This window comes from Prenolepis imparis, unplaced genomic scaffold (assembly GCF_030444845.1).
Source record: "Prenolepis imparis isolate NDT839.2.m4 unplaced genomic scaffold, iyPreImpa1.0 SCAF_13, whole genome shotgun sequence".
Taxonomy (NCBI): Eukaryota; Metazoa; Arthropoda; class Insecta; order Hymenoptera; family Formicidae; genus Prenolepis; species Prenolepis imparis.
In genome coordinates, this window is record NW_028141171.1 from 2,252,760 (window position 1) to 2,396,938 (window position 144,179).

General features: G+C 30.8%; 4 protein-coding genes across 10 annotated transcripts; 3 read left to right on the forward strand and 1 right to left on the reverse strand.

The window, feature by feature from the left end:
• The first annotated feature begins 5,287 nt into the window (after positions 1-5,287).
• On the forward strand, positions 5,288-72,218 carry LOC145944381 (tolloid-like protein 1). Of its 4 annotated transcripts, XR_014426666.1 has the most exons (18): positions 5,297-5,556; positions 20,327-20,388; positions 20,507-20,605; positions 21,613-21,705; positions 21,827-22,004; positions 23,732-23,758; positions 26,372-26,583; positions 26,703-26,910; positions 27,827-28,035; positions 28,118-28,343; positions 28,429-28,614; positions 30,143-30,388; positions 30,457-30,677; positions 30,899-31,081; positions 32,848-32,977; positions 33,070-33,254; positions 37,111-37,257; positions 70,348-70,482. XR_014426666.1 is itself a non-coding variant. In XM_083052666.1 (17 exons), the coding sequence occupies exons 3-17, from the start codon at positions 20,515-20,517 to the stop codon at positions 70,674-70,676; spliced, it is 2,724 nt and encodes a 907-aa protein (XP_082908792.1). In that variant the 5' UTR covers positions 5,288-5,556; positions 20,327-20,388; positions 20,507-20,514; the 3' UTR covers positions 70,677-72,218. The 4 variants fall into 4 exon arrangements, 3 of the variants coding, with proteins under 3 accessions (XP_082908792.1, XP_082908793.1, XP_082908794.1); XM_083052666.1 differs by lacking the exon at positions 37,111-37,257 and having other exon boundaries at positions 5,288-5,556; positions 70,348-72,218; XM_083052668.1 differs by lacking the exons at positions 37,111-37,257; positions 70,348-70,482 and adding an exon at positions 63,117-63,988 and having other exon boundaries at positions 5,294-5,556.
• Positions 72,219-84,824: 12,606 nt separating this feature from the next.
• LOC145944316 (uncharacterized) lies at positions 84,825-85,285 on the reverse strand. The gene is made up of 2 exons (XM_083052582.1): positions 85,131-85,285; positions 84,825-85,041 (listed from the first exon to the last, which is right to left on the reverse strand). Exons 1-2 carry the CDS (start codon positions 85,283-85,285, stop codon positions 84,825-84,827), a joined length of 372 nt encoding a protein of 123 aa, XP_082908708.1.
• Positions 85,286-91,886: 6,601 nt separating this feature from the next.
• LOC145944302 (DDB1- and CUL4-associated factor 6) lies at positions 91,887-117,396 on the forward strand. Of its 4 annotated transcripts, none has more exons than XM_083052572.1 (16): positions 91,887-92,303; positions 92,520-92,682; positions 100,092-100,209; positions 100,304-100,482; positions 100,644-100,779; positions 100,855-101,015; positions 101,188-101,359; positions 109,632-109,883; positions 109,987-110,344; positions 110,433-110,542; positions 110,612-110,710; positions 110,781-110,838; positions 111,259-111,396; positions 112,904-113,156; positions 113,261-113,366; positions 113,793-117,396. In XM_083052572.1, exons 2-16 carry the CDS (start codon positions 92,551-92,553, stop codon positions 113,837-113,839), a joined length of 2,319 nt encoding a protein of 772 aa, XP_082908698.1. In that variant the 5' UTR covers positions 91,887-92,303; positions 92,520-92,550; the 3' UTR covers positions 113,840-117,396. The 4 variants fall into 4 exon arrangements, with proteins under 4 accessions (XP_082908698.1, XP_082908695.1, XP_082908697.1 ...); XM_083052569.1 differs by having other exon boundaries at positions 92,528-92,682; positions 113,793-117,395; XM_083052571.1 differs by having other exon boundaries at positions 92,528-92,682; positions 110,663-110,710; positions 113,793-117,395.
• Positions 117,397-129,016: 11,620 nt separating this feature from the next.
• Positions 129,017-129,667, forward strand: LOC145944383 (uncharacterized). The gene has a single exon (XM_083052673.1). It carries the CDS (start codon positions 129,045-129,047, stop codon positions 129,378-129,380), a length of 336 nt encoding a protein of 111 aa, XP_082908799.1. The 5' UTR covers positions 129,017-129,044; the 3' UTR covers positions 129,381-129,667.
• Positions 129,668-144,179: the final 14,512 nt, after the last annotated feature.

Below are 144,179 nucleotides of genomic sequence, written 5' to 3' on the forward strand. Positions count from 1 at the left end.
TATCCATAAATTATAGATAAGAAATACATTTCACGTATTATATATAAATAAATTTTAAAAAAAATATATATTGTATATATATATATATTTTATATGCGATATTTTACATTTTAACATATACATATATACACTACGTACGCGCACGGATGAATATATATATGTGCGCATATATACAATTAAAATAGTAAAAGTAAAATTATATAATTATATAATTAAAATTAAAATTATATAAGTAAAATAGTAAAAGTAAAATTATATACATTTTATAATATATTTTACTGAATTTTTGCAATTAAAAGACATCAAACACAACTTAAATCGGATAATTTTTTATTATTCATATATATTTATTAATTAAAAATTATCCGATTCATGCGTCATCGTGTTTGATGTCGTTCTAATAATTGTAAAAATTTCATTTATCTATTATACATTTACTTTCAAAAAGGTAAAATAAAAAATTAAGGTTTAAGTCCTTATATATTTCATAAGACATTTAAATTCATAATTATATATATATTTGTTATTATATATGTATATAGATGTTATACAATATGTATATAGATTAATTATATTAAAGGTCTCCGGATCTCGAAGCGAGAACGAGAACGAGGATCATGTCGTCAGTTTCGCAGTCTTTTACGCGAGGCTTTCTTCATTTATAGTATTTCACGAATACATATGTTATGTATATGTCATCTTACTATAGAAAATAACATTTTTATAATTCGCATTTTGTCTGCTGAAAATAATTTTAATGAATTAAAGATTAAATTATCCGATTTATGTCGTGTTTGGTGTCATTTTAATCGCAAAAGTCTCATTAATCCGTTAAAATTATTTTCAATTCGATATATTGCGAATTATCAAAATTTTATTTTCTATTGTAACATGACATATGATATATGAAAGATTAGATAAAGGAAGCCTCGCGAGGAGACTTCGGAACTCTTTGATGATACGTCATCTCGCTCGCTCTTTATTCGTTCTCGCTCTCGCTTCGACGACATCGGGAACCTTTCCTTATCTACGATAATTCACGCGAATATAAACATTTTATACATAAAAATTAAAACTTTTAATTTGTATTTTATCGATTTGGAAATAATTTTAATGGATTAATGAAATTTTAGCGATTAAAATGACACCAAACACGACATAAATCGGATGATTTAATCTTTAATTCATTAAAATTATTTTCAGCAGACAAAATGCGAATTATAAAAATGTTATTTTCTATAGTAAGATGACATATACATAACATATGTATTCGTGAAATACTAAAAATGAAGAAAGCCTCGCGTAAAAGACTGCGAAACTGACGACATGATCCTCGTTCTCGTTCTCGCTTCGACATCCGGAGACCTTTAATATAATTAATCTATATACATATATATAATAACAAATATATATATAATTACGAATTTAAATGTCTTATGAAATATATAAGGACTTAAACCTTTATTTTTTATTTTACCTTTTTGAAAGTATGTATAATAGATTAATGAAATTTTTACAGTTATTAGAACGACATCAAACACGATGACGCATGAATCGGATAATTTTTAATTAATAAATATATATGAATAATAAAAAATTATCCGATTTAAGTTGTGTTTGATGTCTTTTAATTGCAAAAATTCAGTAAAATATATTATAAAATGTATATAATTTTACTTTTACTATTTTATTTATATAATTTTAATTTTAATTATATAATTATATAATTTTACTTTTACTATTTTAATTGTATATATGCGCACATATATATATTTATCCGTGCGCGTACGTAGTGTATATATGTATATCTTCAAATGTAAAATATCGCATATAAAATATATATATACAATATATTTTTTTTAAATTTATTTATATACGCGAAATGTATTTCTTATCTATAATTTATGGATATATAAGGTGTGTGAACACACATGCGTAAAAAATGATTTTAGATTTTACTTCTCGAAATGAAAGTGGATGTATTTAGCACGGACATGAACCAAGGGTATTTTCCGATTCACGCATGATGCGCATGAAGTGACAGAAAATCTATAGTTATGTCACGCATATTATACATTTTCTGTCACTTCATGCGCATCATGCATAAATCGGAAAGTACCCCAAATAATCGATAGTATCGAAAAGTGGATGTGGATACGTAGTTCCAATTCCTAAAAGTGGATGTACGGCGCTGCTGTACGGCCTAGTTAAAGCGTTCCACGAAAATTGCCGGCATGTTCTCTGTCAAGGTGCGAATTCATGGGATGCTCGTTTCAGCGTTGCACGTGATCACGTGACTTTGATTTGATGCTAGCATCACGAACAAAAAGCTGGATTTTCTCAGCTTTTAGCGTCAAGCCGTCATATTGTTTAGCAGTACAAATTGTGTCGTGTGATCGTGTCAAAAAATAAAAATGGAATCTCAACATGTAAGTAAAATATATTAGTTATTTAATTAATTTAAACTTTTATTTTGAATTTATTAGTTAATTTTTTATTATTAAAAAGCAAAATAAGAATGCAGAATGTATACATATATTTCCTCATTTATTTGGCTGAAACCTCATATTATTATTTGCGATGAGTAAAATACAAGAATAATATAATTAAATTTGTTATCCAATATTACAAAAAGAATAAAAAAAGTAATGAATCGAGTAATAAATTAGAAATGATACTTTTTGAGGTTAGGAAGTTTAGAGAATCAGTATTATTGTATTTATTTAATGTAAGATCTACTTTTAATTATCCTATATTTATGTTATGTTTATGTTTTTTTATGTTATGTTTAACTTCAGTTAGATAAATAGTAATTTCGTTAAATAAATATATTATATTAAAATGCTGTGCATTTTTATTCTATCAATACAATGAATTTTCTAGCTTTGAAAAATGCTTCAATATTATAACATTAGAAATTTTATAAATAGTGATGAGTAACTATTCTAAATACCATTTTCTACTCATCAAAGTTTGCAATAACATTAAGCTTTGTTCTAAGAAATATATACATTCTACATATTTACCGAAATAAGTAACATAAAGTTTGTAAACATGTAATAAAAAATATTACATATAATAAAAAAGAATTGATTAATAACTAGATTATTTTTTATTGTTAGGATTATGAACTGGTCCAAACCTGCTGTGGAGTGTGCAAAGAAATTGAGTTTAAAATTTGATATTTACAGAACAAATTTTATGTATAGATAAGTAGATAAATAAAAAGTATATAACAAAATCAATTGTATAGATTAACCTTATTGTGAGACATGATCGTTCTGCTGCAGATATAGGCTCTCCAATCACTGTCTGCTTTATAATAAATGGTGCTATTAAATTGAGTAATTCCTCAAATTGTGTAGGAGTCATATGAAGATAATTCTTGAATTTCGCTTCTTCCAAAATAATGACGGGAAAGATTGCGTGGTAAAATCCATGATTATATCGTTCTATGAATATTGGATTTACCCAATAACGTTTTTTTCGGTACTTTCTTCTTTTCTGTTTTTGTAATTCATTTATCAGAACTGCTGCTAAAAGTTTTTTGCGTTGTTCATTTTGTTCTGATATTATTTTTGTACACTCGCTTAACCACATATAATATTGGTTTCTGTATAACATGATGATACGGAGGTTATATACGGTACTACCTCTATAAATTCGATGCTAAAATCATTTTCATGCGTTTTTCACAATGTAGCGTCAATTTTGATCACGTGATCTACTTTAACGCTCAAAATGAGCGTCGAGCGTCCGCGTGAAAAGGCACCTTCAGGCTTCTCTCTGCTAGTGTACACTAGTGCACATAGTTCAGCAATAAAGAACAAACCTTATATAACCTAGACTGCTAAAGCTCCTTACACAATGCTAGGCGATAGTGGGTACTTTCCGATTCACGCATGATGCGCATGAAGTGACAGAAAATCTATAGTTCATGTCACGCATATTATAGATTCTCTGTCACTTCATGCGCATCATGCATGAATCGGAAAGTACCCAGTGATAGCTATAGGGAAATAGTGATAAAAATTGTCGCCACCCGTTACACAATGGCGCGATAGGAATAAAAGCCAACCAATCAGAATCGTGCCACTTTTTCAAACGTATGACATAGTACATAACCTGTAAAGCCTACGGCACACGGTACGATTTTTCGTACTGGATCTGATAATATTTAGTAACATACTAAAAATGCACCAATCAGAATGCAGCATTTCTAATATCTTTACTGTCAAAACGTTTTACATTTGTCAGCAGATTTTAGAGTAAGTTAAATATTATTTGGTAAGTACTTGTGAAACATTGATATAAGTATGCGGTTTTCGTTTGGTTAAGTATGCTGCGAAGACTGCGGATCTGACAGCCTTGTATCTTGGCAAGAATCTGAACTCTGAACGCTGATTGGTAGGCTATAAAGCAATAGATATAGAATTCCAACTCGTCGGAAATTTATCGCTGTTGCCTGTTCCTATATTCCATTCTGCATTGGCATATGGATTCCCTAGTGTTGGAATTCTCTGTTTCCATATCGCTGTGCTATAGCCACAGTATATTTATATACAGTAGGGACACACAGCGTCGGAACCTTTGATCTTTTTCAGCTGACCTTTCAGCAGTCCGCCATGTCTTTAGGTTGCAGCACCGTATCAATATTTTTGTTGTACCCATTACTATTAAAACAATTTTGCGCGAAATATTTTCGATATATTATTTTATAGTCATTTTTTCTGAATAAAAATTAAATATTGCATAAAACGCGAAATCAAAATGATAGTATTGTAGTTTTACAGATTATATTTTACTATAAATGTAATCACAGTAATGGAGTTATTGGGTTCTTTATGTTGAACGGGATTGGCATGACTTATAAAAATGGTCGCTTACGATGCGCAAGCAAATCTACGCGGCTGATTTGAGAACAAAGGACTGTCCCTACTGTATGTAAGTATACTGTGCTATAGCTATAGCTATCGTTATTCTTATCGCTATCGCCTAGCATTGTGCAAGGGGCTTTAATGTGGACATGCATATATAATATACATATATATATATATGTGTGTATTATTTTTTTTGTGTATAGATGTTTAACTTTTTTTCATATATTAACATATAATAATATTAGCAATATATTAATATAATATAATAATATTATATTATATTAATAATAATATAAGTAAACATAGTAATATTAGAGTATGATGTTGCATGTTGCGCTTGCATTATTCTTTCATAGATAGTATATGCGCAGCAAAAGCCAATGGCGTGCGCGATAATCTTTCTCAAAAATAATCGTGGCGCATATCGCGTTGTCGCGGCCGCCGCGTCGTCGCAATGTCGTCTTATTCGGTATGCAGGGTCGTATTCACCACCGCGTGATTGCCACTGAATCGCGTTGCTGCGTCCTGCGCACGTTCCGTCATTCGTCGCTCTTCGTGTAACCAGTAGGCGTGTCGGGGATCAGTGACGATAGTCGCGCGACTCTGCATGCAGGGTGTAAATACTGCGCGTAAGGGTGGAACATCGCACCTTGGGAGTGACAAGCCTCGTGACAAGGTGAGTTTCTTTCTGAGGGAGAGAAAGAAGTTTCTTTATGCGAACGAGCAGGAAGCTACTTTTCACGAGATCAGAGAGAATTAAGTGTCGAGGCTACGCTCGCAGTGACATGTCGATCATTAAAGGTGTGGAGGATAATATGTGGTTCAATAAATAATGGCTCAGTATTTAGGATGTTTAGTCTGTCACGCTAGAATTTCAGGTTTGAATCTATAGGAATTAGAGGTATGGAGAGAGAAAAAGAGAAGGAGCAGAGGCAATCGCGATTTCGTCAAATTGGAGTATTTAATTTTTCTAAGTTTCTCTGCAAATTCTGATAAATTTATATTTGCGAGCTTAAGACACGCATATACTCCCAGAATGGAGTTATTTTTTATTATTTATTATTCAAGCATAATGCATAATATCTATAATCTTGTTCTTGTTCCATAGAAAGAGAGAGAAAGAGAGAAAAAAACAATATATTAAATATTTAATAAAAAAAAATTATTTTTTTATATTTTTATATTTTTAGTACTTTTGTAATATTTGTTGTGATTTAATTAGATATTGCAGATGTGATGAATGTCGAGAACATTTTTCGGAATAAAATTTTTATTGAAATTTTTAAATTATTTTTCTGTCTTTTTAATCATTATCATGTTACAACATCAAGTGTTAGTTTTGATTCATGTTTATAGCATTAGGAGTGTTAAAGAATTCTGTAAGAAATGATTACGATTAATCTTAAAATAAGAAATATATGTAGATATTATATTAAAATCTTTTAATGTAGAAAAACCTATTATTTAATTATTGTTAAAAATAAATGCAATAATTTAAGTTAAATAAGTGAAGAAATTGTGAGATTAATGTTCATGCAACTCAATGAACTTATAATGTTAACGAAATTGAACTCGCGGTGGTGAAAGGGCAATGTTAATATAATGTCAATATGTTGATTTTCTATATTTTAATTTTTTATTTAATTGTGAATATTTTCTATATTTTTTACTTTAATAATATTTTCTTAATTACTGAATTTTTAAAGATATTTTTCTCCTTATTTCTACAATATTTTTTTAGTATTTCTTATTTATTTTGCGTTGAATAATTGTTTATAACTAATTTGAAGTCATGTCTTTTTACAATGTTTTTTGCTTTTTATGTACTTATTATCTAGATTATATTTCTACAACTAAAACAAATTGTTCTATTGAATTTTTGACATAACTATATAACACCGATACATATCTTATAACTTTCTAAGAGAATTAGTATTTATATAGATATTCATTAATCTATTTACTAAATTCATTGTTTAGAAAATTCTTTTCTATACGAAATTGTAAATGATGTGACAATATCATTTAAGAAGAATCTAAGGCGAATAATTATAATGCAACAAATTTTATTTACCGAGTCAAAAAAGTAAAATTATTTTTTCATATAATTTATTGTGTATGTTAACAAATAACTTTTATACAACAATAAATAATAACAGCGTAACAATTATATATATCTCAAAATTTGGAATATTATATATTGCAATACATTTAATTTTGAATATTTAAGGATATTTACTAGATGATAGATATTCGACTAATTTATCAGACATGCATTTATATTATATGAGTTGCATGATTTATTAAAGAAATCTTGCGTTTAATATAGAGGTGCCGCTATTGACCATCTTGCTATCCTTTTCCAAGCGCATGGGTGCGGTTCTGAACCTATAATATTCTGTTCTACTTTTTACCGATATTGCCGTTCTATATGTATTTCACTCCTATCAATTGTTCTTGTTTATCGATGACATAAACATAAAAAATATAAAAAAAACACGAAATAAATTTTATGTTTTATTTATAATTCCATGAAAATAATCTTAAATAAGTATTAATCTTTTATTTATCAATTCAAAATTATCGAAATAAAAAACTATTTGTGAATTTTTTATATCAATTATTTTTGAGGATTATTATGATTTAAGGAATAAATACAGATTAATAAATAATTCTTGTTAATATAATTATATTTAAAATTAAAAAGATCCAATTTTATAAGTATTATAAATAAAATAATATTTGGAATTTTTAAATGTTTTTTCTAAAAAAAAAAGAAATTGTACAAATTAAATAATTTGTAGAAATAATATGAGGTTATTAACTTTGATATGAGCGTTATTTTCATTGATTTCAGAACTTGTATCTGTAGTTTAGTGCTAGATTGCATTGTTAATTATTGCATTGGATATATTATGTCATTTTTATTGTTTATTTATAGATTGATCGAAACTACTTATTTGCATGTATTATAAGTCAGAGACCGATTCTTGTATCTTTATGCCACGATACTTTAAAATTATTGGCTATTATTATACAGGGTGTTTCAGGAGGAACGGTCAGCATTCTAGAACATGATTGTACACATCATTTTAAGCAAAAAAGTTTATATAATATACACTCGTCAACAAAATTAACGCATATGTATTTTAAGTCAAAATTTCGCATAATTTCAAATAAGCATAACTCCGCTAAAATGATCGTATTTGAAAATTTTTTTTTTCGCTGTCAAGCCTGAAGTCTCTACTTTAAAAACCATTCGTCATTTTTAATTTATCCTCCTCCCCCCCGTACGCCACTGCTTCAAAAGTAAGGACGTGTTTTGTCTCTAAAAATTTGCGTACTTTGACGCACTCCACGGGGTGGAATAAATTTTTTTCGCAATTCTTATCATAACTATCGTAAAATGTGGATTTTTTACTACAAATTTTAAAAAAAAGCAAAGTTCGTACGATTTTTTTTCGCGGAGTTATTACATATGAAAGTTACCCATACATTTTTTCCATTTAATGACTCCAAACCCTCTCTGCTGTGTGTGTGCGTATGTGTGCGTGCGTGCGTATGGTTAGGAGAGGGAAATGTAGGAATGTTTTCATTCAAAATTGTGTGTTCCCGCCTCGCCTTCGATTACTTCTTCTATACGTTCATGCATATTAATGCTCTAATTGTTGTTTGAGGAATTTGAGCCCAAATTTACACGCACGCACGCGTGGGCGTATACACACACATACACACACACACACACACACACACTATGCGCCAAATCCAACCAGCAACCTTGTGGTGCGTGTCGGGTAATACTAATGCTGGCGGTAAATGGAAAAAATGTATGGGTAACTTTCATATGTAATAACTCCGCGAAAAAAAGCGTACGAACTTTGCTTTTTTTTAAAATTTGTAGTAAAAAGTCCACATTTTACGATAGTTATAATAAGATTTGCGAAAAAAATTCATTCCACCTCGTGGAGTGCGTCAAAGTACGCAATATTTTAGAGACAAAACACGTCCTTACTTTTGAAGCAGTGGCGTACGGGGGAAAAGGATAAATTTAAATTCTGATGAATGGTTTTTAAAGTAGAGACTTCAAGCTTGACAGTAAAAAAAAAATTTTTCAAATACGATCATTTTTAGCAGAGTTATGCTTATTTGAAATTATGCGATATTTTGACTTAAAATACATATGCGTTAATTTTGTTGACGAGTGTATAAACATGTGTCCTATTCTAGACGATTATAAAGATACAACATATTCAGTTTTAAGAACAAATATATATGTATTTATTAACTTATTAGAATCAAATTCTATGAAACAATTACATAAAATTTTAAGCTTATAATACATTTGAATAATTAATATTAATTAATAACAATAATTTCAATTAATTAATAATAATTTCAGCATGAGTGAATATGAGCCATTTTGATTACACCAAAAACAAAAAATTTTAAACTAATACAGGACTTATCAAACGTGACCTAATGTTTACATTCGTAACCATCAAAACAGGAAACGACGAAAATTATTATAATTGTAAACAAAATTAATAATATATGGCTCTTTTAATATAAATTTAAATGAAAAAATAAATGGCAATAAGAGCCTGGCGCTGTTGGCAGATAATATAACAAATTAGAATAACATTATAAAATTTATTCTAAAAATTCTTACGAAATTAAATGACGCTTGTTAAATTAAAAATTAAAATTATCGCGGACGTTTTGGACCCCTCTTAGGGCCATCTTCAGCGCATATTTACTATAATATTTACAACATAAATTAGAAGCAATAATAAAAATACAATGTAAAAATGGTCGCGTATAAATTCAAATTATAATACTGAGCTATTTTTACAAGGTGAAATTTGTAATAACATCAATTTTGATGTTTTTAATTATTGACTATGTGTATTTTAAGATCTGCGGTTGCATATTTTTCCGGTCTAAAAAATGTTGCGATTTGATGTATCACACAGTGTTTCATCACGGAATCCCCGATTCATCGTTTCCTGGCTCACCAACCTTGGAAAGATGTAATTGGAAACGGACGGATGATAATAATTAAACCAAAAATTTGCTACTTCTTCGGACCGAGCGATATATTTTATGGTGACTTCGTTTATTGCTTCTATATAATTTATATTGTAAATATTATAGTAAATATGCGCTGAAGATGGCCCTAAGAGGGGTCCAAAACGTCCACGATAATTTTAATTTTTAATTTAATAAGCATCATTTAATTTCGTAAGAATTTTTAGAATAAATTTTACAATGTTATTTTAATTTGTTGTATTATATTAAATTCTGTGCTCTGTGTGTGTGTGTGTGTGTGTGTGTGTGTGTGTGCGTGCGCGCGCCAACAGCGCCAGGTCCTTATTGCCATTTATTTTTTCATTTAATATAATTGTTTCATAGCCATTTGGTTCTACTAAGTTAATAAATGTATTCGGTCTTAAACATGTTCTTGAACACGTTGTATCTTTATAATCGTCCTGAATAGGACACATGTTTATATAAACTTTTTTGCTTAAAATGATGTGTACAATCATGTCCTAGAATGCTGACAATTCCTCCTGAAACACCCTGTATATGTTATTATATATTTTATTTAATATGTTAATAAATTTCTATTCTTTTAATATGTTAATAAAATAATAGAAAAATATTTATAATATTAATTTCTCTCTTTCTCTCTCTTGCTCTTTTTTTATTATTTTATTATTTTTTTATTAATTTTATATATCTACTCTGACATAAAATTAGCGTTATTGTTTTCGCTTTGTCAGTAACTTTATATCTTTTTTTAATCTATTAAAAAATAATTTTTATACATAATAGATGTTGTATATCATCCCATAAGTGTGTCCCATAAGAAGTTGCTGAAACTAAATGATTAGTTCTCCCTTCTACAACTTTAGAAAGGATCTTACGGTTAATGGTTGTTTCTCTCTGAGAGAGTTTGCAGTTTTATTCTGGCTGTGGTAGAAACAAATCCGCGCGCGTCAAAATGAATAATCTGACGGAAGAAAAGGTCTATCTTATTGAGTGCTTTGTTTCTAGAGAAAAAATATATGTTAATGGGTCCGTATTTATAGTCGTTTCTCAAATCTCAAGAGCGCATTAGGTTAGATACTCGGATTTTATGTCTTAAGATACAGACGATTCAATAGTTACATTTTGATTAAAAATTAACTGAAATTTTTAACTGAAATTTTCTCTTGAGTATCTTTACTGAATCGAGGTTACAAACAAAATCAAATTGATTTTAAAAATTCATCTATTAAACCATATTATGTCTCAAGACTGAGATGAGATTTGAGAAACGACTATAAATACGGACCATATAAAGCATTTTGTACCAAATATAGAACGCATTAGAATTCAAGCGAAAACACTCTGAAAAGATCAGAAAATTTATTTGTTTATACTCACGTACAGTGCTCTATTTTTCTAAAACAATTTTAATTTATTTTTAATCTATTAAAATAACCCTATTAAAATAACTTCATATGTATTTTTTGCAAAGTAATCGACAATTTTTTGCACTATTCAGGACCGTTGTGCAAAAAAAATTCTTTTTGAAAAAATTGCAAAAAAAAATTTTTTTTGTACAAATGATTAATGATATAACAAATGATTGTTTACACAAAGTTTAATATAATTTTCATTAAACAAATAATTTTTGTTCAAATAGTAACGGTGTATATTTCGAAAACATGTGTCTTTAGAATGTCTGATTTTTGCTACTGTTTTATAAAAATCAAATAAAATTAAATAAAAATTTTCCATTGTACAAAACAGTATACTCAATAAAACTGCAGAATGTCTTCTATTAAACGCAATTTTATTTTTCCTGATATCGGTACGTGTTACAATAAGACCAAATTAGTTTCAGCAACATATTATAGGACCCTTGTATACATATGAATATTATAAGTATTATAAAATTATATAATACAAATATTATATATATATAGAAAAGTATGCTAAATCGTACCCCCTAAGGCAAATATTAAAATTGCAATAAAACTATCAAAGAAATGATAAAATCGTACTCCCTAAGGCAAATATTAAAATTGCAATAAAACTATCAAAGAAATGATAAAAGAAGGAGGGTCCATAAGCCCGGTTTTTTTGGCCCCCTCTGAATTTCTTTTTAAAATATCAGAAATGTTTCATAACATACATAATATTTACATATATTCGGGTATCATACATAACCCAAAGAAATAACCTTTTTTTTTAAAAAAGGTAAAAAAAAGGACGCCAAGTTCATGCGCCATGTGAAAAAGTGTTATACAAAAACAGTGTCTTTAAATTATTGTAAAAATACTTAATATTTCTAAAAAAAACAATATCAAAAAATTGCGCCAAATAAAAAAAAAATTTGTTTTATAAAAAAAATTTGTCTTATTATTTTAAATATTAAAAAAAAACTACTCAGCTAAATATAAATGTGTATTAATTTTGCAGATTATTATCTGATCTGAATATAAAATTTATCACAGAATTACCATTGTATTTTTAAAAATGATGTTATCTGCATAATCAAAACGATTTAGACTCGGCATTGAAAATATTAAAATAACGAACAAAAACTTGGCGTGCCCGGGTCGGGGCACTAAAATGACATAAATTTCCTAATAAGATTGTTTAAAAATAATTCTATAAAATTTATTTTTAAATTAATAAGTAAGATTTCTGTTTTGTGTTTAAAGATATTTCACATTGAATAATGTAATTATGCTATTCATCTTTTATAATTTTATATTTTAAACTTTAGTTGGTGTAGGATTGAGAAATATATTCTTAAAATAAATTTTATAATTTTAATTAATTTGTTGATATTTTACATTTTATGCTATATTATGCTATATTATACTAAGACAATGTATTTTTGATCAATTTCATATATATATTTTATTTATATACAGATTTATTTCATTTAGATACAGATAATTATTTATTGTAATGTTTTAATATAAATTTTATTTATATTTGATTTATTTTATATGCAGATTACTTATTGAAGATAATTGTATTTATTATACACATAAATTTGTTAATGCATATTACTATTTATTGCATGTCAAATTTAATTTTTAATGCCCCGACCCGGGCACGCCAAGTTTTTGTTCGTTATTTTAATCCTTTCAATGCCAGGTCTAAATCGTTTTGATTATGCAGATAACATCATTCTTAAAAATACAATGGTAATTCTGTGATAAATTTTATATTCAGATCAGATAATAATTTGCAAAATTAATACACATTTATATTTAGCTGAGTAGTTTTTTTTTAATATTTAAAATAATAAGACAAATTTTTTTTATAAAACAAATTTTTTTTTGTTTGGCGCAATTTTTTGATATCATTGTTTTTTTTAGAAATATTAAGTATTTTTACAATAATTTAAAGACACTGTTTTTGTATAACACTTTTTCACATGGCGCGTAAACTTGGCGTCCTTTTTTTTACCTTTTTTAAAAAGAAAGCTTATTTTTTTGGGTTATATCATTCCTTTTTGTAGTATATATTTATTCAAACATCTCAAAATAAAAAAGCAAAAAACCCGCCACTACTCCCGTTATATTTCATCAAAATACGACGGTCCTCTTTGCTTATAGTAAATACTACAGATCTTTCAAATTTCTTTGCTTACTAATAGATATAAAGAATTAGGAGGAGATGTCAAAAAGATATTGAAGAGCAATGAGTGTAACGCGAACAGCCAATTCCTGGAATGTTATATGATGTATGTACATATTGTTACGTTCATTGACCATTCAATAATACGACAAATATATTTTCTGTCGCGTGCTTTTCAAGACTGATGGAATACATATCGAGGCCGCGATATAACACATATGGTTTAATAACGGTATACAACAAGAGAATAATAAACATATATAACGCACACGCACATATACAATAATTGTATACAAGAATTATATTAATTATATAATACAAAATTGATTGTTTTATATAATTCATTAAAATAAATAATATATAATTAAGAAAAGAATAAAGGAGAATAATATTAAGTTATATATTTTTAATACATATATGATTAATAATAATAATAAACAAGATCGTATTTATTAATAATGATTTATTAACAACATTTTAATAATGAATATATTCTTCTAAACTTGAGATTTATTCGTTATTTCAGTATTGTTTTTAAATAAAAATCTAAAATTGTATTTCGTATAATATACAAATAATATTTTTGATATATATTGTCGTCATTGTTGAACATATTGCGCGTAAAATTGGCTGCCATATAATTAACACAATCATGTTGTTGAATGAGTTCACTGTTACACATATTTTCTGAAGCTCTACGTCCGGAAGCTCGCTTGTATGCATGACTGATCCTTCTCCACGAGCAATCTCTTTTAATCAAAAGGCAAAACTCGCATTCGTATAATTATGTAACAGATGGCTCTCGAGCAAGTAAAAATTAAAATGTCTTGAACGTATCGAAAATAAAATGAAAAAAGCTGTTGCGTATTGAAATGCGAAATTGTTGCAAAAAAGTGTAAAGTTACTTTTTCACATATTTTATTTTTATTATAAATTTTTTAATATGAAAAATTTTTTTTTAAATCCTTTTTTCCTCTCTATATATTTATATACATATTATATGTTTTATATTTATATTTATACATTAATTATATTATGTATATTTATTATATGATATATTATATATAATATATAATCTAAACTAAACACCTAACTATTGCATTTATTTGCCGTATAATTTTTTTGTACGAAAGAAGCTAAAATCTTTTCTTTTAGTGTAATATTGTTTGGCAATTAAAATAAATAAAATTAACAAAAATAAGTTGATACAGGAATCGCGTGTATATATATTTTTATATTCGATTCTCGATACGTACATTTAATCCGTCTCGTGCAATCTATATAATTTAATCTCTGTCCTGTGTATGTGTTGCGTGTGTGCTCTGGCGGAATCATATTGTGTGCAATCTAGATTATTATTATTATTGTTATTATTGATTTGAAATCGCGATCGAATCTCGATTGGGGTCGATCGTTCTTGCGACAGTGAAGCATGATCGTTCCAGCTGATGGCATTCGCAGAACGTTATTTCGTTTCTTTGCGATCGACGCCACTCACAAATCGATACGCTATACTTGATATTCTCCTATTTATTTTCTGTTATTTTATTTTTTATTTTAATGACAAGATATAGTTTGTAAAGAGCAATATAAAATTGCATAATCTCTTTAATCACCTACTTAATAGAAAAGATAGTATAATTTTGAACGAAAAGATAATATATATTGCATATTATATGGAAAATGGAATTATACATAAATATTATTCAAGCAGTTTTTTATTCTTGCAAATTTGATTTAATATATTAGTAGGTATTGATATCACTTAAAAAAAATTTTTTTTTTAATTTAAAAAAAAATAAAATAAAAGATTTTAATAAAATTTATTACTTATTTCTTTAATATTGTAATAATAATTATTGTAGTAATAATAATTTTTTTCACTTTTGGACATAGTTTTTTAATTTCTGGCATTATTGTCTTTTGTAAAATGTATACTGTACAAGTAATAAATTTTAAGTAATAAATTTCATTAAAATTTTTTATTTCATTTTTTTTTATTTAAAATATTTGAAAAATGTTTATATTTGTTCGTAGTTCCATAAGATAGAAATTATATAAAAATACAAGAAAAAATTAAAATTAAAAAAAATTAAAAAAAATGTTTGTAAAAGAAGTAACGCGGGCTCTTAAAGCACATTTTAGAGACAGTCTCAACCTTGTGAAACGCAGAGAGCTTCCAACAAACATGAAAACTCAGACATTAAGCAATTACTTCATTAACTCCAGAAAACAATGACAAAACATAAGGAAAATGCTGTTTTTTTTTGCTATTTTGGGGTTTTAGAGCTATATTGGAGTTGCCATGTTTCTTTTTTAAAAGTCTTAGTGGTTTCTTAAAGCAGGTATATTAATACAAATTTTAAGAGTGTAAAAGAATTTTTAGGTCATATAATTTTTTATACAGAATAGATTAATAAATTAGTTTGTGATTTTTGAAAATAAAACAGCCATTTTTAGGCCGCCATATTGGATTCTTCTAAAATACCACACGGCATTATAAAATAGATATATTAAAGTAATTTTTCCGGCCAAGAGAGAATTTTTAGCTAGTTCTCAATTTTAGTCGTAAAGCTGTTTCGGCTGACGCGGAATATGCCATATATCAGGGTTGGCATGTTTTAAACAATTTGTTTAAAACTGTTTGATTAAAACATGTTTAAAACAGTGGACACTGTTTTAAACATTTTTGTTTTAAACAGTTTTAAACTACTATTTAAAACTGTTTAAAACATTGCAATTAAAACATATGATTATTTGAAAAAAAACTGTAAAGAAAAACAAAAACAAACAAAAACTAATAGACGTGCAAAACTAATGTTGCAAAAAGGTTTTTGTTTTAATTTTTTTAGTTTTTTATCTATATTTATATGTAACATATAGATATAAAAATATAAATATAAATAATGAAATAAAAATAATAAGATAAGTATTATTTTAACAGAATATTTTTTTTGGATATTAAATATATTAAGTAACAATCAATATATAATTGAATATATTAAAGATTACTTATAAATTATAAAGCTATCTGCACAAACTATTAAAATCTAAATTATAACACATTGCATTTTACTTTTACATTTTATCTATTGCAAATAATTAAATAATGTTATTCCTTTAACTAAAAAAATAATAAACATTTAAGTACAAAAAAATGAACGGTAACAATAACATATTGGAATTGGGAATTGCATTGCAGTCATTGCATATTGGGTATTTTTTTAATACCTACTTTTATAAATTTAATTAAAATTAAATAAATTTTAAAATTAATAACTCAAAATAAAATAAAGAATATAATTTTATATATTAATAAAGAATTATTACTCAACTAAGAAAAATTTGTTTAAAAGATTATATTATATAGACTCAGTTTCAATCTCAGTTTGATCAACCTTTTTATTGAGTGCTTTCAAAATTGTTACTAATTTTGAAGCTTTTTCTACGCCTAATCTGTTTCTTAGTTTTGTGTGCACTAAACCAAAAGCTGAAAACAGTCTTTCTATGCCAGCAGAAGAAGCAATTGCTGTATGAATTTGTGTTACTAATTGTAAGTCAAACGTTACAGTATTAACATTTTCTTTTAACGCAAGCCACCTAGTATGTACTCTATGTAGATAATTATTATAATTAATAAATTCAAAACCAAAAAAACCGATATGGTAAACTCCAAACTTTGAACCAACTAAAAAACAATCCAGTTGTCCACATTTTGCACGCTCAGCGGTAAAAAGCCGGTAGTCCATGCATCGAATCAAGCGACGCGAGTGGTCGAACATTACATTACGATTACACAGATCAAAGCTATCAAGTGTTTTTTTGCTTGTTTAAAACATGTTTTTTTTGTTTTAAACATGTTTTTTTCTTACTTTACTTAAAAACACGTATAAAATAAAAAAACATTGTTTTAAACAAAAAAATCAATGTTTTTTGTTTAAAATGAAAAAAACAAGTTTTTTGCCAACCCTGCCATATATATATATGTATACAAGGTGTCCCATTTAAAAAAATTTGCTCAAATATACTAAAAACGCCGCATTTCAGAAAAAAATGTTTCGAATAAAAGTTGTTTGGTTTTGAGGAGGACACAAAGTGATAAAGTTGACTTTGCATGACAATTTCAAGGTCAGATAAAGGTTACATTGAAATTTTTTAATAGAAACCCCTATTTGTTATTGTAGATTCTTGTAGCTGACGTTTTCTGAGGTACATCGGGTAACGTTAATGCCGACAGTTCTCAAACTTTAATGCCTCATAACTCAGGAAATTCTGAACAAAATTCAACTTATTTATAGTGTTTTGAGAAAGTCTCGACGTCAGCTACAAAAATCTACAATAAAAAAATAGGGGTTTTCATTTAAAAATTTCAATGTGACCTTTATCTGACTTTGAAATTGTCACGTAAGGTCAAACTGACTTTATCACTTTGTGTCCCTCTCAAAATCAAACAATTTTATTCGAAACATTTTTTTCTGAAACGCGACGTTTTTGATATATTTGAGCATATTTTATAAAATGAGACACCCTGTATATATATCTGAAATATAAATAGATGTAATATGAGTATATCCAACTAATTATATATTTAATATACACTCATCAACAAAATTAACGCATATGTATTTTAAGTCAAAATTTCGCATAATTTCAAATAAGCATAACTCCGCTAAAAATGATCGTATTTGAAATTTTTTTTTTCACTGTCACAAGCTTAAGTCTCTACTTTAAAAAGCATTCGTCAGATTTTAAATTTATCCTCGCCCCCCCCCGTACGCCACTGCTTTAAAAGTAAGGACGTGTTTTGTCTTTAAAAAATTGCGTACTTTGACGCACTCCACGGGGTGGAATAAATTTTTTTCGCAAATCTTATCATAATTATCGTAAAATGTGGACTTTTTACTATAAATTTAAAAAAAAAGCAAAGTTCGCACGATTTTTTTTCGCGGAGTATTACATATGAAAGTTACCCATACATTTTTCCATTTACCGCCAGCATTAGCATTACCCGACACGCACCACGAGGTTGCTGGTCGGATTTGGCGCATAGTGTGTGTGTGTATGCGCACACACGTGCGTGCGTATTTGGGCTCAAATTCCTCAAACAACAATTAGAGCATGCATTAATATGCGTGAACGTATGGAAGAAGTAATCTGAAGACGAGGCGGGAACACACAATTTTGAATGATAACATTCCTACATTTCCCTCTCCTAACTATACGCACGCACGCACGCACACATACACACACACACACACAGCAGAGAGGATTTGGAGTCATTAAATGGAAAAAATGTATGGGTAACTTTCAACAAATGTAATAACTCCGCGAGAAAAAATCGTACGAACTTTGCTTTTTTTAAAAAATTTATAGTAAAAAGTACACATTTTACGATAATTATGATAAGATTTGCGAAAAAAATTTATTCCACTCCTTGGAGTGCGTCAAAGTACGCAATTTTTTAGAGACAAAACATGTCCTTACTTTTGAAGCAGTGGCGTATAGGGGAAAAGGATAAATTCAAAATCTGACGAATGCTTTTTAAAGTAGAGACTTCAAGCTTGACAGTGAAAAAAAAATTTTCAAATACGATCATTTTTAGCGGAGTTTGCTTATTTAAAATTATGCGAAATTTTGATTTAAAATACATATGCGTTAATTTTGTTGACGAGTGTATATTTATCAAATTGTTACTTTTTACTTATCAAATTTTATTACTTATACATATACTATATTTTTAAATTATTTTAGTTATTTTAGATGGCTAACTAATATATGTACAATATTTTCATTTTATTCACATTAATACTTTACTAATACAGCATAATTGTTTCAATGAAATTGTTTTAACAAGCAAATTCTTTTATTTTACGGTGCATATACACAGTGCCGAAACTAGCTTTTTATGTGCCCTGGGCAAGGTTTTATTTTTCAATCCCTTAATTATTTTGGGGGAAAAATAATAATAAAACGAAAACGATGTAACAATTGTTTATAAATAATTTTTGTGTACACAAGAAATAAGATAAGATATATATAAGATCATTCATATTTATTTCATATTTATAAATAAAAATAATTATTTTTAAACTTCTGGCTTTCATTGCAGCAAATTAATTGATTATATCATCATAATTAATATCTTTAACAATATTATATTCAATCGAAATTATGGAAAAATTGGATAATCGTTCTTCTCCAATTTAAAATTAAAAATTTGAAAATATTATTATATTTGAACAATTTTTTTGTTCAGTTTCATTTCAAGGCCCCCTCTTTGTTCTGGGCCCTGGGCCTGTGCCCCTGTTGCCCCTGCCTAGTTACGGCACTGCATATACATTCAAACGAAAACAAACTTCAGTATCAGATGATTATGAATTATACGGCTATGATTAATTTTTTTCTATAAACGATAATCGTAATCGCGTGAATTCATTTTGAATTGTAATATCGCTATGTTGTGATTTGGATTGGACATTTATTGATTAAGCAGTTATTTATTGGTGCAATACATAATATCTTGTGCCAAATCTTGAAAATTATAATCGATTAAACCGACAATTTTATTTATATTTTTATTGCTATAAAAAATAACTGTTTGTTGAACAATTTTTGTTTTTTATATATTATACACATTATTTGAAAGCGCGCATGATAAAATACAATATAGTAATATGTAATATTATCAATCGATTAAAGAAATTGCATTATATATTTGCTAAAAATATATATATATATATATATATATATATATGTGTGTGTATTTGCGATAATTAAAATCATGAAATCATATATTGCAGATGATCTTCTGGATCAATTTTTTTCGCTTTTCCTGTGCCCGAGACAGATACTAACAGATATGGTAAACACTTCTGACAAAATGCTATTACTTAAGTTAATACGTTTAAGAATTATAATATGAATCCGTTAGAAGATAAATGATGATCGATAGATATATGATATATGACGATTATTCTCAGGGTACAATATGGCTTCAGTACTTTGGTATACTTCTGGGAATAATTTTCTTTCGTCAGTCTTCGCGTTACTCTTACTGTTCTGTCCACATAACTCCTCAGGTTAGTAAGAACGCATGGTATAATTATAAGACTATTTAGTATTGCTTTAGTATTGCTTCATAAAAGTTGACACAATATCTAAAACAGTTGGTGATGTTGACTTTTTTTTAGCATAAAGAATTTTAATTACGAGATTTCTCATATATATATGTGTGTGTGTGTATATATATATATATGTATATATATATATATATATATATATATATATAATATACACATATGTGTGTGCAATCGTGTAACATTCTGCGGGTATTATAAGACAATCGATATTTTCATCGGTTGAAATATTTTTTTTTACAAAGTGCCATGGAAAGTTGTTGAAACTAATCATGTCATTTGTCTCAATTGTCATTTTTAAACATACATGTCAATATTTATCATTTTTATATTATTATATTAAATTAATGTTTATTAAATAATAAAAATATCTAAATTAATTAATCCACATAAATAAAAAAATCAAATGTTCTTTATTAGAAGATATTTTACTTTCCCTGCTCTCTATGTACGTTTCAAAATGACAACTGATTAGTTTTACTCTCCATGCGTCATCTCTGTATAAGAATTAAAAATTATAATATAAAATTACGAGATTGTATTTAGTTATTTTTAATAACGGCGAATATGTTGACGAACTTCGCCATTTAATTTTATATGCTAACTTCAAAATATGATGTAATATCAAAGATTAATGTGTGTATAAATACTAGTTACTTTAATCTCAAAATTTTCAATTTAATTTTATTTTTATCGGCACAATTACATTTTTTATGCGAAATTTAAAGCAATTATTTTTGTAGTGCGCTTAAAGCAGATTATTATGCGTATAAAATTGGAAAATATTAGAAATGCTTACTCTGTGCATAACATACGCATAGTTATATATTGTTATCGGCCTTACATCACGATTATTGTCACGATTATATAATATGGTGTGGTGTGTTCCCGGTGGCGGTGGATACTTTGTTGCGGGGTACTTTGTATCGTCACATCATCCCTCAATTCAGCCCGCGAGGTAATTGAGACACCACTGCCACAACAAGACTATGTTGCATCACTACCACCTCCACCGGGAGGTGTCACCACTGCCAGAACACCAAGTACGTTCTTTTAGTATCTTCTTTACTATGCTTGTTAATTGTAGAAAATTATGCCGAAAATTTTCCTCGAGTTCGATGATTCGATTCAAATGCAAGTCGCAATTTTATCTCATTTCTATAGAATGCGATCAAAAGTTTGTAAGCACTCCTGAGGGGCAGCTGAACGGAACCTTTCATGCACCAACGCTGATCAATCCTGAAGGGGATCCACGACAGTGTGTTTACACGTTCCTCGCAGGACCGCGTCAGCGTGTCGAATTGATTTTCACCTCGTTCGGCCTCCGAGGAAAACCACCAGAGTGAGTTTCTATACCATTTACGTCGTCTAGCGGTAGAGCTGAAGAGACTATTCAGCATTATTCTGTGATTATTTGTTTCGCGATCGCATCTGATGTATTGGGATTTACTTATTATCATTCAAGGGGACTGATAACATTGCTTGTGCTATTCTTTTTGTAATCTATAACACTGGTTAACAAAATAAAATGTTTGTTTAGTTGCCAAGGATGTTTGAGCGAATTTAGGGTATTTTGAGGATACTAAATCCAAAAATGACAACAGTTTTGGCTTTAGTTTTTAAGATAATGGATACACAAATTACGATTTTACCTCAATACGACTGGTAGCTCCTGACATATGCAGCAGAGTTTGATTTGTCTTTTTATTATTTAACATTCTATCTCCAACGTGATCCTGATGACCTACATCCTACATAAAAGAAAATTGTACAAACAGCATTTTTCTATGCATTAATTGTGATTATCTGAATCAGTTTACTTTGTTTTTGTTATTTTACTAAATACAACGCTATTAGGTATTTCATATATTATATGTATATATACTTTTGTATAATTTAAAACAATTTTTATATGATTTGGAAATAGGCTACGCCTAACCACTGCATTTTTTGCATTTTTTGTTTTTCTTAAAACACCCATTATCTCAATAATTAGAACCAATCTAGGAAAACTAAGGGCCACCGCACAAGCTTTTCCGTAACGCGTTACGTTATGTTAAGTATACTGACTTTAAACTTAAACTCTTACGTAATCTTAAACTTTAGTCAACGTACAAAGAAAATTGTAATCGTAAAATCGTAATTACGTTACGATTTTCTTTGTGCGTTGATTAAAGTTTAAGATTACGTACGAGTTTAAGGGGATCCTTGATCCTCGCCGCAACCATGTTGGATTATGACGTCAGAAGCGAGAAAATACACGCTGAAAATTTTTGCGTGCCATTTTTAGATAAAAAGATATTTTGATGAAACACAACTTTAGATGGTTTTAGCACACTTTTAAAATTGTCTGTAAACTATTTTTTTCCCTTGACAGTCAATCAATAACCGTAAAATAATTGAAACATCAGACGTTGTCATGCGGAATGACAGCGCATGTGCAAAGACGGACTGAGCTTCATATTACAGTCATTTTACAACTGTTAATTGGTTATGAAGGGAAAAGGATAGTTTTCGGACTATTTTAAAAGTGTGCTGAAGTCATCTGAAGTTGTGTTTCATCAAAATATCTTTTTATCTAAAAATGGCACGCAACAATTTTCGGCGTGTATTTTCTCGCTTCTGACGTCACAATTTCAACATGGTCGGCGAGGAACAAGGAGCCTTAAGTTTAAAGTCAGTACTTAACGTAACGTAACGCGTTACGGAAAAGCTTGTGCGGTGACTCTTAATGCCATATTCGGAATCAGTGACACAAAGTTACCCTAAAATCGATCTAATATAATTGACAATAAAATCAATGTTGACCAGTGTAATGGATGCCGATACAGCATCAAGTCGATTCTCTTATAAATTTTTCCTGATTATTTTTCGATGGAAATTTCAGTAGTCGAGTATAGAAGAAATACGTTATTAAAAAATATATAAAAAATATTTATTTTTTTTTACTGAAGATTTTAATATAAACATCGCAGAAGTAAATAGAAATTGACATTTTAATGAGTATATTTAACAACCATACAACTGTCTAATTATGTATTGTTTACATGCATACTTTTCTCGATATAGTGGATCTGCTGTGGGAGAATTACCTGCGTAAGTGTTAATAAACTTATAATAAGTTACACTAAATTAAAATTCTTGTGGCATACTATACAATTTTTCGTCCTAGGGTTATATATACGAGTAAATTATTAGAAATGTACTAAACAGCATACAGCATATATTAAAAAAAGAATATCTTAATACAAAAAAATTTCTTACTCTATTAAAAAAAAAGCTATTCGGTGGGTTCTAATAGCTTTATTTATATTAAAAACTCATATACGTAAAGTTTGTAGCAAAACAATTGAATACGAAAAAATAAACGCCACATAGTGGTAACTGAAGAAATTATGAGTTTGTTCGCTATTGCTGCACTGGTGAATTAGTGCACATTAGTGCAGTAGTTAGAGTGAAACAAAATATATTTGTCTCACTTTAATTTATTGCACCAGTGTGCACTAGTTCATCAGTGTAGCGATAAAGAACAAATCCTATAATTTGATGAAATATCAAATATACAGGGTGCTACATTCTATATAAACTTCAACAAGCTTATAACTCGAGAAATCTCGTTGATTGATTATAATAAAATTTATAGAATTCCAACAAGTAAAATTCACATAAATATGTCATCAAATATTTCAGAAATTGTTAATAAATTGGCATCAATTCAGTTTGTGATCTGCCGGCAGAATCTGTTCACAGAATTTGATAAATTGATGGCAAAAATCATGCAAAATCTACGTGTACAACGCGTAAGATATTAGATTGGCAGCAGAAACCGAGCAAGAGCTGCTCGCGGTTTCTATCACCAATCTGCTATCAGTAAGCTCTGTTATAATTTTGCTGACATAATCGAAATTAAGAGATTTTGTACTTTTGTGGCTTTCTGCTGACTTTGTGTAATTTGTAGCAGACACTTGGCAGACAAATCTTCGAACAGACTTAACTGACTGAGATGTCGATATTGCTGAAAAGATATTAAAATAGCGATACATTCAAATTTCTCTGCGATCCCATTCATAAGGGACGGGGGCAACTTTGAAATTTTTAATGAAACCCCTCTCTTTTTTCTATAACAAGTTACATTTTTGAATTTTACGAAACAAGAGTAACTTTTTACTCGGAACATTTTTTTCTAAAATGCTTCTATTAATTGTTTTGTTGTTTCAATTTTCTTCGATGTATTTATATAAAAATATCTATGAAGGCGAAATTCTATGAAACGCTCGTATTTTTTAGTAGAAGCAGAAAATTCTTCCAAATAAAAGTTATTTTTTTCGTAGAATACAAAAGTAATTATTTATATATATAGAGTGCCACATTTAAAGTTTCAAAGTTGCCCTTTCCCCTTTCATAAACGTGATTACGAAAAGATTTGTACTATCAGTTTGGTGCCTCAACGATATCGACATCAAACAAATTTTATTATAATCGGCCAAGTAGGTTTTGAATTATAAATTTGTTAAGGCTTATATGAGCCCCTGTACAATCCACAGACTTCTATATATTATCTAGACTGCTGAATTGCTATAGTTTAGTACAGGTTGCATTGAAGTCAGTAAATGACAATCCGCCATTTTTGAAAGTACCTCACGTACATATATTCTGTCAATGTATAAGTGATCGATAATGTCATGAAGCGATGTGTAAGTGATACATGACATTTTGTAAAATATATTTTCGCAAAATGCTATAATGCGTGTCATTTCAATTGGCTTCATTCGCAAAGCCTGTATTAGCAGTCTAGATAATATATAGAAGTCTGTGGTACAATCAGATGTAATTTTTATATAAAAAATATTCTTTAATTTTATATAAAAAATATTCTTTAATTCTGAAATAATTTTATTAATTGTAGTATAATACAAATTTATTTAATAATTCCGCTTTTGTTAAACATCATCATATTAACTGATTTATGCCGTGCAATTCAGGAAAATGAACTTTATATTTATCAGTTTTGCAGGTTCTCACTCCGACATTTGCCATTGCAAAACTGATTCCACGTAATCAAACTAAAATTTTTTCAAACTACAGATTTCAAGTTTCATTTTTGTTTTTGAAACACCTCGATATCATAATTATTAGCTGAATTATAAATATTTGAAGTTTTACTATTTTTTACTACTTTTCACGTGTACCGCTTTTTTGGCCGAGTTAATTTTTTTATTTTGTTCTAAAATATCTATTTGAATATATTTTTATATTAAAGAAAAACTAAATTTCTCATCTTTAAAAAACAATTTACTTTCATTAATACTAAGTATTACATATTTCTTAAAAGTGTAAAAAGAAAATATTTAAATTAAATTGTAAAGGTATAAAATAATATAAAATATATACTCTCTCTGATTGTGTGTGTGTGAGCGTAATATACATATTTTTTTAAATTTAATAATTTTTGTTACATAAAATAGAATAAATAAATATTTTCATTAAAAATAATGCTTTACATGTTTATTTCGTCAAAAAGAACTTTTCTCAGTAAATAATTTACTAAATATTTCATATGCAATCTAGCACGAAAAATCGCTCTGCGTGCCACAGATTTTAGAATAAGTATGATTTGTCAATTTTTTTCTGACAAATTTATATTTAAATATATGTGTAGAGAGAGTGGGAAGAAAAAAAAATAAAAATTACGCGAAATACTTTTTTCAGCTGTATTCACGAGTATATGGATATATACTCCGAAATACGATCAGAGAACACGACGAAATTGATAGAAACGCCATTCGGTGGACGGTTTTGCGGACCTATTCCACCTCGCAGACGGGTCTCTCTTTATCAAGGAATTGCTCTTAGTTTCCTTACTGATAAGAATGTCACTCTACCGAACATTTTCGGCGGTATTTACAGATTTATCAACGCTTGTAAGTCTTATCCGATGTTGATTTTCATTGATGACACATATTTATATCAAGTATTTAAAAAATAAGTTGCAATATCTTTTGATATTTAATGTAACACATTAAACATAACACATTTGCAGCTGAGTATGAGGTGGGCACTCTAACGCCGAATACACCATGTTCTTTCACGATACACGCAGCTGATAAACGTACCGGAAATATACTATCTCCTACTTATCCTGGCACTTATCCGAAAAATCTTATTTGCAAATATCAATTTATCGGGAAGCCTGGACAACGTGTGCGGTTGGAATTTCGCGACTTTGATTTATTTTTTGGCGGACCACAGTACGTATGCAAGATTACACTAATTATTTTCAGATCTTTAAAATTCTTAGTTTATAATAAACAATAGCTGAACTAAGAAATTAATTTCTAAAAACTAAAAAAAAAAGAGATTAATGATGTGATGTGGAAATATCGAGGAAAATTCATTTTTGTAGAATAAATTCTTGCGTTATTTTCTCTTAAATTGTTAATTTTTTTATATAGATATATTTCATATTTTTGAATTATTAATTATTATTATCATTGCTATTTATGATGATGATGGTTTAAGGCTCCTGGCCCCTCACCGATCATATTGAAATTGTGACGTCAGAGGAGAGAAAACACACGCTAAAAATTCTTAGATGCCATTTCGAAATAAAATTTTGATGAAATACCACTTCAGATGGCTCTAGCATATTCTTAAAATACCTCGAAAATTATCCTTTTCCCTTTATAATCAATCAATAGCTGTAAAATGACTGTAATATGAGGTCCAGTCCGTCTAGTCTTTGCACATATGCAGTTCATTCTGCATGATAAAGTCTGATATCACTATCATTTTACGATTGTTGATTGACTGTCAAGGAAAAAGAATAGTTTTCGAGGTATTTTAAAAGTGTGCTAAAGCTATCTGAAGTAGTGGTTCATCGAAATATCTTTTCATTTAAAAATGGCATCTAAGAATTTGCAGCGTGTGCTTTCTTATCTCTAATGTTACAATCTAACGTGGCCGCGGCGAGGATCTAAGAGTCTTAATTTGGGAGATAGTTCATTTAGACACAGTGCGATTGGACACAACTGTTTATATCGATCTAGGGTAACAAGTATGATTAATCTATCAGAGAGTTCTGTGTTCAATTGACTAATAAGCGTGTCTACTTGAATGCCACTCGTTTAATTTAATTCAACGAGAAAAATTGGGATTATTTCACAGTTGCCCATTGGATTACGTAAAGGTATATGATGGTCTCGACAATTCGAGTGCCGTTATTGGCACGTATTGTGGTCAGCAGCGAAACTTAGTATTATACTCTTCGGAGAATAGACTGTACGTGCTGTTTGCCACATTGAAGCGCACAGCGAATACTCAAAATCGAGGTTTTAAAGGCATCTTCGAGTTCTCGGAGAGTTTTGTCAGCCTGGGTAAGACAATGATGATATGGAAACACACCGTTCATCGAATTGTATCTTGTTAAATAATTCTTATTCTTTTTGTCGCATATAGACTTCATAACGGAATATCACGGCGAGCATATCCGTGGATCCGAGTGCGATCAGAAGATCCTCAGTAAGAAGGAAACATCAGGACATGTAGTTAGTCCAAATTTTCCATATCCTTATATACCTAAGGTCGTCTGTCGTTATTTTATCTACGGCATGCAGGACGCGCAGCACTTGGAACGCGTACGATTGGAATTTGAGAAATTCACGATACAGATGGCCAAAGGAGAGTAAGTGCATGCAGCATTAAAGTGTTAGAATAATATGTGAATGGAACACAATGGTTTGTGTACCGTGTCTTTCGGACTTGTTTAGAATGGCATGCACCGACGGTTACTTGAAATTGTATCTGAAGGGCCAAGAAGCGACAGATTCTTATGAGAAATTCGATTACGAGATGTGCGGTAACAAGAGCAACCCGGGCATCGTAGTTAGTGACGGGCCGAGACTTGTGATGGTGTTCAGCAGTGGGGAATTGCAGGCGCAAGGTTTTAAAGCTAAGTGAGTGTAAGATATATGATTAATGAGCACATATATAATATGATTAATGAGCACATAAACAAAAGAGAAAATGTTAAAATAATAATACTGGTCAACAAAAAAAAACTGTTGTTTAGTTGCCAAAAATGTTTGAACGAATTTAGGGTATTTTGGAAATACTAAATCCAAAAATGACAACAGTATTGCTGAATTGGCTCTAGTTTTTGAGATAATGGATATTCAAATTATGATTTTATCCCAATACGACCTGTAGCTGCTGACATATGCAGCAGGATTTGGTCTGTCTTTTTATTCTTTAACATTACTTTTATCTCCTAACGTGATCTTGATGACTCATATAAAAAAATCGTAGAAATAGTATTTTTCTATGCATTAATTGTGATTATGAATCAGCTTATTTTGTTATAATGTTATTTTACTGAATACAACCATGAGATATTTTATATATACAGGGTGTCCTCATAATTGACCTTTCAGGAGCAGATTTCTGGGATCATTTGGAGACGATTTTTCCTCAGCGAAAATGTCGAGGGAAGCCATCATTTTTTGCATATTCCCAATTTTTGCCATCATGTATTTTTGTAATTAAGCTTTAAATTAAAATTCTATTAAAGTAAACTCTACTTGAAATTAATTGAAGAATGTGGTTTTGTTAATATTTTATTTTTACAAGGCTTAGTTTGCGAAAAATCCTTTATTTTCAATCGCTTATAACTCGAAAATTATTTAGTGCCTTGACATTTTCGCTGAAGAAAAATCGTCTCCAAATGATCCCAGGAATCTGCCCCTGAAAGGTCAATTATGAGTTTTGGAACACCCTGTATACAGGATGGCTCACATAAAGTGTTACAAGTTGTTTTCTTCGCCACTGCTAGAGATATTAACTTGAATTTTTTTAATTAAATGGGACAAGGTGCCTGAAAATTTGATGGAGAAAAAAATGTTAGGAGCCTTTAAGGAATAAGAAGGGGACCGACCTCATTTTTTTAAAACGGAAAACCATTATATTTTTTTTACATAAATTGATTTCTCGCAATATTTTGCATAAAAAGTTATAAGGTAAAAGGACCAAAAAATTATAAAATATCTTGTAAAATATTCATTTTTGTTGATTTTACCTTAATACTTTTTAATTTAAAAAAAAATTCAAGTTAATATCTCTAACAGTAACGGAGAAAATAGCTTATAACATTTTATGTGTATGCCATCCTGGTATATATATTTTTGTATGATGTATGATTGTTTTGTATTTGTATGATTAAAACAGTTTTCATATGATTTGGGGATAGGCTATGTCTGATCATTACATTTTTTGTACTTTTTATGGGGCACCCATTATCTCAAAAATTAGAGTCAATCTAAGAAAACCAATACCATATTCGGAATCAGTAACACAAAATTATCCTAAAATCGATCTAATATAATTGGCAATAAAATCAGTGTTGACCAATGTCATAGACAAGTAATAGAAGACAAAAGTGGTGAATATAATTTTCGTTGATATTGTAATTATTACGTCGCCATACAGGTACACTTTTGAAACGGAATATAAGGTACCGGGTACTGCGTCGCCTGACGGCAGCTGTACCTTCTCTTATTACAGTTTATCTCGCAAACGTGGTGAATTTAATTCTCCACGATATCCTAGTAATTATCCGAGTGATACGAATTGCACGTACTTTTTCCTGGCAACGCCGAACGAGCAGATTACCTTGATCTTTGATCACTTTAAAGTTCGTACGAGAAATGTCAACGTGACGGTTGGACATTACGGGTGAGTGAATCACGTTATTAGCAGTATATCCGAATCAGATCAATACGTTATCCGATATTTATTTATAGACATGAATTATGTCAGGAAGATTGGCTTGAAATTTACAACATGTATCGGGACGAAACGGAGAAATTGATAGGAAGGTATTGTGGTGCAACTGCGCCGGGTCCAGTAGAATCGAATCTCGGTGCGAGAGGCTTGAAAGTGATTTTACATTCCGATTCTGAGCTTGTTTACAGCGGCTTTAAAGCGCGTTACACTTTCGAGATTGCTAAACCTATTTTCGGAGGTACGAGCGCATACTTTATCTTTCAGCTTAAGAACAAATTAACTCAAAAGAAAATAATTATTTTAATCTCTTATATGTTAAATTTAAAAAATTTTTATTTAAAAGAGACTTGCTAATAATTTATTTACGTTCGGATAATACATAATTAGAAATATAATTTTAGAAAGCTATGCTTATTCGTCATTTGTAATATTAATTTTAACTAAATTATTATGTCGTAGATTGTGGATCAAATATTAGTAGTTTAAATTATGGTATAATAACCAGTCCGAATTTTCCGAATAAATACGACGGTCCGGCAAAAAACCTAGCTAGCAAAACTTGCAACTGGTTCATAAGGGTTCGACCGAATCAGCAAATACTCTTGAACTTTGAGATTTTCTCTGTTGAAGGTGATCAGATAGGTAATATATAAATTTATTATTATAATTAATTAATGAAATAAATTAATTTGATATACAAGGTGTCCCAGACCTACCGTATAATCTGTTAATGGCAGATTCCTGGGATCATTTGGAGACGATTTTTCCTCAGCGAAAATGTCGAAGCAGATCATCATTTTTTGCATGTTCCCAATTTTTCATTATGTCATCATGTATCTTTTTGTAACTAAGCCTTAAATTAAAATTCTATTAAAGTAAACCTTATCTGAAATTAACTGAAGAATGTGATTTTGTTAATATTTTATTTCCACAAGGCTTAATTTGCGAAAAATCCTTTATTTTCAATCGCTTATAACTCATAAATTATTGATGCTTCGACATTTTCGCTGGAAAAATCGTTTTCAAATGATCTCAGGAATCTGCCGTTAACAGGTTATAAGGTAGGTCTGGGACATCCTGTATATTTGATAACATTTCTTTTGTGTTCTTATTTCAAGGAAAGATATCGAAATCGATATATTATTGTGTTTTTGGACTCTAGCTCTGAAAATTTAAAATAAAAATTTAGACCCATAGATTGTTCCTTATCAGACTGTACTATAATTTTGATAAAATAGTATTCCAATTTTTTAAACATTTTTTTAAAATAGAGAAACTAGAAGACTAAGAGAAATTGATTATTATAACTGATATATTCATCTATAAAATTATGGTAAATATAAAATAAAAACAGTAACACATCATTAAAAATTAGATAAATTTAAATAAAGGATAAAAAGGTAATTAGATAAAAAAGATAATTAGATAAAAGAAAATTACATAAATAAAAAAAGTAAAATTACTTACATTTAAATTAATTACTTATATTTAATATATTCAAATTATTTTTATTTAATATATTACTTTTATATTTTTACATTTAATTATTTTATTATTTTAATTAATAATTTTACTATTTTAATTATTCAGATTTAAATTGATTTATATTTTATCTTATTTATGAAAATTAATTATAAAATTAATTTATTTTTAAAAACATTTTTGTTTTTCAAAATTGAAATTTTTAATGATAACGCGTTGCACGAAAGCATATCATTGTCATATTATATAAAAAATAAGTGTTGCTCAAATCAGCCAATAGTAATTATTCATACTTCTTGAATTAACATTTCAAAGCAAAATATTAGATTATGTCAAAGTAAACTATAGGATGTCGACTTAAGAAACACCCTAATTTTATGTTTCTAATTACACTATGAAGAAAAAGTAGTAGAGGTAATAACAAAAATAAAACAGACTTGGAAATCTACAAGCATATAGAATAAAATAATATTATAAAAAAAATATATTTATAGTTAATTTAAATGATGTAATTCACACGCCAAAAAAAAGTCAGAACAAAAAAATTTTTTTAATTACAAGAACGCGATAGTAGCCGATTTAATTTATAAAAAAACCGTAGAATATAGTTAAACATAGATTATGGGTTTAAGTAGATTTTAACTGAGTTGACTAACAAATAAATACGTATAAGCTCTGCTCTCTGCCAAAATGCAGTGCTTAATTAAGAAATAACGATATATTTGATTTTCTTTCTCTGCTAATTCCTTTATCTTCTCTCTCTCTCTCTCTCTCTCTCTCTCTCTCTCTCTCTCTTTGCCACAATTTTCTTTTATTATAATTTATACATATATTAATTTTTACATATATGTAAATACATTGTATTAATAATTACTTTATTAATTACGTTATTAATTTATTGATATTTTATTAATAATTATTTTCAGCACGAGGTTGTCCCGCAGCCGTATTACGTATGTGGTATTCATTATCATCCACTCCGCATGAGCTTTGTGGCCTTAAAACTTCTGATACCAACTGGAGTTATCTTTCAGAAGATAATAATATGCGGCTTAGGTACGGCTCATTTCAAGCTTTTCTCACTTATAAATGAGTAAGAAAAGCTTTTTGAAAAACTTTTATTATTTCTATATCTTATTATATTACAGTTTTATATCGGCCGATAAAGCAGTAGGACAACAAGGCTTTCGAGCAGTGTGGACGGAAGTAAGCACGAATACAGATTGTCAAGGTCAATTTCTATGCAGCAAAAGTAAATATTGCATCGATGAATTGCTACGATGCAATAACATTGATAATTGTGGGCCGGACGATACTTCGGACGAAGATAATTGTAAGTTTCGCTAACGTTAGAATACTACCTGTGTTAACAGAAGCATTTCGATAAGCGGTGTGATTCAATGTTTTACTTTTTGCTTTCATTACGACTTATACTCTCTTCTCCCTCTTCTTTCTATACGTGAACTATACTCTACTAATATTCAGTGTAATCTCCTCTGGACTATTCAATAGACATGTTCTACAAAGATTTCGAAGTGTATTGTCTTTGTGTATCGTAACACCTTTTCAGATTGATCCTTTATCAGTATTGTTAGTTTGATAATTAATTTAAATCACAAAGTAAATTAAGGGTACTAAGATTCATTGATCAGCATGAACAATTCGGATGATAATTCGGATTATTCAAATAAAATAACGTGCATCTCTAATCAATTGTTCAGATGCTCTCCCTCTCTTCCCTCCCTTTCCTCTCCTTTTCCCTTTTCCTTTGCTTCTTTCCTTATTTTCTCCCTTTTCCCATTTCTATTTTCCTTTCCTTCTCCTTCTCATACTTCTCCTCTTTTTTCTTTTCCCTTTCTTTGTGTACCTTCCCATCTTTTCTCTTCTCTTCCCCTTTTTCTTTCTCTTTTTGTATTCTCTTTCCATCTTTTTCCTTCTTTCGCGTTTTTCCTCCTGTTCTTCAATCTTTTTTCTTCTCTTTTTTTCTAGTTTCTCCCTTTTTCTCTCGTCTTTTATTCCTCCTCTTCTTTTTTTAAATTCTTTTCTCTTTCTTCTTTTCTGTCTCCCTTTCTCTGTCGCTCTTTCTCCCCCCTCCCCGCCCCTCTTCTCTCTTCTTTCGCCCTCCCTCCCTTTCCTCTTCTTTTCCCTTTTCCCTGACCTCTCTCCTTATTCTCTACCTTTTCCCATCTCTATTTTCCTTTCCTTCTCCTTCTCATAGTTCTCCTTTTTTTCTTATCCCTTTCTTTGTTTACCTTCCCATCCTTTCTTTTCTCTTCCCCTTTTTCTTTCTCTTTTTGTATTCTCTTTCCATCTTTTTCCTGTTCCCTTCTTTCTCGTTTTTCTTCTTGTTCTCCAATCTTTTTTCTTCTCTTCTTTTCTTTTTTCTCTCGTCTTTTATTTCTTCTATTCTTTTTTTTCATTCTTTTCTCTTTCTTCTTTTCTGCCTCCCTTCCTCCCCCCTCCTTCTATCTTCCCACTCCTTCTCTCTCTCTCTCTCTCTCTCTCTCTCTCCCCTCTCTCTTTTTCTCTCTCCTTCTCTTCCTCTATCATATTTAAAAATAAAAATATGCAATAACTTAATATAAAACAAACTGCTTAACATTTTTTTTATTAATAATAAAATATATCAGAAGACATAATAGTGCGCAAATATTTTTAAAGACTAAAAATTAAATATTATAAAAATTAATAAAAAAAAATTTTTAATTACAAATAGGGTGTTTTAAAATTTGTGCAATTCTTTTGAGAGTGGGTTTTTTAGATCTAGGATGAAAATTTTAATATACGAAAATGTTGAGCCTTATAATATAGTTTTTAAATTATTAGCGATTAACGTTCACTAATTACAAAGCAATGACAATTTTGCGCGCTTAGACGTGGTAAAATCACAAGTAAATTAAAAGTCGTCTTTAATACTCCGAATTCCTTTAATAATGTCGAGATTACTAAACAAATATGCAATATTTTTATTAAGAAAAATTTTTTTTTTAAAGATATTTCATAAAAAAATTAGGTCTGTTTCTTCAGAGAATCTAATTCTACATTAGAAATATTACGACATATGTCAGCTGTCAAAATAAATTTATTTATTTTTATCTTTATTTACTTTGTATAATAAAAATTGTTATTATAATATTGATAAATAAAGTATTTTTGTCTTGTGACTTGTAAGAGTTTGAATAAATTGATAAAATAGAGTAGAAAAATATAAAATATCAAATATATAAAAGCTTAAAACCCAAAAATAATTTATCGTTTATAAATTCTTATATTTTGTTATAAATAACAATTATGTTTATTCTCTTTATATAAAGAAATACACATTTTTTTATGTTAATCTTAATCAATTTTTATATTTCCATTTTTTTCAAATTTTAGTAAAATAATTATTTAAAAAAGTATGTCGATGATGTGTGATATAAGTGCATTAGAATTAAATCAAGATATTCGACATGTTTCCTTATTTTATCAATATATTTAGTCTTTTTCAAGACAAAAAATAATTTATCTCTTTGTCGATATTACCACACAAATTTTGATTATACGAGGCAATTGAATATGGAAATAATTTCATGGAATATATTAAATGCAGTAATCTATATTTTGTACAGTATACGATTATATCCACATATAAACAAATTCATTAATATATTAACATATGAAGTTACATGCATACTGACAATGAGTTATACATATACGGAAGAGTGATACATATACGGAAGATGCATATTGACTTCGATATGCGCATAAATTCATGTGTTAAGAGGTTTAATAATATCATATGTATATGTATCTGACAATAAAGTTCACGAATTCATAACGGTACAATTGCTATAACATATTTTATTGTTGATTATCAACTATGATTCCCTTGGAAAGCTATACACCAATGTCAGCATCTTTGCATTCTACAAAGCAATTTTAGAGCTGTTGTTATGAAATGACCTTTATGTCACCTGTCGTTGTGTTACTCTTAATGTTATTTATGTCATCAATGTTAAAGAGCGTTTCTTTCAATAGGATATATATAGGTTAGGTTAGGTTATTTATTAGATCCCCTCGAGATTACACGGCACTTTTTCACAAGAAGCGCACCCGAATTTTACAATAATCTCATTATTTCCTTTCTTACAAGATCTTACAAATTATAACTCTACAATTTTCCTTCTCTCCTTTTTCCTTCTTCTCTTTTCTCCTCCTCTCTACCTCTTTTCTTCCTTGCGTCTTTTTCTCCTCCTTGTTCATTCTTGTCTCTTTTCTTCTCCCGCCAAATCTTTTCTCCGCCTTGCCTTTTCTTATTTCTTCTTCTTCCTTATTTATTAATTCTGCTTCCTTTCTTCTTTCTCCAAATTTATTCCTCCTTCCACAATCTTTTTTTCCAAGCAGACATATGGGGGTATTTAGGCTCGAATCGGTTTCGAACTTGGGATCTTTCGCATATTAGTCTGTAACTTTCCATGCGAGGCCACATGTTACCTCGCGTTTCTTTTAATATTTTCTTCATCTTTGGGAACAAAAAAGTCGCACAGATTCACCGGGGCCAGATCCAATGAATATTGTTATTCGGTTTTCTGAAAACTCTCTGACTTGTACGAAAATAACAACGACAGCTTTGAAAATCATTTCACAACAACAATTCCAAAATTATTTTGAAGGATGGAGAAAGTACTGGCATTGGTGTGTAGCTTTCTAAGGAACCTACTTTGAAAGAGACCACAGTGATAACCAGCAATAAAGTATATAATAATTGTACTGTATAATGTGTGAATGTTATTGTCAGACTTAGTATATATAGACATATATATAAAACATTGAAATTATACCGACTGATACTGCACGGAGCATGTATTTTTTTTACACTTGTTTTACCAAAAGATATCACATACTTTATACATATATATATATATATAAAGAAATATGATATGCAATCTACTACTTTAATCCATTTAACGATTTATCTATTGGTGCATCTATAATCAGCAAAAGACCTTTTAATTACATTTGACTTCCGCGTTTTCTAAATATGAGATACATCGGGATGATAAATTTATAAATATTAACATATAGTGTTTCGGAGCTAATAACAGAGCGTTGTAATTTTTCCTAGGTAAGTAGTAGTAAATGTAGACGTATGTACAAGGTGAGAGAATGATGGGATTGCGTGTGTGAATGATTGTATGGTGTCGCAGGTGCAGCATCAGCCCCATTGTCACCAGCACTGGCTGGAGTCTCTTCTGCCATGCTTCTTCTCTCTCTGTGCTTTGTATTCGTGGCCGTCTGAGCCCCCTTCATGAAGCTTCCAGATGATCCGGCATGTTATGATCTCCCTTTATCACGTGAGTTCACTCACAATATTGCACAATCATATCATTATTACAGCTAGTTGGAATGTGTATTATATGTGTGTAATTCTAATATCATTATTACAATTTTCACTTTATTGACTACTAACAGGAAAGGGACGGGCTATCTTATCGACTTTGATAGGCTTTGGATATGTAGAATAGTTAAAAATAAGAGGTATAAACATTTTTTGTCAGATATTTCTATGAAAAGAAATATAACAGTTTAAAGAATTCGACTTATGATTACTTTCAAGCGTTTGGGACTGATGAACATTTTGAACATTTAATAAATTAAGTAAATTAGGGTAGAGTGTTATGATTTTGATTTCGTGCGGTTCTCGAGCGTTTCGAGTAGCTATAAGTCGAAACTTTAAACCGTCATATTTTTTCATGGAAACATCTAACAAAAATTGTTTCGGATAAAATTAAGTTTTTTTTCATAGAAAATATAAATTTGTATAGGGTGCTATTAAATATAAATTATAAATTTGTAGGGAGCTATTAAAAATTTTATAGTTAACCTAATCCCACGCAACGAGATTTAAAGATATCAAGTTGAAGATAACTAACAATTCAACTTGATATCTTACCCCTAACAATTCAAGCTTTTAACCTTTATAAAATCGATGGCACAGTTTAGAAATATCAAGTTGTTAAGAGTTATGTGGGCCATTCTGCATATATTTATTAAAAAATAAGATAACAGAAGCACACACATTAATAAATAATTTAATAGATATTAATAATAATAAGGTAATTGTTATAGATAGATTTCAAATAAAATAAGATTTTCAAATAAATAAAAATAGTAATATAAAACACAGTTTATATTATATAGATTCCAATATTTATGGAACATATTGATCGTATAAAGATGATATTCACGAATAAAATGTAAAATTATATAAAGCAATTTTTGTATCATGAGCAAGTAATTATAACAGTTTTGTCACAAATATCAATGTCAATATCACATGTAAGTTTTAAATAATTTTAAATTGATTTTTGAAACAAAATTATATATTTTCAAATTCTGTCGATCTGCTTACTATACAGGGGTTTCTCATAAGTGGTTTATCCTTTATTATCTTCTAAACTAAAGCAGATAGACTGTAACAAATACACATGAAATTGAATGGTTTTAATTTTAAATTCTATTACGAATATTTAGCGACAAAAGTTATTTGTATTAAAGAACAGAGAGATATGCATATTTTTTTACAGTAATATTTACAGTAGATATTTTGATATAATAAAAATGTTTTAACACTACAATACCAATGCAAAACACACTCGACAAAAGCAGAATCACTAGCACTATTTTACATATATCAAGCTAACATCGAAGAAAATTGTTTAAACGCTCATATAATAAAAATATAGATCTGTTATTTTTAGCTATACAACATATCCAAAGTCCATCAAAATTCAGGCACAATTCGACTCTTTCTTTGTAAGTAAGATAGGATGTGTTACATTTTAGATATTAAAATCAAAACCTATTTCTAAAATTAAAATACACATATGGTTAAGAGAGTATGATTACAGAACTGAAGATTAGTAAGTTTTATATATGTGACATTTTGGATTATCCCAATTATTAAATTGAAGATCAAAATATCATTATTTTAGTCGAGAATACGAATAATTACATCTGAAACCGAAAAGCATGCCAAGATGAAGTGTAATTCAATATACGTCTCTACTAATTATTTAATTGCATGCGATTTTCTATTTCTATTTTTATTCTTAAATTTTATACAGCATATTTCTTATATAAATAACTATCATAATAATTTTTAATAAGAGATTTGCAAGTCAACTTTTATATCTTATAATTTAATAAATAGTTTTTCTACTCATATCAAGTAGTCCATTTGAGCTGATCAGCCAATAATTAAATCAATTTACTAGTTATTAACTATTTAATACGCGTATCAAGTACTCGGTGTAAACTAGATCAATGTCATCTTTTCAGCGAAAATGTCTGATAAAAATGGCGGAATTTACTCAGCATATATGTGTGTATTCTTTTCTACGAAATGAATTTCTACGAATTATTCCCTTATCTTGAAGGCTTAGACCTTGTGCACAATAGAGAAAATATTAAGAATAAGAATAAATATATATTAACATAAAAATATATTAAAAAGATAAATCTCAATGTGAGTTGGCTATGAAAGCCTGGGCGCAGTTAATGAAGCGCATATTTTATTGAAATTAATAAAAATATAAAGTTAGCGTATAGTTAGCATTTATAATTAAATTAATATATATATTAAATATTAAAAAAAAGGAATTATGAACGGAAATTAAATGTAACGCACAATATAAAAGAATAAAATATTATATATAGGTATATATAAAATTATGCCATAAAGCCATATAACATAACATAACATAACATAATATAACCATAACCAAAAATATTTAGCTTAATTATTTTAGCTTTTAAATAATATAGATTTAGACATTGCTAACCAAATATAAGGAAAGTTGTAATCTCAGATCAATATATTTTCATTACCATGTTTAGCTTTTCAATTAATGAGAATTTTACTTATATTAACGAGAGAGGAAAAAAACATAAACTTCAGAGAAATAGACGCTATGGGGTCCTACCAATTTACAAAGAGATAATCTAAATAATTTTTTAACTTTTGTGAAAGAACTTAAAAATAAAATAAATCTTTGACATCTTTGAATTACGATAACTCACAAGAGACATTTGGCAATTCGAAAATTCAAAAAAATCTGAAACTTTGCATAATTATAGAGTAGTAGGTCCTAATAATGAAACAATTTTTTGTTGGTGCTAAAAAACGGTTTTAGGGATAAAAACAATCTCTTAAAGAAAATCGGTTTTTACATTCCGAAGCAAATACCATTGAAACGACAAGAATTATGAAAAAATTGTTTAAACAAAAGTTTTATGGCTTTAAATGTACTTTATAATGGCGTATTTGGATTTTAAAAAGTGGTGAAAATTTTCAAAGTACCCCCATCACTTATTTTTTTAAATATTTTGAAAAAAATTTTCATATTATATTAAAGCTTATGTTGCACCAAATTCAACAATGTATGATAAAGTTATGTTATAAAAACTAATTGTTGATAAATAAAATAAAGATGCGCGCTTTACCTATACTAATTTTATTTGCTCGCTGTTTCATGACGACATTTCTTGTTTTCTTTGAAAGTTTTTGCAATACATTATAACATGATAACATGAGTACAATGATGCTAAATATTAATATTTGTAATTCAGTACGTATCTCTCTAATAATCTTTCTATACTAATACAATCTATACTGTAATCTTTCTATACTACACACACACATACATTACATTATAATAATATAGAAAATGGAATAAAAGTCTACCCAGATAGCACACAATATTTTATGAATATTCTAATATAGTGCGAATGTTCTTAATTTTGGAATATTCGAATAGAATATTATATGAATATACATAAAATGTTATAATCGGAAATCGTATAGTGCGAATGTTCTTAATTTTGTAATATTTGAATAGAATATTATATGAATATACGTAGAATGTTATAATCGGAAATCGTATATTTATAATAGAGAAGAACATTCTTAGAATATTCGTTGAGTTTATTTATTGCACATTTTAAGTGCACATGCGCAGTTTTGTTGTCGTGTGTCTTCGCCGTGCCTTTTCGTACACGCGTCGCGTGTGTGATAACATATTTTAATCAGAGGTAATTATCCTCTTTCTTTTATTAATTCTATTCTATCAAATATATTAAATAAAGTTTATTTTTCTATATATTTTTAGTAATATTTTTCACGTGCTTATATATAACAGTTCATCAGGATAAAACACTTTAAAAATTTTAAGGTTATGCTTGAAGAAAGTCGCACAAGATAACATACATATATTTATATAAACTGGAAAAACTACACCAGTACTGGCAAAGAAAATAGAAAAAGAAGAGGAACGTTTATGTTAACAGATATTTTGATTTTGTAATAATTTTCTATTTTTTCATTCAAATACGAGCGTATTTGCATTAATCTACAGTTTAATTATAATAATCTATGTGTAGCCTACAATTACCTATACAGAATGTCCTATAAATATTTCCTAAATATTCCTAAAACGTGTTTTGCATATTACAAGAATATTTCAAGGAATATTATATATATGTATTCAGCATATTACAAGAATATTTCAAGGAATATTCTATATATGTATTCAGCATATTATAAGTAGTCTCATTTTATTATTCTCTGCACATTTTTATAATGTTCTTTTCATTATAACAGAACATTCTTAGAATATTTTAATATTCCCGGAAAATATTTATAGAATCTTTATAGAATATGTTTGTGCTATCTGGGTAGTAATATTTTACAAATTAAATTTTAATTAAAGATATAGAAGTATAATAATATTCCAAAAATGTTTAAATGTTTTTAAAATTTTTTCCTTTAACAAAATTTAAATTAAATTAAATTAATTTTAAAATTAAATAAAATTAATTATCAAAATATTATTTATTCTATGTAATTCTTACAATAATGATAATGTTCAAAGAAATTGTTTAAAATAAAAATATTCTTTGCACCATGCACCATGTTCTTAAAAATAACATAAATAACAAAAAGGGTATTTCCCATTATAATAGTCAAAATGCCCTCACTCCGCTTTTCGAAAAAAACCTATTGGAACTTATTTGTAAATTTAAAAAAATAACTTCTATCACCCTGCCCGCCTCCCCCTCCTCCCTCTCCTTCCTGGGGTGGCTAAAAACCCCTTTTCTTGTATATTAATTTTTTTCTCGGAAATTTTTCCTGCTAAAAAAATCTGTAAAAATTTGAGTGTATAGGGATCATACATCAAAATATACCCAAATTTTTTTAGATTTTTCTAAGGTCATCTTCAAGGTAAAAAAAATTCCGAAAAAGTTTAAATCGTTATAACATTAAAACAAAAAACCATACATCGAATTTTTTCTTTTTAAAATACGTATTCTAATTTGTTATAAATATACCAACCAATTATTTTAAGTTTTTATAGGTGCGCCGTCTTCAAAAACGCGAAAAACCGTTTGTTTTAGGTTATTTTGCCTTCTATCTCGGGAACGCCGAGGTCAAAATATCTGAAAAAATTTAGGTATATAGGGGCCATACACCAAAATATACCCAAATTTTGTTAGATTTTTCCAAGGTCATCTTCAAGGTAAAAAAAATTCAAAATAATTAAAAACCGTTATATTTTCAAAGCTAAAGGTGCTTTTACATGGTAGCATCAAGCGTCAAGCGTCTGCGTTTGCGCAGATCTCAAATGAGATAGAATTTAGCTTCTTGCGGCTAATAATATTAATAAATATAACAAATATAAATGAATATAATTAATATCATTAATTTTCAGTACTAATGTGTGCATATTAGAATATAACATTTTGATCTTGACCGTATTCGTATGACTCATTATGTTGTTAGCAGCAAAAAGCTAGAATCTATTTCATTTAACATCTGCGCAGATGCTCGACGCTCGATGCTACCATGTAAAAGTACCTTAAAAGGGCGGCAATCCCAGATTTTTTTTAAACATGTATTTTAATTAATTTTAAATTTTCCAATAATTTTTATACAGGTTTGAGTAGTGGGCCGTATTCAAAATGACGAAAAAACTATTTTTTTACCATTTTCTAATTATTCGAATAAGTTGCGTGGCACCTTCAGAGTCACTCAAACACTTTTAGATTTATTCAATAACCTTTTGTGTCAATTAGAGCTGGCAAACATTTATGCAGTTTTTAAAGTATTATATGCTTTCCCTAACAGCACAACATATCCGAAAAACGTTCAAGGGACATTCAGAGGATGTTAGGATGTCCTCTGAATGTCCTCTGAACGTCTTTCGGATATGTTGTGCTCTGTTAGGGAAAGCATATTGTTACGAACGGTATCGGGATTTGAGTAACAATAACGCACGAGAAAATGGAATAAGAGGAGAAGTTTATTTCGGTCTTAACCGACGTATTAAGTACACTTATGTCCCAGGGGATAATTGATCCCCCGCTCGCATTCGTGATCTAAGAGCGACTGCCCGTCTCGTTCTCTCTACTCTCCTTCCACGCTCCTTCGCTCGTCATTTGTTTATAAGGAGCGATATCTCGATATCGGCGCTATCTTATTCTAGACTCTCGGACCTCCCGGACACATATAATACTTTAAAAACTGCATGAATGTTTGCCAGCTCTAATTGACAAAAGGTTATTGAATAAATCTAAAGGTGTTTGAGAGTGACTCTGAAGGTGCCACGCAACTTATACGAATAATTAGAAAATGGTAAAAAATATGGTTTTTCGTCATTTTGAATACGGCCTACCACTCAAATCTGTATAAAAATTATTGGAGAATTTGAAATTAATTAAAATGCATGTTTTTAAAAAATCTGGGATTGCCGCCCTTTTAGCTTTGAAAATATAACGGTTTTAAATTATTTTGAATTTTTTTACCTTGAAGATGACCTTGGAAAAATCTAACAAAATTTGGGTATATTTTGGTGTATGGCCCCTATATACCTAAATTTTTTCAGATATTTCGACCTAGGCGTTCCCGAGATAGAAGGCAAAATAACTTAAAACAAACGATTTTTCGCGTTTTTGAAGGCAGCGCACCTTAGGAAACTTAAAAAAATTGGTTGGTATATTTATAACAAATTAGAATACGTATTTTAAAAAGAAAAAATTCGATGTATGGTTTTTTGTTTTAATGTTATAACGATTTAAACTTTTTCGGAATTTTTTTTACCTTGAAGATGACCTTGGAAAAATCTAAAAAAATTTGGGTATATTTTGGTGTATGACCCCTATATACTCAAATTTTTACAGATTTTTTTAGCAGGAAAAATTTCCGAGAAAAAAATTAATATACAAGAAAAGGGGTTTTTAGCCACCCCAGGAAGGAGAGGGAGGAGGGGGAGGCGGGCAGGGTGATAGAAGTTATTCTTTTTAATTTACAAATAAGTTCCAATAGGTTTTTTTCGAAAAGCGGAGTGAGGGCATTTCGACTATTATAATAGGAAATACCCTTTATTGGATTATCAAACTTTTCAGGTTGGAATATGTACTTGATATAAATATTCACCAACTACTTGGATCATCTATATTTAAATACATTTTGAAATCTTGGAGAAAAAAGTTAATTATGTGTTAAACTTTATAGTTTTATTATATTATTATGTGCATGTAAATTTATATCATAATTATTTAAAATAATATTATCAAAACATTGAATAAAATTTTTCCAAATTCTATAATAATTCTAATATTTATCAAAATTTTAATTATTTTAATTATTCTAATATTTATCTTTATTTTGATTTAAGAGCTGTGTTTCCGCAATTATCATATATGTTATTTTTAAGAAGAAAAACATATACCAAAATGCACAATATTTGTGGTAAAATAGCTTTTATACGTTATGCATGGTGCAAAGAATATTTTTGTTTTGAACATTTCTTTGAACATTATCATTATTATAAAAATTACATGGAATAAATAATATTTTAATAATTAATTTTATTTAATTTTAAAATAAATTTAATTTAATTTAATTTTTGATGAAGGAAAAAATTTTAAAAACATTTAAACATTTAAACATTATTCGAATATTATTATACTTCTATATCTTGAATAAAAATTTAATATGCAAAATATTATTTTTAAATTATAATTTTTAATATTATTCAAATATTACTAGACTCTCATTCTATTTTTTATATTATTATAATATAATGTATGTAGTATAAAAACATTACAGTATAGATCATATTAATATAGAAAGATTATAAGATACGTACTGAGTTACAAATATTATTAATATTTAGCATCATGTACTCATATTATCATGTTATAATGATAATGTATTACAAAAACTTTCAAAGAAAACAAAAAATGTCGTCATGAAACAGCGAGCAAATAAAATTAGTATAAGTAGAGCGCGCATCTTTATTTTATTTATCAAGAATTAGTTTTCATAACATAACTTTATCATACACGGTTGAATTTGGCACAACATAAGCTTTAATATAATATAAAAATTTTTCAAAATATAAAAAAAAAATAAGAGCTGGAGGTATTTTGAAAAATGTTACTATTTTTTAAATATCCAAATACGCTATTGTAAAGTACATTTAAAGCTATAAAACTTTTGTTTAAACAATTTTTTTATAATTCTTTTCGTTTCGATGATATTCACTTCAGAATGTAAAAACCGATTTTCTTTAAGGGGTTGTTTTCATCTTTAAAATCGTTTTTAGCACCAACAAAAAATCGTTTCGTTATTAGGACCTACTACTCTATAATTATGCAAAGTTTCAGATTTTCATGAATTTTCGAGTTGCCGAGTTGTCCCTTGTCAGAAAAAAAATCATCGTACATCGTATTGACATGAACCAAAGTTTAAATTAAAGCTTGAACATTTCTCTTAATAACACAAAAGGTCAAAATTGAATTATAAAAAATGTTATACAAAATGGCGGATGTTAAAGAGAGACGTTGATAAAATATGAAAAAATGTCTTTTTTTAAATTTTTGTATAGTTTAGAGTTTAGAGGAATCGGCTCGCCTGGTACAAAGAAATATGAGTTTTTAAGCTCATTAATTTCCTAACAAATCTATATTTTAAACATTTTTCTACGATTTTTTTTTTATAAAGTTATAACTATAAAATAAAGTTATAGATTATTTGATAAAATTTTGAAGTGTTGCAAAGTAGATTTTTTCTTGTAAAATGCAATTTAGAAACAAATTATCGTGAAAAACTTTTTCAAAAAGAAAATTAAAACATAAACTTTAAATTGTTACGTCCGGACTCGTGGAAGGGAGAGTCAGCAGGAGGGCGTAACTAAACTTACGGCAGACTATGCGTCTGTTCGACTCGAACGAACGTCCTTAGGCCCAAATAGGTCAACGACCATGAAGGTCGCTTTTACTCTATTTAAAGGGCCATTCGGTCGGTGGCTTCTTTTCTGTAAAAGAATTTAATCTTTATTACGCAGGACGAGGCCTAGAGCGATTTCGGGAAGGGAGGTAATGAGATCGGGATTGTTAAAGAATTAATAGAATTTCAAATAAAAATGATTAATTTATTCGAAGCTGAATTAAACAAGAAGATCTAATACAATAGGTTACTATACGTGTATACATTTGTTGGCTGTCTAATTAAGTATTTGTACGCGGTTAAATATCAATCAATGTGTATGAGTGTGGGGGAGGAGTAAATGTTCGTGTGGTTCGCGGGTGTTACATTGATACGGAGGTCTTCAATCGAGACGGAGAGGGGAGAGTTTATTGTTAAGTGATATTAAGATCTCGATTGGCTATTACAATAAAGCTTTAATAAATAAAAAAATAACTAATTAAGTGTGTGTGTGTGTGTGTGTGCGTCGGGATCATGGGAGTTTGGTAATTTCGATAGTGGAGGTGGCGGGAAGGTTTCGAAGGATATCTGCAGGGAATCCTATAGGGGAAGGTGGGGAGAAACATCGGGATGAGGGTGCCAGGGAGACTTCCTGCTATAATTCGGTTGAGATGTACTTCGTCGGGAGGATCTGGCCCGATGGTCCAGATGTGGTCCGGGAGAGGGAGGTCCAGGATCGGAAAATTAGAGAGAAGCCATTTTGTAAATTGGAGGTGGTTTTCGTCATTAGGAAAAGGACTTTATGCTATATATCTTTTGATGAAAGCATATAAGCGTTGGCGTGATAGGAGGAGATTTCGCTCGGCTCGAAAAGGTTGTAGCACTCGCAAGGTGCTTCCCTGGGGGGTAGGGAGAGGGAAGGAGAACGATTTGGAGAGCAGGGAGACGGAATGCGTGGTGGCTCGGGTGAGGAAATCGGAGAGTAATGAGGTATGTCGGAAATGCGTGTGTTAAGGTTATCGGTGTCGGTGTACTTATTGATAGTATTAATGTGGTCGGTGGTCCAAGTCTCTAATTTCTCGCGAAACAAGTCATGGACGGCGATTGTTCTGGAATAAATCGACCGTAGCCCGAGCGATTTCTCGCCTCAGGCGTCGATTCCGACAATTTCGCGACCTTTTGGGAATGAGGATCTTTTGGGAATGACGCGAAGTCTCCACTAAACAACGATAATAATAAAAGAAACAGGTTTTTGAGAGAGTTCTTGGATATAATATTTATTTATTATTTATTTAATATTTATTTTATTTTTTTATTTATGATCAAGAAGTTCGCACCTCTATAATTGTATTTGTGAATATGGTGAGGGAAGTTGGGGAGGGCTTACTCTGCAATTACACAGGAAACCCGATAGTCAGAAGGAGAGACCGCGAGGCTTGCGCTGCAGTTATGCAGGAAATCCGACGGAGAGAAGAAGAGAGACTGCGAGGCTCGCGCTGTAGTTATGCAGGAAACCCGACGGAGAGAAGGAGAGATCGCGGGGCTTACGCTGCAATTATGCAGGAAACTTTCCGCAGGACTAGAGAAGGAGAGGGTTCATAATTATTAGCGGAGAGATTTTAAGGGAGGTAGATGCGACCTTGTTAAATAATAAATTCGATAATATAGTTTATCCAAAAATCCTTTTTAGTGGAGTGAGAGAGAATGAATACAGAAGGGACTTACTTCTTATAGAGTGCGCAGATGGGATGTTCTGAAGAGTTGCGGCGGATCAGAGCGCTCCAGGTGGATCTCTGGCCACACGGCAAGGCACTATTGGGCACAATCTCTCGGGGTCGCACTTTAGTATTTACGCACACACAATATGTAAAGTCTAAGTCGCGAGCCCGAATTGCAGAGAAGTTTATTATGTGAGAGTCTGAGGTAAAGAAATCCGGAGTAAGAGTCTGCGGTCGAAAATCTGACGTCGGAATCTGAAGTGAAAAATCTGCTCGCTTGAGCGGTGTTGCGCGTATATCAATCTCCTTGCTCCTCTTCTCCATTGGTTTGTTAACGTTTTTCAACGAATAGGAAAATGTTTAATGATGCCCTTTTAGTCCCGGAGGCGTCTCCCTTGACTTAAAAATTACTAGTATTGGTCAGGGCTTTTGTTTAAGCCCTTACGTTTCGACCAATAGGGGATTTGTTGCTATCAAGTGAGATTGATATTTTTATTACCCTCTTGAGTTTGTCTCGGGCCGATATCGCGTAACGATGATCTGTCAGGCGAGAATTGTTTGGGATCGGTTATCGTTGTTAGTCTCTCTTTTAAAATTTTATTAGTTTTCAAGTGTTGGTTTTGTTTAGAGAGCTGTCGACTATAGTTTAACTTGTTAGAGTGTAACGAGTTACAGTTTTGAATTTTATGGGTTGGTCTATTTGCTTCTCAAGTTCTGTGTACATTCTTTACTTTTACGATGGAACTGTCTCTAGAATATGTTTGCCTCGCCTGTCAGATTGTAGATTTATCTGTGCATCTGCGATGTTTAAAATATTGCCTTGCGTTCTCCGAAAGAAAAGAATCGTGGAGTCCACAGGACGTAACAAAATTTTAAAACCTTTTTACCGATAATAAACATTTGTTTAGACAAATGCAAAGTTTAAACAAATAATTCTAAAGAAACATATACATATTCTTGAAGAACATTTTTTTCTTCAATTTTTTTTTCATAACATTGTTCTACAATGATTTTTTAAATAGTTATTTAATTTTTTCTAAGTATAAACGAACGCACGGAGGTTTCAATCCCTTTTTTTAGGCCTTCTTCAGCGTGAAAGTAATTTAAATAATTACAGTTAATCGGAAAAACAAAAAAACAATATGTTAAGAGCAGTACAAGATCAATATATAAAGGACCCCGCACGGTTCTTATACACTCACTCCAAAAAAAGCGGTACACTTAAAATTTGGGAAAAAATTATTAAATTTCAAATAACAATAACTTCGTAAATAATAAAGATAGAACGGTTTATAAAAAAACGAAAATGAAGCTTGGAATCTCTACTTTAAGAATCTATTCATTTTAATGTTGCGAGATAAATTTATTGAAAATGGCGGATGACAGAACAAGAGCATGCAAAAATGAAAAATAATGGTTCCAATTTTGCATGCTCTCGTTTTGTCATCTGCCATTTTGAAAAAAATTGTTGCACATAATTGCGATATAAAATTTCGAAAAGTGGAAATCCGAACCTTTAAAATGCTTTCCGTAAAATCCTGCTAGTTGTATTAGGTGCTGGGATATTCAATTTTGAATTTTAACAACGCCGAATTGCAAGAATAAGAATTCCGTGATTTGCCAGCACCGCGATATTTTAAGATTCCAAATCGTCCTCGTGGTTATGTGCGTATGTGTGTTAGTGAGTGTGTGTGTGTGCGCGCGAGTGCGTGCGTGCTCCTCTTTAAAATGCTTTTTTAATCATCTCGATACGATGATTTTTCGCAGAGTTATTCGCATTTAAAGTAAAAAGTTGCCTTTTTATTCAATGAGACCAATCAATTGGTGTAAAGAAAACACATAGTTGCTTTTAAGAAAAAGTACGCAGCTGCATGTTGCAAATTACATAAATTTTTTTAAAACATTATGTGTTTTCTTTACACCAATTGATTGGTCTTATTATTCCGTGCATAAAAGTATTAAGGTACGATTACCGAAAATTGAATATTTTACAAGATATTTTACATTTTATGTAAAAAAGTTGTTAACTTCAAGCCTCATAACTCGAAAAATACTTAACGGAAAAACATTTTATTATAGTGTTTTGGAAAGCTCTCGAGATAAGCTACAAGAAGATAAGCTATGTCGTCCAGTCCTGGTTTGTTAATAATCCATTCGATTTCTCGAAGATGGACTACCTTTGCCAGTACGGGGATTCTGTAACTCATAACGACGATGTCGCTATCGTTAACGTGTCGTTGCGCATATATTTTGACATGTTAAAATATATGCGCAACGACACGTTAACGATAGCGATATCGTCGTTAAGAGTTACAGAATCCCCGTACAGGAGTGACCATTTCCTGAGTTTGTAATCCGCTCTAAACTGATAAGTCCACTGATGAGTGATTTATAGGTGTGATTAGAGTCAATTTCTTGAAAATTAGGAAAATAAAGATTAGTTTTGTTTCTCTGTTCAAAATTTCAAAATAGAGATTAGTGCTCATGATAAACTCGTGAAAACTTTCTTCTTTTGAATTAATGTTTGAGCTCCCCCCATCCCATATGATGGGAGTTGGTGTTATAACAAAAGAGTTCTAGATTCTTTTATTCTATAAACAGTTAATTTCCTAATTTTTTCTTGAGAGGCTTTTTGTCCATGAAATTAGACATGCTAATCTTAACAATACATCTAGCGTTTTTGCCTTCGCACCGCAAATACATAGGATTTTGGCTTTCGGTGGAATTGGCTGTTTTTTTCATATGTTGTAGCTTATGACTTGCTAAACAAAAGATGTAATAGCCTTAAAGCTAAATATTGGATAGTTACTAAGTTACAACTAGTCAAACAACTCGCAAAGTTCTAATTTTGACTGGCTGTAAATCAGTAACCATCTATTATTTAGCTTTGAATGTATTACATTTTTTGTTCAGCAAGTCACAAGTTACAACATGTGAGAAAATCAGCTAATTCCACCGAAGGCCAAAATCCTATGTATGTGGTGCGGGATCCTTTTATTTTAGCTAGATGACTGAAAAGTCCCGTAAAAAAGTGGTGTAAAGATCATATTCAATTTAATCGCAATGAAAACTCTTATTTTGCTTTAAGTATTTGCTTTATAGATGATACCGTATTCATTGAAACCTTTAATAGCATTGTTTAGAAACCATTACTCCCGAATTAATTAACGCTATACTTATTTGCACAGGCAGGCCAAAATCGCCCAGGTACTTTTGCTTACTTAATGCACATAATTCTGCGTAATTGGTATGCAGGTGTTTGCCATAGGCAGATTCCTGTTCACTTATCACACTGATCTTCTTTGACTTTTTCGTGTTCTTCGTTGATTAACTTAATAGTTGCTCGATTTATCTCTTAAAAGGTTTGAAATTACAGGCTTTGAGAACCTCTAGGATATTATCACTAAGGCAAAGTGGTTGCACGTAGCTCTCTATGCATTCGACTAACAATAAGATTAATTCTCTGACTTCTAAGCTCGTATTTTGTTTATCAAGGAGTTGGCCTCATAACTGTTTTCATGTTGACATGTTTAGTTTTTCTACTTGGTGACGCTTAGACAGCTTATCGGTACATAGTGCATAGAGAAGGATGTTATTGATTTGGAATTTACAAAAAAGGTTCTTCAGCCAATCTCCCGATTGTTCATTGCTGCAGCTTCTGGAAGGATGTGTTAGTGTCCTAATCGTAGCCATCTCGTCAAGACCTAGTTTTTTGTCAGAAGTCTTCTAATGCAAATGTTAGTCTGATAAAACTTTTATTATCTAAGCATACGATTCTTGGTCAATAACTATGGATCTCTTTTCCTGGCGACTGTCTGAAAGACTGGGTGTATTTTGCTTCGACCTGGGACATGTTAGCATGCCTGGCCGTTGCCATTCGCTTTTATGGTTTTTATAATAGTATCTAGGAATGGAGTTTGAGCTTGGATCTGAGCATTCGTCTTCCTCAGAAGTTGCTTGTTGTAAGAGCGTCTAGCAGCTCTCGAGTTTTGTAGTTGGTTTAGAGAGAGTAACAGGAGAAATCTGTTTCTTTTTTAGTCTCTGGTCGTTCGCTTTTTAAAGAAGCTACATTCTAGATGACTTCTTTGAGTTTAGTGATTTGTTTGTCCTGTCCATTTTAATCTCACGAGTAGTGTGGTTGCACGACCTTATCCGGGCAAGCCATGAATGTCCAGAGCTTGGCTAGTACTCCTAGAGAGCGTCCAATATTCAGGTAATATGGTTTATGACGCAGGGCCTTCTGTACTTGTTGTTTTAGCATAGTAGCTAACACTTTTACTTGAAAAACTCTCTCATTGGTCGCACCATGTATTATTCCTGAGTGAGTGCGTGGGGACACCACTGAGCTATAGTCCAACAATAAATAGATCGGGTAGATAGTCCAACAATGAACCATTGGTACACTATGAACCATTGCGATATTTCGTAAATGTGACTTTGCCAAATTGTGCTGTTGTCATGCAACGATTCGCAACTTTGAACCCCTTCTCGACTGCCTAAACGGTTCGCAAATTGCGTGAAGAACGGCCATGTAAGGCCATATTTTGTGAATTTTGGATAACAAACTAAATTTTTTGTTAAGTTTTACGCATTTTTTATATTTTTGTTGTAATATCTATCATTTTTTTCATTATTCTGCAGTTTTGTACGTATATTTGGCATTATAATTTTGTAAGCAATTTTTTTCTATTCCATTATTTTATCGTATTATTTTAGAGATTATCGTAAAAAAGATTATATAGTCTACAATAAACCATTTTGATCTGGTAAACAATGAACCATGGTTTTTATTGTTAACAACAGTTTATTTATGTATTTTTTTGTAATTGACTAGTTGTTACAATAAATAACAGTAAAAAAAATCTGAGAGAAAGTCTGATTAAAAATATTAAAAATCTTAAAAATTTGATTGTAAGCTTCAAATAATAAGAACAACATAATTAAGTTAGTTTTAAAATCATACTATTATAATCTTATTTATCATGTCTTATAATTACCTATTCCCTAAATAAACATTTTAAAACATAATAAAACTAAAATAACTCTAAGAATTTACAGTATAACATATGTGGTTCATTGTTTACACACCCCTGTACACAATGAACCATTTCACATTTTTAAAAATAAATTGAAATTGCGGTTAAACTTAAAAAATAACTTATGAGTTATCTTCTACATTATGTAGCCAACTAAATTCATAAACTGTATGCAAAAACACAGATCTCCAACTTAATAATTGAGAAAGCCTCTGAAATTTACATGGTTCATTGTTGGATTATTACCTACCCTATACTATACTGGAGCTTACTTCAATGAGAAGAAACGGGAAAAGAGAGATAGAAAATTGCCACCAGCCCAACCTTTTCTAACGTAGTACTATTTGAGCTAAAGCACCAATCAGAAGACGTTTTAGACAAGGATAGATATGTTTGCCACCAACTTCTCTCTGTCTTTTGGTGATCGGTTGCTTAATATGGAGTGAGCACTCCAGTAGTATATAGCTCAGTGGGGGACACGCGACCGAAAGTCCCTGCATCACGCCAAAATGGCGCCCGTTCCGGGAAGGGAGGGGAAATAACATAGAATATCTTCGGATTAATTTTTTTTTATCTGAATATTATGTGCTCTCTAATTTGTTGGCAAAGACTATGATATTTTAAGTCATTTCCAATAAACAAATTGTAGTCTTCCATCTCCGATAGCAAAATAATAAATAATAAATAATAGATTATATTTTAGATTTTTAAAATTTGTCTTAATATAATAGTAGATAGATACATATATATTTATTTCTTGCCTTTCGGCTTAAAAGGGATTTTACAAAGCATAGTAATAGTAACGTGAATGTAAAGTATATAAGTTTTTATTTTTATAAGTTTTATATTTAACACAACAATTCCTCTTAACCAAATTTATATTGTACATATCTTTAACTTATGTACTACCTCGATTCTTTTTTTTTCTTAATTTTTTACTTCTATCTCTACCATGTATGAAAATACATTTTTTGCTTTAGCCTTCCCTCCCCTCATCTATTTTTATTTGTCTTATTTTTCTATTTCTCTCTAAAATATTTTTTCCAGCATATTATTATATTACTCGATTTCTTTCTTCTTTCAATGTTTTTTTTTAAATTTACTCTTCAATTTCGATTACTCTTTTATCTGATTCTTTTCGTAAAAGCTTTTTTTTGTTTCTTTCTTGATAATGTATTCTATTTTAATCTTAGCGATCATTTTAAATATACCATCTAAATAAATTTATTCTAACATCTTTTCATTATCTCTTTTTTCCATCCTCAAATCTCTACTTTATACATTAGAATATTTTTTACCAAGTAATCAAACATTCATATCCTTCTTCTAAAGTCTCCGATAAATTTTTTTTATCCTATGCCTCATACCTGTTTCATAGCATCTTTCTAACTGTCTCCTTAATATGTATACCAATCTGTACTATTGTTTGTAACATAAAACCTAAATCTCTTAAATGATCGACTTCCTCTATTTCTTTATCTGTTCCGTTCCAGTATAATTGTTTTCTTTTCCTTCTTTTTCCATCTTTTTTAAAGGTTTTTGATTTTTTTGCTAATTGTAAGAATTAATTGTTTTTTCAAAAGTTTTGAGAAACTCCTCAATATTTGTCTCATTTTATTTGTTTTCTTTGTTACTAACATATCATATCATGTGCATACGCCAAACATCACATCTTCTCTCTCCCTAGTCTCTTTCTCTCTCTCTCTCCCCTCTTTTTCTCTCTCCCTCTCTCCTCTTTCTTTTTCTCTCTACTATACCTCTCGCCTGATTCTTTTCGCAACATATGTTCTATATCAACTATACATACATATATGTATGTATATTGCAAGAAGTGTTGGGCTAAGAGGGCATTTTTGTCTTACTTCTGCATTTGTTCTAATTTTTTTGTGAATATTCCATCTATTAAAATTGTGTTGATTGTTTCTTTATTATACTTCTTCTATCTTACTTATGTATTAAGTGCTTATGTATTCCTCTTCTTCACATTATTGTCCATAATATTCTCTCTGTTTATTATGTCGAATGCTACTTCAAATCAACAGTAAATATATAAACTTTTTCTTCTCTTTTGCTTATTCCTTGCTCTAGGGTGTAGTTTAATATACATATATAAATATATATAATATATATATAAATATATATATATAAATATATATAATACATAGGTATACAGGGTGTATCAGACCACCCGTCCACCCCTTTTATTTTGGAAATGGCTCAAAATTATGAAAAATCGCGAAATACGTGTTTGATTATTTCGAGGGACTACTCTTTTAAGGGGGTTTCGATAGTTATTCCCCTAAGAAGGTACCCCAGGGGAACCCCAACTCAAAAATTTTAAATGGAATCACCCATATTGTAGTATATTGTTTGAAAGGGCATAAATAAAGAAAATTTTTAGCGCAAACCGGAGGTTGATACGTTGACCTGTTCAGAAGTTATTTAGGATCAAAGTTTAACAAAGACCAATTTCAAAAAATCATTACTACCATTTGAAAAATTCTAAAAAAAAAGTTTGAGGTGTAAAAGTGTTTGTTTTTTTAAGTCTTTTCCATAAAAAAATCAGATTTGATCTTGAAGTTTTTTTTTCAATTTGAGAAAGAAATTCAAGCAAGACGTGAATTTAATAAGTTGCTTGAATTTCTTTTTTGAACTGAAAATAACATCAAGGTCAAATCTGAATTTTTTATGGAAAGAATTTAAAAAGATAAACACTTTCACAACTTAAACGTTTTTTTTTAGAATTTTCCAAATGGTAGTTATGATTTTTTGAAATTGGCCTTTTTCAAATTTTGATTCTAAATAACTTCTGAACGGGTCAACGTATCAACTTCCCGTTTGCGCCAAAAATTTTCTTTTTTTATGCCCTTTTAAACGATATACTACAATATGGGTGGTTTCATTTAAAATATTTGAGTTGGAATTTTCCTGAGGCACTCTCTTGGGGGAACAACCATTGAAACCCCCTTAAAAGACTAGTCTCTCGAAATAATCAAACATGTATTTCGTCGTTTTTCATAATTTTGAGCCGTTTCCAAAATAAAACGGGTGGACGGGTGGTCTGATACACCCTGCATATGTTATCTATTGTATTTTTGTTTTTCTCTTGCTTATTTATTTATTAACTAAAATGTGATTCTTAAAATCGGCCACAGAGCCAAGCCCGAAAATTAATTCTAATTTTTCGGCACGGTATCTCGAATTGAGATTACAACGTTCCATCAAATTAATAATCGTCGACTTATTACAACGGGAACATAGGCGAGAAAAATATTGGTCCGAAAAGTCGCTAAAGCGGGAATTGAACCCGCTCTTTCGCTTGCCGGGCGACTGCTCTTACCACTAAGCTATTCAGACCCTTTCGATCCTATATTTTTCATTTGCCTTCTAATGGATGTTAGTAAATAGCGCCATGAGTTAGGCCGAGACGCATTATAAATTAAGAAAAATCTTTTTACGTTGTAATCTCAATTCGAGATACCGTGCCGAAAAATTAGAATTAATTTTCAGGCTTGGCTCTGTGGCCGATTTTAAGAATCACATTTTAGTTATTAAATACTGAGAGCCGATAAAAAGATTTTTCTTATTTATTTATTATTATTTGTCTGATAATATCTTAAGAAATCTTGGCTTTCTCTATTACTCTATTCTCTTTGTGTCTTAATCTGTTTTCTATTATATTATAATGTAGATTTTATATGTTGTGTTGAAAAGTATTATACGATATAGTTTGAAATTTTGTTTTTTTTTGTTTGTCTTCTTTTTTGCATATTTTTCTTCTTTTCTCTATATTTCTTGTTATCCAATATATTTCTTTTTCTGCTTCCGTTCTGATTTTCTTGATTTTTTCTCCTTTCTCTTCTCTAAATTCTTCTTGTCTGTTTGTATAGATTCTGATCTCCCGCTTTTTATTTCTTATTCTTCTAGTAAATTTTTATCTTCTTTTATTTTTTTAGAGAAATGTTTTAAATTTCTTTTTCCTTTTCTTACATTCTTTATTTCATCATTTTTTCTCTCTCTCCTAGTGCTTTTTCCTTTTCGGGGACACCGTGTATATACAGAGTGTGCCATTTTGAATGTCTCAGGCAAATATCTCGAAAAATATGGAAAATCCGAAAAAACCGTTTCATACAAAAGTTGTAGGATTTCGAGAAGGAAATTTTTGAGGAGGATCGTAAGCATAGTCTTATTCCACGAGGAAACATTTTTGAGATTTCGAGATCATTATTTTTTTGAATGGAATTATCATAATTTTTTTATATAAATCGATTCCTCGTAATATTTGGCATAAAAAATTGTTAGAGTAGAATAATCGAAAAATGAATGGTTTATGAGATATTTTATGCTTCATTTTTTTTCGAACGTTCATGAAAAGTAGGGTTTGTGAAAAGTTAGGATTTTCAAGCTTTATTATAATATTATTATTGTTTATAAATATCACAGGTGTCCTATTCAACGAGGCGATCTCACTGAATAGTCTCACTGTATAGCCATATGACTTATTTTTTTGCACCCTCACTCGCGGTTATCATTGTAAAGAGTGTTACACTTTGCTAATGCTTGCTTGCCCAAATGATCAACTCCATCTCTGTACTTGAAGAGGATTCACTAATCAACTTGCGAGTATCTGAATTATTAGCAAAATCTACATCGCTATATCCTGTCAATCTGGCGGGGATCTTTTCTTTCCAAATCATACATATTCTTCAGAAGCTTGCAAACACGTCGCTACCATCGCCAAATTCTTCTGGTTGTGATATATAGATTTCCTCTTCAAATACACACTATTGAGAAAGGTAGTCTTTACATCAAATCTTTAGCTATTCCTTTAACCTTCTCAACTGCGATACTCAGCATTGATCGAATCGTGTCAAAACGTGCGATCGGACTAAAATTTCCTTATAATCCAGTTCTTCCCATTGACTAAAACCATGAATAACCAGATGTGTTTATATCAATCAACACCATTTGTCTTTCGTTTGATATGATAAACCTAATGATTATAAATATACTTGCGATTTAGGGGTAAATTTTATTAGAATCCATATAGAATTTTCTTTCAATGAATTCATCTCCTCTTCTTCTTGCGTTTTACCAGAAAGATTTATCAGATGATTTATATTGGCATCACTGTAATTTTGCCAATTTTACCTCAACCAGAAGTGTAAAGAATATGTAAGCGAGCGAAGATAATACAATGGGGCGTTTAGTGGCTCAATGGCAGAGTGGTTGTCTACTGAGAGGTTGAATTGGGTTCCGGTAGAGGGCTTCGATATTTTTTTTTCTTACGGTAGTATCTCAACGAGTCGCAAGAGAGATTTCAGTTTCTCTCTATTTGTAAACTTTTTTTACTGTGTTTTGACTCTGTTTTGACATTTCGACTGAACTTTTATCAGATTCATCGGCAGTCGGCAGTTTCTTCTGGAGGTTTAGCTGATCTGCTTCGGGATTTCTGGTTTCTACAGAAACTAATGAGATTTATCTACATTTTCAAGTTTAAATATCACATTTTTCCTTTGTACTTGGTTTTTGATCCACACATGAAATCTATCGATTTTAGTTGAATAGCCTATAGAAATTTCATGCTGTCCTTGAATGTCCCACTTAAAAAAAGAAATGCTTCTCCTTTGTATGTGTATGTACACGTTTTCTTCAATTCTATGCTGAGTCAGAAACCTCTAAACATAGCGCTTACTTTAATGCTCTAATTGCTTATGCTAGATTTGCAACAAATTCTTTGATAATAGATTTACTTCGTCTTTATATAAGGCCTTTTCATACGTATCACATTAAATAACTGTTTGATTCAAATATCACGCGCTTTTGCAACACGTCTTTCACGAATTTACATTTAATTTTTAATGATCGGAAATTATTGTCCAATAATCATGAAAAACAAATTTTTGAGCGCACTTGGGGCATAGAGCACATTGTATCCTTTTAACTATCAATTATTGACGTCTCTTGTACTGCCTCTTAATTTAATCGTGCCTTTTCCTAGCTCATCGTCGATTGATCACCAACTCTATTTTTTACAGGAGTCGTGAAGCGCTTAAACATTGTAAACTACGTATTGTCATTAAAAAGACTAACTTCATTGAGTGATAGAATGATATTTTTATCATTATATTATATTTATTATTATAGATATAAGACAAAAAGAAAGCTAATAATTTTACGTTTAAATATACTAAGTAAAAAGCAATTAATGATTCAACATGGAATTTAGAATCTGAAAGTGAATCAGAAAACAAAAATGAAAAATTAATTATTGTTGAGATAAAATCCAAAATAAAGCCTAGAAGAAAAAAATTCTAAGATGCCAAAATTATTTTAAAGAAATTATATCTAAATTTTTATTTAAAGAATTTTAAACACATTTTAGAATGTCACAGGCTTTCAAAGCTTTATGCCAAAAAATTATTCTTTAAAAATTATTATTAAAGAAAATTATGATACAGATCGTCCTAATAAAAATTTGGAAAAAAATATTATCTGTTATTTAGTTGTTAGGAACGCCAAATTTGTTTTTCCTGTCATTTCCATTTTTCTGACTTGCTTTTTCCTTTTCTTTATCTTTTTCGTAAATAATTCTTTTTATCTATCTATTTTTTGGTCCAATTTTGAAGTTTTTATCTTCCTTTCTGGTTCATCATTCTCATCTGTACTATTATCTAGATTATTGACTTGCAGTTTAGAAGATAAAGCAATGGCAAGTGATTTCGCAGAAAACTTTGAGTAAAATATTTTATCATATTTTATTATATGTTTAATAAGAATATGTCTATTTTTAATAAGAGTAATATCCATAATTAGTTGTTAAAATTTTAAACAAAAAACAAAGCAAGTTGAAGTTAAGCTACATTGTTCTGTAGTTTCTGTACCTAACGCGCATGCATGCTACATCAAGTGATTGTTAACAGTCTAGACTGGTGTAGTTTGAGCGATACTTTCAGATATTCTAATTAATTTTCGAACGGAATGACGCACTAGAGTTTTCGAACGGTGATTCGAGTAATAATCAAACAGAGGCGACATTGTCGAACGCACCCTTGAGTATTATCGAATGACGATTCGTGTACACTGTTCGCCGATTGGCATTCAGAAGTTTCCGCTCGGGCAAGCCGAGGGACTCGTGTAGTCTTTGTTCGGCATACAAGAACAAACGTATCTGTATATCGCATCATTTCTTAGTTTTGTGAGAAATAAATTAGTTGCAATTGTGTTTAATCAAAAGTATTTCAGAATTCTTCCATTTCCTTTCAGATTATTTGTTCGGTTTCTGTCAATCTAATGTGAATAATGTTCAAATACATTGCACGTACGACATTTGCCGATCGGTGGTCGACAGACCTCCAAAATTACGTTTACTGCGGTTTGATTTAACATTAAATTTAAATCGAATTATCCAAGCTATAATTCGTTCGATTTTTGACAATGAAGAACAAGTATTTAGTAACAATTCTACGACGTGATTCTCTTCGCTGACGCTCGCGAAAACTCGCCTGTTTAATTTTTGTTCAACTTGAACAATTTTCTCGTCTTCTTCGGTAAGGCATGATTGTTGCAATTTGCGCCGTTCGCAATCCGCGAAACACCATAACCAATCCAGATCTTCCCACCAAATTCTGTTTTGCTTTAAATTCGTCAAGCTCGTACCCCTTGAAATCAAATCTACTGGGTTTTCACTTCCGTCGACGTGATGCCAATGCTCAGAAGGAAGAATGGACTGTATTTCGGCTGTCCGATTTGATATGAAAGTTTTTTGACAGGATGGATCGCCGGCGATCCATGCTAGCGCTATCGTAGAGTCGCTCCATGCATGCACTTCGTCGAATTGGATCTTGAGAGCCCTTTTGACATTTTGAAACAGTCTGACAAGAACGATGGCACCACACAATTCGAGCTTTGGCAACGTGATAGTTTTACTTTTAACTGGTGCCACTCGTGACTTCGAGCATAATAAAAAGGAGCTGGAATTATTGTCCCCGTCGATCGCCTGCAAATAAATGCAAGCTCCATAAGCTTTCAATGAGGCGTCGCAAAATGCGTGTAGACTGAAGCGCATTGCATTGGGGCATTGGATAACTCTACGCGGAACCCGAACCGCGCCGATTCCCCGCAAGTCCTCCGCATACGCATCCCACGCTCGACGAAGATTATCTGTCAACGGGTCATCCCAATTCAGATTTGGCATCCACGTTTCTTGCATAATCAATTTTGCCCGAATTAAGATAGGACCGATTAACCCGAGTGGGTCAAACAATCTGGAAATTGTTGATAAAACTTCGCGTTTCGTCGAAACAGAATTCGCCACGAAATCGACAGAAAATTGGAACATATCTGTCATCGGACACCAATTTAATCCTAGTGTCTTTATGGTGCTCGCCTCGATCGCTAACACAGACGGTTCCTCCATTTGATTGGCCGCTCGCATATCTCGTATTATTTTCTATATTTTCTTATTGCTATTTGTGCGCCATTTGTGAATCTCGAATCCCCCTCCACGCAATAACGCTTTCAGCTGTGAAATTAACCTTATCGCTTCGTCTTCGCAATCGACCCCGGTGATAATATCATCGACATATAGATCGTTTAATAACACTTTTGACGCTTCGCCGAACTGACTCGCTCCTTCCTCCGTTAATTGTCGCACGCAACGAATGGCCAAAAACGGGGCGCATGTCTGGCCGTAAGTTACTGTATTTAATCTATACTCGCTCATTGGATCGCTCGGAGAAAATCGCCACAAGATTCTCTGATAATCGCGATCACTTAAATGCAACAAAATTTGACGGTACATTTTTTGCAAGTCCGCTGTGATCGCGACGGCTGGCAAACAAAAACGCATAATTATGTCGATTATGTTATCCTGCAAGTTTGCTCCTATCATCAGTGTGTCATTTAAAGAAATACTGGAGTGTATAGCGTGTCAAGGGTATTACCTGGGTATATAGCGAATACCCAAGAATTTCTTTTCTTGGGTGGTTGTTGCTAACGTCGCCTTCTTGCACTTGACACTTGCTGCTTGCTCGACCTGTCCTTCTCGCAGACGTCGCTCCCGGACTGATTGATCTCACCATCCACGTCAGCTCGTCGCAACAGCTGACTTGAAAGCCGCTGCAAGAATTCCATTATCGTGCTCGTCATTACGATCTCCTTGCTCTCAATGTACTCCTCCCACCGTCTTCTAGTAGAATTATCCAAATTTTTCTCGATCAAATAGATAATTAAATCTCCCCATGATTCTGTGGGCAGCTTTATTGCTTGTAATACTCGGAGATGTTTTTGGACGTGATCCACTAATTCCTGTATCGCGTTTGCGGATTCTCGTTTTATTTTTGGTAATTGATCCAGTAGATATTGTATGTGTCGCTTTTGAATTCCTTTTTCGTCGTCGTATCTTTTTCTTAATAATTCCCAGGCAATAGGATAATTGTCTTCGGAGATGTTGATCGACTCAATTATTTTGGCCGCTGAATCACTTAATGATCCAACCAGATATTGATGCTTCTGCACACCGGATAGCTCGCTATCGTGAATTAGTGTCCTGAATGTATCGGAGTATCTCTTCCATTCCACATTTCCATCGAATGTCGGCAATTTAATTATTGGTAGTTTTACTTGAGCTTCTCATACGGAAGTGCTTGACCGCGTGCTCAATCTTTCTAGTAATTGATTTTGTTGTTTCACTGTCCGAGATTGCGCATCGTTATCGTTGCGCTCAGTCAATCTCTGTATTAGAGTCGCCTGCTGCTCCAAGATTTGTATCATCGCTGTATCGCTACTCAAACTGCCTGCGCCGCTAACCGACGGTCCTACTGACTGCGGCTTAAGTCTTTCCATTAATTGTAATAAAGCTGCCTTTGTTGTGTAATATCGCACATCGAACTCAGAGTCCTCCGTTTGATCCCTTGGATCGTCCTCTATTGTTAAAAGTTGTTGTGTTATGCCTTGAAATTTAGCATATATGTCCTCCAATGTCTGAAGGTGCGCCGTAACTTCTTCCGGTGCTGTGTCCACGTCCTTCGTAGCCTTATTAATGAAATTTTTAATGGTTGTTAATTTTCCCTTTAATTGGCCTCTGTCTGCGAAGACCTTCCATATTTATTTTGAATTTGAATATTTATTTTCAATTTACTGTACTTGACAACCCTCACTTCACTCTGTGTTTCTTGTCTCACTGGAAGGTCGAGCGAACAAAAAGGGAAAACACCGAACGGCAACCGAACACACCGATATTACGCAGACAAACAGTGATCCGAAAGATCGATCGATCATAACACAGCTAACGGTGACGAATCGAATGTTCTAGACAATGATTATCTATATCAAATGTCTGATTGTCTATTATTTAATCCGTAGTTACAATTTTTAACTCGTTACTAACAATATCCCTGCCCGGTTGACCAGCACGTACCTGCGACAGCGGCGAATCGTTCACGGCAATCGTCTGCTCCGAAATGCGCACTCATCCGGCTCGAAGGACCATAAAATGTTTGTTCAAATGCATTGCACGTACGACATTTGCCGATCGAGAATAGAAGGATGTCAATAAATACGCGCACGTGAACAATAATTGCTGATTTATTTAGTTGGAATTTATAATGAGTGCAGCGATGGGCAGCGATCTGCCGCGTGAGCCGCAGCTGGTCAAAACGATAGAATCACAATAAAATTTATAATCTCTTAAAGACTTCCGCGTCACACTTTAATTTACAATAATCTTAATTTTATACATTAAATAAATACGAGAAGGACTTAGGAATGAGCTAGATTGCGTGCTTGACGACTTTGCGACACATACTGCCGGTCTTTCGGTTTCTCGTCGATGTCTTTTGAAATTTCTACCACCCTGAAGGTGATGATCGCGCAGCTAAACACGTGATAAGCACGTGCCGTATCAAAATAAGGTTTAGCGCTCGATTAAATACTAACAGTGGTGAATAACAGTCAAGTTAAGTTAGGTTAGATTAGGTTAGCAAATCCTACTCGATTTTTGTTAATCTGTTGTCAGATTCTGTGAGCAGACTTTGCCGGTAAATCACAAGTTTAATACAGATATAGTTGGTTCCAATTTGCTAGCAACTTCTGAATAAATTTGGTGCCAATGTAGGTTTTGATTAAATAAATCTCTTGGTAATTAACAAACAAAAAAATAAAAATAAAATTGTGTAAAAAAAAAAAGAAAAATAGTCACTGGTCTTTCACAAAAAACACTATACAAAAATAATATAAAATAAATGTATCTTAACACAACTCTGCCGCTTGTTAATAATCTCTACTCAACAATTTTCCAACTTAAAATTTCTCCCGATCTCAGAATGGTCCCTCGTCTGAAGATTTATTCGCACATCTGCACACATCTATAGTTTGAACTCGACTCTCCTTTATTTTTTTCGGTACAACTCTTGTCTTTGCCTAACTTGAATTTTCGTAAGTTATTAAATTTTAACGTTCTTCTTTCATTGAATTCGTTCAAATTTTTCTACTTTCTTCGAATTTCTAAATTCGCTAAAGAACGGCAAAATTCTACCTTATCAGTAATTTGGTCAAATTTCTCCCTTACGCTTACACCAATCTATTGGCACATTTTGCTTACTGGATATTATATTGTTTTTTTTTTTTATAAAAGCGGTGATGTTAGAAAAAGTTGTGTCATGTGATGAGAATAAATAATATACATATTGTATAGTCTGAGAGGCTGTAAAATAACTCTAAGGACATTCATGCGATCCGTAAACGAAGCGAATAGCGCGCAGAAATTGGCATTGTGCAAAAATACAGCCGAAGTGCGATTTAAAATTTCTTCGTTTATAATTGGCTTACAATTAGCTTGCAATTGGTCCGCATGATCCGATCACATTTCGCATCATTTCCGGACTATCGCCAAAATTTTAATATATAAGAGACCAACCGAAAATGGGAATCAATAAAATCCAATTATCGACATTAGTTAATGCGGTAATCGGTAAAAGAAATTATTTCTTCTTTAGTTGTTTTAATATTTATATTTATTCTTTTACATTTTTGAATTTTTTGTACTCAAGATCATATTATTATATAGATCACTGGATTGATATTGATTTCAGTTATTATAATATCATGATAAAATTAACCTTGAGAAAAAATGTTTTGCTTATAATATAATATTTGTTCTTTTTAAACAAATAACTTATTATTTAAAAACAAGTAATTTTGTTTTTTTTACGTTTTTTTTAATCATCAAAAAGTGAGAGATTTAAGGTTCAAGTTAGATGGAACATCCTCTGTGTCTGTCATGTGTGTATATAGTATTATGATATTATGGTAATATTTATCCTAATGTCAAACCTAAATGATTTGGTTGACATATATTGTCAAGATCATATTTTAGATTAACTTCTAAGATATTTTAGGCATGCCTATATTATTTAATAAAAAATTATTAACAAATAAAAATTTGGAAGTTTAAGCAGTTAGCTTATTCTCACAGGGTCTAAAATAAACACAAATTCAAGATTTTTTTTAAAGTCAACTCTTGCTGAAAATAAATTTTATTAAGGATATATTATACGATATTTGAATTATACAAATTTGTCAATTATTAAAGAATTAAATAACAAATATAAGCAACAAATATAAGTTTCTCCGCTGCGGCAGGATTTGTTTTCGAAGGCGAGAATAGTCTGAAATTATAAAAAAATATTTTCTTGTAAATAGATCGATAGAATAACTAAATTGTAGCGTAGAATTTTTATTGAGAATTGATTTTAAAAAATTTACCTTAAAAAATAAAATTAAAAAATTTATTCTACACAAATGAATTAACATATCGAAAAAAATCCTACGCTACATCGGAAATATCTTTTTAGGAATATTTATGTCAAAAAGGCTTTTCTGCTGACAAAAATTTATAGCAGACATTTGACAAAATTTATTCGAACAGACTTGGCTGACTAGATATTGTATAACGTAAGTTACCTGTATGATATAAAACTATAATGTACCATATCTATTTTTTTGTAACGTTACAATAATAATTGTTAGTTATGAAATGGAAAGTAAAAAGGCGTAATCGATTATGCTGATACAACATAATTTATTTAATTGAACTATAACTGAGATATGAGACTTTGATTATCCTATTTATAGAAGCAAAGGGATACGTGATATTGATCATAGATCTTGGCGCTACATATCTGAACGCCACATATACCGCATGTGCCAATGATAATATACACACACTTATAATATGTAACGATAAGAAACAGAAATAAAACCAATCATAAGAGTAACAAAACATTATTGCAATATAATATTGTTACATATGCATTTCTTCGCGTGCTATTTCACGGCAAAACCAGGCAAAACTATTTTGTATTTAAATTACCACCATACAGAGGACGCATACAGAGGACGACTACTAACATAAAATTCAAAGTATATTTTTTATCGATTTAATTTCTGATACAACTCTCAGAAGAGATTCAAAATATTAAACAGATTGTTTGAAATTAAGCGCGTAAATGGGATGATCTATTGGAAAATGAAAATAAAAAATTCATTTATTATCTATTTAAAGCGAAAAATCCAAATATAATTTCTATTTAATTTAAATCACAAGTTTTATGAAGTAAATATAATTTATTTTATTATTTATTTAATTACGTTTGACTAATTGTTAATCCTATATAACTACACAATGTAACAATGATATAATATATACCATGTGAATTTATAAACGCTCGTTATATATCAAATATGAATGATGAAAATTACATTGGCTATGCGAGCCAAACGTAGATGTCAGTACGTATGCTTCCAATGAAATTAATTTTTTCGTTGAAATTTAATTTATTGTGCACGAGGCACGAATTTTGCTTGGTATTTATGCCAAGACTTTATTTCGGAATAATCTCAATTCGAGATTTAATTTCCCGAATCCCCTCTAACCCCCCTATAGAATTATACAATGAATTAAATTCCAACGAAAAAATTAATTTCATTGGAAGCATACGTACTGACATCCACGTTTGGCTCGCATAGCCAATGTAATTTTCATCATTGATATAATATATGTTATATTACATGTTACACTTATATATAAGCGGAAAAAAACAACTATCAGAGGTAGCTTATCGGTAACACTTATGCAATATTGTTATCGTCTTCTTGTCCCAATTGCGCACATTACCAATCGAACACAAGCTCGATTGGACACAGTTTTTATCGACGTGATGAAGTGAATTTTGCTTTCTGCGGAAAGTTGCAAACCTATGTGTATACTTGTATACTTGTACTGTGTATATAATTGTATAATTATTGATCTCGCGACATACATTGGTCGATGTATGCGGACCTCGCAAAAAAATTAATTGCAAACTCATGCGAACTTTGTTCAACAACGATTCTGTGTCCGATCGGGACTATATTCGATCGCGATTTTGTTCGATCGGAACTGTGTCCGATTGAGAAATATCTTTGTGTCCAATTAGTAATGTGCACAATGGCGACAATCCCACGATCCTTGCACAACTCTCTTATTAAATTTTATTTATATCTCTTTATCTTTCAAATCCATTTTTAAAAAATCATCTTTTGATTGTTCATTGATCCGATACAACATATGAACCGTTTGCTCAAAGAACGATTTAAGTCGACTTAAGTCGTTTTTTTTAATTCGCTTACCACTGTGTTGCTATTCATCTAAACAATAAATTTGTTCAGTTTCGCTAATTTCTTAGCTATTTTAAGGTCTTAGAATAATATTTTGTATTGCGCGTTTCAACGGCGCACCGCCACCAGCGCGCCAGTAGCGCACGATGTCATTGCGCGTTAAATTTAGTTATTCGCTCAGATTTCTGTATATAATGTATATGAACCGTTTGCTCGAAAAACGACTTAAGTCGACTTAAGTTTTTGCACAAAAAATTGAATTAAGGATTCAACGGTGTGATTCGAGTTATTATATGTTCCTCAGCTTTTATATTTTTTTAATATAGAGGTACCTATACTATTTAATAATGATTTATTACTATAAAAACAAATTTTAAGGCAATATAATTGTTTTCACCATTGATTACATTAAATATGATTTAAGTCGTTTTTCTGACGATCGATTACAACAACATGTAAAACATCTTTGACGTTCGAAAAAACTATTATTAATATACAAAAGCTGCTTTTTAGCATCAGTTTCAATCACACATAAAATAAAACATTAATTAATTTAATTTAAAAGAAAACTTAGTATCTCGGTGGACGAAAATTTATTTTATTCTATATTACATTAATCTACAACTGTTGTAGTTTTCTTTTAAATTAATTAATGTTTTATTTTATGTGCAATTGTAATTAATGCTAAAAAGCAGCTTTTATATATTAATAATAGTTTTTTCGGACATCAAGACATTTTACATGTTGCTGTAGTCGATTGTCAGAAAAACGACTTAAGTCATATTTTATGTAATCCATGGTGAAAACAATTATATTGCCTTAAAATTTGTTTTTATGGTAATAAATCATTACTAAATAGTATACTTTTATATTAAAAAATATAAAAGCTGAGGTACATAATGTTTAATAACTCGATGCACACAGTTGAATCTTTAATTCAATTTTTTATGCAAAAACTTAAGTCGACTTAAGTCGTTCTTCGAGCGAATGGCTTATATGGTATTTGATTGATAATTACAAATAACTAATTTTCGGAAATATTAGCAAGAACATAACACATGCATGCATATTCGTATACACATAAAAAACACACACACACAAAATGTTTACAAATACTTGGACACACTTCTAGGGAATATTTCTCATGTCAAAATAAAGAAAATAATTTATACATATATACCCATAGTCAAAAATGAGTAGTTGCAAAGTATATAGTAAAACAAAGTTTATATGTTAACGTTATTATTAAATAAACATAAGTAAGCTATAAGAAATGTCCAAAATGGCTGCCATTTGATTGAAGACAACCAGATTTTTATCTGTGGAGACATTTAAAACGTTTGGTGTATTCGCAACTTATTTTTAATGAAGAAATGCTACGCATTATTAATGCTTGTAACATTATACGAAATTGTCCAGGAACCTTAGAAATCTTTACTCTGCTTTGCAATCACTGGCTTCAATCGAATAGCTATCTTTTTAAGCATTTCTTATGAGTTAAGTAAGTACTTATAATTATTTATTTAATAAACGTTAACATTGACTTTGTTTTATATAACTTCACAATCATTTACTTTTGACTATAAGTATATAAACTTTTTTCTTTATTTTGCCGTGAGGAATACGCTCTAAAATTTGTTCAAGTATTTCGTAAACACCCTAATTATATGTATATACAGGGTATTCCATTTTAATTGTGCACCCCGATTTTCATCGCAGAAAGTAGTCGGATGAAAAAATGTTTTAGACAAAAGTTGTTGGGTTTTCAAGGGGACATCCGATGGTGACCTCAAGTTTATCGTAGATGACCTTATTCAAGGTGATTTCAAGGTTAATTTTAGTTTCTCAAATGGAATGACTTATTTTTGACATCGGAAATCGATAGAGGAAGAAATTTCACGTTAAAAACATAAGGTAATATATGGGGTTAGATTGACCCATAAAAGTCATGTAAAGGTCATCTTGTTTTTTTGTGTGTAAATTATACACTCACTCCAAAAAAAAACGGTACACTTAAAATTTGGGAAAAAATTATCAAATTTCAAATGACAATAACTTCGTAAATAATAAAGATAGAAAGGTTTATAAAAAACGAAAATGAAGCTTGAAATCTCTACTTTAAGAATCTATTCATTTTAATGTTACGAGATAAATTTATTGAAAATGGCGGATAACAAAACGAGAGCATGCAAAATTGGAAAATAATGGTCCGAGTTCGCCACGGGACATGGCGTGAGTCAAATGTCGTAACTCAATGGGATAAAAAGCATATGATAGTACAGAGTCTCCTCTTTAAAATGCTGAGATATTCACATTTGAATAAAAAGGCAACTTTTTACTTTAAATGCGAATAACTGCGAAAAATCATGGTATCGAGATGATTAAAAAAGTATTTTAAAGGCGGGTAACCGCCTATGAGCAGAAAGTGTTGCACGTTCTCTTCCTGGATATAGTATAATATACATATAAACTGGCCCACCGAAAACGTAACAGACATATTTTTTGGCATTTAACTATTTGTTCAAAAAACGCTCGGGCAGGTCAACTTTGTTTTCAAGGGGGACATATTAATAATTGGCTATTTTTGTTCATCTAACTTCAACCCCAAAAAAGGGGTTAATTTTACCCTAAAAATTTCACCCTAAAAACATGTCTGTTTTGTTTTCGGTGGGCCACTCTGTATATAATATTAATCTTATATTACATAATTATTTCTTATATTATATACGCGCATAATACATACACATATAACGCGAATTGCAGGTATTACGGCGATACCAGCAGACAATTATGCAATACCGATAGCTTATGCGATTGGCAGCATCGTAGTCGCCCTGATGCTCTGTTTGCTCTGCCACCGAAAACTACGACGACAATCACGTGGCGTGCCAATCGACGAGCTGCCGCCGCAATGTGTAATTGACAATCGCCATTGCTATCATCATCATGATCTGTTGCACACGGATCATACGTTAACAAGTGATTTTAACCAGTATCAGTTGGAAGAATCAAGTCCACTGAACGAGAGCGACGAGATGGAGGAACCTGAACAAGATGATCACCAAGAGACCAGCAGCCCTGACAGTGTATAATGTCGATTGCTGCATTCTTTGCACTGTCTTCGCACGTGTAATCTATCGTTGTTGTTGTACGCTGCAAGAAAAACACTGAACAAACCGTGGAGAAAAAAAGAATCAATGTGATGTATATCGTTATTTTACAACACAATTGTAATAACATTATTGTAAATTTTTTACGTATGTGCGATTTGTGTATACGCATATATGTATTATGTATATACGTATATACATATGTAGACATATGTATATACGTATATACATATGTAGACATTCATAAGCGACAACACAGTGAATATGCGGTTTTTAAATTAAGTTATTAAGGATGATTGAGATTTCTTACGCCGGAATATCGAATGCATGCGTTATAAATAATGCAAAAATCTGCCAGTTATTATCGTAGTAGAACAACTTTTCGACGTTTTGTCATCAAAACATATTTCTAACCTTTTTTATTGAAAAAAAGAAACATCATAGAAGAACATCGTAAAAGGACTATATGATATTTCGGTCATTATTGCGATGTTGTAGCGCTTTTAGAATAATATATATTTTGCTTCAATGAATGAACCTACAAGTTGAACATCTATAGCTGAACCTCTATTACGTTGATAACTCGTCTACTAAATGTAAATTGAATTTTAAAACCGTAAAACACGTAGATCGAAATCTAAGAAGTGATATCAATAATAATCAATTGAAAGTATTAGCTTCATTCCATAACATCTTGGAACATGCTTCAATCATTTCGCATTTTTTAATCCTGCGGTTTTTTAATCTTCTTGCGAATAAAAATCGATCACGTTATTTGCTCATTATATGATCGATATGATTGACCAAAGTTTATGCGTACGTATAAAATTAATTTTACTTTCGATAATTTGTATACATATGTAATAGATTAATTCTTAATATACTTATAAATTAAATATAAATTTATATAAATACAAAATGATTATTTAAAACTATTGGACATTATTATGAAAATTAAATTATTTCTTGATTGCTAGTTTTTTGTATGAAAAATAGCGAATTGTACAATAATTTATCTCTAATTGATTGCTCAAAGCTTCATTGAATATATACGAGGGTTGTCTGAAAAGTTTCCGACCTAACAAAGATACAAGACATTTTTTCTTCAAATTAATTTTTATTTTTCTACATAGTCTCCTTGTAAGTCTATACACTTCTCCCAGCGATGCTCCCATCTCTTCAACCCGTCCAAATAGTACTCGGTGTCTTTCTCTGCAAAATAGTTGTTTACGAAGGTGATGGCCTCCTCATTCGACGAAAATCTCTGTCCTCCGAGCGCAATGAGGGTGGTCAAGCAGTTCAAACCGTAATTCGTGGATTTTCGCCATGGCAACCGCTGAGGTGTGAGACGGCGCATTGTCTTGGTGAAACAAAATTTTTTTTTCTGCAAATGTGGCCGTTTTTCCGCAATTTCTGCCTTCAGCTTGTCAAGTACTGATGCGTAGTATGCTCCTGTAATGGTTTTTCCTTTTTGAAGATAATCGATTAAGATAACTCCATGACTATCCCAGAAAACAGTTGCCATCACTTTCCCAGCCGAAGGAACAACCTTTGCTTTTTTTGGAGCCGATTCCCCCTTCGCAGTCCACTGTTTTGACTGTGTTTTTGTTTCTGGAGTATAATGGTGTATCCAAGTTTCATCTACAGTAATTAATCGGCGCCAAAACTCTGATTTATTGCGCCTAAACTGCGCCAACAGAGCGTTGGAAATGTTCATTCGAACACGTTTTTGGTCCAAAGTGAGCAAACGCGGCACCCAACGCGCGGACAGCTTTCTCATGCCTAAATCTTGATTCAATATGTGACAAACACGTTCTTTGGACATGTTCATAGCCTCTGCTATCTCTCTAACTTTAATTCGACGGTTGTCTAGCACCATTTGGTGAACTTGAGCGATATTATCGTCAGTGGTTGCAGTTTTTGGACGTCCCGAACGTTCATCGTCACCCAAGCTGGTACGGCCACGTTTAAATTCAGCAGCCCAAAATTTCACAGTGGTAAATGATGGTGCAGAGTCCCCGTACACAGCGTCCAACTCGTCTTTGATTTGCGTAGGCGTATTGCCTTTCAAAAACAAATATTTAATGACAGCTCGATACTCGATTTTTTCCATTTTCACAAAAACACTCACATCGACTCACTCAAATGATTGTCAAACAACAACTGCGCGTCCAAAATGGCTGAAATTTTGGTGAGTACCTTTCAAAGCATGCGCAAACACATTCCCCAACTTTTGTTTACGAGTGCTGCCATCTTCATGTTGAGGTCGGAAACTTTTCAGACAACCCTCGTAATCCTCGAATCTTACAACGTCGCTGTAAACAACCGCAATAGAATAATAATACACAATAAATAATACACAAATTAAATCAGTTATATACATAAATAATAACACAAATTAAATCAGTTATATACATAGTGGATGTAACAGTTTGCATACGATTAATATGTATGTAAAGTGATTCAAAACCTGAACAGGGAAGTCATTGGTCATAAAAAAAAAAAAATAGAAAAGTTTATATAAATATGTCCTAAGATTTTAGCATTATACAGGGTGTCCCGGGAGGAAAGGTCACTACTCTAGGAGGTGATAGTATCGGTCATAAGTGTTTAAGCAAAAAGTTCATATAAACAAGTGTCCTATTTCGAACGATTTCCGAGATAGAGCTATTGAATGTATAGTGGCAAAATTACTGATAAGAAAGAGATACTACGTACTGTTTCTAATTTATTTTTCAAATGACATTTTTTACACCTATGTGAACTTGGTACCCTACTTTTAACAAATAAAGTTTCGCAGAAGCCGTAAACATACGACATACAGCATATCTGCATATTCGACATTTGTAAAGATGTGCGGCATTTTTAATAACACTTCTATGACAGTTGTGTTCTAAAATTCATTGCCAGTACTGCAAATCTATAGTATATACAATATAACATAAACTATAAATTTCCAGTATTGGCAGTGAATTTTGTAACGCAGCCAAAATATCACAATCAACAATCAACTGACTTCAGGCGTAATAATATTGCGCACTAAATTTAAATTATCTCGGAAATCGTTCGGAATAGGACACTCGTTCATATGAACTTTTTTGCTTAAAATGACCGATACTATCACTTCCTATAGTAGGACCTTTCCTCCCGGGACACCCTGTATACAGTATGAATTACAGAGCTTTGAAAAAATAGTCAAAATAATCAATTTTTTAAATTGCTTTACTTTTAATTATTACCGACATGTTAATAAATAAAAAATTGATCGCCTGTTGAAATAAGTCTTGTATGTAATAGGTAAACCAAAATTGTTACCAGTTTGTTAAGAGACATGAATTTTGCTGGTTAGTTTAGACAAATTATCGTTGTTTGGCAAGTCTTATGAGTTAATTATTAACTATTAACTGATTCAAACTACCTAATTAACTTCGCGCAATATGCTAGCAAATTGGTAACAGGTTTAATAAAAAATTTGCAGCAATTTGGCATTAACTGTGTTCCCATCAGACACGTGATTTGTTGGTAGAACTTGCTAACAAAATCTGACAGCAGATTGACAGCAGAAACCGAGCAGAATATGCTGTTTTTAGCCATTTAAATGAAAATGGTAACATAAAGCGTTATTTATGAAAATACTTTTAATATTTAAATCTATCCTAGTATATTAATGTTGTATATGTACAATAAAGCAGAATATTATAGGTAAGTATTAGTTTATTGTAATTTTCCTTTTATAAATTAATATGTAATGAAACATATATGTGTGTGTATATATATATAGTATATATATATGTATATGTATGTATATATACATATATGTATATCTCAATTAGACATTATCTAACAAACAATTCGTAATTAAATACATAATAAAATAAATTATAGAAATCATTTAATTTAATTTATAAAACTTGACATATTAATTTATCAAAATTAAATTCCTATTTTGTATTTCATCAAATGGACAGTAAACAGATAATTTTTCATTCCTCATGTTCATAGTCCTAAATCAGTTTATCCTGAATCTGCTATTGGGATTGTATTAAATATATCAGAAAAACTGATGGAAATAGTTATTACACTTTTGAGTTTAGTATGAGCTTGCAAATTTTATATTTCATTTCTAACATAAATTTGAATACGAAAAAGTAAGTGATAAGCGAAAAAAACTATCGAGTTAAATATTAAAAACTTTTAAATACTGAAATGTTAAGAAATATGGATCTTGTTCGGTTTCTATTACCAATCCATTGTGATTACTTCGAACAAATATTGCTCGTTTTCTGCCGCTGATCTGCTATCAATATGTTAATATCGTCTGTGCGATACAATAGATTTTACATAGAATCCGTAATCTTTATAGTAGTAAACGCTTTACAAATCTGTATTTATACATATTTGTCTCCGAAGTATACAGGGTGTCCGATAATTCGCGGACCATCTCTCGTGTGTAAGTAGAGCGTGTTAAACTGACAAGGGACATGTCACAACTGTCCGAAACCGATTTGATTCTTCTTCAAATATGTTGTTAAATACACAAATCTAAAAGACACGTATTTTTTTATATGTGCGGATATTGAGTTTTAAGGGGTGAAACACCCCTTTAAAGAAAAACGGTATTTTTCTTTAGGATCGAATATCTGGTAAACTATAAGAGGTAGAAAAAAAAGACGTACAACAAATTTTAATGGCTTGAAGAGTACTTTAAAGTTATATGAACAAAATTTTTTTATTTTTATTTTTTTTAAATACCCCACCACTTAATTTTTTTTTTCAAAATAAAAAAGTTTTGTTCATATAACTTTAAAGTACTCTTCAAGCCATTAAAATTTGTTGTACGTCTTTTTTTTCTACCTCTTATAGTTTACAGATATTCGATCCTAAAGAAAAATACCGTTTTTCTTTAAAGGGATGTTTCACCCCTTAAAACTCAATATCCGCACATATAAAAAAATACGTGTCTTTTAGATTTGTGTATTTAACAACATATTTGAAGAAGAATCGAATCGGTTCCGGACAGTTGTGACATGTCCCTTGTGAGTAAAAGAATCTTTTACTATTTTACGATTTTTGCAATAATTAATAAGAGATAAATTTAAAAAATCAACCAATCCGCGTGAGTGCAAGCACACGGCGAGAAAAGACAGCCCAGTCTTACGTAGTTACTAAGCACGCGCGTAAAGAAACAATATATACTGTATCCAGAGAGATATCGTGCAGGTTTCGGATGAAAACTCGTTCGTTTTGCGCAGGTCTCCGCCCATGAAAGTCTTGTAAGTCTCCCTCCATTGCTTGTGTAGCTTGTCAGTGCCAGCAACGAGTGGCACCAGGCTCACAAAACATCGGACCGCCGGTATCGAATATCGCGAGTCTCAGAAATATATATTATCTCCTTATTTACGTATACGGTACTGACAATGAGTAGCGCGCCACGCTCTTCTTTGCTCCACTTTGCCCGCCTATGCGCAGACAGCTGCACGATCTCTCCCGGATATAGTATAATGGGTTTGTTCTTTATTGCTGCACTGATGAACTAGTGCACACTGGTGCAATAAGTTAAAGTGAGACAAATATATTTTGTTTCACTCCAACTTACTGCACTAGTTCACCAGTACAAACCCAATGTTACACGGTTGCTGGGAGCGCGATGTAGCGGAGAGGAGCGTTCTATAAAAAACAATAATTATGTATTACCAGCGCATAACGCTTCCCGAGTGAACTATCTCTTTTTGCTGCGCGTTTATATCCCGTGAATTGGCCGATCTTCTTTAATTTATTTCTCATTAATTATTGCGAAAATCACAAAATGGTAATAGCTATATATTCATGTGTCAAAAAATTTTACTTTGATTTTTGTTTTAAATTATACGGAGATGGACAATTTTGCATGCCATAAAACATTTTTTTTAGGTTCTAATTATTTATATCATAACTTTTCAAATATTTAACTATTTTTAATCATTTTTTAAAATTTTTACTTAAAATATATACAATAATAATGTATCAAGTTTTAAATTGATCTATCGCATAATTTATAAAAAAATAGTTTATTTTCCGAGCGTTTAAAAATAAAAGTTCCCTTAATAAAATTGACTGTACAAGTCAATATAATTAAAAAAAGAAAGATTAGGGGTTTTTTTCTATAAATAAGTTATTTTGCAAAATAAAAAAATTAAATGCATGATATTTTCAGAAATAAAATTCTAAAAAAATTCTTGAGAAAACTAAATTTTTAGAAAATATTAAAGAAAATTTAATTGTTTTTATTTTTAGTTTTTATTTTAAAAAGTTATTTATTGTAATGAATTAATCTCGGAATACTTATAACATAGTGTTTAATAAAGATTGTTTAACGATATTCTAAGATCACTAGAATAGAAGAGAAAAATATATAATCATAAATGCAAAATATTTTATTATTAGGAAAAATATTATTTTTGATAAACGGTTTTATTCAGTTAGTAATTTATGTATAGTTATAAAAAGATATTATAATTAAATTAATTAATATTAATTTTCTTAATAGAAGTTTAATTTTATAAACTAACATTAATAATGTACGTTACGCAATATATTTCTATCAATTATTGATAAGAATATTGATAATAAATCGGATAATCATTAACATGTCAATCACAATTATGCAGTTAATAAAAAATCGAAAATTATTAACATGTCGATCATAATTTTGCAGTCAATAAAAATGAAGCAATTAAAAAAATTTTAATTTTAATTTTTTTAATTTAGGCTGTTTTTTTATTTCATAATTCGGTATAACGCTAAATCTTAGCACATATATTTATATATAAATTTTTTGTTCTTTTATAACTAATTATCTCCTAAGATCATAATTTTTTTAATTATAAAATTTGTACACATACACAGAGGGAGAAAAGAAGAAAAGAAGAAAAAACAAACACATACATATTGATGATTTTAATAACTAAAGACGCGCGAGTTATCAAGAGATGCCAAGTATATAAAAAGCCACTGTCCATGCGACTATGTTACGACATGCTACTGTAATATTACTAAGTAGCTTATTCGGAATTCTTACGTCAAATGTATTTTCGATTAAGATATCTCAGGAACTAAAGCCTTAATCAAAAAATCCAATGGCATTTTTCTTATATAACGTCGGTACTTATATATCTTTCGACGATCGAATGGTGCAATCAAGAGATCTTGAAATCTATCCCACGAAAAGTAATTCCTTTTTTCGTTCCTTGATTCTAGATTTCAGAACTTCCATATACATGCACATAACTAAAGTAAGTTTCCCTCAAAGTGCATTTGCAGCGTTCATGTATGTGATATGCTAATAAGATATGTGTGACGTAGGTGAATGTTGGCATGTATATTTGCTGCGTGGTAACAGCTGTCATATAACATATATTCTAAATTAACTTATAAAAGAATATGACAAAAGACACTTTTTGTCACTTCTATATATTATAATATACTATAGATTGAAATGCTGATGACTTTTAAATGTATCCCATTTTTATGTACTTATATATATATGTATATATATAAGAAAAGCGCATGCGTGAAATAAAGTCATAAAGAATGTATTTTCTGTTAGTACAACTGTTTATACATATATAAAGGTTATCAAATACGTACAATTATAGTTATCAAGCAACGCAGTACATAAAAATACACATATATTCTGCTATTTCTTTTGATTATATGCAATATTACATATTATAAACAACGTTCTTTATTATTTTACTTCGTACATGCGCAGTGACACAATTTTTAGTACCTTCCTTTGGTAATTACGAATATATAATTAATATATAAGTTTTTTATCTAGTATATTAGAGAAGTCTGTTTTTTATGGTCATTTCTTATGTCATACATAAATATTATAATTAATATTAAATATTAAATTAAATATTAATTAATATTAATAAATACTAATATTAAAATATTTAATAAAATGAATATATGTATAAAGAAACTGGATTTTAAAAATATTTGAATTTTAACTTTTGTTTACAAAAGTAAAGAGAGTTTATATTTATGGATAATATATAATAGTATATATATTATTTTGTATATATTATTATGCAATATTTATAATTAAAAGATAACATTTTTTATTCAAATTACATTTTTTATTTCAATATTTATAAAATATTAATTCTACATATGTTTCTATTTCTCTCTTTAAATATATTCCTTACAAAATATATATTAATAAAGCAATAAAAAATGTATTGCATTGTAAAATTGCATAAACATAAACATAGATATTATCGCTATAGTATTGGAATTATATTAGTTCTATAGCTGTAATTAAATGTGGATTTGTGATATTTATATCTACAATATAAATATTACAATTACATTTTAATTTAAAAATGATGTATTTTAACAGACTAAACTAAATTAAGGATCAAGTTTAATATTTTTAAAATATTAATTGATAAATTATTGAAGTATGTTTATGCTATATAATATTTGTATTTATAATAAGCATTATAATGTAAATATATGTTAATAATATATTATAAAGTAGAATACTCTTTAAAGTGCACTCCATTTATATATAAATTGTAATACATATTATAGGTGCGAATTGTTGATGTCTTGAGGAGTGCGAAATAATTAAGGCGATTCACGAAAAATAATATATTTATATTAAAGAGAAATATACATTTGCACACAACACATACACACACAGCGTAAAGTCTTAATCACTTAGTGAATGTTGTATAAGCGACGAAAAGTAATCTACTGATATCAATCATAGATCTTCGCAATCGTGCGCCTTAAGTCTATGATTATCTCGCACCAAGAAACGCATCGCATAAAACCTTGAATGACAGCGTTAATAAAGACGAATACTTACCAATAGTATAATAAGAGCGGTTCAAGTTTTATTAATTATTTTATTTAAACGCAGATATATTGAAATTTATCTTTAGATAATGCTTTAGTGAACATATCTGCATGTTGCTTCATAACTTGAATGTATTTTATATTGATTTCATTTCTTTGTGTGTGTGACCTTTTTTTTAATAAAATGATATTTGATACAGTCGAACCTCGCGCTAATTCGAAATTGAAGGGAAGAGAAAAATTCTTCGAATTGTAGAGGTTTTGACTTATAAAATTTTTTGAATTATCGAGGTATATAAGAATAAAGTACGAATTATTGAGGTTTAGCTACTTCGTTTATTTAGCTACAACATAAAATTAATCTATGAAAATGATCGCAAATGTATATTAAAAGTACATTAGATTTAAGGATATTTTTTACAGTGTATATACAGGGTGTCCCATAATTCGCGAACCACCCGTCAGTTGCAGGTAGAGCATGTTGAACTGAATAGAAAAGTCCTCTTACCATTTTGCGATTTTCGCAATAATTAATGAGAAATAAATTAAAGAAGATCAGCCAATTCGCGTGACGACGGCGAGAAAAGACAGCCCAGTTTCATATCGTTACTAAGCATGCGGCGAAAAGAAACAGTATAATGTTACACGGTTGCTAGGCGCGCGATGAAGCGGGGAGGAGCGCTTTACAAAAGACAGTAACTACATACGAGTAGCGCTAACTCTGGACCCCCGAGTGGGCTGACTCTTCTCGCTGCACGCTTATCATCGCTCGAATTGGCTGATTTTCTTTAATTTATTTCTCATTAATTATTGAGAAAATCGCAAAACGGTAGAGGACTTTTTTACTCAGTTTAACCTACTCTACCTGCAACTGACGGGTGGTTCGCGAATTATGGGACACCCTGTATAATGTCGAGTCAGATAAATTCAAACAAACATTTAATATGCAAAACATTAACAGTTTTTGAGTTACAGAGTCTTTGTCTTTGAAAATTCGAATTACAGAGGCTTTATTTCTGAAGACTCAAATTATAGAGATTCGTTTTCGAAAATTCGAATTACAGAGATCAAACGCCGCTCTAAAAATTTCGAGTTAATCTCGTATTTTTTTCGACTTACGGAGGTTTTCTCAAAGGAAATGAACATTGTTTCGATTTCAAACTTTATATTAATCAAAGTAAAAACCGTTCTACGCATTCCTAACAGTTTGACGTTGATCCGCTTGAACCTTTAATGTCATCAACGATAGTCTCAAGTCCACAATCGTCATTTGTGAAACTTTTATCTTCAAATTTAAATTTTTTATATTGGTGAGTTCGTTGACCAAGTTCCCACCAAATGCAGCATTAATGTTTTAAGCGGTTGCTACACATTATGGCCACTTTTCTACTCATATCCAAAAAGCACGCAAAAATCACGTTTATTCGTACTGAAAAAAATGAAAAAATATATGAAAATAATCAATTAAATCAAAGAATAAAATCAGATATAAAAAGGCAAATTTTGAACTTTAAAATAATATATAAAAAATATACAAATATACATATATAAAGCAGGGTTGGCAAAAAACTTGTTTTTTTCATTTTAAACAAAAAACATTGATTTTTTTGTTTAAAACATGTTTTTTTTATTTTATACGTGTTTTTAAGTAAAGTAAGAAAAAAACATGTTTTAAACAAAAAAAACATGTTTTAAACAAGCAAAAAAAACACTTGATAGCTTTGATCTGTGTAAGCGTAATGTAATGTTCGACCACTCGCGTCTTTTTTCTGAGGAATCCATTAAAAATGTTAAACCGATAACATGGTGGCTTGCGTTAAAAGAAAATGTTAATACTGTAACGTTTGACTTATTGTTAGTTGAGTAATAATTCTTTATTAATATATAAAATTATATATTCTTTATTTTATTTTGAGTTATTAATTTTAATTAAATTTATAAAAGTAGGTATTAAAAAAATACCCAATATGCAATAACTGCAATGCAATTCCCAATTTCAATATGTTATTGTTACCGTTCATTTTTTCGTACTTAAATGTTTATTATTTTTTTAGTTAAAGGAATAACATTATTTAATTATTTGCAATAGATAAAATGTAAAATGCAATGTGTTATAATTTAGATTTTAATAGTTTGTGCAGATAGCTTTATAATTTATAAGTAGTCTTTAATATATTCAATTATATTGATTGTTACTTAAGGGGTTAGTCTACCCTGGAGAGCAGAAAAAACAGGCGAATTTTCAGGAATTAATTTCAGACAAAATATCGGTGATACATGAATGATTTTTTTTTTCATTATCTTTATTAGGGGAACATGTAAAAATTTTTTAGTTTAAAAAAATTTCAAAATGGCGATGAGGCACTTCTTCGCGCGCAACTATGCTTTTTAGAGGTGGTCAGACGGTGTACATGGTTTCTGAAATGTGGGTGGTCTGAAACAAAAAAATAAAATATGGTCATTAACTATGTATTGTCTTCGGAATGACGGACGATTTTATCATTATAATATTTTGTTCAATAATTATTAATAATAATAACATGTAATTTGGGTCCAAAAATGCAGTGAAAAATTCAGGAATTTATTTCTTGACGCCAAAAACGAGGAGAGACAAAAAGTTCCGTCATTCCAAAGACAATACAATATAGTTAATGACCATATTTTATTTTTTTGTTTCAGACCACCCACATTTCAGAAACCATGTACACCATCTGACCACCTCTAAAAAGCATAGTTGCGCGCGAAGAAGTGCCTCATCGCCATTTTGAAATTTTTTTAAACCAAAAAATTTTTACATGTTCTTGAAACCCTAATAAAGATAATGAAAAAAAAATCATTCATGTATCACCGATATTTTGTCTGAAATTAATTCCTGAAAATTCGCCTGTTTTTCTGCTCTCCAGGGTAGACTAACCCCTTAATATATTTAATATCCAAAAATAAATATTCTGTTAAAATAATACTTATCTTATTATTTTTATTTCATTATTTATATTTATATTTTTATATCTATATGTTACATATAAATATAGATAAAAAACTAAAAAAATTAAAACAAAAACCTTTTTGCAACATTAGTTTTGCACGTCTATTAGTTTTTGTTTGTTTTTGTTTTTCTTTACAGTTTCTTTTTCAAATAATCATATGTTTTAATTGCAATGTTTTAAACAGTTTTAAACAGTAGTTTAAAACTGTTTAAAACAAAAATGTTTAAAACAGTGTCCACTGTTTTAAACATGTTTTAATCAAACAGTTTTAAACAAATTGTTTAAAACATGCCAACCCTGATATAAAGATTTTTGTGAATAGTATTGACAAAGAAAGCTTGAAAAAGTTTACATTGCAAAATCGGACATTTTATATGGAACAAAATACTATATCCGAATTAACATAATGCAATAAATGTAATAATAGTCAAATGGGTCGAATCCCACTTTTATCAATATGTTTTTTTGTATGAAAATTATACCGAATAAATCCGAAAAAAGTAACGACAAAAGTAACGGTTAACGTTACTCGTTACCGAAAAATGTAACGAAGTTACTTTTTTTGTTACAAATAAATTTTGTAACGCCGTTACCGTTACACAGTTACCCAAAAAAGTAACTGTAACGGTAACGGCGTAACAAGTAACGCGTTACTTCCCAACCCTGGGTTAGAGTAAAATGACGTATATCTCTCTCTCTCTCTCTCTCTCTCTCTCTCTCTCTCTCTCTCTCTCTCTCTCTCTCTCTCTCTCTCTCTCTCTCTCTCTCTCTCTCCCCCCCCTTTCTCTCTCGCAGAATTTTGCCAAAATTTGCAGTTAATCAGACTCTGATTATAGGGACTCTAATATTTCTTTTTCAAATGGGTTTAGATTTTGCTGCTCATTTTGCACATCTCTGGGTCTAAAATACATGTGGTAAAAACTCAATTTTTAATAGTTTTGAAATATTACAATTAATGACATTTTTCTTGTATAATTTTTAAAAATTATATTGAGTTATGAAAGTTTTTGTAAGTGCCCGCTCTCACAGCTCTCTTTAATTTTGTCACGTTAAAGTTATAAATATTGTTCAAAGTTACCACTATTCTACTGAATACATAACAGAAAACGTTGTTTATATATCTTTATTATCGTTAATAAAATGCTGCGGAATGTTTCTGCAAGTATTTTTAACACAAGTTTTCATATCAAGTGGCGTGATGAATCGCGATGCATAATGTCTTCAAGATAACTGCATGAAAATAAATCAGTTGAACTAAGATCAAGAGTTGATATTTCTGGTCGTAGAACGAGACTTGAACGATCAATCCAACAATTACCAAACATAATATTCGGCACTCTCCGTGCTTAAGCTATTACATTGAGAAAGATAAGCAATTAAACTTATTATTAAAGTATTTTTTCATCTTATTTAATTCTGTATGTGGAAGCGTTGAAAAATCGGTCCAAAATGTTTTAAGATTATTTTTTTATTCACTTTGACAAAGCAATGGAAGTTCGGTAAAACGTACTACTAACTTTTTCCTATATCATACGGATACGATTTAATAAATTAATTTTTTTACTTAGATATAGCTAGTTTTTCTTTATATTTAGATAGACAACCGAAGAAAATATTATTAAATTTTATAATATATATATTGAGATAATACTTATATTTATAATTTTGTGTGATACAAAAAGTATTTTTATTAAATTTTTGAAGATAATTTATGATTATAAATATGACATTCTTATAGATATGTTTTGTTGCAGACTGAGAATTTTTGTAGAAAATAAAACTTTATTTTTGTTACAATTTTTTTATTTTATTGTTATAGAGGTACAATTTAAAAACTCATGGGTACAATTTAGTAAAACCGGTATTGTAAATCGTATCAAATACCACTTTTATTTAATTTTTTATTTACAATATGAAACAATGATAAATTTGTGTTAATGTATCCCACACAGAACAAAAACCTCTAATGGATGTCCAGTAGACGTCCACCATGGAGATTCAAAACCTCCATTAGACATCCACGTAACATCTTATGGATCTCTACTAGACATCCACAGTTCCGCATTTGCGATGGTCATTCGACATCCATTAGATGTATTCATAGATGTCATATGGACGTCATATAGAGTAATCATGGATATTTCATCAAGCTTTGACGACGAATAATGAATATTAATTAAAAGTTATTTAAATTCATTATGGATGCTTTTTTCAACAAAAATTAAAAACTAAACTTTTTATTTATCATCATAGTCACAATGTCTTGACAGACATGTTGTGAACTCAAAGTATTTCAAGCAGGGGCTGGAGGACTATCGACGTGGAGACCATCTATTACTCTCCTGACTGTGTTTCGCCATCTTTCTCGATTGTTCGTTAATTCGGTAGCTCTTGTGACGTTAAGATCTAGCAATTGCTTTGTCGTATCTATCCAACGCATAGGGGAACGGCCACGTGTCCGCCCACTCGGGGGATGACCTTGGATGATGAGTTTCTCCATATTATTATTCCTATGGACGTGTCCAAAGAACGTCAAGATGCGCTTCAAAACGATGGAAGAGAGGCGTTTCGGATTTTCAAGTTTATTCAATATGGAAACGTTAGTTTGATGGGCCGTATCCAGGGAATTCTCAGCATCCTTCTCCAAGTCCACATCTCGAAAGCGTCTATGCGACGACGGTCAGCCCGTTTGACAGTCCAAGTTTCAGAGGCATATAGGAACACGGAAAAGACCAGCGACTGAACCAGTGACATCTTGGTGGTTTTGGTAATATTCTTGTCGCGCCATATTTTGGTTAGTTTTGTCATGGCTGATCGTGCTTGTTGGATGCGTCGGCGGATCTCATTTGTCTCATCAATGAATATTAATTAAAAGTTATTTAAATTCATTATGGATGCTTTTTTCAACAAAAATTAAAAACTAAACTTTTTATTTATAAATTGATGAAATTATATTCTATCTACCAAAATATTGTTTACAATTAGACTTTAACATTATAATTCCCTGTATTGGAATTGTATCAGAAAAATTAAACTTAATAAAAAATATTTATGACATTTTCAATCTTAATAGCCGCTTTCTGCAAGCTATATATAATTCTCATGACTAAAACTTAAATACGAGATAGATAGCGCATCGCGCGGCGCATAGCGGTAAATAAAAGAACTAACGACTTCTTAATGCTATTGTATAAGTTTTGGCATAAAGAAAACTCTTTAGCTTAGTAATAACATTTTCTTAATTATATTTTAGAATTTAATAAACATTTTAATAAAAATTTGAATTGTATATAAATTAAAAATAGAATATCTATCATACATCCACCATAAATGTCTAATGGACATCTATGATGGATTTATTTACTGTGGAGATAATATGGATTTCTATTAGAGATCTATTCGACATCCACCATGGAGATAGATGTCATATGGAGCTATGGAGATTATATGGACGTCCAATGGATGTCATGTTCTGTGTGGGATATTGTTGACAAAGACTTATAGTTTCAAATAAAAAATTTTGTCATTTTTTTGATAGTTTTATTGCAATTTTAATATTTATCTTAGGGGGTACGATTTAGCATATACTTTCCTCTATTTAATAAAAACTATATAGAATATATAATATGTGATATGCGTATAATTATGTTTTAAAAAATATTAAAAATCTTCTGTACTTATATACTATTGTGTCAAGATTTTATTAAAATCAAATTAAGCAAGATTTGAATATTAATGATTACAGCTATAATAAATATAATCAATATAACCTTTACTGTAGTAGCCGCTTTGGTTACTTTCGACAGCATTCAATGGTTTCTTTAACCTCATTCCGATCGGAATCTTTTTTCCATTTACTATATCATTCGCTTCGGATACAATTCAAATGTCTATAGGTAATAATAGTCATAACAGAGAGAAACCTGAGAGCGGCCACCGCGATTCGGTGGACGCGTGTACTGATGCGCCTCCTGAGAAAGTGGACGTGAACTACGTCGTTACGCTCGATAAAAAACGTAGAAATTCGAATCCCTGATATGGTTCGAATCCGTGATATGGTTCATATCCGAACTACTCGGATAAGAACCGAGTTGAGAACCAAACCGATGAGTCAGACAAGGACCAACAATCCATCGCTCTGGCTTTGTCTCACCAACGATGAGCGTCTCGTGGACTCGTGCGGCGGCAGGCACGAGATTTCGCCTTTCGCGCGTAGCGTTCCACGTAATTCGAAAAGGACAAAATTTTGACGTTAAACTTTGGGCAATATATAAAAAATTAAATATATTAAATATAAGGTGTAAAATCAGATTATAAGTTAAATAAAAATTATATCCAGTTTCCTGAGTACATTAAAAAAATTGTTTTTTGAAAGTGTATATTAAAAAAAATTGTTGAATTAATTTTGTTTTACATGAATAAATATTCTAATTTGCATAAATAATAAAAAAAAGTGCGAGTAACGGGAATCGAACCCGACTCACAATCAGTAACGTGATAACCACGGACTTAAGTGTACGTACTACGAGTCGGGTTTAATTCCCGTCACTCGCACATTTTTTTTATTATTTATGCAAATTAGAATATTTATTCATGTAAAACAAATTTAATTCAACAATTTTTTTAATTTGCGCTTTCAAAAAACAATTTTTTTAATTTACTCAGGAAACTGGATATAATTTTTATTGAACTTATAATCTGATTTTACACCTTATATTTAATATATTTAATTTTTTATATATTGCCCAAAGTTTAACGTCATAAAATTTTGTCCTTCTCGAATTACGTGGAACGCTACGCGCAAAAGGCGAAATCTCATGCCTGCCGCCGCACGAATCCACGAGACGCTCATCGTTGGTGAGACAAAGCCAGAGCGATGGATTGTTGGTTCTTGTCTGACTCATCTGTTTGGTTCTCAACTCGGTTCTTATCCGAGTAGTTCGGATATGAACCATATCACGGATTCGAACCATTTCTACGTGTTTTACCGAGGCTTCTCTCTGACCGAGCGTAACGACGTAGTTCACGTCAGCTCCGTAAAGTTAGCCGAACCACTTTGACTTTTCTAAAATTAAAATTATCTAATCGTTTGGTGGTCGTATGGTGATGATTGGTAGTCTAATTAAAACATTTGGTAGTTGATTGTTTTTTTTTTAATTAAATAATTAAAATTTTGATGTAAAGTTAGCCGAACTTTTTTTTTTTATTCTAATCGAGTTCAATCAGGGCTTATTCGATGCAGAATCGTTAGGTGGTCACGAATGCATTCTTTACAACGTTTGGTGGTCCATAGTTCCTCCAATAAATGAAAAAAATCATTTGCGGTTAAGTAACAGGAATGGGTGTAAAATTTGCCGTACCAATATATTATTTATAAACCAATTTTGTTCAAATTAGTCTTAAATGAGAGAAAATCGTTTGGTGGTGATTGGTAATCTAATTGAGAAGCCTTCATTTGCGCACAGTACAATTGCACACGTTGCAATTGCACACCGTGCTATTAGACACATAAAGTTGCGCACAGTTCTTTTACGCACCGTTCGTTTGCACACCGTGCAATTGGACACGAAAATGCGCGACACATGCTCTATTCACACACACACACACACACACACACACACACATACGTAGGGGTGCCTACCAGCACGGTGCGCAAAAGAACGTTCTTTTGCCCACTGTTCTTTTGCGCACCGTGCTGGTAGGCACCCCTACCGGCGGGTTGGGTGCGGGAGGGGGGGCCGAAGGCCCCCCTTGCACCCCCCGTGCGTGCGTGCGTGCGTGCGTGCGTGTGTGTGTGTGTGTGTGTGTGTGTGTGTGTGTGTGTGTGTGTGTGTGTGTGTGTGTGTGTGTGTGAATAGAGCATGTGTCGCGCATTTTCGTGTCCAATTGCACGGTGTGCAAACGAACGGTGCGCAAAAGAACTGTGCGCAACTTTATGTGTCTGATAGCACGGTGTGCAATTGCAACGTGTGCAATTGTACTGTGCGCAAATGAAGGCTTCTCAATTAGATTACCAATCACCACCAAACGATTTTCTCTCATTTAAGACCAATTTGAACAAAATTGGTTCATTAATAATAAAATATATTTGGTACGGCTAATTTTACAGCCATTCCCGCGCTACTTAACTGCACATGATTTTTTTCATTTATTGGAGGAACTATGGACCACCAAACGTTGTAAAGAATGCATTCGTGACCACCTAACGATTTTGCATCGAATAAGCCCTGATTGAACTCGATTAGAGTAAAAAAAAAAAGTTCGGCTAACTTTACATCAAAATTTTAATTATTTAATTAAAAAAAAACAATCAACTACCAAATGTTTTAATTAGACTACCAATCATCACCATACGACCACCAAACGATTAGATAATTTTAATTTTAGAAAAGTCAAAGTGGTTCGGCTAACTTTACGGAGCTGTTCACGTTCACTTTCTCAGGGGCAGTGTTGCCACTTGTAGGGATTTTTCCCTATTTGTAGGGATTTTTATAAGTAAAATAGCGTAGGGACAGATAAATGAAAATTGATCAAAATGTAGGGACTTTTTTGTATTGACATATTGATCTATTGGCTATCGCGTCGCCTTCTCACCACGCGTCGACGCGTCCTGTGTGAAGAAGCAGAAGCCCATACGCACGTGTGGCGTGCGCAGTTTACAGCCGTTATTGTCGTAAACAAGAACGCAAATGTGACACGATGATGAATAAATTTTTAAAAATCTATTTAGTTGCAAATTATTATTTATTCTTGATGAATAAAATAATTCAAACTATTTTTATTTTGTTTAATAAATAAAATGTATATTTTATTTTATTATTTTATCTGTCATTATCAATACGGATGTTTAAATATAAGAATAAATGTTTATTTCTCAAAAATTTCTGTTTTTATTTAACCAAAAGCAATCCTTACTACTGATTCATATAAATCAGATTATATAATTTTAATGCATGTGAGGCTCTACAAACAAGAATATTATAATATAATAATTATAATATATTATATTACGTTGAAATTATATTATACAGAAAATCATTATCACAGATATATTACTATACTATGTAAAAAAGTAAATAAATAAAAGTAAGAACTATAAAAATTAAATTAAATTATAAAAAAATAAAGCGTAGGGAAAAGTAGGGACTTTTTATTAGATTAGTAGGGATAAGATCTTTTAGACCGGTGGCAACACTGCTCAGGGGGCGCATCAGTACACGCGTCCACCGAACCGCGGTGGCCGCTCTCAGGTTTCTCTCTGGTAATAATAGGACATTTAGGGAAAAATGAAATTATTCCAATCGGAAAACTTTTCAAACAATGGCCGTGTTCAGCAGAAAAAGCAGCTTTGCACTGTTATAAAATTCGTGAATTTGATTGGTGTATTCTCTTAGATTCAGCTGAGATAAAGAGAATACACCAATCAGATTCACGAATTTTACAACAGTTGCAAAGCTGCTTTTTCTGCTGAATGCGGCCATTTTCATTAGAGGTGTTCTGGTAGGAAAACATTGGCTGCGTTCAGCAGCTCAATAGTTGAGCAATTTTCGATGTCATTCGACGGTAATTGGCTGGATCTTAAAGTAGGAACCAATCACGTTCGATTGCTACTTAGCAGTTGAGTCTGCTGAACACGGCCATTGATGACGCCGTCTGTACCAGCTGCACGATAGAAGAGCAAGAATAGTGTGATTGTCGATCTTTTTCTAGCTCCGTGAACTTGGCCCCCCAATTTTGACTTTTTGAGGTTTTTTTTTTTAAACGTTTGTAAGTCGTTTGTAGGTGATTGTTAGATTAATTAAAACGTTTGTTAGATTAGCCTCGCGCTGCAAAATAAAAAATAAAATTGACCGTGAAGTTAGCCCCCGGTTTTTTATTTTGATCCTATTTAAGTTTTGCAGAGGCTCAATCGATGCGGAATCATTTGTTGGTCACGAATATGCTAATTAGAATGTTTGTTAGATCGTCGTTTCTTAAATAAAAGCAAAAAACGATATTTGATAATTTTCTAGGGAAATATCCGCAAAGTTATCCCCCGGCTTTTAATTTCGATTATTTAAGTTTTGCAGAGGCTCAATCGATGCGGAATCGTTTGTTGGTCACGAATATGCTAATTAGAACGTTTGTTAGATCGTCGTTTCTTAAATAAAAGCAAAAAACGATATTTCGCGTGTCGCTAATCGCGATGGTCTGCCGGAGCCATAAGGGTGAAAACCCATGCAGCGGAATAGCAGAACGCGGAACCAGCGGATCGCCAATCACCGAGTTATTCCGATAGAACCCTTCGTCGAGCTCTATGGGAATAATTCCGTGATTGGCGATCCGCTGGTTCCGCGTTCTGCTATTCCGCTGCATGGGTTTTCACCCTAACGCGTACCGCGTAACCAATCAGAGTCGTTCCGCGTTTTCTATTACGGCTCTGATTGGTTACGCGGTACGCGTTATAGCTCCGGCAGCCAGCGCGATTAGCGACACGCGAAATATCGTTTTTTGCTTTTATTTAAGAAACGACGATCTAACAAACGTTCTAATTAGCATATTTTTGACCAACAAACGATTCCGCATCGATTGAGCCTCTGCAAAACTTAAATAATCTAAATTAAAAGCCGAGGGCTAACTTCACGGTTATTTCCCTAGAAAATTATCAAATATCGTTTTTTGCTTTTATTTAAGAAACGACGATCTAACAAACGTTCTAATTAGCATATTCGTGACCAACAAACGATTCCGCATCGATTGAGCCTCTGCAAAACTTAAATAGGATCAAAATAAAAAACCGGGGGCTAACTTCACGGTCAATTTTATTTTTTATTTTGCAGCACGAGGTTAATCTAACAAACGTTTTAATTAATCTAACAATCACCTACAAACGACTTACAAACGATTAAAAAAAAAAAAACTCAAAAAGTCAAAATTGGGGGGCAAAGTTCACGGAGCTTCCTTTTCTATTTTTTCTCTCTACGTTACGTCTGCGCCAGCAATGCAATGGTGTATGTATACGTATACAGATACACCATACACGTGCCTAATCTTAACCTAACCTAACCTCTACATAAAGACTGAAAGTTTATTTCTCAGCGTTGGTAACTCTGAAACTGGAGTTTCGCATTGTTGCTGCACGGAGTCTTCAATGTACTTCTACCGACCCTTAAATTTTAATTAAACTTATTTATTAGCTAATTGAAGGCTTCAGTGGAAACTAGATCAATATCACATTTCGATGCATCCCGCTTACATATATATTTTATATGTTTGTATGTACATACATATCTCCCCTTGTCCTTATATTGACAGCTAATGCTCCATCTATGTATTTTATATCTATGGTCAGATCGCTCAGTTATGTCATTTGAGACTTGAGACTAAAGAACAGTCGAGAGAATGTAGTAGATGTGAACGTTAGTGATCAGAATATCATGCGAATTTGCTGTCATGTATCACCATGTTTATTTTTAGTATTGAGTGTGTCGTATCGACGCGAAACTTTTGCTGCGTAATTACGCGCTACAAAGTTCCTAAAAACTTGATGAGAATCGTACACGAATATCATCAGCTTGTCATCAGTTTCGTCAATTGTGTCGTGTGATCCGATCGCTGAACGACATCACCTGGTCAGACTACAGATTTTATAACGCCGTTAACGTTAAGATTTTTGCAAAGAATTTTGATCAGGATTCAATTATGAGGAAGACGCGCGCTAACATCTTTCGCGATATCTATTATCAACCCTACAATGATTGCACAAGGCTAAAGTTTTATTCTAGCAGCAAAGGTAATTCTATTTTGATATGCATAGATGATACAAGTATATGCAATGATTTTTATGAAGAAAACTATTGGCAATTTATTATAATAAATGAATTGGCACAAATATAGTTATATATCTGTATATTTTACCATGTTAGATTAAAATTTTGTGTTTATGGCACATTATGTTATTAGAGCTATTATAATATATTTTGAAAAAAATGTTGCTGACTACTTGTAGTTTTACAGCTAGTTTACAGTTGATACAACGTATGTCATTGCTGAAGAGACTAAAAGTTCACAATGGTTGTGTGAATTCTATTTGCTGGAATAATAGTGGAGAATTAATACTGTCTGGGAGTGATGATCAGCATCTTGTTTTAACTAATGCACATAAATATGAGGTATAGTAAATATTTTATATGCTTGACAAGATTTAAAGATTAGAAAGGTGTTTTGCACTTATTTATATTCATAATAATTTTATTAATGTATACTGATTTTCTTGATAGAAATGTAAATAATTTCTATAATGCACATTTTATTTTAGTGTATATATTCTATGCAGCTACTAATTTATACATATTGTTGCTAAAGTAATTCTGTTACTTCTCTTGACTTATTAATATTGTCAAGAAGATCGTGCCAAAATTATTTTTAATTTTACCCTTGAAAATCATGTGTCCTAAAATATAATTATACTTGATAATCCTCAAAATAATTTTTTTTACCTTTGATTGAGTTCTGAAAATAATATATTTTTATATGTAATAGTGAAATAGTTATATCATGATTTACTATGCAATTTTATTTATAGAAAAATAAAAAATTTCTTGATATAGTTTTGTTTTTTTTATATTTTATTTATATTTTTTTATTAAAATTTTTTAAATTAGATTTTGATAAATATGCATAAAAAATCATACCTCACCGATAATCGCCATTTTTAGATATGTTGTAGGAGGGGAGTGTTCTGAATAATTCACTGCAAAAATCAAATAGCGGTCGGCATTAGTTTAGGAAATATAACAAATTAATGTTTGACAATTTTAATGCGCTTTCTTAGTTATTATAAACTCATATTAGAAATAGTCATATTTATGTACGTCATAGTAATCTGTTTATGACCTTCTAGGTAAAAAAAGGTAATTATATAGAGATAAGGATATCATCTTCCGATTTCGATAATTTCGAACATATTTATGTTATCAAGGTCATCATTTTGAGTAACGTGAAAGTTTTAGTCGGCGTTGTTTATCAAAAACTTAATAATAAAGAATGTTTATTGAATAAATCGCATGGAAAGTTGCAAACCTATGTGGAATTACCCAAAGAGAACGGAAAGTCAAAATGATATCAATTTGACGTCATATCGACCTTTGGACATAAATTATGTCTAAATTTCATCAATATGACATAAAATTGACATCATCTTGACTTTTCTGTTCTTCTTGGGTATAAAAACATAGATCTCGTTTCGTACTGAAAGCAACTGAGTGAATCTTGTTTCGCGTGGAAAGTTGTAAACCCCTTATGAAATTGTAAGAACACAGATTTTATTTCGCACTGCAAGCAGGGGATGATGGCGGTGGACCTTGCTTTGCGTGGAAAATTGCAAACTCATGTGAAATTATAAAAACATAGATCTTGTTTCGCATTGAAAACAGAGGAATTGTTTTCGGCATGGGGATGCAGAGAGGGGCTCTGCCCCTCTCTCGCCCATGCTTTCATTTTATAATATACAGGGTGTCCCATAATTCGCGAACCACCCGTCAGTTGCAGGTAGAGCATGTTGAACTGAATAGAAAAGTCCTCTACCATTTTGCGATTTTCGTAATAATTAATGAGAAATAAATTAAAGAAGATCAGCCAATTCGCGTGACGACGGCGAGAAAAGACAGCCCAGTTTCATATCGTTACTAAGCATGCGGCGAAAAGAAACAGTATAATGTTACACGGTTGCTAGGCGCGCGATGAAGCGGGGAGGAGCGCTTTACAAAAGACAGTAACTACATACGAGTAGCGCTAACTCTGGACCCCCGAGTGAGCTGTCTCTTCTCGGTGCACGCTTATCATCGCTCGAATTGGCTGATTTTCTTTAATTTATTTCTCATTAATTATTGAGAAAATCGCAAAATGGTAGAGGACTTTTTTACTCAGTTTAACCTACTCTACCTGCAACTGACGGGTGGTTCGCGAATTATGGGACACCCTATATACATACAGATACAAATTCTTAAATAAACATAGTGTTAGAAAATTTTGTTCTATTTATTTAACTTATATTGTGTTATTAACTTTTTAATAAACAACAATCCGATTAATCAATTAACACCAACTAAAACTTTCACAACGTTACACACACTCAAGATGATGACCTTGATAGCATATTTCAAAATTATCGAAATCGAGAGGTGGTCCCTATCTCTATATAGTAATTACCAATGTTTCTATCATTTCTAAGAAATAAGTTAGGATAGATTATTTTTTTTTTTGAGGGAGAGGGGCGTGCGGGGAGAGGAACGGAACTTTAATTTATTATATTTTTTAAACAAATGCCGACCACTACTTGATTCTTGCGGGAAATTATTCAAAACACTCCCTTCTTCAACATATGTAACAAAGTGCTGATGGTTAAATCGCCGGTAAGAAGTGTCTTTTATGCATATTTATCTAGATTTTAATGCTGATAACTATTAATTATTAACATTTAATTTATCCTTATAATTATAAAATTATAAAATTATTAAAATAATTATAAAATTTTTTTTCTAGTTGCTATTAATAAAAAATTTTTATTATAATTTTATACATGCGCATACTACACTTGACCAAAAAAGTGGTACATTTGAAAAGTAGTAAAAAATTGTAAAATTTCAAATATTTATAACTCAGCTAATAATTATGATATTAAAGTGTTTTAAAAACGGAAATAAAACTTAAAGTCTATAGTTTGAGAAAAATTTTAGTGTTGATTACGTGAAATAATCAGTTTTGCAGTGGCGAATGACAGAGTAAGAACCTGCAAAACTGATAAATAGAAAGTCCACTTTCCTGAATTACATGATGTGAATCAGTTGACGTAGCTCAATGGGATAGAAAACGCGTAAAAATTCAAACTTCTTTCTAAAATGCGCTTTGGCGGAACTCGATATGACTGCTTTCTTTACACCAATCAATTCCTCTCATTATTTTATGCATAAAAGCATTAATGTAAGATTATCGGGAAATGAATATTTTACGAGCTATTTCATAGTTCATGTAAGATTATGTTAAACTTAAATATGAAATATCTCGTAAACTATTCACTTTTTGACCATTCTACCCTTACAACTTTTTATGCAGAATATTACGAGGAATCGATTTAGGTAAAAAAAATATGGTTGTTTTATTTAAAAAATATAAATGACCTTCAAATGACCTTGAAAATTGCCCTTTAGGAAAAAGTCAATAGCGCCAACTTCTTTCCCCCTCGAAATCCTACAACTTTTATTTGAAACACTTTTTTCTCTAGAAACAATATTTTTGCAGATAAAAATTCATAACGCTTTATTTTGTCCATCCTGTATATATGTATATGTGTATGTAGGGTGGGCCATTTTAATCAATCCACTGGAATATTTCAGAGCTCTTAAGTTTAAGACAAAAATGTTTCAAGTAAAAGTTATTTGGTGTTGAAGGGTCATCTGATGGTAATCTTTATTTGACTTTGAATCGAAGTCCAGAGGGTTATTTCAAGGTCAACTTAATTTTTTTTAATGGAACCACTATAATTTTTGTATTTAAATCGATTCCTTGCATTATTTGGCATAAAAAGTTATAGGAGTGGGATGATCAAAAAGTGAATAGTTTACGACATATTTTATACTTTAATATATGATATAATTTTACATAAACTATAAAATATCTTGCAAAATATTCATTTTTCGATACTCTTACCTCAATACTTTTACGCACAAAATAATGAGAGGAATCAATTAGTGTAAAGAAAACACATAGTTGTTTTTAAGAATAAATATGTAGCTGCTAATTGCAAATTACAAATACATAATCCTATTGTACTTTTAATTTAATAAAACAATTTTAATATTAAAACATAATAATGAAATATTTAAATTCTACTTTGCATAATTTTCATTCTCAATTGGCGCAATTTTCTGATAGCCTTACTTAAAAAAAAAAAAAAAAAAAAATTTAACGGTAAATTACATGTTAATATTAATTTATATCATGGATCTCTTTCCTTTTGACATATATTATACAGGATATAATCCTAAGTAATACACGCTTTAAATTATATAACGCTTTTTTTCATTTTTGAGCGACTTTGAATATTGTATTAGGTGTACAACTTTGCTTCCGCCGTTTTCCTATAGATAGCTTTAGCGGTAAGTAGTGGTCGAAATAAATAGATCATAGACGTCATTCAATAAACTTGGGCATCTGTCAACATAACCCCATAGAAACATTAGTCGATTTGTGTCTGCATCATAAAGTTATTCTCGATTGAAAATGTCAGTTTACGAGCCAAATTCTCGTCATTTGCGGGAGGTTATTCGGTTTGGCCGTCGACGTGGAAGCATGGCCGGGATATCCCCATGATTTTCTGCGCTTGGGGTTATCGTAATGAACCCATTTTTCGTCCCTAGTCACAATGCGATGCAGAAATCCCTTCCGTCTTTCAAGCAACTGTTCACAAGCAAACAAACGCCGTTCAACATCTCTCGGTTTCAACTCGTACGGCACCCAATTTCCTTGCTTCTGAATCATTCCCATGTCTTTGAGGCGTTTTGAAATTGCTTGTTGAGTCACTCCCAATGATCGTGCCAATTCTTCTTGACTTTGACTCGAGTCTTCATTAAGTAATGCCTCCAATTCTGCATCTTCGAAAACCTTGTCTCTTTCACCGCTATGCCGGTCTTCGACGTGAAAATCACCGTTCTTGAAGCGTTGAAACCACTCACGACACGTTCTTTCACTAATAGCGGCCTCACCATAAGTATTTGAGAGCATTCGATGAGCCTCAGCCGCAGATTTCTTCATATTGAAGCAGAAAATTAAAACCTCCCGCAAATGACGAGAATTTGGCTCGTAAACTGACATTTTCAATCGAGAATAACTTTATGATGCAGACACAAATCGACTAATGTTTCTATGGGGTTATGTTGACAGATGCCCAAGTTTATTGCGTGACGTCTATGATCTATTTATTTCGACCACTATTTACCGCTAAAGCTATCTATAGGAAAACGGCGGAAGCAAAGTTGTACTCCTAATAAAAAAATTTTTTAGAAAAGAGTATTTATACATATATAATAGTCTCAATAATATCTTAATCTTGAGTTTTCAAGATCATAATTCTCTGTTTTTCAAAAGATTTTCATTAAACATTTATTATCAGTATTTATTTAGAAAAATTTTAATATGTAAGTATATATCGGAATAATTTATTTCTTGTTTTGCGTGGAAAGTTCCAAACTTATGTATTACAATGTTTTATTTTATTTTAAAATAAATGCCTGGACAGAGGAGGGGCTTCGCCCATCACTGCATTTCCATCCATAAACGATTCTAACTTACTTTAAATCCAAATATATATATTTCTGATTTTAAATGAAAGTTAGATTTGGTTAAGTTAGAATTTTCGGAACTAAGGTGCAGGACAAGAGACAAAGCCCAGAGTGTATTTAATTTTATTGTTTTTTTCTATTGTTAATAAATAATAAAAAGTGCAGATAAGATAAGAATAATAATATAATAATGATTAAATGTAAACACAAAAAATATAAACACAAATAGAATGTAAAGAAAAGTACGATATAAAAAAGTATGAAAATTGCAATATTTCAAAGTTGCATATCTCAGAAACCAAATTAAACCGTCACATAATTCAAAGCATGTGTTACTTAGAATTCTCTATAATATATATCAAGAGAAAAGTTTATGAAATATAAGTTAAATATAAATAACAATATGTAAGATGTGATTTGCCAGTCGAATTTTTAAACAAGGTTTAAGATTTTATTGACCAACACTGACTAAGACTAATTCTTATATTATAAGACTTTATTTGGGAATAATCTCAATTCGAGATTTATTTCCCGACTCCCCTCTAACCCCCCTATAAAATTTTATAGGGGGGTTAGAGGGGAGTCGGGAAATAAATCTCGAATTGAGATTATTCCCAAATAAAGTCTTATAATATAAGAATTAGTCTTAGTCAGTGTTGGTCAATAAAATCTTAAACCTTGTTTAAATATAAATATTTATTGTAATATATAATATTTTTTATACAACAATATTTTGAACAGATGCTTGAACTCCCTCTCTCTTTCTCTCTCCCTCTCCTTTCCTCTCCTTCCTTCTCTCTCCCTTCTCTCCCTCCCTCCCTCTCTCTCTCTCTCTCTCTCTCTCTCCCCCCTCCCTCTCTCGATATTTTTGTTTTATATTTTTTTGAAAATGTATTTTTGAGATTTTTTATATTGCACTTTTTAAATTTTTACTGACTTTCCTAAAGGATGCTTTTCAAAGTCATTTAAAGGTCATTTATGTTTTTTTTAAAAATGGATCCATCTAAATTTACTTATATAGATTAATTCCTCGCAATATTCGACATAAAAAGTAAGATGACCAAAAGTGAATAGTTTCCAAGATATTTCATAGTATGTAAGATTATGTCAAGTTAAAGTATAAAATATCTTGAAAATTATTCAATTTTTTTGATTATTTTATTTTTATAACTTTTTATATCGAGGAATCAATTTATGTAAAAAAAGAGGGTGATTTTATTTTACCTTGTTATTATTGCGCGTAATTTTTTTACTGCGCATAACTTGGCGCGAAACATTACTATATGTCTTTTGATAATAATATATACATATAGTACAAGAAAATAAATATTGCGCTATTGAATATAATGTACATTTTGCAATAGTTTTAATATTTAATATTTAAAATATAATATTAAGAATTTAAAGGCTCTTCTATATTAAATACATATACAGGGTGTCCGGTAATAGTCGCATCAACCGTCGTGTGCAGGTAGAGCTAGTTAAACCGAGTAGAAAAGTCCTCTACCATTTTGCGATATTCTCAATAATAAGAGAGATAATAATTAATAAAGATCGGCCAATTCGCGTGACGACGGCGAGAAGAGACAGCCCAGTTTTATGTCGTTACCAAGCATGCGGCGAAAAGAAACAGTATAATGTTACACGGTTGCTAAGCGCGCGATGAAGCGGGGAGGAGCACTTTACAAAAGACAGTAACTCCATACGAGTAGCGCTAACTCTGGACCCCCGAGTGGGCTGTCTCTTCTCGCCGCACGCTTATCATCGCGCGAATTGGCTGATTTTCTTTAATTTATTTCTCTCTTATTATTGAGAATATCGCAAAATGGTAGAGGACTTTTCTACTCGGTTTAACTAGCTCTACCTGCACACGACGGTTGATGCGACTATTACCGGACACCCTGTATATTAAGAATTAAATTGACTATAAGAGTCGTACACGGATTTCGGTGCGTTTCTTTCAGCGACTTTTGGACCGATATTTTTCTCGCCTACATCACTTTAGGGGGATCAGAGGGGATCATCGGAATTAGAAATCTCGAATTGAGATTATTTCGAAAAAGTCTTGGCAGTGCACCAAGCAAAATTCGTGCCCCGTGTACAAGTATTTAATTCCAACGAAAAAAATTAAATTTCGTTGGAATCAACGCACCGAAATCCGCGTACGGCACTTATAGCCAATTTAATTCTTAATATATATTTAAAATATAATATTTTATATGTTAATTTTATTATTTTTTAAGGTATTAACAGCTTACAAAACCAGTCACAGGGCAAATATTTTTAGTGCCAAGTTTTTACCTAATAGTGGAGATCATAGTATTGTTTCTTGTAGTGGAGATGGTATTATTTTGCATACAGGTAAAAGTTAACAAAGTATGATTGTAAGTTAAAAAATGTTAGGTCAGGTTAGGTTATATTTTTTATTAATTGTCTAATAATACTTTGTTTGCAGATCTGATGAGAACAACAGAGACGTTTCACAATCAATTCACTTGTCATACTGGTACTGCTTATGAGATAGCGACAATACCCGATGAACCACGTAGTTTTTTAAGCTGTGGAGAAGACGGGACAGTGAGATTGTTTGATCTTAGAGTGAAGGATAAATGTAGCACTGCAAGGTGTAGAGAGGCAAGCATTATTTTTGAAAAAAATTTGGTAACAATGTATAATAATGGACCCAGCCTCAATGACTTTTTATTATGCAATTTTACAAAAAATTTTACTGTTATAGTCTACATTTAAAATACATTATATAGCATTAAGCAGGAACATTTTAAAAATTATTTTAGAATGTGCTAATCTCGTGTCAAAAAGCCGTGACCGCTTTGTCCGTAAATCCTGTTCTGCCTTATCATATAGCGATCGGTTGTTCTGATAGCACTGTAAGAATATTCGATAGAAGAACTCTTAGTACATCAGACGCCGGTAATTTTTGTGAAATATAATATGAAATATAATGGTGTTATGTCATGGTACAGAGTGCATATGCATATTTTGCAGGTTGGAAAGACTCGGAAAAATTAGTGAGATCACTAAACAGTTTCACTGTCCCAGAATTTGAAGGTAGTTCTTACAGAATTACGTCGCTCAGTTATAGTCCGGACGGACAAGACGTTCTTGTCAGCTATAGCAGTGATCATCTCTACTTATTCAGTGTCAAAGTAACGTATTAATAATTATGGAATAATATTTATTTATTTCATTTATTATACATTTATTTACATTTATTTTTCAATATTGTTTCTATTTCATTGAAATATGTGTTTGTTTTCAAGCTATCATTGGTTAATTCTGACATCATTGTATTACTTATTTTTAAAATTAATTATTCAGGATCAAGGCAGTCTGCAATTGCGAAAAGATGCGACAATGGGAAAAGGAAAAGGGAAGAAGCATCCATTAAGATCGTCTCAACCAGTTCGTCGCTTAAGACTTCGCGGTGATTGGTCTGATACTGGTCCTGATGCACGTCCAGAAAGAGAAGGAGGACGTCGCAGTGGTACAGGTAAATTTATATACTTATAAGATTAATAACAAAATTTAATGCAAAAATATTTGCCGTTGTGACAATCATAAATCAATGTTTTGATTGCCGTAATGAAGAAAACTTTAATAGATATTAAATATAATTTCAGATATTTTTTAAATAATTAAAATGCAATACAACACACAAAAATTGTCCTATTTTTGCATTAACTTTTTTACTTTTAATTAATCTTATGACCTTCATTAATATTATGTTGAATTTTTATTATTTGTGACCGTAATGTTGACCGACGGATTGTCCTTCTTAGCCTACGGCATATTTTCGGCGTATAAGCTATCAAAAATCGATTCCACGAATATAATAGAACTATTTACACAAATGGTTGGGCACCAGGCACGGCAATCCGCACCACTTACACAAAAATATTCGACAGAACACGAAATAGAATCGATAATAATTGATCGCTACGGCAGAGTACTCAATGATACTCACAAAGGACAACTGTCCGAAACCGATTTGATTCTTTTTCAAATATGTTGTTAAACACAAAAATTTAAAAGACACGTATTTTTTTATATGTACAGATTTTGAGATTTAAGGGGTGAAACACTCCTTTGAAAAAAACGGTGTTCTTCTTTTAGGATCGAATATCGTCGAAACTATAAAAGATAGAAAAAAAATGTTAAACGAAAGTTTAATCGCTTGAAGAGTACTTTAAAGTTATAGAAAAAGAACTTTTTATTTTAAAAAAAACCGCACCGCCTAATTTTTTTCAAAATTTTATAATTTTCTTGTCCTGGCTAACATTTTACCCTCCCCCTTCCTTCCTCATTTTTTTATTGGATTTGCTTTTAGCGACATGAAAAAAAAGCCGTGACTGCCAAATTAAATTCAAAAATAGCATAACTGTGAGCTTAACTATAGTAAACGAGTTAATTACTCATTTATAAATATAAGAGTAGTTTTTATCCTTAAAAGTGTACCATTGTCCGATATACAAAAAAATACGTGTCTATTATTTTTGATTACTATACACGTGTGCCGAGTTTCAATAAAATCGGCGAGTAACACAAAGATAGGTTTACTTGTTAGACGATTTCATTTGAGATGCATTTGTGCATATCAAGAGACATTCAGTTGTGAATTTTTAATTGACGACAAAATCAAAAACATGACTTTTTCGTTTTCATTGATTTAGGTTTTCGCAGCTGCAGATTGCACATCACTAGATATCAGTCTCGCTCTGAAATAATATCGTGTACATATACTATTCGCGATGAAGATAGCATTCATTTGGAACTTTCACTTTGAAAGTTATCAGTTTCGTTACATTTTTAATGGAAATCTCTTTCGATATTTCTGTTTTCTCTGAATCTATTATATTGAGGGATCGAAAAAGACTTATAATAAGTATAAGGAGGAGAAACGATCGAACTTGGTAGTAAGATGGCGGAGATGCGCCACGTGGTAACAGCTCTTTGTCCGTGCTATCATGGACCTTTTAAAAATCTTCTGTATTGACTATTCATGCGTGGAAGAATCAATGTTTGGGTCCATAATTAAGTCCTGTTGTTGCAAGGTAGAATAAATGTTGTAAAATACACACAGATAGACTTTTAGGGGGGCAGCAAAAGATTTTAATATTTCCTTACAGTACACAAGACAGAGTAAGATTAACACTTATTGTTAATAGGAACACGCGACTATAGAGTCAATAGTCTATAACTAACAATAAAACAAACAATCAAGGCTGTACATTGAGACAGACGGATTCTGTGAAGTAGGTACGAAAACAAAAATATTTAATATCTATAACAATTTTTTTTTTTTAATTTTTTAATTTTTTTTCTGCTACCTCATATTCCGCGTAATTGCAGTATAAGGGAGTCCCACCTCGATTTCGGTAATTTTGAAATATGTTGTCAAGATCATCACCTTAAATAATGTTGTGAAGGTTTTAATTGGGGGTCGTTGCTCATTAAAAATTTATTAATAAAATAAGTTAAATAAATAAAACAAAATTTTCTGACTCTATATACATACATTTTAGAATTTAGAATATGTTTCTATGTGTGTATGTGCATATTATAAAGTGAAAGCGTGGGCAAGGGAAGGGCGAAGCTTCCCTTGCACTATCATCCCGAAAACAACTCCCCTATTTTCAGTAGGAAATGAAGTTTGTTTTTATAATTTTACATGGATTTGCAACTTTCCACATGAAGCAAGATCCACCCTCATTATTCCCTGCTTTCAGTGCAAAACAAGATCTATGTTCTTACAATATCACATGCTGATGAGTTTGCAATTTTCCACGCGAAACAAGGTCCATCGCCATCATCCCCTGCTTTCAGTGCGAAATAAGATCTATGTTTTTATAAGGAAAAATATGCTAAATTGTACCGTTCGTTAAATCGTATCTCTACTATATTTCTTAAACAGAGTTAAAATATTTTAAGGTGTTAAGGGGATGCCTAATGCTGTTGTATCGCAGCTAGCCTCATTCGAATGCTGCAATGTTTGTTTCTTTCTCAAGCAATCCGTTGATGAGTGACGTTCATAAATTTATTTTGTGTGATTTTCATGTAATATTCGGCACTTTGTGCCTTAGCTATCACATTGAGAAAGATAAGCAATTAAATTTATTAGTAAAGTATTTTTTCATCTTATTTAATCCTGTATATGAAAACGTTGAAAAATCGGCAAAATGTTTTAAGATTATTTTTTTATTCACAAATTTGACAAAGCAATAGAAGTTTGGTAAAACGTACCACTAACTTTTTCCTATATCATACTGGTACGATTTACTGTATTTACTTTTCTACTTACATAGTTTCTTTTTCTTTATATTTAGATGGACAACTGAAGAAAATCTTATCAAATGTTATATTTATATAGAGATAATAGGGTAAAGATACCAATAGTAGGACACTTAAGAGTGTATAACATTAATCAATTTTTTTTTACTAATTATTAAGTTATTCGGCTATTCGAAAATTATTCAATTTTTCAAAATTATGTTCTTTGATCTTCAACAATTTTTTTAGTGTAAAATTGTTAATAAAATTTTTATTTATTAAATTATAATACAATACAATTTTCAATTTTTGACTAATTTACCAGTAGTCGGACATGATTAAAATAATGATGAAAGACAGTTAATACTGATGAAAAATAGTTTCATTGTAATCGAAAACTTATATGGATATTTAATTTAAAATTAATACAACAATTAAATATGTTACATGTCCGTGTACTGGGTAGTGTCCGACTATTGACTAATTTATATTTTTGTTAAATTTTTTTGAAAAGAATTTATAATTATAAATATGACATTTTTATAGATATGTTTTGTTGTAGACTGAGAATTTTTGTAGGAAATAAAACTTCATTTTTGTCATAATTTTTAAATTTTATTGTTAGAGGTACGATTTAAAAACTCACGGGTACAACTTAGCAAACGGGTATTGTAAATCATGTTTTATGAATTTATGTTACAATAGTAGTAACTTTATATTATTTATTATTAGTTTTATTTATTTTTATAAATTTTACGATTTTATAAAGTGTTCGACGATAGTACAGTTATTTTATTTTATTTATTAATTTTTATTCTTATTGACTACGTCTCATTATTTATTTTCTAATTTCTACGGTTTATTAATTTTACTTTTACTTTTTAACTTAAAATGATCACACTAATAATTGTTGATATAGCTTCTTATATGTTTAATTATTGTACTTTGATGTGTTCAGTTTGATGATATTTGATTTTGATATTTACATATTTGCGATGTGACTTTTATTTTTATATATCAACTTGTTTTTATATATTTTTTTATTTATTTATGTACTGAAGAAGACCGAATAGAATTGAAACGTTACGTATTTTCAATATGTCATTTGAATTTTAAACTTGTCATATAACACTTTATATTTTTGTCTTGTTTAGTTGGCCTATTAATTCCTTTATATCGCTTTGCATTACACGAGCTCATCTGCTTTCTAATATGTTCTATTTATTTAATTAATTTTGTTATTAACTTTTTAATAAACAACAATCACCGATTAAAACCTTTACAACGTTACATATACTCAAGATGATGACCTTAATAGCATATTTCAAAATTCGAAATCGAAAGATGGTCCCTTATTTCTATGTAATTACCAATATTTCTTTCATTTCTAAGAAATGGATTGGAATGGATTATTTTTTATTTATTTTTTAATTTATTATATCTCCTAAACAAGTGCCGACCACTATTTGATTTTTGTAGGAAATTATTAAGCAAGATCCACCTTCATCATCCCATGCTTTCAGTATGAATCGAGATCTATGTTCTTACAATTTCATATGGATTTGCAACTTTTGAGGATGTTATTAAATAAATCGCATGAAAATTGCAAACCTAAGTGAAATTGTAAGAACATAGACCTCGTTTTGCACTGAAAGCAGGAATAAACGATTAGACGCTTTTTTCAAAATATAGTTTTAGTTATGACATATCCTAAAACTAAAAATAAATAAATAAAATGAAATAAATAAATAAAATTGTGAGTCGTTTATAGATGATTGGATTATTAGTACAGGCCTACAAGTAGCGGAGGGACAATTCAAAATGAATAGATTTTTGTTTAATATAACAAACTAATCTTTTAATTTTTTTATTGTATATCTGTTAATTGTGTGTTGATATGTATATTCTTGTATATTATTATATTATGTGTGTTATATTAACGTCGTTGGCCTCCTCTTTTCTTCGTTTGGGTAGCCGCATCTTTGAAAGTCTTTCTCACTGGACTCGATGTCTGGGTACTAGCCGTTTTCGTGTTCAGGGATTTCTTTATGGGCGAAATTAACTGCTGGATTTGCCACAAAATGGATGTAGATGGACTCCGTTCCCAACGAGAAATTGAAATAGTCGGATGATCAGGATTTTCTCCCGCTGAAGATTCGTTGAGGACGATGGGAGACGGCGGCCTGACGTCAGAATTTCGACGCCTGCTGTCGATAGTTGACTGCTGAACGCCAGATTTGTGGTAGCTGGCGCTAGTGGTTGGCGTCCGGTCGCCGGAGGCTGATGACTCGGCGTCGAGGGTTGGCGGTTGAATGCTGGATGCCGATGCACCGCAGGGAGGCAGCCGAGGCAGCCAAGTGCTGAATCCTGGGCGGCTGGAGAAAGGTGACCAGCTATCGGGTTCACGGAGATTGGCGCCGGAAGCAGGTGGCCGGCTGATGAATCCTTTGCGACCAGAGGATGGCGGCTGGACGACGGGTCTTGGGTGACTGGTGCCAAGTTCCAGGCGACTGAGCGCCAAAAGACGTCGGCATCGGTGCGCCGAGTTTTCTCCGCTTGGCGGAGATTACGTATAGCGGCATTGGCTGGGTTTTCCGGTTATTATCTCGTCCTCTGATACTTGAGAAGAGATATTCTCCTTGCCTTTCCGACATTTCTTAATGCTAGCGACTGGGGCGCTGTGAGTTGTCTTTAGCGTCTAGCGCTTGAGGGCCGTCGAGTGTGTTTCGCCTCTGCGAGGGGCCGGTATATATACTCTTCCAGCCGTATTCCTCTTACGAGTTTGCTGTCTTGCCGCGTGCCGCCTAGCGGCGCCGTCCCGTACTACTTGCTTGACTTTGTCACTACGGGAAGATCATGCTCCGCGCGTGTCGTAGCGGCGCCAATTGCAAAGATTGTAAGAATACATTGTGGGATTGTTTTGATCGTCACAAAAATGAAATTAATAAAACTGTGCAGTGCTTTGTAAGATATTAATATTATATTATTATTATAATATATAATATATTTTTATATATTATATATATATTATATATATATATATATATAATTATACATATATATATATATATATATATATATATATATAATTATACATATGTATATTTAATAATATTTTATAATATTTTTATATAATATTTATTTATTATTATATAATATACAGGGTGTTCCAGAATTTGTGGAATGCACAACATGATTGTCCGTGCCAAAAGAAGTAACTTTTTTCTCTGACAAAATTGTGTCTGAAACATTTTTTAAATAAGAGTAACTTAAAGTCACAGACTTCTATATAATACTAGCACTGCTAACATCTGTACAAAATGGCACGAAAAAGTGATGCGAGGTGCAAATAGTGGTAGGGATGGCAGCCATATTTCGTGTGGACAAATTGTACGTACTAGGTGTTCAATTCTTAAACAAAATACGTATGTCAGTAGATGTATGATAGCCTCAAAATACGTTGTGTAAATAAGTTGTGTAAATAACATTTTAACACTTTATGTAATATACCCACACAAAATATATGGCGTCGCATGCACATCTGTGCATCATGTCCGCCTATATCTGTTAGCAGTCTAGTGTTATATAGAAGTCTGTGCTTAAAGCTAATGAAAAAGCACTCCAGATTATGCATCAAGATTATGAATCAAGGGCGACACGCGCATGGCGTGCGTGAGCGTGTACGCTATTTTTATTATTTCGTTACAAATTTAATAAAAACTATATTAAATATCACTATTTTGAATACAATTTACTTAATGAGAAAACATTTTCTAATTGATATCACTGAAGCAACAACTAAAAGTAAAATAAATAGATTAGATAATAATACGTAAATAATTTTGATCCAAATTTAATAACATCTATTAATAAGATTAATACTAATTAGATTAATAAGATCCAACGTGCACAAGAAAGTCTGATCCGCAGAATACAAATGAAAAGTCTGCATTTCGAAAATTTAATCGGCTATTTTTAGGGTCACACACAAACATTTTTAGAATGTTGGAATTTTCTTAAATCAAAATTATTCACATATTATCAAATCTATTTATTTTACTTTCAATCGTTGCTTCGATAATATCAATGAGAAAATGTTCTTTTATTAAGTAAGTTGTATTCAAAATAGCGACATTTAAATATCATATGCATAATTCTTATAAAATCTTTAGTTAAATAGTAAAATAGCATACACGTTCACGCGTCATGCACGGCGTGTGCGCGTCATTCTTAATTCATACATAATCTGGAGCGCTTATATTCGTTAGCTTTAAATTGCTCTCATTTAAAAAATAGTACCAAGCAAAAATTCGTGCCCCGTGCATAATTATTTGTTATGGCGAAAAATTAATTTTTGTTATAACCGACGCATCGACATCTGCGTTCGGTTCTTATAGCCTGTTTATTATCATATTTATATTTGATATTAAGAGCCTTAAAAAATTCTTAATGTTTAAAAAATAATGTTCAGACGCAATTTTGTCAGAGGAAAAAGTTGTTTTTTTTTGGCATGGACAATCACGCTGTGCATTCCGTGTCCGCAAATTCTGGGACACCCTGTATAATATTATAATATTAATATTATTTTATTTTTTGTGTATTATATATATAGGAATATGTGTGTGTATTATAAAGTGAAAGTGTAGGCGGAGGAGGGGCTTCGCTCCTCTCTCTGCTTGCTTTCCTAAAAAAATTCGAACCTAACTCAAACATATAATTTTAATTTAAAAATGTTTGTTATTCAGTATATAATTTTAAGTGAGAACATTTCCACATTCTGTTCCCCTAACAACACACACACACGCACGCACACTCACACGCACACACACACGCCACACACACGCCACACACACGCCACACACACGCCACACACACGCCACACACACGCCACACACACGCGCACACACACGCACACACACACACACACACACACACACGCGCGCGCGCGCGCACGCATGCACGATGCGCTAAATCCGAACAATTTCCTCGTGGTGCGGATAATGCTAATGCTGGCGATAATTGAACAAAAATGTGTGGGTAATTTTGATATGTAATAATTCCACGAAAAAAATCGGACAAACCTCATTTTTTTAATTTGCAAAGAAAAGTCCATATTTTACGATGATTATCATAAGATGTAATTATCATAAGATTTGATTATCATAAGATTTGGTGGAAAAATTTATTCCACCCCGTCAATTATGCAATTTTCTGGAAACGAAACACGTGAAGAAACGATGATTTGGGATGAGGGGGGGGGGGAATAAATTCAAACTCTGATAAATACTTTTTTAAAGTACAGACTTCATATAAGTTTGAGAGTGAAACATTTTTTTACATACGACAATTTTTGGCAGAGTTATGCTTATTTGAAGTTATGCGAAATTTTGACATGAAATTACCTATGCGATAATTTTGTTGACGAGTGTATAATATAAAAAAATCTCTATATAGCATCTATATATTATTCATTAGAATATATATATTATTCATAGAAGTCGCTCAAGCAAGACCGATGCTGCATACGTCCCTGATGCAAAGGATGACGGATGTGCTTAGCAGGATGTTGAATGACCCGGCCACTCGTGCCGCTTTGAGTGGTGGTGGCGGCGAAGACAGTTTAGAAAATGTTATTGAGCAACAAGAAGGTTTTCGAAATATTGAGAATAATCCTGAATCAAACGCGGAGAGAAATAATGAATCGGATGAATTAAATATAGAACAGAATGATCATCTGGAAACAACTGGTAACAAACAAATACCTAGAAATTATGGAGATATTATGAAATTAGATTACTTATATGTACATATACTATATTCCAATGCTTCATTCTACTATGTCATTTTTAGGAAATACAAGCATGCACATTAATAGAATCGAAAGTAGAAACACGAATTACATGACTAATACTGAAAAACACCAAGGAAGAGAAAGACCACAGGAATGTAACCAGTCAGTATTGTTGAATCCATCGGCGAATGTGAACGATGCTATTCCTATAGAAACTGAATCTAATCAAACTAGGCAATCTCAAATTGATTTCACAGAATCTATAAGCAGTCATGATAGAACCGAGCATAATAATGTATATGATCAAAACAGAAGTGAGAATGAAGATTCATGTGCTAATATACCTAGTAAACAGGGAAGTATGATGGAGCATCTCCAGGACAGATTAACGACAATGCGAGATGATTTTCTTGAAAGGTAATGCTAAAAATTTTTTCTTATTAAGATAATAAATATATTAAACATTTTTTCTTTAAAATTGATAATTACATGATTTAATATATAGACATGGTAGTGAACCTGCTGTGAATTTAATATATTCTGATAAAAGTTCAACCAATGCCACAATATCGCTTGATGTCGGTGATGAAATGACTCGTGACGGTTGTCATCCAGGTGAGTATTTTGAAGTTCGTTTTTATTTTTGTTGATTGCATTTGTGTGCATTGACTTTATACATAACAGTTTATTTATCAGGACCCTCTAGAAGTAATAATGATCGAACTCTTGATGCAGGCCCGAGCAATAATTGCAGCTATCACCATTACAACGACGTTAGAGAAAGTACATATTATTGTTGTTTACTCTTTTGTTAATCCTTTTATAGATTTTAATGTAACATATATTTTTGCAGAAATTGAAGAATCTACGTGTATTGATAGTGATGATGAAGATGTCCAATCAGATGAAAGGTTTGTTGAAATGTTATAATAGAGTAATTCATTTAAATAGTTACCATTCTTTGAAACCTTTTTTTACGTATGACATTTTCTCTTACATTACTAGTAAACAAAATATATGCCAGCAGATTGGCAACAGATTTACTCAATATTAGCAAATTGGCATTATTAGTATGTTTGCACTAAGCTTGTGATCTGCTGGCAAAGCCTGTTCACATAATCTAATAGCAAAAATCGAGTATGATCTGTTAACATAATCGGATGTCAGATTTTCGCTGACAATTTGTAACATATATAATAGCAAGATCTGTTTCTCGACAAACTTGGTTATTTAGATACTTAGGATTTTGTGTGTGTGCGTGCGTGTGTGTGTGTGTGTGTGTGTGTATGGTGTGAAATTCTTTTCTCTATAGCCTTTTAATGTAATTACAGGTTACTACATCCAATTGAGGCTGAGATGGATGAATCGATTACTAATGTTCAGTCGTCGCAAGGACACGAAACGTTCGATGATGTTTATCTGACGGAATTTTGTGTGAAACAGAAGTACATGGGTCATAGGAACGCAAGGTATGATCTATATTTATCTTGCAATAATATATTCATCAAATTCAATCAATAAAAACTATATATGAAGTATATGTTTTTTAAATTTGTGTGGATGGTTTGTACATAATTTTTCTAAAGCTTTTGATCTTTCAACGATGTCATAGGTTATAATGTCAAAAGCGAGAAATCATATAAATGTTTTTTTTTTTTTTTTGTAAAATATATAGAAATATATTAGTATTTTGGTATGCTATCATCCGCATTTGATAGTATCCGCATTAGATAAATTAGTAAAATATAAGAAGATTGTAATAAGAATCTTTTCAATCTGTGTAAATTAATATATCTTGATGCTGTGAATTTTGATCAATTATTATAAAATTTATTTTTACTGGAAATATACAAAGTGAGGAAAAAGTCCTGGACTTCTGAAATATTTCGAAAGGAGTGGGGTATATGTAGAAAAAATGTTAAATACATAAAGTAGTAGGTTTCAAAGTGGAGCACTTGATGGTGACTTTGATCTTGACGTCAAATTTAAGGGTCATTTCAAAGTCAACTTTATTTTTTTAAATGGAATTATTTTAATTTTTTTATATAAATTGATTCCTTGCAATAATTGTCATAAAAAGTTAAGTCCATAAGGTTTGGACGACCAAAAAGTGAATAGTTTATGAGATATTTTGTACTTTAATGTGTATGACATATAATAATTTTACATAAACTATAAAATATCTCGTAAAATATTCATTTTTTGATTATCTTATTTCCATACTTTTATGCATAAAATAATGAGAGGAATCAATTGGTGTAAAAAACATAGTTGTTTTTAAGGAAAAATATGTAGCTACTAATTATAAATTACATATTTTTTCTACACAGTGTCACTTTATTAGAAAACACAAAACATCTACAGTTACCCAAAAAAATTAATTGTAATGATAACAGTATTACAAGTTACACGTTACTTTTCGACCCTGCAGTTAATGCAAAGTTAGAAAACAGAAATTTTCAGTATATTCTACCAATCTATACTATCGAATACGAATGGCATATGAAAATTTAAACAAATAATTCATATGATTTCTCGCTTCTAACGTCATAGTTTAATGTGGCTGCATAAAGAAATAGAAGCTCTAAAATTAAAAACTATTATTATTAGATTAACAGAACTTTAAAATAATTAAATCACAAAAGAAGCTGAAAAAAAACAAAGCACGAAGGAATGTTTTTATGATTCGGATTATATTATTAATAATCTACGTTATATAATAATCCATATAGTCAATATACACGTCAAATCTTTTGGTAAGTTTGAATGTTGCTGAATATAACTTAAATGATAACTTTAACTTTGTTTAATTGAAATATACCAATATATAATGTCTGACGGATCGGACGCCAAATCACTGACCCATGTAGGTCCGAAAAAGCCTCCGAACGGACTGGGCGGACTGTATAATATTAATGCCGCCAAATTATCTCTGATCGTTCGCCTTTCCTCCACTTTTGACTCTAGTTTCTTTAGGACTATGATTAAGGAAGCAAATTTTTGGGGCGACGATTTCGTCATGTCGGGTAGCGACTGCGGCCACGTATTCGTGTGGGAGAGGGACACTGCGAGATTATGTATGCTACTGGAAGCGGATCAGCATGTGGTAAATTGCCTGCAACCACATCCGTATCTTCCACTGTTAGCCACTTCTGGCATTGATTACGATGTGAAACTGTGGGCGCCAATCAATGATGAGCCGAATTTTGACGAGACGTTCGCGGAAGACGTAAGTAGTAGTGTACATTTTAAATAAAGAAATATATGTGTGACTTTTTCTTGTGAAAAGATGGAAGAGACTTGATATTTTACTTTGCTTTATTTTATTTTCAGTTGAAACAAAGAAATGCAGTTATGTTGGAAGAAACCAAGGATACAATAACTGTACCTGCGGTTTTTATGATCAGAATGTTGGCATGCCTTAATCAAATACGCAGAGGTAGTGAAAATTTATAATAGTATTCTGAGATCTTTTTGTGTGTGCAATAGTTTGATATAACAATATAAGGAATACATAAATAGGAAAAGTAAACTGAGGATTTTGGAGTTATCTATTGTCATGTTTAAGTTTTTAAAATACATGAGGGGTTGTATTGGATAACGAAAAGATTTGAAAGTATTGAATATATTTGCCCAACTTATTACAAGAGAAGATTACAGTGAGAATGCATTCACGGATTTTGGTCTACTTGTGTGTAAAAGATATATATCAAGAATAAATAAATTTATGTTTGAGGATTTCTTACAATACGCTTTGTAAATAATTATTTATTAAAAAAAAAGATTAATTATAATTTTTTTGTTTCGAAACTATAAAAGTCAAAATTATAATTACGTATGTTGTGCAATATCAATTATTTTGTAGGTCGAAGCCGCAACAGGAGACGGAACAGCGAAGTACAAAGTAATTAAAACCTTCTTGAACGATATTGCCAATACTAACTGATAATAAAAATAAAAATAAACTTATATATTAGTTGCGAAATTGTGTGACTACGATAATTCCTCATCGATTGAATCAACGAATATTGAATATTCTATCAAGATCGACATGAATAGATCTCATGATCTATAACAATTAAGTTGAATGTCAAATTTCAATATTAATATATCGATGAGATATCTGATATCGCGTTGCAAACATCACCACATATTTGCATATAATTTAACACAATGCACTAAACTATGATGGGTTTTTTGCTGGTATACCCGTTCCTTAAATACCAAAATCTGTATTAATAAAATCTGTATCGTCTTATGTTATTTTTTGCTATTTTACGTGCAATTTTACGTGCAATCTTACACGGAATTTGTAGTGAATTTGTATTGTTTAGTAATAGTATGTCGAAAAAAAAAAGAATTTTGCTCTGTACAGAATTCCACTGTACTATTTAACATTATATTTAACATTAGAATTATCATAATATATGACTATATGAGTGATATTTAGTGTTGTATTATTATCATAGAATCTCGTGTGTTTTATAAAGAGATCGTTACCAATGAAATACGAAAGAGTGCAAAATTGATATAATTAAAGATTTGCGAAAAGGTTGTTTTATCTTTGCTTATGCGTATTTTATCATATGTATTATTATGATGTAAGGAAAACAGTAAATTACGAAAAACAATAAAACTGATTATAAATTGTTGATATTTTTGAGGGAACCAAAAAAATGGATTTGTGCAATTAGAAACTATTAAGATTTTAAGTTTCTATATAATATCTCGTATATATATGTAGACTTTATTATTTATTATAATTATTACAATTTTATGAATGTTTCCTATATCGGAAATAAAATATTATTTCGTAAAATTTTATAGGATTACATTTCATGCTCAAGAAAAGGAATACATATAATATTGGGTTGTTACTTAATGCTCAAAAGGGATGTTTTATTTTTCACTGCAGCCACATAAATATCCTGTAAATCGCATGGTCTTCTTTTCGCGTCCGTTGTGTAAATTATTTATACAATTTATATTTCTTAATACAAAGAATTCAAAAAATAATAAGAATAATAAAATCGGTAATACAATCGGTGATCCTATAGGAAAGCACAATGCGATTATAACATTGTTAGGATATTAAAAAATCTCTATCGTAAGGCTAGCTGTAACACGTGCCTTTAAGTCAAATGTTTAAGTTAAAGCAATAATAATAATAGTAATTGTAATTTATTTGAGGCTTGAGGCAGATTGTGAGAAATATCGAAAATATTAGTGAATGATGCGATTGATAATTGTTACGCCGCACACATCTCGTGTAATATCATCTCTCGCTTGTACAATTTTAATATAGTCATACTGCGTTAAAACAATTATTAGACGAGCAACTTCTTACACATATGAGTTAACAACATATCTTTACAATTATGTATTATCGAGAAGAGTTTGTTTATATAATAAAAAAGTGTGAACGAACGCATTAGAGCATTATCAAGAGACACGGTAGTGTCTCGCGCCTAGTTTGGGCGAAGCCGACCCCTCAGAAGCGAGGCACCGTGTATCTTTACGCGAATCGGACAGTTGAGATAATCATAGATTTCGGTGCTCAATAACGGCTGAAGCGATTGAGTTTTTACTAGGCTTAATTAATAGATTGAGTTCGAATTATATAATGAAAGTGTCTTTTATATTGACTCCCATCAGCGTCAATCCCTTTTGTCCATACGCTACCCTCTGCATAATAATTGGATATCTGTTAAATTTATTTTCACAAATTCTAAACGAATAATGACATATATATTAAGATATTTATTATAAAAAGATTGTGCAATACGATTAAATTAAAATTTAAAAATTTGGTCGAATTTCTCAAAGGCAATAAATTCTTCTTTATAGATTGTAAAATTAAATCGTGCAACAGTTGCGTAGCAATGATGAGATATATAAAGTGGCCCACCGAAAACGAAACAGACATGTTTTTAGGGTGAAATTTTTAGAGTGAAATTAACCCCTTTTTTGGGGTTGAAGTTAGGCGAACGAAAATAGCCAATTAATATGTCCCCCTTAACAACAAAGTTGACCTGTCCGAGCGTTTTTTGACCAAATAGTTAAATGCCAAAAAATATGTCTGTTACGTTTTCGATGGGGCCAGTCTGTATATACATACTATAATTCTTGATTTCAACAAGTCAACGTCTCCATTAACAATGTAAAAGAGAGAAGTAAATTGCAAGAAAAATAAAAATAATATAAGATAACATATAAAACTACAATATATACAGGGTATTAAAAAAAAGAGTTTACATGTTTTGAGAGCAGGTAGTGTTTAAAATAAGAAAAAAATATCTAATGGATGTGGGTCCTACAATTAATATCTTAGAAGATACAGGCTATTTTTCTGTTTGAGCTTGTCTTTTTCTTATTGATCATATCACCTTTACATTATAGTAAACAAAAGAATATTTTCTAGGTTTACAGTCAGCATTATAGGAGGTGCTTTATGTGATTCCCAATCATTGTCATGCATTTTTCAGTCTTACGTCTCAGAGAATCACGCATTCTCTTGAACATCTGGCTGTTTCTGAATTTACTAACATGTATTAAAAACCTCATATTGATACCTATAAATCTAATGTTATTATAAAATGTTACTATAGCAAAACTAGTAAGTATACTCTTTTGTTTACTACAATATAAAAGTGATACGATCAATAAGAAAAGGACAATAAGCTTAAAGAAAGGTAGCTTGTATCTTCGAAGAAATTAATTGAAGAACCAAAATGTTCATTAGACCTTTTTTTTCTTATTTTGATCAATACTACCTGCTCTCTGCTCTCAAAATATGTAACTCTTTTTTTCAACATCCAGTATATTCATAACAAAATCTAATTGTAAGTTTAATAACAAAAAAAAACCGCACATGTAATAAAATTAAAAACATAATAAATGGTGCGTAACGTAATAATAAAATATTTAAAAAAAGAAATTTTGTATAATATTAACATTACAAATAACTATTATAAGAATTATAGATGTATATATGGACTGTAGCAATTGTCGTAGAAATGTACAAAAGGATCGCGCATTTACAAGTCATATCTGAATTATCTTATATGACGCTTCACACGTCTAATTATATTTACTAAAGGTTCGATGAAGTTTTATCATCGACGGCCTTTGACCTTTTCTATCTTAATTTCCTAACACAAACATTGTCTCTTAATTTTAAACTTTATATTAAACGCACATATTATAAGAATCTTTGTTAGATATAAATCTCTGTTTGTAAACAACTATAATATGCATAAACGCTCATAGAATACGCAATTTTGTGTTAATAAATTGTAGTTTTAATCATTAACGGGTTAATTATTAATAAGCGGAAGGTTTTTGAAGAGGGTTAACAATCAACATGTTATATATCAAAAATTCGATTGAAATCAAGGATATATATCTCATATCTTATTCTAAATAATTTGCGAAGACAATTTCATAGCTATAATTATTTTTCCTACAGCTAAGGATCTCCAAGAGAATTTCACATATATAAAGCTTGAGAAAATAGATACATGAAAAATTTAATAATTCAAAGATAATGTGTATATATTACATTGTTTAAATCAAGAAATGAAAAAAAATTCAAATCTTGAGCAAGAATTGAAATTTATTACCATTTAGATAAATTTATTAGTAAAGATATTAGTCATTACAATTTCAATTCTCACATTGTTTCCAAATAGGCAGACGAACAAATAAATAATAATCGAAAATCTTCGATCAACATGGTGCGCGAGACATATAGTTCGATTATAGGCAGCTGTATATGTGTGCTTATGTATATTTTCTTTGTTTTTAATTCTCTATGGACATTAGGAGAAAATTGTGATCAATCTTTTATCTGTTTATTCATAGATTCAATAATATCTAATAATATATTTATATTATATTAAATGTATGAGAGAAAGAGAGAGACAGAAAAAGAGGAAGAGAGTAAGCTTTCGTTTTCCTAGCTAACGCAATCTCTGCAAAAAATAGAACTGAAATTAAATTAAATTGAATTAAAAGAGGATCGAAATAATTTCCATGACATCGAACGCCTTGTCTTCAACATTGATGTCAAGACATAAACATCTTTTTTCGCTGATTTCAAATTCAAAAATCTTGTAAAATAAATTTAAAAACTCTTCGATTCAACCATTTGTTGTATAGGGTCGCGTTTGTTCGATCGTTTCATCACATTGTCGCAAATCTGTCTGAAATACAGCGTCCAGCCGAAAATTTTTAAATACGCAACTATCTAGCTACTTTTTGTTTATAATTCTGAATGTAATTCTAAATTCAAATAAAGAAGAATTGAACAATTTACATTATAAATATCATTGATTTTTATGTAAATACTCTTTAGATAAGCGTAATATTAAGTATTACTAGAGTATAACATTGTAGAAATTATTTAATTAAAAATATATAATTTTATTTTTATAATTCCAATAAGTAAAAAATGCATTAACTAAAAGAGATGATTCACATAAGAAATTATAACTATACGTATATACAAGTACATAATAAATATTTTATTATAGTATTGTAATATTTTATTATTTTATTGTTATTATAGTATTTTATTATAATATTTAATATATAATATTCTCTCTCTATTATATAATATTTTATTTTGGTATTATTCGAGTAACGGAATAATATTTATTGTTAGATAATGTATATATTTAGATTTGATGGTACATATTAAAAACTTCTATTTTTTTCCACTGATCGCATCAGTGGCGATAGTTAACTAATTATAAATGCAATTATTGTGCAATTTTGCCGTACGTGCAAGGGTAATTTTTTGATAAAATTGCTTAGTTTAATCAAGAAGAAGTGCAAAAATGAATATTTAGTTTAAACTACCATCATACAGACATTTAAATCAATTAATTCTTAAATTAGATTAGAAATAAATTAGATTTCTTAAATGTTCATGCATTTGTCGAGAGATAATCTCAGTTGAATGTACGAAACTTGCGACGTTTATCGAAGTGATTAAAACGTTTTAAATGTGTGTTTTCTTTTCGTATATATGCATTCTATAAAAATTTATTGATTTTATTTAACTTTTTGTTTCTATTTTTTTCTCTTTCTCTAATATGTAACTATAATATGTATATAACCACATAACAATAAATAACTATATATGTTACAAATATTATATGCCGCGCACAAAAATGTTATAATTGTTTGATAATTTTTAAAATAAAATTAAACGAAAAATAGTATATTTTTAATTGCGTGTAAAATGAGCAAAATAATTTCTGCGACCTTCGTTAGCTTTACATTATTGTTTATACAATAGAACTCGAATACGTTATTTGCCCTGATAATTGTAATATTCATAGTATTTCTTCCATACGTACTCTTATCAACGCGTTGTATTACCTTCATTTTATAATAGAGAATTCATGACAAGGCAGCCGCATTTAATTTCGCATACTTAAGTATAGACAAAAATACACATGATTAGGGATAATCTCGTTAATAAAAATAGGAATGCGGATAACTATTCTTCTCTAGAAATTTCCGTTTGTCCAGCTTTATATTGCTAAAGACATATTATCTAGATTATATTATATATCTTTTAGATAAAAATGTTAAATGCCGGATCGTGATCGCTCGTCTCGTATTATATGCAAAAACATACATATATGTATCCAGAAAGCCAAGTCTGTCGAGAGCAGATCTTGTCAAGTGCCTACTATACATATATTGTTGTCACCAAAAAGGCTACCAATTTAATACAAAAGCTATCAAATTACCGATTATTAAGTTAGCAAATTAATAGCAGAAACCGAATAGGATATTACATATATAATTATATTATAACAGTGTAATAATGATATAATAATTTATAATAATAATAATACGATAATTGCAAAGAACTTGATAATTGTACACAAGGCATGAATTTTGTTTGGTACAATACCAAGACTTAATTTGGAATTAAATCTCAATTCGAGAAACTATATAATTACTTATTAACATTAAGAATTTTCAAGGCTCCCTAAAGAGATGTAGGCGAGAAAAAATTTAGGAGGATCAAAGATGATGAACCGGAATTATAAATCTTGAATATTTAAAGAGGAAGCGTGTTGGCCCTGATATGAGTACAAATTTATGAAGAAGCATATCTGTCTCTGTGTGTACATACATAATATCATCATAAAAAAAATATGAAAATAAAATCATGCAGTAAAAATTGATATCAATTCTAAATAAAATACTTAATTAAAAATCAATAACAGATTAGTATGCATGTAGTTAAAAACCTGAATATTGTGAGTTTTACATGATATTATTGACAACCTTTGCACTTATAATTCAAAAATTATAGACTCAATATTTTGGTATTCAAAGTTTTAATTTTATTTTACTTCCTGACACACTCTGTATAATAATCAAAATAAAAATTAATATTGATTAATATAAAAACCAGATGATGTTTTTACAAGATGAAGTATATAACATGATCGCAAATAGCTCCAAAGATACATATGTCATCTTAAAGGTCAAGATATACAGGATGTCCCATTTTAAAATTTACAGAGCTATATCTCGCAAACCAATATTTTTTTTGAAAACTTTTGTTTCAAACAAAAGTTGTATGGCTTTAAGGGGGTCATAAGATAGTGGCAAAGATTTGACCTTGGATAGTAGTTTGAAGGTCACGTGAAGAATTTCCGATTAGCTTACCTTAATACTTTTATGCGCAAAATAATGAGAGGAATCGATTGGTGTACAGAAAACACAGTTGTTTTAAGAAAAAAGCAATAAAAAATAGTACGTTTTATTTAAGAAATTGAAGATGACCTTTACGTGATCTTCAAACGATTATCCCCCCCCCCCCACACACAAAGTCAAATCTTTGCCATTATTTTATGTCCGCCTTGAAACCATATAACTTTTGTTAAAAAACATTTTTCAAAAAAATTATTGTTTTGCGAGATAGCTCTGTAAACTTTAAAATAGGACACCCTGTATATCTGTGTGTGTATTGACGTTGAATAATATTATATAATAATAATATATGTAAAAAAAGATAATGTGTTATTATCTATTATTGTGGTATACATATTTGTATACATATTTTACTAAAAAAAATTGTGCAAATGGAAATTTGTACATTGCTTCCTCATCATTTTAGTTCGCTCATTAAGATGGTTTTTCAATTATGGCTTCCTCAGGAACTTCCTAGAGGAAGTTTAACTTGCACATTGCTTCCTCTCATTTTATTTCGCCATAATTGAAAAACCATCTTAATGAGCGAAATTCACGGAAGTTAAACCACATTTAAAAAAAAAAAAAAATTTTTCATAAAAATTAATTTTATTTATTAAAAATTTCATAAAAATTAATTTTATTTATTTATTTAAAAAATGAACCCTTTTACCGATTCTCGCCAAATTCAATACCAAATATCCTTTAATGATATTTTATTCATGTAAAAAAGTTTAACTCGATATCTCGAAATTTGCAAAAATTAAAAAATGCACATTTCTTAAAAATTCAAACTTTCATAAAAAATGAATCCTTTCACCGATCATCGTCAAACTTAATACCAACCATGCTTTAATGATAGTCTATTTATGTAAAAAATTTTATCCCGATATCTTAAAATTTACGGAAATTAGAGCAACCACAAACATTTTTTAAAAAATTAAAATTGTATTAAAATTTAAAACATTGTATAAATTTTTATTAAAATGACTAAGTAAAAGTGTTGTACTACTTTACTTGTATGCCAAATTAGAGCGTTTGTAAGTTAAATAGTTCTTGAGACATTTAAATTAAAAAAAAATGGATGGGCACGCACGCGGGCACGCACGCACGCACGCACGCACGCACGCACGCACGCACGCACGCACGCACGCACGCACGCACGCACGCACGCACGCACGCACACGCACACGCACACGCACACGCACATACACATACGGACATTTAAAAAAATGTTATTTTTCGATGTTTTGGAACATTCTGAACACATTGGCATAGAATCTAAAAAAAAAATTTTTCACGAAAACAAAGCTTCCTCTGTGAGGAAGCAAAAATTATGATTTTTTTACAAAATATACAAATACAATGCAAAAATACGCTATAAATTTATAAAAATAAGATAATATTGATAATACAATACTCAATAATACAACGGTATATAATATTACTTAAAAAATTATGTATTTACTGATATTATGAAAAATTCGATTATATCGATATTTGATGTTTAAAATCAATATAATTAAAAATTTTTAGCATTTAAATTTTATTTACGGATGAAGGTACACGATATACCGGCATATAATACACACACACACACACATACAGGTCCAATTTTAATCTATCACCCCTCGTAACTTTGCAAGGAGAGATTGTACAGAAAAATGTTTCATACAAAAGTTTTTTGACTTCAAGGGGGACATAAGATGGTATTATTGGTTTGACCTTGGACAGTCGTTTAAAGATCACATGAAGGTCACATGAAAGCCTTCAATTTCTTAAATGGAACCTACTATTTTTTATTGCATATTCTTGTAGCTTATTTCGAGAGCTGTCCAAAACACTATAATAAATGACTTTTTTCTTAAGTACTTTTTGAGTTATATAATATTATAAGGCTTGAAGTTAACAATTTTTTAACATAAAATGTAAAATATCTTGTAAAATATTCAGTTTTCGGAAATTTTACCTTAATATTTTTATGCACGGAATAATGAGACCAATCAATTGGTGTAAAGAAAACAGATAATTGTTTTTAAAAAAGTATGTAATTTGCAATATGCAGCTGCGTACTTTTCATTGAATGCAACTATGCTTTCTTTATACCAATTGATTGATCTCATTATTCCGTGCATAAAAGTATTAAGGTAAAATATATGTATATATATAATTGTTAGTTAAATTATTTTGATATACATAGTCAGTCTCTACTTTAGTCTTCCGTGTATTATCTTTTTAACCAAAATATATAATCGAATAAAGAATATTTTAAAAATCAAATAATTACAAATTTTCAATCAAAAGTACAAGTGTATGTGTGTTGCAAAGTCTTTGATTTAAAAACATCTTTATAAAATATAATAAGAATACGAAGATTTTAATTTACTTAAACAAATTCGAGATATTATAAGGTAATTTTATAAGTGCAAAGATGCTAAGAAGAAAACATATTGTTTTGTTTTAAAATTTATTAAAAATACAATTTGTGCGTTCTCATTTTTTCTCATATGGATGATTTTTATTCTATACATTGAAGTTGAACACATTGAAAGGATTAGTTCAATCATCGATTAGAGCATTCCTTTATTATTATTTTTTTGGAAAGCAAATTTTCCTCCCCTCCAATTTCTTGTGTACTTCAAAATACCGATCATGTACCGATGTACGTACATAATATACAGGATGTCTAGTAATCCCCGCCTTAGCCGTCGTGTGCAGGTAGAGCGAATTAAATCGAGTAGGAAAGTCCTTTATAATTTTGCGATTTTCTCAATAATTATTGAGAAAATAATTAAAAAAGATCGGTCAATCGGCGCGAGTAGAAGCGCGCAGTGAAAAGAGACCCACTCGGGGATCCAGCGCTGCTATATATAGCACTATATATAGTGCGTTCACAAAGAGAATGACCACGGTTCGCACAGGTTTCGGCAGTGTGGGACTCGAGTGGGAAGACGCGAGCGCGCTACTCAATGCCTTATCATCGTACCCTTGGGCTCTGGCACACAATTTACTCTCTGTAAATAAGTTAATGCGCGCGGCCTTCCGTTGCCGGGTCTGGCCTGCAAGATCCGTTTGGCGTGAAAGGGGCAAAATAGACGGTCTCGGGGATCTGCGCAAACCGGACGAAAAGCGTGGTCGTTCTCTTTGTGAACGCACTATAGCTATTGTATTTTGTTGAGCGTTCTTTCCCGCTTCTTCGCGCGCCTAGAAATCGTGTAACATTAGACTATTAGACTATTTCTTGGTTGCTTCATTTCAGATCACAGCGCATCATTTTATTCTGGATCATTTTGATTCTGTCTGCGAAAGTAGCCCTTTTCACCATTCGCTTTTAGTAATCATGTAAGATTGAGCTGCAGTAATGCCAGATTTGAGACGAGCAGCATGCCAAGTCGTAGTAGTGGGGTTATGGTGGGGATCGCCGAGTTACACGTACGCCATGACCCCCACCACTATGACTTGGTGTCATTGCTGCTCGTCTTAAATCTGGCATCACTGTTGAGCTGTCTTTTCTCGCCGCACGCTTGTACTCGCGTGGATTGGTTGATTAGAAAATCGCAAAATAGTAGAGGATTTTCCTACTCGGTCTAATCTACTCTACCTGCACGTAACAGCTAAGGTATATAGGGATTACTTGTATATGTATACATGCATTATCATAAATAAATTGGGCGCAACATAAAGGTGACTTTTAAAATATGTAATGAAGAGAATCCTGAGAAATAAAAAAAGTTACAGTGGAAAGATTTAAAGTGGGTTTGAAATAAGTGATTTTGTGTGTTAGATACATGATAGAATTTTAATACCTGAAAACTGCGAGACATTATCTTATATTTTTGTTTATCGTTACACATCTTTCGAACTTATACTTTTATGTATAATAATTCTTACGAAGAATTATGTCTAGATTCCATTTAAAAAGAAGACGAATTTAATCTCTCAAACATAATCGAGTTTCACACATTTTCCTTCTCAAATTACATTTAACAAATATTATCTGTACAAGACTTAAAAGCCAAAACGTTCTCTAAAACAAAGTAATGATGAGGACACAGTAAAACTTTTTATCTGCTTCGCTTTTACTATTCACTACAGATCTCGGGACTCGATTTCATTTTTCATATAAAGATATGTTTGTCTACAAGTCTACAATATAAAAGTTGGCGGAAATAGTGGGAACGATTTCTAATTAAAATAGGATATTATATAATTGTGTTGGATACCTTAATTAATAGGCTTTAATGCTCATAATACATTTACTTACAAACGTGAATCAATGGGAAAGAGTAGCAATATGTATGTTTTACTTTTTACTTTTTTGAAAGTGTATTGCTTCTATAAATGCGTGAAAACTAAATCTACGTATGTAATGCTAATGCAATCGCGAGAGACTCGTGTAATCGTTAGTTGTAGATATGCCTTTCGCGGATAAAATACAAGTACAATAATCTCATCACGCTTATACAAGTCAGACGAAAAAGTACAACGACGAGATACATAGTCGAACACATTAAAGGTCGCAATTTCTCGTCGCATTTTCTCATTACATGACACGTACGTGTGTTTAGCCGGGTACAGACGAAGCGAACAAATACGAACAATCACGAATGAATATCAGCGGATATGTCAATAAAAAACATTATTTAATTTATAAAAAATTATTTTACGTATAAAAAGATTTTTATAAAAAAAATTATTAAAAAAATAAACATATTAATTCACATCTTTTCTCGCATTCGCTGGTATTGGTCCTTCATAATCGTGCTCGTTCGCTTGGTTTGAACCTATATATATATATATATATACACACATATATAGGTTATAGCGTTTTACATGCGATCGCACGCGTCAGGACACGATCGGCAGTGAGGGATCCGTCATATTTGAGAGAAACGCGGAGAAACAGATTACAATACTTGGATATCCGAGCCAAGATAAAAAATGACTAAACTGTTTTGGAATGTAAAAAATTTGAACATTATACATACTTATATAATAGTAGTTTACTTTATGTAACATATGTCAGTGATATAATCAACGATTTCATAGACCCCGCCGAAGCTATTGACGCTATGGGATCTTCATTATCAAATAAAGAAAAGAATAAATAGAAAAAAGAAAAAAAGAAAAGAAAATATCAATTATAGAAACATGACTATTAAAAGAAGAATATCGATTTAGTAAAGACCCGTTAAATATTAATTATGTTACTATACGAAATTCTTCGATATAACGTATTAGAAAAAATCTGGCTGACATTAGCTGAACGTCAAAAACCAACAAGTTCTATTGCTAATATAAAAGAACAGAATGAGATTATAATATATCTTGCAAAGATGTAATATATCTTGCAAAGATAGAAACTATTTTTTAACCAATTCCCTGATAGATAAATCTGTTCGAAATTTGTTTTAATTTGTACAATTTTTTGCATTTCGCATTGATATATAATATAAAAATTTAAGCTCCATTATATGATTTTTATATGATTTATCAAGTTTTCGTCAACTATTGAAAAACAATATTTAATGAAAAATCTGGCGCGGTTATCGCAAAACACATCCTTCTTCTGCGCTTGAAGAAGTTCTTTAGTAAAAATTAATTATTAAATATATAAATAATAATATAACTGTATGTATGTATAAAATAATGCGTGCGAATGTTTCTCCGAACATTCGATCCGTATGGAAAGATATATAAATGAAGATATATATAGAAATTCCGTAATTCGCAGTCATCAATTATACAGCATTCTCTTTTGATGAAAAATAAATTGAAAAGTCCTAAACCATTTTTTTACGATGTTTAACGAAAAAGGAATTATTAAATAAGGTCAAATTATAATCACACACATACAGCGTTATCTCTTAACAGGTATACGTTGTGAATTGTGTGCCGAATAATGTAATCATGCATGAGTAACATCTGTTTGCTCACTTTGCGATTGTTCACATTGTGATTATTTACGTGTCGGAAACTCATAAAACTATATTATTATAAATTTCTTGTACAGATAGGTACTATAGGGCGATAAGGATAGGAGATTGATCGCTTCATGCAGAAAATTGCAAGCCTATGTGAAACAGTAATTATTGCAACGTAGGTAATTGCAACATAGTCAATCGGGATTGTGGACAATCGCAATGTTAGCAAATAGAATGCTCCTCACGTACCAGATCTGTGATTCACAAACATATGTCTATCTAACGAGCGGCGCTGATTTAAGTAAATTTTATTTAATAATTCCTTCTTTATTAAGGATCGCAAAAATATGTATAAAGAATATTTTGACTCAATTTTTACTAAGGAATAACGTTACATAATTGATGAATGTGAATTAACTCTTTGTCTCCGTTACGGGCGAAATCCTCAAGGTGTGCAGAGCTAACATTGTCCGGGCGATGTCAGCATTTCATAACACGTTAATTATGTATATTAGGAACGACCTCACCGATTTCAATGGCCTTGACAGATGTTATCAAAGTTACTGTCTTGAGTAAGTAGATTTTAAGCGTCGCTCGTTAGATTGTTTATTAAAAAGTTATTAACAAAGAAGTTTACTAAATAAAATATAATTTCTCTGGCACCATGCACATTTAGGTGTAGAGTGAACTTTGCCTCGTTTTGCAAAGTATATGCGTGGACGCAGTGGGTTTCGTCCCCTCTTCGAAGGGCTCCACTTTTGGAAGATATAACCTAACCCCTAACGCAAACTTATGTCCCAGAAGTGTTATGGAATATTGACATTGCCCGAGAAATGTTAACTTTGCACACTTTATAGATTTTGCTCTTAACATATCAACTTTAGCGACGTTCATCGATTTTGTTAACGTCCTTCAATTTGTATTTATAAAGAATTATGATAGAAACAGATATATACGCGTGTAACGATCTTTATTATACGTTTACACACACACACACCACATTGTGGGCGAGCGTGGTCTATAGAGGGCGAACATAGTCTATAGAGCCGAAGATCCCGGGTTCGATCCCTGGTACGACCAAAAATTACATTCGCTCGTTCTCCTCTCGGAAGGCAATGGCAAACCACCGAGAGTACACCTTGCTATGAACGCTTCTCTAAAGAAATGTAAACAACAACATCATTGGCCGTTCGGCACCGGCGTTTAAACTGTAGGTCCCATATACATGTGTAGAATCTACATGCCCAAACACAAGTATATGAAAAAGAGAAGTCACCACGCTCGGACACGAGCTTTTAAAGGACTGAGACACACACACACACATATATATACAGGCTGTTCTAAAAAGGTGCGGCCATACTTTAGGGAGATATTCCTTATACCTAAAGGATGAAAAAATGTTATATAAACATGAATGCGAAAGCGCTTATTTCAGGAGTTATGTTGAAAATACTGTTGACTGTATTACTTACACAAGAAACAATTTAGAATTAATCATTGTGGACGACAATCGTTTAATCGGTAGGTTTGTTTACATTTTTTTTAAAGTGACTGAGTACGGTTACAACAAATGTTGAAATTGTCCACCATTCGCCTGAATACACGCTGGTATAAACGCTGCGCGTTTCGGCCATTACCATCTGCGAAGCCATAAATAAAATGCATGTCTGCAAGTTCCGCATTTGTGTACATAACCATGGCTGTGATTTTGTACAATTACAATAAACCTTGTTTCACGGATGATCTACAGTACAGAACTGAACTAAAATGTGATCACAATGTTCTGCCAACTTCGATGCACATCCCTTGAAGTTGGCAGAACAACAAATATTGACCTTTAATAACATTAAAAATAATCCCTTAATAACATTAAAGGTCAATATTTTTCTGATTTTTACCTGGCAGATAAGGTTACTATCTCATTAGCCGTAATGTCGCATATTCCAAAAAGAAGCTCTAACTTCTAAAATAAGCGTTTCCGCACCTATGTTAATATAACATTTTTTCATTCTCTAGGTGTGAGGAATATCTCCCTAAAGTTTGGCCGCACCTTTTTAGAACACCCTGTATATATATATATATATATATATATATATATGTATGTATATATACACTCGTCAACAAAATTAACGCATATGTCTTTTAAGTCAAAATTTCGCATAATTTCAAATAAGCATAACTCCGCTAAAAATTATCGGATTTGAAAAAATTTTTTTTTACTGTCAAGCTTGAAGTCTCTAGTTTAAAACCCATTCGTCAGATTTTTAATTTATCTTCCTCCCCCGTACGCCACTGCTTCAAAAGTAAGGACGTGTTTTGTCTCTAAAAAATTGCGTACTTTGACGCACACCACGGGGTGGAATAAATTTTTTTCGCAAATCTTATCATAGCTATCGTAAAATGTGGACTTTTTACTACAAATTAAAAAAAAAGCAAAGTTCGTACGATTTTTTTTCGCGGAGTTATTACATATGAAAGTTACCCATACATTTTTTAGCAGTAGTAGTAGTAGTAGTAGTAGTAGTGGTAGTAGTAGTGGTAGTAGTAGTGGTAGTAGTAGTGGTAGTAGTAGTGGTAGTAGTAGTGGTAGTAGTAGTGGTAGTAGTAGTGGTAGTAGTAGTGGTAGTAGTAGTGGTAGTAGTAGTGATAGTAGTAGTGGTAGTGGTAGTAGTAGTACTAGTAGTAGTGGTACTAGTAGTGGTAGTACTAGTAGTAGTAGTACTAGTAGTAGTAGTAGTAGTAGTGGTAGTGGTAGTGGTAGTGGTAGTGGTAGTGGTAGTGGTATGGTAGTAATAGTATATAGGTAATAGTTGTAGTAATAGTAATAGTGATAGTATCAGTATTTATAGCAATATTTGATAATTTTAATAATAATCGTGTAACAATTCTAATAAACCAATACATTTTTTATGCGATACAATACGTGTATCTATATGTGTATTTACACGAGCACATGTACATTTATACATATACATACATACATGTATATGTGTAATACAGTGTTTTAGAAATAAGTGGCCAAATTTTGAAAGCATGTATCATAAATGAAAGATTTAAGGTGTCTCCATAAATAAAAATTCAAGAGGTTTAAATCAGGAGATTATTGTTTATTTTTAATAGAAGGTGAATAGGAGAACAATCTATGAGACGTTAATGCTAGACATTGTCTGTTATAAATAAAAAGTATTTATAATTTGGAAAAAACGCTGTTCCGGACCCATGTTCATATGACTTTTTTTATCTTTACGGTGAGTACAATATACTTTTAAAGTTTGGTCACCTATTTCTGAAACACCTTGTATATACAGGGTGTATCATAATTCGTGCCCACAAATTACGTAGCGTTATTTTTTAATAAAAATGAATCAAAAAGATCTAAATCATATTTTCTGTCATACTTAATAAAAGAAGAATTATTAAATAAAGATAATAATCAACGTCATGTTTTAGGCAGGCACATGTTTATAAATTGCGTGCCGGATTGACTCGATGCGTGGTTCACGAACATGTTTCCGTTTAATAAACGATGTTAATTGGATGATTTTTATTTAATTTTTATTTAATATTATTTTTTCATTAAGCAAGAAAAAATAGTTCAAATTTTTTTATTCTTAATTTAGGAATAGCGCTATGTAATTTGAGAGAACGAATTATGATATACCTTTTATATATATATATATATATATATATATATATATATACAGAGTGAGTCTTTTTAATCTTAATAGCCAAATATCTAAAAAAGTTTTTTTTAAATTGTTTCAGGCAAAAGTTTTTGGCTTCGAGGGGGACATAAAATGATACTATTGGTTTGACCTTGGATAGTCATTTAAAGGTCATGTAAAGGTCATCTTCAATTTCTTAAATGGAACTCCCTATTTTTCATTTTATATTCTTGTAGCTTATCTCAAGAGCTTTCCAAAACATAATAAAATGTTCTTTCGTTAAGTATTTTTCGAGTTATGAGGCTTGAAAAATACAGTATTTTGACAAAATACAAAATATCTTATAAATTATTCAGTTTTCGGTAATCTTACTTTAATACTTTTATGCATAGAAAATCAAGACTATTAATTGGTGTAAAGAAAACGCATAATTGCGTTTCGCAACTCACCCTGTATAGGATATTTTATTTTAAGTGATACAGTCGATTATCTTAAAAATAAAATGTTTTTAGAAAAATTTCGTTCTCCTTTATACTACAGGCAAATTATGAAAATATATATACAAATGAAAAAGATACGGAAGTTTCAACATATCAGAAAGGATATAAAAAGAAGAGTTAAACAAAGCGCTGATATTTACATTTTAATATCTAGAAGGATCACATTAACGATTAAATAACGATGTATAAATAATTCTACAAGTTTTTAATCGTTCATGCATGCGCATGTCTCCACACTCGTATATATTGTAATATACCATATACGCATGGTCTGTCAGAAAAGTAATGACATTAAATATATAGCGCATAATGTGTGGAATCATGAAGAATCATAATCACGCTGAATGTAAAGTATAATTTTTCTTTTAAAAGCAATTTTGATTCGTTTGATTGCGTTTATGTATCATTATAACGTTTTTCGTGTATATTAATAGACCTCACTGTTTCCGTCATTGTGATCATTATAGAGTGACAAAAATTCAACAAAAATGTGCGATTAAAGATTAAAAAAAGCATGGTGATTATGTTTTATCACATGCTCAGGTTTTTCGGTAAAATGGCAAATATTTTTGAAAGAGCGCGAATTTGAAAGTAAACCGCATTTTAGTAAAAACCTACTTAACTTTTCATAACAATCTATGGCGCTCTCTTTCAATTTAACGCAAAACTTTATCGTATCTTTCTTTAATATTTTGTCATTCTATAATGAAAACGTTGACGAGTTCTACTAACACATATATATGAAAAACGATTATGATACAAGAACGCAATCGAACGAATCGAAACTTTAAACTTTTTAAAGGAAAGATTAGACTTTATATATTCTGCGTGATTACAATTTTTCAGTTGCCATATTGTGTGTGTGCGATACAAATTCAATCTCACTACTTTTCTGACAGATTATGTATATGTATGTTGTGCGTATATACACATACGTATATAATGTTTGTGTGCGTGTGTGTGCTTCTGTATGTGCATGTGCGTGTGCGTGCGTGTACAGAGTCCTGTACAATCTCTGTACAATATTTTAATAACAATTCGTTTCTTACGTCATAAAAATACTTTTTCCATTTTTTACAATAGAGATAAATATTATTTTCCTCAAATTAATAGATATTAGACTTAATAATCTGTAGAGAACGTAATTGATCAGACTTTCAAATTTTTGTAAAATAATAATCAAAAATAATTAAAAAATTAAATTAAATTATCTAAAAAATAATGTATGATTTAATCTATATAGTATCCAGGGAGAGATCGTGCAGCCGTTTGCGCATACCTATGCGCAGTGGGAAGAACATGTATTCACTCAGTACCATATACGTAAATAAAGAGATAACATTTCTGAGAGTTACGATATCCGATACCGACGGCCGATGCTTTGCGGGCCTGGTGCGCCACTCGTTGTGCAAGCTATACAAGCAGTGAAGGGAGACTTTACAAGCGTTTCATGGGCGGAGACCTGCGCGAAACAGACGAGTTTTCGTCCAAAATCTGCACGATCTCTCCCTGGATATAATATAGATAGAATATCATTGGCCGCGTTCAGCAGAAAAAGCAGCTTTGCAACTGTTGTAAAATTCGTGAATCTGATTGGTGTATTCTCTTCATCTTAGCTAAACCTAAGAGAATACACCAATCAGATTCACGAATTTTACAACAGTTGCAAAGCTGCTTTTTCTGCTTAACGCGGCCATTTGCTTACAATCCTGATTGCCAACAGCTTAGTTTGCTTATGTTGTTTACCCAACAATTCCGATTGTCTACAAGCATTACTGCACACATGTAATAATTAGAAACACTAACATACATATTTGTACGCATGACATTATTACGCACATGCTCATTGTATATATGACTTTATTGCACACATAGAGGAAAACGGGTAGGGCCAATTCGTTTTTTTTTAGAGGTAAGATGACGACCTTAAATAAGTTTCGATAAATAAGTCGATTTTTCCTAATTTCTATTATCCTATAAAAATAATCTATTTTTTTCACATTCATTCATAAAAAATTGATAAATTATTTTTTTAAATTTAGAATTTAAAATTTAAAATTAAAATTAAAATTTGAAATTTTTTAAAACATTAATTTCATTATTTTGTCCCCATATACAGATAACTTTTTTTAGTGTCGGGTAAGATGACAAAATTTCAAATTAAGTTAAAATGGATCTCTCTATAAATTTTATTTTTATAAATTTTATATTATTTTGTTATTATAATATTTGAACAAAAAAATAGAAATATAATTTATGTATCGGGTAAGATGACAAAATTTCAAATTAAGTTAAAATGGATCTCTCTATAAATTTTATTTTTATAAATTTTATATTATTTTGTTATTATAATATTTGAACAAAAAAATAGAAATATAATTTATGTAACTTAAAAAAATGAAAATTACTATAATAAAATAGAAACAAAAATAAATATATATATGTATATTGTGTGTGTGTATATACATATAATCTAAAATAAAATAAAATTGTAGACTAAACAAAAATAATTATTAATTATTTAAAAACATGTAAATAAAATCAAATTAAATCAAATCAAATCACATGGAATTAACCTAGGTAGCAAAAGTAATCATTTAGACATCATTTCGATATAATTTGACATTAAAATGACATCAAAATAACTGCTTTTACTACTTGAAAAACATTACATTGAAATATACTTATTGTTAGTTTTATTTTATATGGCACGAGCCCAACAATTACATTATATGTATTAATTTTTACATATTTTTTAATATCTAAGATACATATGTAATATCTAACAATAAGACATATATATAGTTTTTTTCTTATATGTTTAATAAATAATTCACCTACTTTATTTCAAAAATGAAAAAATCAGTAAATTGCATTTGGTAAGATTTACTTACACAGGCAATTAGTATCATGCATTAACTAATCATGAACAGTCACACTAATAAAATGCAGATTAACAAATATAACTTATAATTTGTATGTACGAATGCGTCATCTTGCCCACACATGTCATTCATCTTACGTCACAATACACTATATTTATTTTTATCCATCTCATAAAAATATTATAATGTGATAAATTAAAAATATTAATATATTATTATATGCATTTTCAACTTTATTATACCGTAATTTCATAAAGACAGTGAAATTATTTATTATAATTATGTAATTCCTTATAAACAAACACCAAAAAATTACAAGAACATTGAAAACACATTTTTTATTATATTATCTATTTTCCTCGAGATAGAATTAAGATCAAATTACAAGAGATTACTTATTATCAAAAAGCTTCTAATGAGTTGGGCATCATCTCGTCATCTATTATTATTTTAGAAAATTTAGCAATTCATTATCCTACCCATTTTCGTCATCTTACCCTCTTTTTTCTCTACATATTGCATACACATGTCATTATTGCACAAATACATAGTACACAGGACTATTACACACACACACACACACACACACACACAAAATAAAAAATTGCATTAATACTTTGTGCACAGATTATTTTGCACATATAATTTATTTATTTATTATTATTTATTGCATACATGCATCGTGCACACATAGTAAAAAGTTAGATTATTTGAGCATTCGCGCGCGTTAATAAATATAAAAATAAAAACTAAGAAAAATCTATAATTTCATATAGATTTGCAACTATCAAAAGCGTCGTCCATCTCACATCACTTGATATACTTTCATTGTGACGAGGTCTTTGCAACGCATGTCTTTGTCCACGAAGCTTTGCAATTTTTAACATAAAACAATGTTTATCCCATATCGTCCGATGCTTTCGACGAGGTTTATAATTGTATGATTACACATAAATATATTTTCGACTTTTCACATGAAGTGAAGTTCATCTTCTCACTTCGTGCTTTCAGTGTGTAACGAGGTCTACAATTACATGGTGCCACGTAGATTTGCATTTTTTTTTACATGAAACGAGGTCCACCTCATTTCATTCAGTGTTTTCAATGAGGTCTATTAATTAAATGATTTCATGTGAGTTTGTTACTTTTTATGCGAAACGAGATCGAGCTCATATCGCCTTGCTTTCAATGTGAAACAAAATCTATAATTATATGGTTCCACATAGGTTTGTGCATACACTCTTGTTTTTTACATCTAAAAAATTCTTATGATTAAGTAAATAATAAGCGCTGGCTAAGACTTTTTAAAGGTTACTTATAATTATAATGCCAAGGTCAAGCTTATTCATGATGGTTGCAGCAACCGAAAATATTTACCCTTTAAGGTTAGGGTTATTGCACGTGAAAAAGTTTGAATCGTAATCTTAAGGTCATAAGCTAATCGACCAATCATAGGCCGGTATTCATAGTCGGTTTTTATATTTAAGACTGTTTTAAGTACAATCTTAAGATGTGATTAACTAATCACAGAGCCGTATTTGCATCTTAAGACATTACTTAAGACGTTCTTGAAATAAGAACGGACTATGAATATTTGACCGGCCATAGTCAAATATTCTTATTACGTTGTGAGAATGTTTAACTGTGATTGATCAATTTGTTTACGATCTTATGGTTATGATTAAAATTTTTCACGTGCAGTGGTCTTTAATTTTATTTTAAGTGTGTAATAAAATGTATATGCGCAATAATGATCTATATGCAAAGTATTAGTACAATGTTTTTATTTTATTTGTGCAATACGGTCATGTAATACTTATGTGCGCAATAATACTGGTCAACAAAAATAAACTTTTGTTTAATTTCCAAGGATGTTTGAACAAATTTAAGGTATTTTGGGGATGCTGAATCCAAAAATGACAACAGTCGAATTAGCTCTAGTTTTGCGACAATAAATACTCAAATTACGATTTTACCCCAATATGACCTGTAGTTGCTGACATATATGCAACAGGGTTTGGTCTGTCTTTTTATTCTCTAATATTGTTTTTATCGTTAACGTGATCTTGATGACATACATAAAAGAAAATCGTACAAATATCATTTTTTTATGCATTAATTGTAATTATCTGAATCAGCTTACTTTGTTTTTATGTTATTTTATTGAATACAATGCCATTAGGTATTTCATATATATTTTATTTCATATATATATACTTATGTAGAATTTGAGACAGTTTGATTTGGGGATAGACTACGCCTGATTTTTTGCATTTTTAATGTTTTTCATGGGGTACTTATTATTATTTTAAAAATTAAAATCAATCTAGGAAAACCAATGCTATATTTGGAATCAGCGACACAAAGTTACCCTAAAATCGATCTAATATAATTGGCAATAAATCAGTGTTGACCAGTATAATAGATGCACTCTGTTTGATGCTATTTTGTTTCAAAACGCAATCTTTTTTGCTCTGATTGATCCAAGTGTTTGATAGACCAATCAAGAATCAAGGCGGAGAAGTTGTGCTTCGAGACAAAAATAGTGTTAAATGGGATGCACCCAATGTTATAGTGTACAGACAATATATGTGTATACGCAATAATGTCACGTGTGCAATGTGCATGTACGCAATAATGTTCTGTGCACACACAAAAGTATGTTTTCTTATTTTAAGTTATGAAATGTGTTTAATAATGCTTGTTATAGATAATTGGAATTGATTGAAGGCAAAAGAAGCTGTCGGGATTTTAGGATAAATGGAGCCCTCCCATTTAATCTCTTATATTTTTAATTTATTACGACCGCATAATCTTTCTTCCACGTATGAATAAACTGGGAGCAATAATAATAATAAATAGATTTTCGTTATTCTTCAATTAAAATAAAAATACACTTTGTTTAAATATTATTTAAATATTAAAATCTTTTTTAAATATATTAGTATAATTTAATATAGATTTAATAATTTATTTAAATGTAATAATTAATCAACTATATAAATTGTCATTTAAAATAATTAAATGTTTTTCGTATAACGATTATAACTTGTTAATATTAGCTGACCGCCATAATGCCCACACACACATAAAGTATTTATATATAAGAAGCAACAAAATTACAGCTATATATATAGTCAAAATTAATATCACCTAACTTGCAAGTATCAATAACAGATGACAGATCAGTATTTATATATATGTGTAGTTGGGGCCTGAGCGTGCGAATTCTATGATATCATTTGCATATTTTTATCACTTATAATTCAAAAACAATTATATATAATAGCCTTGATATTTTTGTATTAGGATTTTTGATTCTATTTTATTTCTAAAATATGTTATTAAAATATTACGAAGGTTGTGTGACATTCTGTATACATATAAAATGTGTTTATATATGTAATGTGTGTGCGTGTGTGTGTGCGCGCGTGCGCGCGTGTGCGTGTACGTGTGCGCGCGTGTGCGTGTACGTGTGCGCGCGCGCGTGTGTACCTAGGGTATCTCAAAATCAGATGTCCTTTTAAGAATCGACAGGAGAGACTATGAATCTTCCGCGGAGAATGGTAAACTGCAAATTCGTTTTTTGCATGTTACGGCCAAAATATGAATAGAATAACGTTTTAATTATGATATTTGTAATCGATCCCAGCATCGATCCCTCCTTTGAACTAAAGAATTATTGTTTTCAATGAAAGATTTTAAAAAAGCATTAATTGATCAAACCGCGTATAATTAATCACGGATTAAAATGCGCACAATTTAAATGACACAAATTTGTTTCCTATTTATTATAAATTGTTAATAGTAAAATTGCAAAATCCAGCTTTTTAGCACAAATCCTGTAATTTAAAGAATATATAAAAATATATTCTCTTTCATAAAGACATATTAGAGTTTTTTCGAAGCGAAATATGCAAAATGGGATGTCATCGGATCTGCGCACTGCTAAAATATAGAATGTAATCAGTATATAATTTATTATTAATTTGTAAGAGTCAAATCTGACTTTTTAGCGACTTTCTTGGCATTGTAAGGAATACACGAAAAAAAATTTAGGAGATATAAAACTCTTTCGAGGCGGAATATGCAGAATAAGAATAATATGTAAGGTATACACCGTCTGTCCGGAAAAAAAGGAGAAAAACTGATTTTTTCTACGTTGTACAAATGGTGCCATCTGTTTAACTACTATGGAATCTTGTAATATCATCTCTCAGAAGTACACTTATTTTTTTTTGGCGGCTAGTAGCCAATTTCAAATTGGTTACTGTGCAGATAAAATTTATCACTTTTTTATCGTGTCAAAATGGAACAACGAGCAATAATTAAATTTCACGCGAAACTTGGCAAAACGCCTACGCAAACATTTAAAATTATGAAAAGTGTTTACGGTGACTCGTGCTTAAGTCGTGCAAAGGTATTTAAATGGTATAAACGATTTCGTGAAGGCCGAGAGTCGCTCGGAGACGACGAGAGAGTTTAAATGACGCGAACGTCGAAACAATTCGCAATCTTCTCCTCATTGGATCTCCTCATTATGGTTATATGAAAGATCTAAACTTTGTATTGAGGTGTAAACTTGTGGCTGGGCGCCCCGTCGTCTCCGAGCGACTCTCGGCCTTCACGAAATCGTTTATACCATTTAAATACCATTGCACGACTTAAGCACGAGTCACCGTAAACACTTTTCATAATTTTAAATGTTTGCGTAGGCGTTTTGCCAAGTTCGCGTGAAATTTAATTATTGCTCATTGTTCCATTTTGACACGATAAAAAAAGTGATAAATTTTATCTGCACAGTAACCAATTTGAAATTGGCTACTAGCCGCCAAAAAAAAATAAGTGTACTTCTGAGAGATGATATTACAAGATTCCATTTGTACAACGTAGAAAAAATCAGTCTCCTTTTTTCCGGACAGACGGTGTATAGTTAAAAGTACAATCATGGAAAAATTTTCGTGATGTCATACTGATCGTGTAACAAAGAGAGACAATCTTTAATCTGTCTTTCTTTCTTTTACATTGCGTATGTGATATAGCCATTAGACTGTATCCAAGGAGAGAACGAGCATCGGTCGAACAAAAACTCGTCCGTTTCGCGCAGGTCTCCGCCCATGGTTCCCCCCTCCACTGTTTATAACTTGTTAGTACTTGTAACAAAGGGCATCAGGCCCCCGAAACATCATACAATAGACCTAGACCAGACGTGCCGTATTTATATATACGTTACTGAGTAACACGCTACGCTCTCCCCACTTTTATGCTTAGATCGATGCACGTTCTGTTCTTGGATACAGTATCGATACAAATATTAGTATACGGAACATATGGCACCGACTGTTGGAAGGTTCAGACATATTAGACACCCACAAGCAAAATGCGCGCAATATGCTATAGCAGACAACGGATTTATTCAAAAGTATTTTGAAGTTATTATTTGATATCAATTGTGTCAGTATTAGACTTGTAGCACAGACCTGCAGAACCTGCTCACAGAACCTGACAGTAGATTACGGTCGTATACATAGGTCTTGCAACTTTGACGAATTTCAGTGGTAGGAAATGACTCGGATATTGAAGCAGTTTTTAATTTATATCATCACCATTATGTGTCGCTGCTATCGACTGCGCTTGATGAACGCAACCTTTAAATTTCTTGTAGACATATCAATATATCGAAATATATTATAAATAATATAAATATATTATAAATATTATATTATATTATATTAATATTATATTATATTATTATATTATATTATAAATATATTCGCACTTCTCGAAGGAGCACTCGGATCGCAACGCTCTTTGTGGCCAAACTGTGAATTATAAAACACGACTTCAATATGTGAGTCACCCCCCATCACCGTTGCAAGACCTGTGTATACGATCGTGCAGTAGATTAACGGCAAAAGCAAAATGCGCGTAATCTGACGACAGATTGTGTAATCAGTTCTCTATTACAGTTCTGTTGACAATCTGTTAACATAATCGAAATTAACAGATTCTATGTATATTAAATTTAATCTAAATATAACCTTTCTGCTGACAAAAGGCTACAAATTGTAGCAAAAATTTGTAGCAGATACTTGGCAAAATGTTCAAAGAGACTTGACTGAATAAATAAGGATAAGAAATAATCGCGTTATCTTTATCCTTCTATTACGCAAATGATACAAAGCCTCGATAACATCAGATTAGAGCTAAAAGAGGTAATTATTGTGAAAAGATTATACATCACTAATGATGTTGATTTTTATAGTTGTTAAAGTCACATATTATATAGTCGATAGAGTCCTGAATCACATACACTTTGAATCACGTTGCGAACTCTAGTTTCTGAGATACGACACTTATATAAAACATTACATGTTTATTCTTAATTATATTCATTTTTTCATACTGTGTATTATTTATGCCTCTTTGTTGACATTTTTTGTTTGTGTACGCTACTTTTTTGTCTTGATTATGATTATTATACTATTGTTAATAAATTTTACCTATTTCTGTCAATCCTTAAACAGCTTTTGACATACAAAACTATACGAATTTTGAGTTGCAAAGGGAAGTTTGTATTTTATTGTTTTACTTTATTGCAAAATATATATGTAGATGTGGAGAGGCTCTATCCCTTCTCTTATTGCATCCCCACTCCGGAAAAATTCTAATTTAATTTAAACTAATTTTTAAAATTTAAATTAGGTTTAAGTTAGGTCAACATTTTTCGTAATAAGGTGCAAGAAAAGGAGTAGAGTCCCTCTATGCCTACACATATAATTTGCAATAAAGAAAAGGATTCCGCCTGCATGTACTTTGCAGTAAAATAAAGCAATAAAACTCATCGTTTTCTGCGTAAATTAGAAGTTTACTTTCTTCTATGCATAATCCTCGATTCGGATGCAGTGTTGCAAATTTATAAAATTATAATACTAAATTTACTAACGTTTTTAAACATGATATGTCAAAGTCAAAGTTACAAAGATGATAATAGGACTATTTATCTATTACACTTAAGATATGTTATTTTTAAATTTAAAGAGAGTAAAAATTTTGAAACTATCTCAAAAACTAGAAAAATTCGCAATGTGATTCAAAAAGTGTACGTGATTCAGGATTCTACTTAGTATAATATAGGTACGTCAAAATCAAAGTAATCAGTAAAAGATGTAACATTTTCACAATAATTATCCCAAAATATAATTCTATCCAAGATTTGGATAAAAAATGTTTTTCAGTTTTTTGTAGCGGAGAAAACAGTAGCGCAAGAAGACTAGGCGCCGACTTGTTTATGATTTATATACAGAGTGTTATATATATAAAAAGAATCATTCAATATTCATATGGTATAAGGTGTTCCATATGTCGTTTTTTCATTATAATGTACGATTGATATCTTCTTCTTGCAGAGTTGCAAACTCTCAAAAATTTTAGGTCTTTATCGGATTATTTGACAAGCTGGATTTGGTCACGTAATTCTTTCAAATCATATATTGGCGAAGAATACACTATGTTTTTTAAATATTCCCATAAAAAAGTCCAAGGGATTTAAGTCAGAGGATCACCAAATAGCTCCACAATCGCTGGTATAATGACAACTGAACGATTGTCTAAAAATCTTAAAATATTTTTAAAGTATGTATGAAAATTGAATTGAAAGACATTCAGAACGCGGTTGTAAATACCGAAGTAAACCTTTATATGCAACACATAAGAGCCACTTAAGTCACGATAATAATATAAAATTATAAAATTAAATATAATTAAATATAAAATTGTTAATATCTCTGAAACGATTGAGTTTTCGAACCTATGTTTACTAAGTCTTGTTTATTCAGTATTGTGTATATTATCTATTATATGAATGTTGAATGGTTTTCTTTAATACCTTGTATACATACATACAATATGTATGAATTGTTGAGCCAAACACTATGAGTGTAATTGAATATTGTATAAAGAGGTTAATAATACTGGAATAAATTGTTAACAGAATGAATAAACAATCGATAACATTCTCTTAGATTCGGTCACTTGCTGCTATCTCACTTGTATCATAAAGGAAATAGTGTAGCATGACGCAAGATTTAATTGATTGCATAAACTATATAATATATAAAACTATAATATATAAAAGGGGAAATGTAAAGGATAGAATTCAAAAAATAATTAAAAGAATAATTATAAAAGTATAAATAAATTTTAAAGTATTTTATATATATTTATTTTTTATTATATATAGATTTTTCCATCTGAAATAATTATTCTGTTATTATATCTTTTTATATATAGTTTCTTAATATTTTTTATTAAAGAGAATAATTGCACTGATATTGTCGCATAAGTATATCTGTTGCATTAGTAGTTGCTAATAGTATGAAAACGTAGCTAAGTGATACATAGTGACTAACAATAAATACTTGATGTTCAATCTGTCACATTAAAATTCTCAAGTTCGAATTTATAGGTATACAACAATTTTTTAAATATATTTGAATATATATATAAAATAATTGAATATATACATAAAATACATTTTTTGTATTGGGTTGGCCAATAAGTTCCCTCTATTTTTTAGAAGATAGCACGGTTAATCTTGAATGACGTCATTGGCACTTGTTTATTCATATATAAATATTTATTTATTCTATAATAAATGCCAACACGGAAGATAACTGAGATATTAAAAATATTTAAATATAGCGAAAAGGTGAAAAGTACTTGTACAAATTTAGTTGAATTAGTACGATGTTTGGGTAATAATTTAAGCAAAAAAAAAAAAAATTAATGGATCGAGTCTCTATAAGATCATCGATTCACTGATGAAACAATCCATTTTTATGAATGATTAGAGGCGATGAAAAGTGGACGTATACAACATTCTGAAGCGAAAAAATCATGGAGTATAATAAGTGAGGAAGTGAATCATCATTAATCACTCCAAAAGCCGGTCTGCAAGTCCGGCAAAAATTATGTTTTGTATTTGATGACATTTTAAGATAATCATCTATTATGAGTTTCTCCCACAACAAAACGATTCAAATAAATACTGCTCTCAATTAGACCAATTAAAGGCAGCAATCGATCAAAAACATCCGGAGTTGGCCAATCGGAAGAACGTCGTCTTTCATCAAGATAACGCTAGATCTCATTGCTCTCATATCTTTTTGTAGAGCCGGCAAAAATCGATGCAGTTTGGTTGGGATGTCCTATTTACTTATATTACCTGCTATATTCATTTGACCTAGCATCATCAGATTTTTACTTATTCCGAGCTTTACAAAATTTCCTTAATGAGAAGAACTTTACTTCGCTGGAGACCTGTAAAATCCAGAATAGTTTTTCGCCCAGAAAGATGGAAAGTTCTACGAGGGCAGTATCATAAAATTATCTGAAAAATAACTTAAAGTTGTGCAACAAAACAATGCATACATTACTTATTAAAGGTATTTTAAAATATAAATATTTCATCTCTAGGATTTTAACTCAAAAAAGAGGCAAATTATTGGCCAACTCAATACATACAGGCAATTAATTTAAGAAGTAATATTTAAAATATTAATATATTTTTTAGTTATATTGATTTATGTTGCAGGATATATTAATTTATTTATGGAATAAGTTTTCTTTACAATGTGTGTATAATTATAAAATGGCATAATTTTTTTTAAATATTTTAAGAATTCTTCTCAAATATTAATCGCCTTTATAAAAAATCTATTTAATAGTTTTATATACATACATATATAAAAACAAAAAAATTAAGAAATATAAAAATTGTAAAAAAGAGTTATTGATGCCAATGGATTAGAATTTGAGTTTCTAATGAGTGTTCTAATTTTTCTTTTGAAGAAAATGGGAATGATTTTCAATATCATCTCTGGCTCACCTCTCGAAAGAAGCGAACTAAAATAAATCACCTAAAGAGTAGTGGGGAGATTCAGTCATATTTAAACCTGTACACGTGTACGTGCATATATACATGTATGTATCATATATATATATATATATATATATATATATATATATATATATATATCAGCCATATTTAAACTACACATAGATATATAGGGTGTTCCAAAAAGTCGGGACGGCGAAATATGTCGAAAAATATAAATTTTATAAAAAATACAAGATGTAGGGTTTAAAAAATCTATTTATATTATCCTTATCAGTTCAACCTTGATTGGCGTTTTTTCAAGATCATTTTAAGATCAACTCGATTTTTTTAAATACAACTATTCCAGTGTTTTAAGTAAATAGATTCCTTGAAACACTCTGCATGAAAAATTATAAAAGTAAAATAGTCAAAAATTGAACGGGACACCCTGTATATATATTCTGTAATTATAATAATACGGCTTATTGTAACTTATAACTTATTCAAAATGTATTGTTTACAAGTCTGAAGTATAATTATAGTTTTGCAAATTAAATACAAGATCATTTTACTCTAACATGAATTTGTATGACTTTCTCTAATGACAATATCGGTTCATGTCATAACGATCGCGATATTATTGCTAGAAAGTTAGAAATAGACATACGGACAGATA

Coding starts and splice junctions, on each gene's coding strand:
- LOC145944381 (XM_083052666.1), top strand. CDS start 20,515: ATGGCTTCAGTACTTTGGTATACTTCTGGGAATAATTTTCTTTCGTCA. Junction 26,584..26,702: donor TTACAGATTTATCAACGCTT/GTAAGTCTTATC, acceptor ACACATTTGCAG/CTGAGTATGAGGTGGGCACT. Junction 32,978..33,069: donor GATAATAATATGCGGCTTAG/GTACGGCTCATT, acceptor ATTATATTACAG/TTTTATATCGGCCGATAAAG.
- LOC145944316 (XM_083052582.1), bottom strand. CDS start 85,285: ATGTCACTGGTTCAGTCGCTGGTCTTTTCCGTGTTCCTATATGCCTCT. Junction 85,042..85,130: donor ATACGGCCCATCAAACTAAC/GTTTCCATATTG, acceptor ACACGTCCATAG/GAATAATAATATGGAGAAAC.
- LOC145944302 (XM_083052569.1), top strand. CDS start 92,213: ATGAGGAAGACGCGCGCTAACATCTTTCGCGATATCTATTATCAACCC. Junction 109,884..109,986: donor TGATCATCTGGAAACAACTG/GTAACAAACAAA, acceptor TGTCATTTTTAG/GAAATACAAGCATGCACATT. Junction 110,711..110,780: donor TTACAACGACGTTAGAGAAA/GTACATATTATT, acceptor ATATTTTTGCAG/AAATTGAAGAATCTACGTGT.
- LOC145944383 (XM_083052673.1), top strand. CDS start 129,045: ATGAAAGTTACCCATACATTTTTTAGCAGTAGTAGTAGTAGTAGTAGT.